The sequence below is a fragment of the Oncorhynchus masou genome, chromosome 14 (assembly GCF_036934945.1).
Source record: "Oncorhynchus masou masou isolate Uvic2021 chromosome 14, UVic_Omas_1.1, whole genome shotgun sequence".
In the NCBI taxonomy this organism is placed as follows: domain Eukaryota; kingdom Metazoa; phylum Chordata; class Actinopteri; order Salmoniformes; family Salmonidae; genus Oncorhynchus; species Oncorhynchus masou.
In genome coordinates, this window is record NC_088225.1 from 11,589,863 (window position 1) to 11,707,853 (window position 117,991).

The window sequence follows — 117,991 nt, forward strand, 5'->3', positions numbered from 1 at the left end:
ATTACTGAACTTGAATGGAAAAAAGCTTGGTTGCCCTTTGATTTGTATATGGGGAAACTATCCAAATGGGGAAACTATCCAAATGTTTTGTGACAAGTTATTTTGGAGCGAGCTAAGTAATTGCGTTTATTTCATTAAGACGTATGTATTTACAATAAAATATGTAATATTATTCGAATGAAAACAAAGCTACGGAATGAATAAACTTCACACTATCTGGTAAATTCTTCATACACAAATATAAAAAATTTGGGTTTGGACAACAATGCAAGACCGACCAGCTGGCATATACGAGTTCCATCATGGGAAAGTGGCTCAAGGAGAAGAAGCTACTGCGCCTGCGTGAAAGCAGGATCAGTGGAGGAGTTTCGCTGTTTTGCTACTGTAAGAATCTTAGGGTAGTGAATCGCTAGGAGAGATACAGGGGAAGAACGGAGCCGAATTTACGAGCGTTCCCCGATAATGCTATTTTGATATGATAGTGACTGAATAAAGTTTTTCTACACGAGATGAACAATTAGTACAGACAAAAGTTTATTTGCCTAGGCTTTGAAGAGTTTGCGAGCAGCTACCGAACTAGCTATGCTAACGTTAGCTAGCGAGCAAGATACAACTGTAAACATGGTTTAAATTGGTTGCTCACTTGACGTTATATTGCAGTAATTTTAATTGAGTATGAATGTGTGTCTGTCGTAGCTAATAACGTATTTAGGATACATTTATGCTTGGATTGAAACAGCCGCAGTGTGTACACAAATCAAACTACTGCAGCAGAGGCAGGTAAGCCACCGCTCGCGCTGTGTTTTTGTGTTCAGAATGGATGGAAAGAAACGGTTTCCAAACGAACGACGAATGTAGCTTTCGCTTTGATGACACAGCTGTAATTTCAGCTCCTGTTTTCACTTTGTTGTACAATTACAATTTTCATAATGAAACCATCCATAAAGAGGTTGTTGCCTTTTTACCCTCATGAAAATGGGCAGCTGCTATTGTTTTAATGCTTTTATTGAAGTATTTCCATGGAAATGATGTTGTTATTCATTTATTCTCAGTACAACGCCATATATTCTCCTTAGTATGTTATGCCTTTAGTATATCTGGAGAGGAAAACTGCAGAAATGTATCTCGTTTTATTTTGGCATCTATGTCAAAAAGCCTATGTTGCATGACTGATAGGATTTAGGTCAAAGTATAATGGATGGTATGAAATACACCCTCCGGCTCAGTCAGCAGGGATTGATGGAGTCTCCCCTGTCGTGTCTTTATGAATTATGTGGTCTTTGAACCAAACGAAATGCACCAGACATGGCTCTCAATTACAACTGAACATCAGTATACCTTATCAATATAGCATGTTTTCTGTTTTTAGAAGCCATCAATATTGACCAATACTTTCATTCTTTACTACTGTCTCAACCCTTTCCCTTTTTCTTGAATAATTAAGCATTTGTGTCATGGGAAAATCGCATTATAAACCTAATAGGCATTCATTGTCATATTCTTCATATTGCTGATATTCAACCTCAATAGTCATCAGTCAATAGTCTATGCTTATCACGAACCAATAGTTACTTGAGAAACCCAACTTGAGGGAATCGAGTGTGACATTCAAATGTAACTGTCCCCTCAAAATTGAAGCATAAAGCAGGCTTCGTCCAGCAGCGTGAGTCACCCATGGCCACAGCCTGCCTATATTTAGCCATGCATATTAATTGAATCCCCATTTTTAAATTAGTAGTTTTATTCTGAATGATTAGGTTATTGCCATCATTGGACTCCAGACTGATGCGTCGAGCAATCACATTACCTAGTGAGCATCACTAATGCCAGGATTGAGTACAAGGATGTGGAGTATCTACTGTCCATCTTTCTAATGGTCACTTAGCCTACAGTTTCCCATTAGAAAACTGATATCTGGCTATTCTGCAATACAGACCTAATGAGCAATAGGGGTCTGTTACCTTGCTGACTTTGAGAATTGATCATGTGCTGCTGACGGCGAAAAGACTCAAACCAACATCATATAAATGTTCACAATTTTTCTGTCATTCAATAAATTCCTCTCATTAGCTATATGTCCCACTGGCACTGATATACCCAGTCTGTCCTTCAGTGTGCCCCAAAGAGATTTATTTGGTGTATTTTTGGCTCTCCTACGCTTGCCCCTGCTCTCAAACCAGGAGGAGAAGGAGAATTTGGGTCAGTGGGCCCTCAGCCCATGTCACACCAATTCGCTCTGTCTGACTGATTCACTCTGTCCCTGTGTTCTCTCTCAACTTCCAACTCCCTCTCCCTCACTCAGCATCCTTCTGGTTCCCCTCGCTCAGCTCCTTCTGGTTCCCCCCTCTCTCCCTCGCTCAGCTCCTTCTGGTTCCCCCCTCTCTCCCTCGCTCAGCTCCTTCTGGTTCCCCCCTCTCTCCCTCACTCAGCTCCTTCTGGTTCCCCTCTCTCTCCCTCACTCAGCTCCTTCTGGTTCCCCTCTCTCCCTCACTCAGCTCCTTCTGGTTCCCCCCTCTCTCCCTCACTCAGCTCCTTCTGGTTCCCCTCACTCAGCTCCTTCTGGTTCCCCTCTCTCCCTCACTCAGCTCCTTCTGGTTCCCCCCTCTCTCCCTCACTCAGCTCCTTCTGGTTCCCCTCGCTCAGCTGTTTCTGGTTCCCCTTTCTCTCCCTCACCCAGCTCCTTCTGGTTCCCCTCTCTCTCTCCCTCACTCAGCTCCTTCTGGTTCCCACCTCTCTCCCTCACTCAGCTTCTTCTGGTTCCCCCTCTCTCTCTCTCTCACTCAGCTCCTTCTGGTTCCCCTCTCTCTCCCTCACTCAGCTCCTTCTGTTTCCCCTCTCTCTCCCTCACCCAGCTCCTTCTGTTCCCCTCTCTCTCCCTCACTCAGCTCCTTCTGGTTCCCCTCTCTCCCTCACTCAGCTCCTTCTGGTTCCCCTCGCTCAGCTGCTTCTGGTTCCCCTCTCTCCCTCACTCAGCTCCTTCTGGTTCCCCTCTCTCTCCCTCACTCAGCTCCTTCTGGTTCCCCTCTCTCCCTCACTCAGCTCCTTCTGGTTCCCCCCTCTCTCCCTCACTCAGCTCCTTCTGGTTCCCCTCGCTCAGCTGCTTCTGGTTCCCCTTTCTCTCCCTCACCCAGCTCCTTCTGGTTCCCCTCTCTCTCTCCCTCACTCAGCTCCTTCTGGTTCCCACCTCTCTCTCTCCCTCACTCAGCTTCTTCTGGTTCCCCCTCTCTCTCTCTCTCACTCAGCTCCTTCTGGTTCCCCTTTCTCTCCCTCACCCAGCTCCTTCTGGTTCCCCTCTCTCTCTCCCTCACTCAGCTCCTTCTGGTTCCCACCTCTCTCTCTCCCTCACTCAGCTTCTTCTGGTTCCCCCTCTCTCTCTCTCTCACTCAGCTCCTTCTGGTTCCCCTCTCTCTCCCTCACTCAGCTCCTTCTGGTTCCCCTCTCTCTCCCTCACCCAGCTCCTTCTGTTTCCCCTCTCTCCCTCACCCAGCTCCTTCTGTTCCCCTCTCTCTCTCTCCCTCACCCAGCTCCTTCTGGTTCCCCCCTCTCTCTCTCCCTCACCCAGCTCCTTCTGGTTCCCCCTCTCTCTCTCTCCCACACTCAGCTCCTTCTGGTTCCCCCCTCTCTCTCCCTCACTCAGCTTCTTCTGGTTCCCCCTCTCTCTCTCCCTCACTCAGCTTCTTCTGGTTCCCCCTCTCTCTCTCCCTCACTCAGCTTCTTCTGGTTCCCCCCTCTCTCTCACCCTCACTCAGCTTCTTCTGGTTCCCCCCCTCTCTCTCCCTCACTCAGCTCCTTCTGGTTTCCCCCCCTCTCTCTCTCCCTCACTCAGCTCCTTCTGGTTTCCCCCCCCCCTCTCTCTCCCTCACTCAGCTCCTTCTTGTTTCCCCCCCTCTCTCTCCCTCACTCAGCTCCTTCTGGTTTCCCCCCTCTCTCTCCCCTCACTCAGCTCCTTCTGGTTTCCCCCCCTCTCTCTCCTCACTCAGCTCCTTCTGGTTTCCCCCCCTCTCTCTCTCCCTCACTCAGCTCCTTCTGGTTTCCCCCCCTCTCTCTCTCCCTCACTCAGCTCCTTCTGGTTCCGCCCTCTCTCTCTCCCTCACTCAGCTCCTTCTGGTTCCCCTCTTTCTCTCTCCTCTCCATATCTTATTTAGATTTTCTCTCTCCACTAGGATGTTAGTTTCAGCTTCAATTGTTCAATTGAATAAAGTAGTAGGTTTTAATTGGTATGCCCGAAACAACCATCCATGTGTTATGTGTTCGATAACCTTGAAAGAAACTAGGGTATTGGTCCCTTGGGAGGCACACGGTTCCTTAATGGAGCTCTACCTTTTCTACATATTTAGCTATTTCTGTTAATGTGTGACTGTGAATATCCGGAAGAGCCAAAAACCCACCATTTCCCCCTGTTGTCTCCCTCCAGATGATGGAGGAGCTGTGGAGACGTGGCATGCCCTTGTCAGATCGAATGGAAAATGACCCCCCAGCCGATATGGCCCCAGGGTCCACGACCACAGCGGCCCCGTCGGGCTCCAATGCCTCCTGGGTGCCAGACACCCCCCTGGTGACCCCTGAGGAACCATACTTCCTCATGACCTCCACTGCCCAGACCGTGTCAGGGTTCTTTGTCTGGACAGCCCTGCTAATAACCTGCCACCAGGTAAAATCTAGTGAACTCTTTCTCACACATACATACTAGAGGTCGACCGATTAATCAGAATGGCCGATTAATTAGGGCCGATTTCAAGTTTTCATAACAATCGGAAATCGGTATTTTTGGGCGGCAATTTTTTTTACGCCTTTTATTTAATCTTTATTTAACTTGGCAAGTCAGTTAAGAACACATTCTTATTTTCAATGACGGCCTAGGGACGGTGGGTTAACTGCCTCGTTCAGGGGCAGAACGACATATTTTCACCTTGTCAGCTCGGGGGATCCAATCTTGCAACCTTACAGTTAACTAGTCCAACGCAATAACGACCTGCCTCTCTCTCATTGCACTCCACAAGGAGATTGCCTGTTACCCAAATGCAGTAAGCCAAGGTAAGTTGCTAGGTAGCATTAAACTTATCTTATAAAAAACCATCAATCATAATCACTAGTTAACTACACATGGTTGATGATATTACTAGATATTATCTAGCGTGTCCTGTGTTGCATATAATCTGACTGAGCATACAGTATCTAAGTATTTGACTGAGCGGTGGTAGGCAGAAGCAGGTGCGTAAACATTCATTCAAACAGCACTTTTGTGCGTTTTACCAGCAGCTCTTCGTTGTGTGTCAAGCATTGCGCTGTTTATGACTTCAAACCTATCGGTCCCACCAGCCTCATCTCGGGAGTTGAAGTGAAATGGCTGGCTAGTTAGCGCGCGCTAATAGCGTTTCAAACTTCACTCGCTCTGAGCCTTGGGGTGGTTGTTTCCCTTGCTCTGCATGGGTAACTCTGCTTTGATGTGGTGGCTGTTGTCGTTGTGTTGCTGGTTCGAGCCCAGGGAGGAGCGAGGAGAGGGACGGAAGCTATACTGTTACACTGGCAATACTAAAGTGCCTATAAGAACATACAATAGCCAAAGGTTAATGAAATACAAATGGTATAGAGGGAAATAGTCCTATAATAACTACAACCTAAAACATCTTACCTGGGAATATTGAAGACTCATGTTAAAAGGAACCACCAGCTTTCATATGTTCATGTTCTGAGCAAGGAACTGAAACGTTAGCTTTCTTACATAGCGCATATTGCACTTTTACGTTCTTCTCCAACACTTTGTTTTTGCATGATTTAAACCAAATTGAACATGTTTCATTATTTCTTTGAGGCTAAATTGATTTTATTGATGTATTATATTAAGTTAAAATAAGTGTTCATTCAGTATTGTTGTAATTGTCATTATTACAAATACATTTATTTTTAAATCGGCCAATTAATCGCTATCCGCTTTTTTGGTCCTCCAATAATCAGTATCGGCATTGAAAAATCATAATCGGTCGACCTCTACATACACAAACACGCTCCTATGTTTTTCTGCATGCTGCATCTAACATGTGCTTCAACTGTGTGTTCTCAAATCATATGTTAGTGTGGTCTCACTGCTGCATAAGATGGATGCCTAGTGCCTACAGTAGTAATCTCAGTATGAACAAATCAAATTGCAGATAGAAACTGCAGAAGCATATCAAGGCATCCCTTCAGATTCCTCACGCCTGCTAAGTCCAGGTTGATTATGCACTCTGGAACACCTCAGGCTGTTCAGCCATGATAAAGTAGCTGTGGCAGGTCTTCAAATATGTAGTCATGTTGCCTGCAGACCACTAACCTCCTGTAGGTTCAGAGCTACTGAAAGGCCCAGGTTAATGATTCCTCTCCATTGTGTGTTGCTGCTCACACAAAGGGTTAAAGATGAGCCGTCGCTCTGACAACAGGTGTACCTGCAGTGACATCAGAGAGCGGGGGCTGTTGCCTAGCAACAAAGCTGGGTACAGTGCTCTCTGTGTGCGAGCGCCCTACTGTTTGTTATTTTACCAAAGGTGTGTGTGCCCAGGCCAGGAAAGGTGATAGGTGTAGCTTTGTGTAAGTGGGAACCTGGGACAGGATGAATTAGACAAAAGGTACTGATGACAGAGCCTGCTCATCCAAATGGAAACACAACGCAGCTCCACTCATCACACGCACGATGTTGACTGCTCTCCCCAGGATGTGGGCAGGACCATAAAGTCACAGTCACTGAGCCCAAGTGAAAACACATTGATTTCATGAGACACTTGTTTCAGCTAGCCTGTTTTAGCTAGCTCACGTTGACATAGCTGTGGTCCCTCTCAGGGAGAAGGAAGCTGTTGAATATTCAAACACAATTACCCTCCTTTCAATCCATTGTCTATTTAACTGTCACATTTATAGTTTTTAAATTGTTCTCCTACAATGAAGTACATTATAATCTAGCCATGTCCTTTAGGAGCTGAGATTAAATGATGCCCTCTTCACTCTCCTTCTCTTTCTTGTCTATATCTTTCCCAATCTTTCTCCCTTTGACAGATCTACATGCACCTGCGCTACTACAGCTCTCCCAATGAGCAGAGGCACATAGTTCGCATCCTCTTCATCGTTCCCATCTACGCCTTTGACTCGTGGCTCAGCCTCCTCTTCTTCACTAACGAAGAGTACTATGTCTACTTTGACACGGTCCGCGACTGCTACGAAGGTGAGAACCTTCCCACCCTGTCAATGGTGTATGACTCTTATCTGAATAGAATGCCTTGAGAAACATAAAATACATACAAGTACATTTGTTTTAGAGAGAAGAGATACTGTGCTTGCAATTGGCATGGTGACTGCAGGAATTTCCACGACAGCCGTTGCCAGAGAGTTGAATGTTCATTTCTCTACCATAAGCCGTCTCCTATGTTGTTTTAGGGAATTTAGCAGTACGTCCAACCGGCCTCACAACCGCAGACCACGTGTGTGGGCGAGCGGTTTGCTGATGTAAACAGAGTGCTCCATGGCAGAGGGGGTGTTATGGTATGGGCAGGCATAAGCTGTGGACAACGAACCCAATTGCATTTTATCGATGGCAATTTGAATGTACAGAGACACCGTGACGAGATCCTGAGGCCCATTGTTTTAAAGGTATCTGTAACCAACAGTCATAGATTAGGGTCTAATTTATTTCAGTTGACTGATTTCCTTAAATTAACTGTAACTCAGTAAAATCTTTGAAATTGTTGCATGTTGTGTTTATATTTTTGTTCTTTATACATTCAAATAGAGCTGTGATCGACATGGTTTGTTGCTCATCTTGCTGGTCTATGGTTTGATGTTGCAATGGAAGAATGAATTTGCGCTAATCACAGGTGCATTCCATTGTTTGCAGTACACTGTTAAGGCCGAAACCTTTCTGCTGTGCTACTACATGTTCTGTGTTTTTTAAAGCAATATCACACACGTACGTCAAATCAAATCAAATTTTATGTCACATACACATGGTTAGCAGATGTTAATGCGAGTGTAGCGAAATACTTGTGCTTCTAGTTCCGACAATGCAGTAATAACCAATGAGTAATCTAGCTAACAATTCCAAAACTACTACCTTATACACATAAGTGTAAAGGGATAAAGAATATGTACATAAAGATATATGAATGAGTGATGGTACAGAGCGGCATAGGCAAGATGCAGTTGATGGTATCGAGTACAGTATATACATATGAGATGAGTATGTAAACAAAGTGGCATAGTTAAAGTGGCTAGTGATACATGTATTACATAAAGATGCGGTAGATGATATAGAGTACAGTATATACGTATACATATGAGATGAATAATGTAGGGTATGTAAACATTATATTATATTAAGTAGCATTGTTTAAAGTGGCTAGTGATATATTTTACATCAATTCCCATTATTAAAGTGGCTGGAGTTGAGTCAGTGTGTTGGCATTAGCCACTCAACGTTAGTGGTGGCTGTTTAACAGTTCTACTCCATCGGAGATGCACAGGTACTCAACATATTTTTTTCAATGATTGTGTTTTTGCATGTGCACTTGTTTGTGTCCCGTAGCAGGAGTTGGAAACAAAATAATTTCACAATCCTTTTGTTCTGAATAGAACCATTGTTTTTTTCCCGTTCCATTCCACTTTTTTGACCTGCAAAATAAAGTTCTTAACCGGTTTGACCCTAAAAGATGACAGGTTTATATCGTTCCTTTCTGTTCATTTTTAAACCTCTGAAATAATATATATATATATATATTTTTACATCTAACTTTTTACATCTAACTTTTTAGAAATTATTTTTTTACATTAAATTACTTCACCAAGTATGCAGTATGGATAGAGCAGCTTTCTATGGAACTGGCAAGCTATAGCTCAGTGAGTTGTTTACATGCGTGATGGAAAAGACAAGTGTAGGACACGAGGTGCAACTGTGGGTGGGTAGAGACTTGGCTCGAAGCGCTGAGCATCTTGTGATGACATGCATTATCTGAATTAGACCCACAGAATTATAATAACGGAGGAGCGGCTGAAGGAACTTTTTTTTCTTTGAACTTCAGAGTTGGCTTAGAGCTAGCTAACAAGCTTGTGTCTACTGAGCGGCACCAGAATTAAAAACACGTCTTACCTTTTTGTAGTTAATAAATCCAATGTGAAATTTTATAACTATAGTATCCCTAACTAACATTGAAAAAGTTGATCCATTCTTCTCTAATTAAAAAATCTTTCTCACAAAATTCTGAATCACACTTGTAACGTCAGTAGACTACAGCGATGCTTCGAAGGGGAGGGGCAAGTTGTCTACATGCACACTGGCAAACATCTTCAGCTGGCAGGCAGTATGTGTGTGCCGACATGGCCATACTCATATTTGTATCCATAAATTGACAGTTGATAGTCGGATCGGATGATACTAGTGATCGTAAAAAACATAGAGGTTTTAATATGCTTAGGTATTTTGCCAACATCTACTTACAGTGCCTTGCGAAAGTATTCGGCCCCCTTGAACTTTGCGACCTTTTGCCACATTTCAGGCTTCAAACATAAAGATATAAAACTGTATTTTTTTTGTGAAGAATCAACAAGTGGGACACACTCATGAAGTGGAACGACATTTATTGGATATTTCAAACTTTTTTAATTAACAAATCAAAAACTGAAAAATTGGGCGTGCAAAATTATTCAGCCCGCTTAAGTTAATACTTTGTAGCGCCACCTTTTGCTGCGATTACAGCTGCAAGTCGCTTGGGGTATGTCTCTATCAGTTTTGCACATCGAGAGACTGAAATTCTTTCCCATTCCTCCTTGCAAAACAGCTCAAGCTCCAAACACTCTATCCAATCATAGTAGCAGGATTAATGTACAGCCCATCCTTTTCTTTACACACAGGCAGACTGACCTACACTTCCGTCGCCGACAGAGATGGCCGCCTCGCTTCGCGTTCCTAGGAAACTATGCAGTTTTTTGTTTTTTTACGTGTTATTTCTTACATTAGTACCCCAGGTCATCTTAGGTTTCATTACATACAGTCGAGAAGAACTACTGTATATAAGATCAGCGTCAACTCACCATCAGTACGACCAAGAAAATGTTTTTTGCGACGCGGATCCTGTGTTCTGCCTTACTAACAGGACAACGGAATGGATCGCATGCAGCGACCCAAACAAACGACTCCAAAAAAGAGGGAAACGAGGTGGTCTTCTGGTCAGACTACGGAGACGGCACATTGTGCCCCACTTCCTAGCATTCTTCTTGCCAATGTCCAGTCTCTTGACAACAAGGTTGATGAAATCCGAGCAAGGGTAGCATTCCAGAGGGACATCAGAGACTGTAACGTTCTGTGCTTCACGGAAACATGGCTCACAGGAGAGACACTATCCGAAGCGGTGCAGCCAACGGGTTTCTCCACGCATCGCGCCGACAGAAACAAACACCTTTCTGGTAAGAAGAGGGGTGGGGGCGTATGCCTTATGGCTAACGAGGCATGGTGCGATGAAAGAAACATACAGGAACTCAAATCCTTCTGTTCACCTGATTTAGAATTCCTCACAATCAAATGTAGACCGCATTATCTACCAAGAGAATTCTCTTCGATTATAATCACAGCCGTATATATCCCCCCCCCAAGCAGACACATCGATGGCTCTGAACGAACTTTATTTAGCTCTTTGCAAACTGGAAACCATTTATCCGGAGGCTGCATTCATTGTTGCTGGGGATTTTAACAAGGCTAATCTGAAAACAAGACTCCCTAAATTTTATCAGCATATCGATTGCGCAACCAGGGGTGGAAAAACCTTGGATCACTGTTACTCTAACTTCCGCGACGCATATAAGGCCCTGCCCCGCCCCCCTTTCGGAAAAGCTGGCCACGACTCCATTTTGCTGATACCTGCCTACAGACAAAAACTAAAACAAGAAGCTCCCACGCTGAGGTCTGTCCAACGCTGGTCCGACCAAGCTGACTCCACACTCCAAGACTGCTTCCATCACGTGGACTGGGACATGTTTCGTATTGCGTCAGATAACAACATTGACGAATACGCTGATTCAGTGTGCGAGTTCATTAGAACGTGCATTGAAGATGTCGTTCCCATAGCAACGATTAAAACATTCCCTAACCAGAAACCGTGGATTGATGGCAGCATTCGCGTGAAACTGAAAGCACGAACCACTGCTTTTAATCAGGGCAAGGTGTCTGGTAACATGACTGAATACAAACAGTGCAGCTATTCCCTCCGTAAGGCTATCAAACAAGCTAAGCGTCAGTACAGAGACAAAGTAGAATCTCAATTCAACGGCTCAGACACAAGAGGCATGTGGCAGGGTCTACAGTCAATCACGGACTACAGGAAGAAATCCAGCCCAGTCACGGACCAGGATGTCTTGCTCCCAGGCAGACTGAATAACTTTTTTGCCCGCTTTGAGGACAATACAGTGCCACTGACACGGCCTGCAACGGAAACATGCGGTCTCTCCTTCACTGCAGCCGAGGTGAGTAAAACATTTAAACGTGTTAACCCTCACAAGGTTGCAGGCCCAGACGGCATCCCCAGCCGCGCCCTCAGAGCATGCGCAGACCAGCTGGCTGGTGTGTTTACGGACATATTCAATCAATCCCTATACCAGTCTGCTGTTCCCACATGCTTCAAGAGGGCCACCATTGTTCCTGTTCCCAAGAAAGCTAAGGTAACTGAGCTAAACGACTACCGCCCCGTAGCACTCAATTCCGTCATCATGAAGTGCTTTGAGAGACTAGTCAAGGACCATATCACCTCCACCCTACCTGACACCCTAGACCCACTACAATTTGCTTACCGCCCAAATAGGTCCACAGACGATGCAATCTCAACCACACTGCACACTGCCCTAACCCATCTGGACAAGAGGAATACCTATGTGAGAATGCTGTTCATCGACTACAGCTCGGCATTCAACACCATAGTACCCTCCAAGCTCGTCATCAAGCTCGAGACCCTGGGTCTCGACCCCGCCCTGTGCAACTGGGTACTGGACTTCCTGACGGGCCGCCTCCAGGTGGAGAGGGTAGGTAACAACATCTCCTCCCTGCTGATCCTCAACACTGGGGCCCCACAAGGGTGCGTTCTGAGCCCTCTCCTGTACTCCCTGTCCACCCACGACTGCGTGGCCACGCACGCCCAACTCAATCATCAAGTTTGCGGACGACACAACAGTGGTAGGCTTGATGATTACCAACAACGACGAGACGGCCTACAGGGAGGAGGTGAGGGCCCTCGGAGTGTGGTGTCAGGAAAATAACCTCACACTCAACGTCAACAAAACTAAGGAGATGATTGTGGACTTCAGGAAACAGCAGAGGGAACACCCCCCTATCCACATCGATGGAACAGTAGTGGAGAGAGTAGCAAGTTTTAAGTTCCTCGGCATACACATCACAGACAAACTGAATTGGTCCACTCACACAGACAGCATCGTGAAGAAGGCGCAGCATCGTGAAGAAGGCGCAGCAGCGCCTCTTCAACCTCAGGAGGCTGAAGAAATTTGGCTTGTCACCAAAAGCACTCACAAACTTCTACAGATGCACAATCGAGAGCATCCTGGCGGGCTGTATCACCGCCTGGTACGGCAACTGCTCCGCCCTCAACCGTAAGGCTCTCCAGAGGGTAGTGAGGTCTGCACAACGCATCACCGGGGGCAAACTACCTGCCCTCCAGGACACCTACACCACCCGATGTTACAGGAAGGCCATAAAGATCATCAAGGACATCAACCACCCGAGCCACTGCCTGTTCACCCCGCTATCATCCAGAAGGCGAGGTCAGTACAGGTGCATCAAACCTGGGACCGAGAGACTGAAAAACAGCTTCTATCTCAAGGCCATCAGACTGTTAAACAGCCACCACTAACATTGAGTGGCTGCTGCCAACACACTGACACTGACTCAACTCCAGCCACTTTAATAATGGGAATTGATGGGAAATGATGTAAATATACTAGCCACTTTAAACAATGCTACCTTATATAATGTTACTTACGCTACATTATTCATCTCATATGCATACGTATATACTGTACTCTATATCATCGACTGCATCCTTATGTAATACATGTATCACTAGCCACTTTAACTATGCCACTTTGTTTACATACTCATCTCATATGTATATACTGTACTCGATACCATCTACTGTATCTTGCCTATGCTGCTCTGTACCATCACTCATTCATATATCCTTATGTACATATTCTTTATCCCCTTACACTGTGTATAAGACAGTAGTTTAGGAATTGTTAGTTAGATTACTTGTTGGTTATTACTGCATTGTCGGAACTAGAAGCACAAGCATTTCGCTACACTTGCATTAACATCTGCTAACCATGTGTATGTGACAAATAAAATTTGATTTGATTTGGTTAAGTTATTTAGACCATGTAACATCTGACTTGACTGACATGAGAAAGATAATTACAAAAAATACTCTGGTTAAGTCGTTTCCAAAAAATTGCCCATATCTGTTACTATACTCATTCTGTCCAACTACTCGGCACACCTCTAGCAGGACAACACTGGAAGAAGTTTCTGATTGACAGAGCTTTGCATAGGCGCTTTGTTTATTTTGTGGGACTTTAAAAAAAAACATGTAAATGCCCCGAACGTTATTAACCGGTCCCCATGCTTTTAAAGTAATGGTTCTGTTCGGGAGAAGAATAGATCACTTTCGTTCCTGGTTCTGATTTTGTTCCTTTTATGGTTTTTCGTTCTGTTCTCTGAACCGGTTCCAGCCACTGGTCCGTAGTATCGAGTGTGGGGGAATCTGTTCTGTCCCGAGTGACAGATGGCCTTTGCGATCTCTCTGCCTTTACGAGAGTGGCCATCTTTGTTTCCAAGGCCTGCTGGGATTGCTGGGGAGGGGAAGCCTGTTCCCTAGCAACAGTATGCAAACGACTGAAGCCTTGAGTTTTAGAAACCACTCACTTATGAACAGATAAATTGTCTGGCTGTTCTGTATCAGCCGGCTGTATCTCAACAGAAGTAACATCAACAGAAATTGGCATTAGTATTTTGTTACAGTGGTTACATAATACAGACAGGTGTGCCACTTGCTTACCGGACTCTGCCATCAAATTATTCCTGACAAACTCTATTGTATGTACAACCCTATGTCTGTGGGGAAAAGGGGACCTCAGTGCGAAGGTGTGCTCAATGCATGAACGAGTGCTTTGCGCTGCACATTTAGTCTACCTTGTGTCAAAGAGAGTTCTGAGTCTACGATGTGTGAGAGAATGCTATATGTGTGTGTGTGTGTGTGTGTGTGTGTGTGTACTGTACGATGTGTGTGAGTGCTTGGAGCGCATGGATTGACGGCAGGGGAGTGGACAGCTCAGCCAGGCTGCACACAGTGGACTCTCCCTGCCAGCACACCGCACAGGCAGCAGCTGTGGCCCCAGGGCTCCACACTGCTAAATATAGAGGGCCCCAGTGCTGTCAAAGTTACACTCTCACTCACACACACAGATGTTGTGTATTTATACATGCATGCAAACATTTACATTTACATTTAAGTCATTTGGCAGACGCTCTTATCCAGAGCGACTTACAAATTGGTGAATTCACCTTATGACATCCAGTGGAACAGCCACTTTACAATAGTGCATCTAAATCATTTAAGGGGGGGGGTGAGAAGGATTACTTTATCCTATCCTAGGTATTCCTTAAAGAGGTGGGGTTTCAGGTGTCTCCGGAAGGTGGTGATTGACTCCGCTGTCCTGGCGTCGTGAGGGAGTTTGTTCCACCATTGGAGGGCCAGAGCAGCGAACAGTTTTGACTGGGCTGAGCGGGAACTGTACTTCCTCAGTGGTAGGGAGGCGAGCAGGCCAGAGGTGGATGAACGCAGTGCCATTGTTTGGGTGTAGGGCCTGATCAGAGCCTGGAGGTACTGCGGTGCCGTTCCCCTCACAGCTCCGTAGGCAAGCACCATGGTCTTGTAGCGGATGCGAGCTTCAACTGGAAGCCAGTGGAGAGAGCGGAGGAGCGGGGTGACGTGAGAGAACTTGGGAAGGTTGGACACCAGACGGGCTGCGGCGTTCTGGATGAGTTGTAGGGGTTTAATGGCACAGGCAGGGAGCCCAGCCAACAGCGAGTTGCAGTAATCCAGACGGGAGATGACAAGTGCCTGGATTAGGACCTGCGCCGCTTCCTGTGTGAGGCAGGGTCGTACTCTGCGGATGTTGTAGAGCATGAACCTACAGGAACGGGCCACCGCCTTGATGTTAGTTGAGAACGACAGGGTGTTGTCCAGGATCACGCCAAGGTTCTTAGCGCTCTGGGAGGAGGACACAATGGAGTTGTCAACCGTGATGGCGAGATCATGGAACGGGCAGTCCTTCCCCGGGAGGAAGAGCAGCTCCGTCTTGCCGAGGTTCAGCTTGAAGTGGTGATCCGTCATCCACACTGATATGTCTGCCAGACATGCAGAGATGCGATTCGCCACCTGGTCATCAGAAGGGGGAAAGGAGAAGATTAATTGTGTGTCGTCTGCATAGCAATGATAGGAGAGACCATGTGAGGTTATGACAGAGCCAAGTGACTTGGTGTATAGCGAGAATAGGAGAGGGCCTAGAACAGAGCCCTGGGGGACACCAGTGGTGAGAGCGTGTGGTGAGGAGACAGATTCTCGCCACGCCACCTGGTAGGAGCGACCTGTCAGGTAGGACGCAATCCAAGCGTGGGCCGCGCCGGAGATGCCCAACTCGGAGAGGGTGGAGAGGAGGATCTGATGGTTCACAGTATCGAAGGCAGCCGATAGGTCTAGAAGGATGAGAGCAGAGGAGAGAGAGTTAGCTTTAGCAGTGCGGAGCGCCTCCGTGATACAGAGAAGAGCAGTCTCAGTTGAATGACTAGTCTTGAAACCTGACTGATTTGGATCAAGAAGGTCATTCTGAGAGAGATAGCGGGAGAGCTGGCCAAGGACGGCACGTTCAAGAGTTTTGGAGAGAAAAGAAAGAAGGGATACTGGTCTGTAGTTGTTGACATCGGAGGGATCGAGTGTAGGTTTTTTCAGAAGGGGTGCAACTCTCGCTGTCTTGAAGACGGAAGGGACGTAGCCAGCGGTCAGGGATGAGTTGATGAGCGAGGTGAGGTAAGGGAGAAGGTCTCCGGAAATGGTCTGGAGAGGAGGGGATAGGGTCAAGCGGGCAGGTTGTTGGGCGGCCGGCCGTCACAAGAAGCGAGATTTCATCTGGAGAGAGAGGGGAGAAAGCGGTCAGAGCACAGGGTAGGGCAGTGTGAGCAGAACCAGCGGTGTCGTTTGACTTAGCAAACGAGGATCGGATGTCGTCAACCTTCTTTTCAAAATGGTTGACGAAGTCATCTGCAGAGAGGGAGGAGGGGGGGGGAGGAGGATTCAGGAGGGAGGAGAAGGTGGCAAAGAGCTTCCTAGGGTTAGAGGCAGATGCTTGGAATTTAGAGTGGAAGAAAGTGGCTTTAGCAGCAGAGACAGAGGAGGAAAATGTAGAGAGGAGGGAGTGAAAGGATGCCAGGTCTGCAGGGAGGCGAGTTTTCCTCCATTTCCGCTCGGCTGCCCGGAGCCCTGTTCCAAACATTCGAATAGCAGGAGTCAATACTGTAAGGATGCCACTGGGATTCCCATTATTGTCTGCTCAGACCTCTATGCAGCTATTTGTGAAAATACAATATACAAGGAAAGCAAATGGAATAGGCAGGGGTCCTTTATGGCTGGAGTTTCCCATGCCAGAAAAGAAACAGAACAGGAGAAAGAGCAGCAAAGCTTCAGGATTGATTTGTCCTGTAGTTGCTTCACCACCCTCAAATTAGCATGGCCTGAACACCTGGGACAGCAGCTGAAACCACATTCCTCCCAGTCAATGACACCAATAACAGTGTTCATAGTCAAAGGAGAGACAGAAGTCCTAGTGCATCTTCTGCCCCGATGAACTGGAAGTGATTCAGTCTGACGAGAGGATTTTCTCTCAACTCTCCCGTCTGTCCCAAGGAGTCGGGACCCACAACTGTGCTCTGTTAACTTGAAACAATTTATTTAATTTCCAAATCAATTGAAATCTCTATGAACCATTCAAATCTCTTAGCTAAATAATTTATGCTAATGAATGGATTCAAATAAACAGGCGCATATTAGATTATACCAGTACTGTACATGTGTTGTTAAATAGGATGGTAACTGAATAGTTTTGGACTAAACATTCAGCTGGATGGATATCAATATTTGGGAATCTCTGGAAAACCCGTTGTCTCACATGCACACAGTGGGGGAGTGTAGCTTTGTGTGCACACAGGGGGACAGAGCGATGTTGATCCAAGCTAGAATGGAGGGCGGTTTAGCCAGAGGCCATTGGGGACAAAGACTCTCATCTTGTTTTGCTTTCTGCAGTGGCCCATGCACTGACACAGCACATCAGCATTCTGCTCGTGGGAAATAGGGACCAAGGCCTTAATACTGTAGAGAGGAACATGGCCAATGCCTCTAGATAGAACATGTTTACTTCGGTGTGAGTTAGTGTTCTTTCTCGTAAATGTTTCTGGGTTCTCAAGGGAAGGCCCAGAATCCAAACAGACCAAATACACACAGACAGACAGATTGATTTTTGGATATGAAAGCTTAACCGAAAGACTGCTGTAGTTACATAGAGGCAACTACCCCCATATTCTCTCAACTCTCTGACACTGCTTACATGTGTTTTTGTGTGTTTCCTCTGTAGCGTTTGTGATCTACAACTTCCTCAGCCTGTGTTATGAGTACCTTGGAGGGGAGAGCGCCATCATGGCTGAGATCAGAGGAAAGCCCATTGAGTAAGTCTCTCTCTATTATCACTCTTTGTCCTCTCTTATAAAAAATAAAAAAAGACAATTCATGTACAATCCAATAATGTCATTCAAACATCCCACAACTGCAGAATAGTAATGTGTATCAATACTTTATTGTATGGTTTGAACCTCTTCATGCCATTTGGATCTTGAGATCACAGACTACCAAATGCTTGTGTCTTGGCTGTCTACAGGTCCAGCTGTGTGTACGGCACCTGCTGTCTCTGGGGAAGGACTTACTCCATTGGATTCCTCCGATTCTGCAAACAGGTATAGTGAAAGCCTTCTTCTCACACATTATTTGTGAGAAACCCTTACATATGAACACAGAGTTGTTCCAGCATTACACATTCTCTCTCTCTCAGGCCACTCTACAGTTCTGTGTGGTGAAGCCTCTGATGGCCATGATCACAGTCATCCTGCAGGCCTTTGGGAAGTACAGAGATGGAGACTTCAAGTATGTTGGGCTATGGGACACTCACTCATTCTACTCTATACTATATCAGAGTATTTGCTTAACCTGTGTTGACCTCAAAGTTAATTGTTTCAAAAGCCACAGAGGATTCATGTTTGTCTATAATATCTTTACTTGTCTGTACTTTTCTGCATGAACAGTTTAAATGTTAATTTGTTTGTTCTCACAGATGTTTTTTACATTTGCACTATTCTGGCTGTAAATCTGTTTTCATCGAAATGTCAGGGTTGTAGTTGTCAAGCATCTCAGAGTAGGAATTATATTACTTAATCTCTAAGACAAGACTGTGCTAAGACATTCCTATGTGTTGACACTGTTCTGATAGCTGGCTGTGCCTCTCTCTCTCTCTCCAGTGTGGCCAGTGGGTACCTGTATGTGACCATCATCTATAACTTCTCTGTCAGCCTGTCTCTCTACGCCCTCTTCCTCTTCTACTTCGCCACCCGCAACCTGCTGGTCCCCTACAGCCCCATGCTCAAGTTCCTCATGGTCAAGTCTGTCATCTTCCTCTCTTTCTGGCAGGGTAAGGAAACGTCTCGATCGACACACACACACGCAATGTATCATAGATAATGCTGCATCCGAGTGTGCTGACCCTCTCTTCCAGATAATACACACAATGTGATTTGACAGTACTCTGATCCTCCTTCCTCGATTTCTCCCTCTCTCTCTGGGGGATAAGGTATGCTGCTGGCCATCCTGGAGAAGTGTGGAGCCATCCCTAAAATCAACTCTCCCGAAGTGTCAGTTGGGGAGGGCACGGTCGCCGCCGGCTACCAGAACTTTATCATCTGCATTGAGATGTTCTTTGCCGCTGTGGCCCTGCGCCACGCCTTCACCTACAAGGTCTACATGGACAAGAGGCTGGACTCCTACGGTAAGGATACAGAGGGAGGGACTATCCATGCAGTTTAGAGAGAGAACTGTTTAAGTAAAAAGAAATCAAGTCATCACTAGCATATTAGTGTGTCCCTGACTAAATGACACAAGCAGTTGCTTATGTTTCTGGAACTGTGTTCAGTGAGGATTCAGAACACTGGTTCTCCATGGTTGCTCTTCATGTCTATTTCAGTGATTTTGTTCCACTGACTTGCTCTGTCTGCCTCTAAATGTTTCATCTTCTCTTTTATTCTCCCTCTCTCTCCTCTCCCTCGGTTTTTTACTCAATTTTTATTTTGTTGAATCCCTTTTTCTCCTCACATTTATCTTCCCTCTCTTCCTTATTCTCCTGTTCTGTTATCTCACCCTTCTCTTTTTTTATTGTTCAATATTCATCCTTTTATATTTTCTTATGTCCCTCTCTCTCTTTATCTGTCTCTCTGTGCTGCACTATAAGGGTCCTTTCCTATTTATGGACAGTACGGTAGGTCTACCACTAGCTCAGCTGTGTTTGGCTTCTCACTGCCACAGTACTTTATGGTTGACTCCATTTCTGTGATGTGCTCATATTTTGTTATTCTATTATTTTTAACTGTTTCTGAGATATAGAGCTTAATTTTGTACAAACAATTTATTTTGAGCCTCCTCAGTGCTGTCATACATTTGTATTGCCATTATTGTACAGTATGTACTGCTTTTATCAATGTATTATTTTGTGGTGTGTATGAGTTCTCCCCTTGCAATGCAGTAGGAGCTCCACTGGCTGTTTCTGTCTGTTTGGTTCAGTAGTATTATGTGATCCTCCACTTTGTTTACTCATGGCATTCAGGTTTGTTCACTGTAGGGTTCCATTCTTCCTTGCATTATCCCTCATCCTCCCTTTATTTCCATCTTCTTTCGGCAGGTCGCTGCGCCCCAATGAAGAGCATCTCCAGCAGTCTGAAGGAGACCATGAACCCCGGAGACATGGTGCAGGACGCCATCCACAACTTCTCCCCGGCCTACCAGCAGTACACACAGCAGTCCACCCTTGAGCAGCGCGGAGGGGCGCCAGTGTCCCGCAGCCACAGCAACCTCAGCACCCGCGACAACGAGAAGACCCTGCTGCTCAGCTCTGACGATGAGTTCTGAGCCCCCCTACACACCGACCGGTGGTACTACTGGGAGGTGGAGACGGGAGGGGCTTTATTGACTCTACTATAGTGCCGTATGAAATCGACAGGCTTGAGTCCTTTGGCTGATCCACTTCATTGCGTACATGAACATTGTACTCATATTCCTCAGTCTATATTGACAATACAAGCAACCTACTACATAGGGGTCCATTGCCACATACCCCTGCCAATATGAATCAATACAGATACACACACTCGTGCATAGACCATTCCCAGGTGTCTTCAGGCTGTGTGTTAACACTACAAAAGGCCTACCACACAGAAAAACACTCACCAACCTGCATGCCATTGACATGAGTACCATTGAAATATTGTCAATTATACAGCATCCCCCTCACCCTCCTGCCAGCTCTGCCTCTTGCTGAAATGTTGCCAAATAGAGGGAGATCCCGCTTGGTCAGCAGGACCCTCTCTAACTTAAGATTTCAGAGTGACTTGGATAAGACACTAAGGGATCCCGAAATCACTGTATATTTTGATGTTTATTGACCTTGATGGTATTCTTTTTTTTTTTAATTTTACCTTTATTTTACTAGGCAAGTCAGTTAAGAACAAATTCTTATTTTCAATGACGGCCTAGGAACAGTGGGTTAACTGCCTGTTCAGGGGCAGAACGACAGATTTGTACCTTGTCAGCTCGGGGGTTTGAACTTGCAACCTTTCGGTTACTAGTCCAACTCTCTAACCACTAGGCTACGCCCCTCCTGACGCCCCTCATTTAAACAAATCTATTATGAAGGGAGGTTATTATTATATGATGTGTGTTAGTGTGTGTTGGCATGAACAGGAAGGTACAGTGAGGATAATATAATTGGGGGGTTTTGGGGTCATTTGGGGTGTCTCCCGGAATGTTATGGTTGTTGTTGACGACGTATTGAGGGAACAGCTGTTGACAGAGGTTTGGTGCGGATTTCAGATTAAAGAGGAACGGGCTTCTTAGCAGAGCTGGACCCGGGCCGCAGCAGACAGGATTAGAATCCTGTAACTGCGGGCATTATGTGCGGCACAGATCAGGCATGTTTTACCATTACGTTGGTCTAATGGTCATATCGCGCCAAACTGCGCATGTGCAGAACGTCTAATTAAAGGATGTCTTTTGATAGTTTTTTGGACAAAAATGAAAACTTGTCAGTTTGTCACTTTCACGAGGTTGGAGTAATAACATGTTCAACTACTTAAGACATTGGCTCAAATCTAGGGTTGTGTCTTTAGATTGAGAAAATAAACAACTAATTTCACTGTTCTCATCTCAAACCTCAGCCTGGTCTGTTTCGCAGGTGTTCCTGGAAGACTTCAATGTTGCACCTCTGGATTTAGAAACTGTGAAGTTGTCAAGGATATGGGGACCATGCAATTCTTCCTCCTGGTGGCAAGAGACAGAGAGATTTCCAGCCCAGCCTCTGGGAGGAGCCTGTTGAGCAGAAATAGTTTCTTTGAATACATAGGCAAGGCTTGGCTATCTTCAGCATTAATATACAGTGGGGCAAAAAAGTATTTAGTCAGAAACCAATTGTGCAAGTTCTCCCACTTAAAAAGATAAGAGAGGCCTGTAATTTTCATCATAGGTACACTTCAACTATGACAGACAAAATGAGGGGAAAAAATCCAGAAAATCACATTGTAGGATTTTTATTGAATTTATTTGCAAATTATGGTGGAAAATAAGTATTTGGTCACCTACAAACAAGCAAGATTTCTGGCTCTTACAGACCTGTAACTTCTTCTTTAATATTTGCAAATTATGGTGGAAAATAAGTATTTGGTCACCTACAAACAAGCAAGATTTCTGGCTCTTACAGACCTGTAACTTCTTCTTTAAGAGGCTCCTCTGTCCTCCACTCGTTACCTGTATTAATGACACCTGTTTGAACTTGTTATCAGTATAAAATACACCTGTCCATGACCTCAAACAGTCACACTCCAAACTCCACTGTGGCCAAGACCAAAGAGCTGTCAAAGGACACCAGAAACAAAATTGTAGACCTGCACCAGGCTGGGAAGACTGAATCTGCAATAGGTAAGCAGCTTGGTTTGAAGAAATCAACTGTGGGAGCAATTATTAGGAAATGGAAGACATACAAGACCAATGATAATCTCCCTCGATCTGGGGCTCCACGCAAGATCTCACCCCGTGGGGTCAAAAAGATCACAAGAACGGTGAGCAAAAATCCCAGAACCACACGGGGGGACCTAGTGAATGACCTGCAGAGAGCTGGGACCAAAGTAACAAAGCCTACCATCAGTAACACACTACGCCGCCAGGGACTCAAATCCTGCAGTGCCAGACGTGTCCCCCTAATAAAGCCAGTACATGTCCAGGCCCGTCTGAAGTTTGCTAGAGAGCATTTGGATGATCCAGAAGAAGATTGGGAGAATGTCATATGGTCAGATGAAATCAAAATATAACTTTTTGGTAAAAACTCAACTCGTCGTGTTTGGAGGACAAAGAATGCTGAGTTGCATCCAAAGAACACCATACCTACTGTGAAGCATGGGGGTGGAAACATCATGCTTAGGGGCTGTTTTTCTGCAAAGGGACCTGGACGACTGATCCGTGTAAAGGAAAGAATGAATGGGGCCATGTATCGTGAGATTTTGAGTGAAAACCTCCTTCCATCAGCAAGGGCATTGAAGATAAAACGTGGCTGGGTCTTTCAGCATGACAATGATCCCAAACACACCGCCCGGGCAACGAAGGAGTGGCTTCGTAAGAAGCATTTCAAGGTCCTGGAGTGGCCTAGCCAGTCTCCAGATCTGAACCCCATAGAAAATCTTTGGAGGGAGATGAAAGTCTGTGTTGCCCAGCAACAGCACCAAAACATCACTGCTCTAGAGGAGATCTGCATGGAGGAATGGGCCAAAATACCAGCAACAGTGTGTGAAAACCTTGTGAAGACTTACAGAAAACGTTTGACCTCTGCCAACAAAGGGTATATAACAAAGTATTGAGATAAACTTTTGTTATTGACCAAATACTTATTTTCCACCATAATTTGCAAATTAATTAATTAAAAATCCTACAATGTGATTTTCTGGAGAGAAAAAAAATCTAATTTTGTCTGTCATAGTTGAAGTGTACCTAAGATGAAAATTACAGGCCTCATCTTTAAGTGGGAGAACTTGTGCAATTGGTGGCTGACTAAATACTTTTTTGCCCCACTGTACATCAGTTATGCCTGAATATACCTGCTTTCTTCATCATGGCTGTTCTTGTCTTGTTAGGGTTGCTATGTTGCTGCTCAGTGTCACTAGCCTCCTCATTGATTTTCTTCCTTTGAGTTTTTTTTGCTGAAGACAACACACAAACAGATAATTTTGAAACGTTTTACTCATAAACCCCCCCCCCCCCCCCAAAAAAAAAATTTCTTCTTTTTTTTTTCTCCAAAACTGCAGTTTTACAAAAAAATGTAAATAGGAACACTACCCATATTTGAATACCTGAGTGAAGTGTTTTTCTACAGCGGGGGTTCTTCAATGTTTATCTTGAAACCCAAATTAGAAATTTTACCATCCTCCTGTGACTCAAATCTTCCTCTAATGACCCAAATTAAGAAGAAATAGTGTGTTATTGTAGATGTATTCTCATAACTCGCGCCCCACCTCTCACATGCCCAGGGTCCACTTCGGGATAAAAACCCTACAGGGTCCAATAAATACAGTACCAGTCAAAAGTTTGGACACACCTACTCATTCCAGGGTTTGTCTTTATTTTTTACTATTTTCTACATTGTAGAATAATAGTGAAGACATCAAAACTATGAAATAACACATATGGAATCATATAGTTACCAAAAAAAGTTAAATAAATCAAAATATAGCCACCCTTTGCCATGACAGCTTTGCACACTTGGCATTCTCTCAACCAGCTTCATGAGGTAGTCACCTGGAATGCAGTCTCACAAATCAAAATCAAATTTATTTATATAGCCCTTCGTACATCAGCTGATATCTCAAAGTGCTGTACAGAAACCCAGCCTAAAACCCCAAACAGCAAGCAATGCAGGTGTAGAAGCACGGTGGCTAGGAAAAACTCCCTAGAAAGGCCAAAACCTAGGAAGAAACCTAGAGAGGAACCAGGCTGTGTGGGGTGGCCAGTCCTCTTCTGGCTGTGCCGGGTGGAGATTATAACAGAACATGGCCAAGATGTTCAAATGTTCATAAATGACCAGCATGGTCCAATAATAAGGCAGAACAGTTGAAACTGGAGCAGCAGCACGGCCAGGTGGACTGGGGACAGCAAGGAGTCATCATGTCAGGTAGTCCTGAGGCATGGTCCTAGGGCTCAGGTCCTCCGAGAGAGAGAAAGAAAAAGAGAATTAGAGAGAGCACACTTAAATTCACACAGGACACCGAATAGGACAGGAGAAGTACTCCAGATATAACAAACTGACCCTAGCCACCCCGACACAAACTACTGCAACATAAATACTGGAGGCTGAGACAGGAGGGGTCAGGAGACACTGTGGTCCCATCCGAGGACACGTCGGTTGGAACCAAAAAATCTCCAATTTGGAGTCAGAGCCAAAGTACAGATTTCCACCAATCTAATGTCGTGTTTCTTGGCCCAAGCAAGTCTTATTATTTGTGTCCTTTAGTAGTGGTTTCTTTGCAGCAAATCGACCATGAAGGCCTAATTCACACAGTCTCCTCTGAACAGTTGATTTTGATGTGTCTGTTACATTTATTTGGGCTGCAATTTCTGAGGCTGGTAACTCCAATGAACTTATCTTCTGCAGCAGAGTTAACTCTTGGTTTTCCTTTCCTGTGGCGGTTCTCATGAGAGGTTTTTGCAACTGCACTTGAAGAAACTTTCAAAGTTCTTGAAATTTTCCGGATTGACTGACCTTCATGTCTTAAAGTAATGATGGACTGTCGTTTCTCTTTGCTTATTCAAGCTGTTCTTGCCATAATATGGACTTGGTCTTTTACTAAATATCTTCTGTATACCACCCATACCTTGTCACAACACAACTGATTGGCTCAAATGCATTAAAGAAGGAAATAAAATTACACAAATTAACAAGGCACACCTGTTAATTGAAATGCATTCCAGGTGACTACCTCATGAAGCTGGTTGAGAGAATGCCAAGAGTGTGCAAAGCTGTCAAGGCAAAGGGTAGCTATATTTTGATTTGTTTAGCAGTTTTTTGGTTACTACATGATTCCGTATGTGTTATTTCATTAGTTTTGATGTCTTCGCTATTATTACACTAAAAAATAATAAAAGTAATGATAAACCCTGGAATGAGTAGGTGTGTTCAAACTTGTCTGGTACTGTATATTTCATAGGTTTGAATTTTAAGTATAGGCTACATACACTTAAGTGATTGTTTTAATGATGTGCCCTATGCTGTGTCTTTTGATTAAAATGAATGTATTATTCCTGAACAGGATATTGTATATAAAGTTGAACTAGATAATGGAATATGTTTATTGGTGGGTATAATAATGATAACGCACAGAATGCTTACTTCTGTATTGTCTTTGCTCCATATTCCTTATATTATTTTGTTTCATACGTTTGTGTTAATTTGTATATTGGTATTATTCTGCTTTAAAGATTCTGATGCAATGTTTTGTACTTGTGGTGTTTAAACAACTGCAGAATAAAAAGACAGATCAAATTGAATATTTTAATTTGGTAATTTAGTGTGTGTTGAGTGAGAGGAGAGTCAGTGGGATTGATTGATATTGCATTTGTTCATTTTTAGGTTGGCTGCATAAAAAGCTTAAAGTACCACTTTTTGGAGGTGGTCACTTCCCTATACAGAGAAGCTACAGTCTCCTGGTTCAGAGATGTATGATGCTACCAGGCAATATAGTTGTTCTGTTTAGACACCAAGTTGTCACGTGCACAAGTACAGTGAAATGCCTTTCCTGCCAGCTCTAAACCCAACAATGCAGTAATCAGTATCAATGTAGTACTAAAGATAACAGGGTAGAACAAAAACATGAGAAATAGAAATAAGAACACGAGAAAGTAAGAAACTATATACAGGGTCAGTGCCAATACCATATTTCCAATATACAGGGATACTGTAGTGATAGAGGTAGATATTGTATGCACAGGGATACCGTAACTAGGAATCCGTATGTATGATAAACAGAGTAGCAGCAGTGTAAATTAAGATTGTATGTAAGTGTGTGTAGAGTCGGTATAAAAGTGTGTGCATGTCAAATCAAATTGTAATAGTCACATACACATGGTTAGCAGATGTTAATGCGAGTGTAGCGAAATGCTTGTGCTTCTAGTTCCAACAATGCAGTAATAACCAACAAGTAATCTAACTAACAATTCCAAAACTACTGTCTTATACACAGTGTAAGGGGATAAAGAATATGTACATAAAGATATATGAATGAGTGATGGTACAGAGCAGCATAGGCAAGATACAGTAGATGGTATCGAGTACAGTATATACATATGAGATGAGTATGTAAACAAAGTGGCATAGTTAAAGTGGCTAGTGATACATGTATTACATAAGGATGCAGTCGATGATATAGAGTACAGTATATACGTATACATATGAGATGAATAATGTAGGGTATGTAAACATTATATTAGGTAGCGTTGTTTAAAGTGGCTAGTGATATATTTTACATCATTTCCCATCAATTCCCATTATTAAAGTGGCTGGAGTTGAGTCAGTGTGTTGGCAGCAGCCACTCAATGTTAGTGGTTGCTGTTTAACAGTCTGATGGCCTTGAGATAGAAGCTGTTTTTCAGTCTCTCGGTCCCAGGTTTGATGCACCTGTACTGACCTCGCCTTCTGGATGATAGCGGGGTGAACAGGCAGTGGCTCGGGTGGTTGTTGTCCTTGATGATCTTTATGGCCTTCCTGTAACATCGGGTGGTGTAGGTGTCCTGGAGGGCAGGTAGTTTGCCCCCGGTGATGCGTTGTGCAGACCTCACGACCCTCTGGAGAGCCTTACGGTTGTGGGCGGAGCAGTTGCCGTACCAGGCGGTGATACAGTCCGCCAGGATGCTCTCGATTGTGCATCTCTTACAGTTTGTGAGTGCTTTTGGTGACAAGTCGAATTTCTTCAGCCTCCTGTTCTGTGTGTTGGCGCGTGAGTGTGCATAGAGACAGTGCAAAATGTTTAATAAATACAATGGTCAATTCAGATATGTGTTTGACCAGCCATTTTGTTTGTTATTTAGCAGTCTTATGGCTTGGGGGATAGAAGCTGTTCACTGCTTGCCATACCAAGCAGTGATGCAGCCAGTCAAGATGCTCTCAATGGAGCAGCTGTAGAACGTTTTGAGGATTTGAGGGCTCATGCTAAACTTGTTTAACCTCCTAAGGGGGAAGAGGTGCTGTCGATCCTTCTTCACGACTGTGCGTGTGTGTGGACCTGCGTGTGCTCTCCCCCACCCCCCACCCCCACCCCCACCCCGGTCTTACTGATGTAGAGGTTGTTGTCCTGGCACCACACTGCCAGGTCACTGACCTCGTCTCTGTAGGCTGTCTCATCATCGCCAGTGATCAGGCCTAACACCGTTGTCGTCAGCTAACTTGGTGTTGGAGTCGTGCGTGGCCCACAGTTTTGGGTGAACAGCGAGTACAGAAGGGGACTAAGCACACACGCGTGGGTCCCCCGTGTTGAGGTTCAGCGTGGCGTAGGTTGTGTTGCCTACCCTCACTATCTTCGTTCGGCCCTTCAAGAAGTCCAGGATCAAGTTGCAGAGGGAGGTGTTCAGTCCCAGGGGTCCTAAGCTTGGAGGGGACAATGATGTTGAACACTGAGCTGTATGAACAGCATTCTCACATAGGTATTCCTCTTATCTAGGTGGGTGAGGGCAGTGTGGAATGCAATTCAGATTGCGTTGTCTATGGATCTGTTGGGGCAGTATGTAAATTTGAGTGTGTCTATGGTTTCTGAAATGATGGAGTTGATGTTTGCCATAACCAGCGTCTCAAAGCACCTTATATGCAAGTGCTACAGGGCGGTAGTCATTGCGGTAGCCTCAGAGAAAATACTGTAAATTAACACCTGAGGGAAGTCTCATCTCCTATGGTATTTTATGTAAAAAAGTAACAGTAGTAGTAACAGTGGTTTGAATTATGAATATCTTCCTTTTTCAGAAAAAAAGGCTGTAGGAAGCTAGAAATAAATATTCTCCCTATGGTCCTGGTAACTTTGATTTGAAAAGAAACTTGTCTGTGTAACGGTTAGCATTTATAGCTGGCTATCATGAAATTAAGGATTGATGTACCAAAAAAAAACTGAGAACGAGGGAATAAGAACTGAAGTTCAAGTTCAGTTTTAGCAAAGAAGTTGAATAGCAGTTTGGGGACATTAAGATATGGCCTCCCGAAGCCCTTTACATGGTGAGTGTATTTCATACAGGACTTATTCACTCAACCATGCCAATGCTTCAATGTGTCGTTAAGATATTGTACTTCAGTTCTATTTTCGACGCTGAAGAAATCTATTGAGTAGACTAGATCAGGGATTCACAAACCTTTTGGAGCTGGGGACCCCCTTTGCGAAAGCAAATTCATCAGGGACCCCCTCAAAATCAGAACATTTTGCAGGTTTAAAACTAATTTCCTGCAACTCTACACATTTTCCCATGGGGCAGAGAAACATTTGAACATTTAAAGCTTAAATTACAATGAAAAACCACATTTTTAAGGAATACAAGAAGTATTGAGTTGAACACTATCATTGATGGAGTACTGTGGATCCTGGTGAGTCTCACAGGTCACGTTGTGCATCTCAGGGTAGCCTATATTGTAGATGAATATTATTGTATTGTATCCTCTGAACTTGTTCCACAGAACCTTGGCCAAATTTGTTTAATCTGTTTTTGCTAGTAATATTTATTTAAATTGTAATTTTTAAAAATCTTTTTGATCTGGCTTGCAGTACCTGGTCCACATACCCCCTGGACTAGAGTAGGGCTGCTATGAAACTGTTCTTCATAGCTATGAGTTTGTGTAGACTATTATATACTTGTTGGAAAAACACTAACCAAACCTTTTAAATGTGTCATATACACCCCACAAGAGGGGACATCGTCAGTAAGTCTCCAAAAAGCAGCAAGTGACATTTTAGAAAACATACCAATAGAGACATAAAAGGATACTATGGCCCCACCTACTTTGTGAAGCACTATCTCACCAAAGAGTGTAGATCTTAGCAAAGATGGTGACTGACAACAAATGAGGATATCTTACCTACAACAAAAACATAAGATACTGTACCATGACACCAGGCAGAGAAGATGATACTAAGAAAGTTGTTACGAATGTAATGACAGGAAAGAATGCCACTGATATAAGATAAGCATGTCCGCTGTGTTGATTCAAATCTTGGAAAAATACTTAGTGGAATATTTACTGACTTTTGAGCCAAAGGACTGAGCAGTGCTATTTATAGATAAAGTTGTACATTATGCATTCATATGCAGTGGACATCAGGCAAGAGTCAGCCATAGCAATCCCAGGAGGTTGGTGGCACCTTAATTGGGGAGGACAGGCTCGTGGTAACGGCTGGAGCGGAATAGTATCAAATACGTGGTTTCCATGTGTTTGATGACATTCCATTCGTTCCATTCTAGCCATTATTATGAGCTGTCCTCCACAGATACCAGTGGTGTCTTGATTGTTCATATTGTCTTTTTTTTTAACACAATGATTTATTTAACTGATGCCTTTTGTTAACAGAGGGAACTTTGAAAAGACGCAAGCAATCCAAAAGCACGGAATTGGATCCTCCAAGCAGTAAGTAGGCTATACAGATGCATTTTAAAGTATTTATACAGTACATTCAGAAGCCTTTAACACAATGTAGAAGACCTAATTTACTGCAGCACATGTCTTTGGTATTATCATAACCAGATCTGCATTCTAGAGAGCAACTAACTGAAGAAGTTTACCATTCAAACCCAGCAGATTCGCTCACTGGAAATTTACTTCAATAGTGGTTACCAACAATTTATTAAAAAGGGCCTACAATCTCTAAGACTGTCTGAGCAATATTTATTCGGGACCCTTAGTTATGTTTCAGTAGCATGTAAAGTAATCCAAATGAAGCGTGTAAATTAGAAATATGATCTGATTATCTTCTCTTCCCAATGTCTCCAATAGTGAACTTGGTGCTGTTTGGGAAAAGAGGAGCTTGGAAGACTTCTACACAGCCAACTGGGTCAGACAAAGTCCAGCCCAGAGTGAACCTCCTGCTCAGTGTGTATGAAGAGACAGGGCAAGGTAGATAGTCACTCTGGTGGAGCTGCCTGCTCTGTATGGAGCGGCTCAACTCACTGATGAAGATGAAAGAAAGAAAGAGACTATCCAGAATATACTGAGTTCAAAGGTCAATGGCTTTATGGTTGTGTTGAAGCACAAAACCAAACAGAGAATCAAGAGAAAATATGTTGAAGAGAGCAGTCAGGTGACAATCCAAAAATCCCAAAACATCTATCACTTCACTGTAACACAGAGATGGAGAACATGAGGATGACCATCAGATCTCTGGAGGAGACGCTCAAAACAACAGGTAAATAGATGTCAAGAAATACGTTAATTTTAATCTATTATATATTTTCGTAAGTATTTTAAATGTCTATATGGAATGGCAAGCACAAAGTACGGGGCTTCAAGCACTGATACATTTTGATCACACAAACAATAGACCCCTTTGTGTGTTTGCAAACATTGCCGCACGAGGGCGATACGTGCAAGTTGGTGTCAAAAGAAGGGGGAGTTCTTATAGAACGCCAGAAAAAAAAAACGACTTTTGGACTTTTGGATTATAATTGGATTTTAAGGCTCGTATGAATTTCCTGCTTAATATATTGGGTGCGTCCTCATCGCAAATCAACTGCATTATACTTGAAAAACACGTCAACTTCAAACAGTAAAATGTATTTTTGGCTAGCTTTTGCTACAGCCTATTATGTACCCCCCCCCACCCCAAAAGGTATTTTATTCAGGAGCAATACAATTTTTTAATGTTGAATGGGCACAGATAGCGATGGATTTCTTACTGCAGTCAAAAGTCGCGCGCATCTGGGGTCTATGAAGGAAGGCTATCAATAGATGGCAATACATTGGTTGATAATATTGATCAGCATCATTATCAACTTAGTTTGTCAAAAAGTACATTGCTGTGTATATACACTGTATAAGAGGCAAACGTTTCATTAACCATATTGTATCATTATGATGTGGTTAAAATAGACTGTAAGACTTGTCATAAGCTTGCATGGCTCATCTTATTATAATTCAGTTGACAATTTGCTCCATAAAGAGACATAACATTGCCAATACCAAATGCGTTCTCTGGAGTGATGAATCACGCTTCACCATCTGGCAGTCCGACAGACAAATCTGGGTTTGGCGGATGCCAGAAGAACGCTACCTGCGCGAATGCATAGTGCCAACTGTATAATTTGGTGGAGGAGAAATAATGGTCTGGGGATGTTTTGAATATTCGGGCTAGGCCCCTTAGTTCCAGTGAAGGGAAATCTTAACGCTACAGCCTACAATGGCATTCTAGACGATTCTGTGCTTCCAACTTTGTGGCAACAGTTTGGGGAAGGCCCTTTCCTGTTTCAGCATGACAATGCCCCCATGCACAAAGCAATATCCATACAAAAATGCTTTGTCAAGTTCGGTGTGGAAGAACTTGACTGGCCTGCTCAGAGCCCTCACCTCAACTCCATCAAACACTTTTGGGATGAATTAGAATGCCGACTGCTAGCCATGCCTAATCGCCCAACATCAGTGCCCGACCTCACTAATGCTCTTGTGGCTGAATGGAAGCCCAGCAATGTTCCAACATCTCCTGGAAAGCCTTCCCAGAAGAGTGGAGGATGTTATAGCAGCAAAGGGGGGGGACCAACTCCATATTAATGCTCATGATTTTGGAATGAGATTTTCAACAAGCAGGTGTCTACATACTTTTGGTCATGTAGTGTACCATTTACTTAACAACAATGATAGACACCACGCCCAGGTCACAGAGCTTCTGGGTAAGATAAACATCATGGTGAAAGTGAATGGAGGGACTTACTATACCATTAAGATGTTCCATAAAGTACAGGCAGCCCTAAGGGAGCAAGCGAGAATACTGAAGGAGAGGAAGGAAAATATAAAAAGAGAGAAGGAGCTGAGACAAAAACAAGGAGGCAGAAATTGCTAAGTTGAAAGAAACCATTCAGAAGCAGGTAAAATGAGAGAAATCAAAGAGAGAGAGAGAGAGGGAGAGAGAGAGAAAAAAAATGGGGCGGAATTCAAAAAAAGAGGGAACAGGAGATACTGAAGCTAAGAGACGCTGAGAAAATAAAGTTCGAAGAGGAGCTCAAAGAACAGATGTTTGATGAGGAAAACAAAGAGAGGAGAAATAGCAACGTTTTGCCTGTAAAATAAATGCATGAAAAATTAGATAAAAAGACCTGAATATGGAGAGAGAGAGCAGCAAGAAAGAAAGCAACAAAAATAATTGTGCTCCACTGGAGAAAGAGATTGCAAAAGCTAGAGAAGAGATGGGGAAGGTGTATAAGAATGGAGGAAAGGATGGAACGAGGCAGGGCAGGGAATTAAGATGGGGGAGAAGGAAGAGTTTATGAAGGGAGAGGAGGGTAAAATGGAGGGATATAAGAAGAGTATCAGAAAGGAGAGGAGGAAGGGAAACTAGATTTATTAAGAGGGATGATCAGGTAGGCTATGGGAAGGGGAACAGGAGGGATATGATGAAGGAAAAAAAATGCAATATCCAAACTAATGGGAAAGACAGCAGTTGAGTTGGGTAGAGATGCAAAAGAGCGTACATATTTTGCAAAATCTGCTGTGATTGGAGTCATGAGGGTTAAAGGGAAAATTATGAAGAGGGGAATAAGGCAGGGCATGAGGAATGGCAGAGATAGCAGAGGGCTATTGCATTTTGTACAGTCCAATGCCCTTGTGGTTGAGAATAGACCATCTTGTAATACTGTATTTGACTATCTGTACAAGCAAACAAGAACATGCAAGCCAACATTTTAAAATAAGTAAATTAACTTTACAGTTGATTTCAACCTCGACAAAACTGAGCTTCTCTTTCTCCCAGGGAAGGCCTGCCCACTCCAAGACCTCTCCATCACGTTGACAACTCCCCGATGTCCCTCTCCCAGAGTGCAAAGAACATTGGCGTGACCCTGGACAACACCCTGTCATTCTCTGCAAACATTGACTCGCTCCTGCAGGTTCATGCTCTACAGTCTACAACATCCGTAGACTACGACCTATCCTCAGACAGGAAGCGGCGCAGGTCCTAATCCAGGAATCATGTAATCTCCCATCTAGACTACTGCAATTCTTTGTTGGCTGGGCTCCCCGCTTTGCATTCAGACCAAGAAGTAAATGTTTTGTCTCATCAGACCACAGAATCTTTTTCCTTATGCTGTCAGTCTTTCACGTACCTTTTTGCAAACTCCAGGTATGATGTCATTTCTTAGGAGTGGCTTCCATCTGGCCACTCTCCCATAAAGTCCAGATTGGTGAAGTGCTGGAGAGACAGTTGTCCTTCTGACAGGTTCTCCTATCTTAGCGAAGGAACTAGTTATGTCAGAATGGTCATTGGGTTCTTGGTCACCTCCCTGGCCAAGGAGGTGCCCAGCAGATCAAGCAGAGATGGAGCTGGTCTAGTATGATCACCAGCAAGGAAGGTTGTTGAAAACCCCCCAGTATGAAACCCCAAAATGCTGTAGTCTATAGTCCTCTTCAGAAAAACCCCAGGATGGAGTGTAAGATACAAGAATAATTTGAACAGTTTGCTATTACAGCAGATGAAGGAGAGGAAAGAGTGTGGAGATGTGGAAGTGGACAGCGAGGAAGACGAAAAAGAGCTGAGTGAAGAGGGAAGCGGTGTGGTGAGGAAGGTTGGCGTCAAGTATAAAAACTAAAAACACTCCGGTAGCTAAGACATTGAACCTGACTAGAATGAGGATGAATTACCTGCGGTGGCAGGTGCAGTGGAGACCGGCAAGTTCTAGCCCTGTCCGATGATGGTAAAGGGTATTCTGGCCTGGTGGAAGTGAGATCTTGAGAGAATGTATCCTTGCCTTCCGGCTGATCCATGTCTAGTTGGGTGGAGAAGAGGTTGGGGACTTGAAATCGGTGAAAGTAACTCGAAGTGGACTCGTGATGATTGTGTGTCTTCCGCCCAGAGGGATGGGGCGTTCCGCACCACGCCCCTCGGGATAAGAACGCCGTCTTGCTTTGCTCTCCGGAGCAGGGCACTGTTGAAAAGAGTGATAACGAGGGTGGCGTTAAGTGTTGAGGAGGATCAACTGAAATGGAACATTCCTGGTGTCCTGCGATGGCCACCGTTTTGTGCAACGCAGCCCCAGTGGAGAGCATGGTGAAACAGAGAAGACATTGTCTGTCTTGCTGAGTTTTAAAGCAGTGTCTTTACCTGACAAAGTCAAGTTAGGATGTGTCAGTTATCCCGTGAGAGCTTTTCTCCAAAACCCATTATGGTGTTTTAGGTGCAAAACTCATGGTCATATTGCAGCAGTGTGTAGGATGGAGATTCCTAGATGTGAAAAGTGTGCAGGAGGGTATGAAACAAAGGAATGTGTAGTATTGGTGGAAAAAGCTGTGTGTTACCTGTAAGGGTACACATGGTGCTGGAGATCAGAAGTGTCCGGGGAGAGAAAGGGATCGGGGCGAGTGATCCTAAGAGAGTCCCTGCGAGTAGGCCGAGGCCAATACAAAGTGTTAGGAATACCGTGCTTCAGTACGGTTGGTTTCTTAGCGTTCATCACAGAAAATAGATGTTGTGGTGGCAGCTGCAGAGAAGTACTTCAGTGTACGAGATTTTACTGCAGAAGTGTCCCGTCCACACAGGCTGCCGGCTTAGTGTAGGATCAGATAGGGCCAAGTAGTGGAGAAGTTTTAAATGGGAGTATGGTTAGTTAATAGGGCAATTTCTCTTCCCTTTTCGTGTCACAAAGTGTAATGAACTCACATTCCAGAACAGTAGGCGGAAACACAGGACTAGATAAGAGAAATGGATGAATAGGGAGACCGTGACCAGCCTCACAATTCAGTACTGTAGATGGCGGTGCATTTACCTTTCAGTTGGTTGCGATCTGCCAATACAATACAAATTTAAAGAAGAACTTTAGCTAGCACAGGGGAAGCAGAGTCAATGAGGGGTAATTTGTTTCCAATGGATCTGGATGGCGAGCTGGAAGAACAAGGACAAGGGTTTGAGGGAATGGCGATGTTAGCTACCTATAATGAGAGGACGAGAAGGACAAAGGCTCCCGGAGTGGAGGAATACCGAAGGTGGATGAATTACAATCTATCCTAGTCGTGGCAGGCCGTGTAATGCCAGAAGCGGATGCAATGTTTGATTTTGTTGGCGCGAGTGGAGTTGGTGAGAATGATAGGTGGACAACGGTGAGAAAGAAAAATTGAGCTAAAAGGGCTAGTTGGAAATGAAGATACATTTATTGTCGGAGTGTGTTTCACCAGCAAGGATGTTTTTTGGGTAACCCGTTTGTGGTCTCAAAGATGGTAAAGGACGTATTGGAAAAAGTGTAGTCGGTCAGCGTGACCAGAAGTGGTATGTTGTTGATTTTGTGTGTGTCACAAGAACAAAGGGAGGAAGCGATGTCGCTCTACAAACTGACAACGTATGATGTGGAAAGCTATGATTTTCCGAGTAGAACATCTGAAGTGGTAGATGCACATTGTCTGACCCAAATGATAGATGGAAAGAAAGGAAAGCCTATTGTTATTGTCTTTTGATCAAGCGTTTCTCCCGACTCATATAAAACTTGGGTATGTGAAACATGTGGTGAGACTGTATCTACAGAAGCTGCTACAGTGTTACAATTGTTTAAAAAAATGGACACATGACAAGTGTTTGTTGAAGGAATAAATATGTTGTAGTTGAAGAGTCAGATGAAGCACATTGCTGTAATTGTGATGGGAATCACATTCCCAAGTTCCTGGAGTGCCCCGTAAGGATGAAGGAGGTCGCAGTAGCTTGGATCGGGGCTATCCAGGAGGTCTCCTATGTGGAGGCAGTGAAAATAGCTGAAAGAGAGAGGGGAAATAAGATGGCAGTGGATGCCCCACAGCCTGCAGTGAATGTAGTTTAGGAGAAGGATCCCGAAACACTAACAGTGAAGAAGGTGGACTTTGTTGCGTTTATTGCGCAAGTGAAAAATTGCACTGGATAAACTAATACATTTTTTTAAACAATTTGAAGAAACTAGACCTCATTGTAATGACGGCAAACATATTTCTTGATCTCCAGGACTTTACAGCCTAAATGCTACAGGGAATACTGAATGAATATACTGAACTTTTGTAGGGATCTGAATATACATTCGAATCAGACTGAAGGAGAACAGTTTGTTTTATTTACATTTGAATATTATAAGTATATTTTTTCACCCTTCCCTTCTCCATATTATTTTTGCGTTAAAGCTTATCAGTTTTCACCCCATCCAGTAGGTGCAGGCATGCACCTCCAACGTTGTTTGTGGACCGCCGTAATACCATAGAAGAAGAACTCTAGCTAGCTCAAGCTAATAACAACAACACTCGCTGCAGCGTATATAAATATTTGGTTGCAGTTTCCGAGACGTTTAGCTATCACCTGTTTGCATTGGTTTGTAGTAAAAACAAAAACTAGATACTTGTTCATTTGTCAAAAAAACTTTATACACGTTCGTTCAATAATATTTAAACAAATGTCTCAGTTTCACATTTTTGTATAGCTAGCCAGCTAATGTTAACACAATAAGGGCCTTAACTAGCTAGAGTTACTGTAACGTTGATCGCTTGACATTTTGAACGCGAATTTAAGGCTTGCCTGCAAAAACTTGCCCCTGTTCCAGCGGAGAAATATATTATATATATTTAGCCAACTAACTAGCTAGGTAGAAGTTAAGTGGTTTCTAAAATGAGGGGCGGTTCATCGTATGGAGATCGCGACAGGGACCGTGGTCGCGACAGGGGGTAAGTCAGGCAGTTCGCTATTTACCTGGAAACCCGAATATTAATTGCATTGATTTCTACGTCGGCATAAATTAGCGTTTGAATCAGGAAAGTTTCCTCATACGACCTCTGCAAGCCAGAATGTTGACTGAAATTATATTTTAGCTTACTTTACCGGTTGGTTATTTGCAGCAAAGAATGAGAGAGTCGACAATATATCCACAGGAAAGCATACGCTAACTTTTCAAAGCGTTTGTAGTGCGTTCAGATTTCTATCACCTGAGCAGGTTTAAATCAAGGATCTCTGTGTACTTTGCTCCGTTCATCTTTCTCTTGAACCTGACTAGTGTCCCAGTCCCTGCCACTAAAAAAACATTCCTGCAGCAGGATGCTGCCACCACTATGCTTCACCGAAGGGATGGTGCGGGGGGTTTCATCCAGACCCGGCGCTTGACTTCAGGCCAAAGAGTTCAATGTTGGATTCAGCAGACCAGATAATCCTGTTTCTCATGGTCTGCATCCTTTAGGTGCCTTTTGGCAAACTAAGCGGGCTGTCATGTGCCTTTTACTGAGGAGTGGCTTCTGTCCAGCCACTCTACCATAAAGGCCTGATTGGTGGAGTGCTGCAGAGAAGGTTGTCATTCTGGAAGGTTCTCCCATCTCCACAGAGGAACTCTGGAGCTCTGTCAGTGACCATTGGGTTCTTGGTCACCTCCTGACCAAGGCCCTTCTCCCCCGATTGCTCAGTCTGGCCTGGGCACCCAGCTTTGGAAACAGTCTTGGTGGTTCCAAACTTATTCCATTTAAGAATGATGGAGGCCACTGTGTTCTTGGGGACTTTCAATGCTGCAGGAATGTTTTGGTACCCTTCCCCAGATCTGTGCCCCAACACAATCCTGTCTCAGAGCTCTACGGACATTTCCTTCAACCTCATGGATTGTTTAGTTTTTTACTCTGACATGCACTGTCAACTGTGGGACCTTATATAGACAGGTGTGTGCCTTTACAGATCATGTCCAATCAATTGAATTTACCACAGGTGGACTCCAATCAAGTTGTAGAAACATCTCAAGGATGATCAATGGAAACAGGATGCAAATGGCTACCCAGTCTATTTGCATTGCCCCCCCCCCTTCTACGCTGCTGCAACTCTGTTATTATCTATGCATTGTCACCTTAATAACTCTACCTACATGTACATATTACCTCAATTACCTCGACACCGGTGCCCCCGCGCTTTGACTCTGTACCAGTACCCCGTATATATCTCCTCTATTGTTATTTACTGCTGCTCTTTAATTATTAGTTATTCCTATCTCTTAATTTGTTTAGGTGTATTCTTAACTGCATTGTTGGTTAAGGGCTTGTAAGTAAGAATTTCACTGTAAGGTCTATAATAATAACTGTAAGGTCTGTAATACCTGTTGTATTCGGTGCATGTTGCAAATAACATTTGATTTGATTTGACCTGAGCTCAGTTTCGAGTCTCATCGCAAAGGGTCTAAATACTTATATCAATAAGGTATTTCTGTTTTTTATGTTGTCTAAATTAGCAAACGTTTCTCAAAAACAGTCATTCTCTTTGTCATTATGGGGTATTGTGTGGAGAATGATTTTAGAATAAGGCTGTAACATAACAAAATCAAGGGGTCTGAATACTTTCCATTGTCTTGCATTCCCACTGTAAAATGGACCAACAGTGGTAACCGGTAGATTATGTTTCAATGTCATTCTATTCAACATGCTGGTTTGTAGAGGTTGTGAGTGGAAACGTTCCTGATCCAAACACACATTTTTGGCCGATGTAGAATTCAATACAATTCAACATCGTGTTTCCAGTCAAGATAGCTATATCTCTATTCACTTTAGCTAACAAGAATATCTAACCAAAGATGGATAGCTACAAAGAATCTATAAAGACCAGCGACTTAGCTAGCTTGCTATGTAATCCTCTTCATACCCTTTGGGACCAATGGACAAAATGTGATCCCTCCAATTATTTCTGTCCTTGGCAAATGTTGTGTACAATGAGTCTAGCTTGAGGTATTCAAATACTAATCTATGTGCTTGTCATCTTGTTAGGAGTCCTCGTTTTGGGTCTAGCAGAGGTCCCCCTCCCAACAAGAAGTTTGGGAACCCAGGGGAGCGTTTGCGCAAGAAGAAATGGGACCTAAACGAGCTTCCAAAGTTTGAGAAGAACTTTTACAATGAACATCCAGATGTTCAGCGCATGAGCCAGGTATTTCCCCACACCAGTGTGCTTCAGTCATGGAGAACCACAAGTGTGTGTGTGCATTTCTTACAGCACATTCCAGTAGGCCAACTATGACATCTGATTCAACTAATCAAGGGTTCGATGTTTTGTGAATCTGTTTTATTTGTGCTGGGCAGTCTGCACACTCTTGGTCTCCACTAAGATTCAACAGCAATGCCCTACACTCTTATTGACTTATTCTGCAGTTGTTGCCAGGTGTGCCACCCTTGACACTATTGGTGGACAGATATTGTTTTCTGTCTTTCAGTATGACTTGGAGGAGTTTCGCAGGAAGAAGGAGATCACTATCAGGGGGTCAGGCTGCCCGAAGCCTGTCAGTAGCTTCTCCCAGGCCCATTTTCCCCGTAAGTACAAAATCTTTTCAGTACAACTGAATTGCCCTGGCGTCATTGTGAGTATGCATATCGTTTTCACCTCTGGGGAAAAATCTATTCTGGCTGGTGATGTGGACAACTGAACCTTAGTTTTGTTAACCAATGTAATTTATAGTTATTTAGTTATGCTTATAAGATGTTCTTATCCACTTCACCCAGAGTATGTGATGGATGTACTGATGCAGCAGAACTTTAAGGAGCCCACAGCTATCCAGGCACAAGGCTTCCCTCTGGCCCTGAGTGGCAGGGACATGGTGGGCATCGCACAGACAGGTTCTGGGAAAACCTTATCGGTGAGCTGCAGCTGTAGCTCCGTCATCATACATTCACATTAACACAACAGGATGAACAAAAAGTTACAGCAACACTTAGGAACAATGGCAGCATGCAAACTGTTCATATCTGTAGACATTTTTATTCATTTCTTTCTGCCCGTTTTTACACATACCCCTGTGTTGACTGCCATACAATATCTTCAGTTATCTTGTCTGCATTCTAGAGCCTGACAGATATGTGTTTTTGGGGGTCCGATACAGATTAAGATTTTTTGAGGGGGCAAAACGTACCAATATGATATACCTGCAGATATACTGTTTTACAGTGGACAAATTACTGTGAACATTTTCCATACTGACTTTTTAGAAATGGCCATCCAAAAGAGTAATTGTCTAAGAAATATGCTGCAAATGTTGATTTCTTACATTGTGACAGTAATGGCACATCATGAGAATGTCCACAAGTATCCCTTTTTTCATCCTATTCATTGAATATTGGTTACGGTGGAATTGATCGGGCTCTACTTCCTTCTATTATTAATCTCTCCTGCTTGATGTGGGGCGTTTATCCCCTTGTTGTTGTATCTCCTCAGTATCTCCTGCCTGCCATTGTGCACATTAACCACCAGCCCTACCTAGAAAGAGGAGACGGACCAATTGTAAGTAATCCATTTTGGATGAATCTTACAGCATGTTTCCTATAATTGTTCAGATGTATGGATATCAGCCACTTCCAAAATGTATTATATTCAGGGAGTGTTTTTTTCTATCCCTGTCCTGTCTCTGTGCAGTGTTTGGTTCTGGCACCAACTCGAGAGCTGGCCCAGCAGGTTCAGCAAGTGGCGCATGAATACGGCAAGTCATCACGCATCAAGAGCACCTGTGTATACGGGGGAGCTCCCAAGGGACCCCAGATCCGTGACCTGGAGAGAGGTAACGAGGCTCCTCTGGAAAAAGGCCTACACAATAGTCACTATAACCTATAGGCTGAAGAAAATCCATACTCTTTTCCATTGCGCATGTCTGTCTAAACCAGAGAAATCTACCCTGCTCTCTTTCTCCCTCTCAGGTGTTGAGATCTGCATCGCCACCCCGGGTCGTCTCATTGACTTCCTGGAGGCAGGGAAGACCAACCTACGGCGCTGCACCTACTTGGTGCTGGACGAGGCTGACAGGATGCTGGACATGGGCTTTGAGCCTCAGATCCGCAAGATTGTTGACCAGATTAGGGTGAGCAGGGTTCTCTAGTCACTCAAGCAAAGTGACCCTCATTTTACAGCTGTTATTACCTCACCTCTTTCCAATGCATTAGCTACACATTGACGCATTTCAGGCCTATATACACCGAGTAGGGCTGTCCCTCACTACAAAAAAAATATTGATTGACCGAGAGCCGTCATGTTCCTTCGACCAATCGATTGGTCGAAATGTTTTAACTTAATTTTCCATATATACACTGCTCAAAAAAAATAAAGGGAACACTAAAATAACACATCCTAGATCTGAATGAATGAAATATTCTTAATAAATACTTTTTTCTTTACATAGTTGAATGTTCTGACAACAAAATCACACATTATCAATGGAAATCAAATTTATCAACCCATGGAGGTCTGGATTTGGAGTCACACTCAATTTAAAGTGGAAAACCACACTACAGGCTGATCCAACTTTGATGTAATGTCCTTAAAATAAGTCAAAATGAGGCTCAGTAGTGTGTGTGGCCTCCACGTGCCTGTATGACGTCCCTACAACCCCTGGGCATGCTCCTGATGAGGTGGCGGATGGTCTCCTGAGGGATCTCCTCCCAGACCTGGACTAAAGCATCCGCCAACTCCTAGACAGTCTGTGGTGCAACGTGGCGTTGGTGGATGGAGCGAGACATGATGTCCCAGATGTGCTCAATTGGATTCAGGTCTAGGGAACAGGCGGGCCAGTCCATAAGCATCAATGCCTTCCTCTTGCAGGAACTGCTGACACATGAGGTCAATTTTATTTATTTTTATTTTACCTTTTTAACCAGGCAAGTCAGTTAAGAACAAATTCTTATTTTCAATGACGGCCTGGGAACAGTGGGTTAACAGAACGACAGATTTGTACCTTGTCAGCTCGGGGGTTTGAACTCGCAACCTTCCGGTTACCAGTCCAACGCTCTAACCACTAGGCTACACTGCATTGCTCTCACAAGAGGTCTGAGGATCTCATCTCGGTACATAATGGCAGTCGGGCTGCCTCTGTCGAGCACATGGAGCGCTGTGCGGTCCCCCAAAGAAATGCCACCCCACACCATGACTGACCCACCGCCAAACCGGTCATGCTGGAGGATGTTGCAGGCAGCAGAACGTTCTTCACGGCGTCTCCAGACTGTCACGTCTGTCACATGTGCTCAGTGTGAACCTGCTTTCATCTGTGAAGAGCACAGGGCGCCAGTGGCGAATTTGCCAATCTTGGTGTTCTCTGGCAAATGAAAAACGTCCTGCACGGTGTTGGGCTGTAAGCACAACCCCCACCTGTAGACATCGGGCCCTCATACCACCCTCATGGAGTCTGTTTCTGACCGTTTGAGCAGACACATGCACATTTGTGGCCTGCTGGAGGTCATTTTGCAGGGCTCTAGCAGTGCTCCTCCTTGCACAAAGGCGGAGGTAGCGGTCCTGCTGCTGGGTTGTTGCCTTCCTACGGCCTCCTCCACGTCTCCTGATGTACTGGCCTGTCTCCTGGTAGCACCTCCATGCTCTGGACACCACGCTGACAGACACAGCAAACCTTCTTGCCACAGCTCGCATTGATGTGTCATCCTGGATGAGCTGCACTACCTGAGCCACTTGTGTGGGTTGTAGACTCCGTCTCATGCTACTACTAGAGTGAAAGCACCGCCAGCATTCAAAAGTGACCAAAACATCAGCCAGGAAGCATAGGAACTGAGAAGTGGTCTGTGGTCCCCACCTGCAGAACCACTCCTTTATTGGGGGTGTCTTGCTAATTGCCTATAATTTCCACCTGTTGTCTATTCCATTTGCACAACAGCATGTGAAATTTATTGTCAATCAGTGTTGCTTCCTAAGTGGACAGTTTGATTTCATCAAAGTGTGATTGACTTGGAGTTACATTGGGTTGTTTGTGTTCCCTTTATTTTTTTCAGCAGTGTAGATACACACCCTGAATAAACTCAACTACATACAGTGGCTTGCGACGGTATTCACCCCCCTTGGCATTTTTTCTATTTTGTTGCCTTACAACCTGGAATTAAAATTGATTTTTGGGGGGTTTGTATAATTTGATTTACACAACATGCCTACCACTTTGGAGATGCAAAATATGTTTTATTGTTAAACAAACAAGAAATAAGACCCCAAAAAACAGAACTTGAGCGTGCATAACTATTCACAGAGTCAATTTGTGTAGAACCACCTTTTGCAGAAATTACAACTGCAAGGCTCTTATGTCTCTATAAGCTTGGCCACTGGGATTTGGCCATCTAGCCACTGGGATTTTTGCCCATTCAAGGCTAAACTGCTCTAGCTCCTTCAAGTTGGATGGGTTCCACTGGTGTATAGCTATCTTTAAGTCATACCACAGATTCTCAATTGGATTGAGGTCTGGCATTTGACTAGGCCATTCTAAGACATTTAAATGTTTCCCCTTAAACCACTTGAGTGTTGCTTTAGCAGTATGCTTAGGGTCATTGTCCTGCTGGAAGGCAAACCTCCGTCCCAGACTCAAAGCTCTGGAAGACAAACAGGTTTCCCTCAAGAATTTCCCTAAATTTAGTGCCATCCGTCATTCCTTCAATTCTGACCAGTTTCCCAGTCCCTGCAGATGAAAAACTTCCCCACAGCATGATGCTGCCACTACCATGCTTCACTGTGTGGATGGTGTTCTCGTGGTGATGAGATTTGCGCCAGACATAGCATTTTCCTTGATGGCCAAAAAGCTACATTTTAGTCTCATCTGACCAGAGTACCTTCTTCCGTATGTTTGGGGAGTCTCCCACATGCCTTTTGGCAAACACCAAACGTGTTTGCTTATTTTTTTCTTTAAGATTTTTTTCTGGACACTCTTCTGTAAAGCCCAGCTCTGTGGAGTGTACTGCTTAAACTTGTCCTATGGACAGATACTCCAATCTCAGCTGTGGAGCTTTGCAGCTCCTTCAAGGTTATCTTTGGTCTCTTTGTTGTCTCTGATTAATGCCCTCCTTGCCTGGTCTGTGAGTTTTGGTGGGCGGCCCTCTTGTGGTGCCATATTCTTTCAATTTTTTAAGTAACGGATTTAATGGTGCTCCGTGGGATGATCAAAGTTTCTGATATTTTTTTATAACCCAACCCTGATCTGTACTTCTCCACAACTTTGTCCCTGACCTGTTTAGAGAGCTCCTTTGTCTTCATGGTGCAGCTTGCTTAGTGGTGTTGTAGGCACTGGAGACTTTCAGAACAGGTGTGTATATATACTGAGATCATGTGACACTTAGATTGCCCACAGGTGGACTTTATTTAAGTAATTATGTGACTTCTGAAGGTAATTGGTTGCACCAGATCTTATTTAGGGGCTTCATAGCAAAGGGGGTGAATGCATATGCACGAACCACTTCTTCTTTTGAATTTTTTGAAATAAGTAATTTTTTTAAATTCACTTCACCAATTTGGACTATTTTGTGTATGTCCATTACATGAAATCCAAATAAAAATCCATTTAAATTACAGGTTGTAATGCAACGAAATAGGAAAAACGCCAAGGGGGATGAATACTTTTGCAAGGCACTGTATGCACTGAGCTTGTCTGATGCTTTAAGTAAACTGTTTGATTAAATAATTAAGACACATGACTGGCACACATCGCACATCGCTCTGCCTAAATGACATACCCAAATCTAACTGTCTGTAGCTCAGGCCCTGAAGCAAGGATATGCATTTTTTTGGTACCATTTGAAAGGAAACACCTTGAAGTTTGTAGAAATGTGAATTGAATGTAAGAGAATATAGCACAATAGATCTGGTAAAAGAAAATACAAAGAAAAAATCGACCACCATTTTGAAATGCAACAGAAAGGTTGCACTTCCAGCCATCACTCTGGTTGTAATTCCGATGGTGTCCACAAGATGACAGCAGTGTATGTGCAAAGTTTCAGACGGATAACTTGAAGTATGAGCAAACTACATGACATTTAGTGTGAAGTCACCCAGGTACATTTGGGCCAATCGTGAAGGAGACATTTGCTTTCATATGACATTTTTCTGCAAGAATATCATAAAATCTGTATACTTGGACTTTGATATAGCTTTTCCAGTATTAGTAGCCATATTATAAGTTCAACATTTGCAAAACAACCAGTTTTCATAACTTCATAACTCTGAATATTCTTATCATTTTTGTCCAAAATGAGAAGGCATGCTGTCGTACAAGGTTTGTAGCTACATTTTACGACAGATACACGGTACTCCCATAAAGCCCAGCTCATTGGCTATCTAGCTAGCTTTGTTTGACTCCGATTGGTGCTTATTTGACAAAGTTAGAGTCGTTCAAGTGAAGATCACCCGTGTCATCGGCGTGCCATGAAGGTGTCGCTCTCTGACCAAATATGGTGTCCTATAGGATATACTACACCCCTAATAATATAGTAAAGTCTTGTTACGTTGTAGGATCTCTGAGGAATACATATTAACGTGATTTGACTGGTTGAAACAACGTTTAGGATGAGATTTTCACAGATCCCTTTCTTTGCAAATTAAACAAGTGGAAATACAAAATCAATCATACATGCTATATGGACCTTTTTAGGATATGAAAAATGATTTTATCTAACAAAATTACACTTCATGTTATCTCTGAGACCCTTTGGATGATAAACCAGATTAAGATTTCAGAATGGAAGTACACATTTCACCTTCAGAGGTGAATTTATCAAACCTATTGCGGTGAAAAAAAGTGTTTTGCTGTTAGGAGCTCTCCTCAAACAATAGCATGGCATTTTTTTTCCCGCAGTAATAGCTACTGTACTATATTAACAAGAATTTAAGCTTTCAGCCGATATAAGACACTTATATGTACTGACATTTGTTGTTTTTCTCTAAAATCTGCAATGGCGACACAAGGCTACACAAGCTATGATTTACAACTGTCCTGTTGACGGGGCGCCGATCCCTAAGAAGTTTAAGTGAAACATGTAAGCATTACATGCATGTGACCAATAGGGCCTGACCTATAGCCTATCATAATCACATCAATAAATTGGTTATAACAGTTGCTGTTAGATTACAATATTATTACCTTTTCTGACCATTTGAAACTGTGTAAACAGCAACTGATCTAACGGGGGATAAATATATAAAGCCTTTATTACAGCAGACTAAAACCAGTTTCATGCATTCGTAAATTGCGTTTTATTTATTGCTTTGACTAATCATTGAAAGCTCCCTTTGTTATTTAATTTGAAAGCTAAAATGCTTGATTGCATTTCAAAACATGAATGTATTGTATGCTGTGTGATGACATGAATGAATGATTGATTGATTGACTGATATATTGAAATACATACCTAAGTAAGTTACGGTGTTAAGACTAAACAGTTTGCGCACTTAGGCCTACAGCTCGATAGTGGTTATACAAAGCCTACTAATGATAACGACATTACGAATAATTGTAATATCAATAAGAAGGAGATCAATAAAAAGGAGGGTATAGGAGCGAGAGCTGTGTGCATATTATGTGTGACAAACAGGTGCTGTGAGATTACAATCACATTTTTCTGCCTGTTGGAACAGTGTAAACCACACTAAATAAGTAATACCAGTCTGTTCTAACAGGAAAACAATTGTAACGCCTTTATTGTAGCATAGCAAAGAATAAAAACAGCTGAATCTGTGAAATTGCTTTACTGACATGTTGCCATTGCATGAGGCTTGGTGCTCATGGAATCATTAGGCTATGAAACAAACACTCCAACAGGCAACAGAAGCAAGATCGGTCTTATTTCTGTAGTTATGTACGGATGATTTATAAAGCCAGGCACATTTAACAGTTAGGATATTGATTATAGAACTAATTAAGTTCCTCCATTTTCTTAGACAATCAGGTTAAGGCTGCTTCCTCGTTGCTGCTGCTGCCTCTGCCGCATTGTTCTCCATCCCAATATGCTGGTTAACTTGCTATTATGCACATAGCAGCATAAGGAAAGGTGCCAATTCTACAGCACACTGAAGATTCTTTCAGAACCGCGGACAGCGACTGTATCCAATGCGGGAGAAAGCGCATTTGTTATAAAATAATATTAGATTTATTAGTGTTGCACCATTATCTTTTACATAGTATAACCATGTACAATTTGAGTATCACATCTTACAGTGATGGACTGTGCTCTTTCCATTACATAGTTTTCACCTGGTCGGTCTATGACCCCTTATTGATGTCATTCGCTATAATCAGTGTAGATGAAGGGGAGGCGACAGGTTTAAGAAGGACTTTTAAGCCTTGTGACAATTGTGACATGGATTGTGTATGTGTACCATTCAGAGGTTCAAGGGGCAAGACAAAATATTTAAGTGCCTTTGAATGGGGTATGGTAGTAGGTGCCAGGCGCACCGGTTTGAGTGTGTCAAGAACTGTAACGCTACGTTTTTCACGCTCAACTGTGTCCCGTGTCTATCAAGAATGATCCACCACCCAAAGGACATCCAACCAACTGAACACAGTAGAGTCCCTGTGGAGCGGTCTCGACACCTTGTAGTCCAGGCCCTGATGAATTATGGCTGTTCTGCGGGCAAAAGGGGTTGCCACTCAATATTAGGATGGTGTTCCTAATGTTTTGCACACTGAGTGTATATGTCTGTAGATGGACTACTACAAATTCTTTATTCCAAATGGCTAGTGGTTCCTAGTCTATATCCCCAAACTGCTGCTATATTGTAATAAAACATCTGATACTGCTGCTAGCTACTGCAAAATATGCTTATGTTTTTTATCAAGAGTTTCTTATGCTGCTCTCATCCCAGCCTGACAGACAGACCCTGATGTGGAGTGCCACCTGGCCCAAGGACGTGCGGCAGCTAGCAGAGGACTTCCTGAAGGACTATGTCCAGATCAACGTGGGAGCCCTGGAGCTGAGCGCCAACCACAACATCCTGCAGATTGTGGATGTGTGCACGGAGAGTGAGAAGGACAACAAGTGAGGCTAATACATCACTCTACTCCACTGAAACATTAGCGTTCGTGAATGGGACTGTGTTGATGTAGATGAGGCTTGGTCGTAGACCGATGTAACTAACTCTCCATTGGCTAACATGTTCGCGCTCCTTCTCCCCAGGCTGCTCCAGCTGATGGAGGAGATCATGGCTGAGAAGGAGAACAAGACCATCATCTTTGTGGAGACCAAGAAACGCTGCGATGATCTGACCCGCAGAATGAGACGTGATGGGTGAGCGAGGGAAAGGAACACACACACTCGGGGAGTAATTAATTGATTCCATTGAATATAAAATACTTCTGGTCATGGGGTTGTACTACTTCATAACAATTCCCAGTTCTCTGATCATCAAGCTGACAGGTTGGTTTACTCCTCAGATGGCCAGCGATGTGTATCCATGGTGACAAGACTCAGCCAGAGAGAGACTGGGTGCTGACAGGTAAGACGTGGTTTATTAGGTGTATTATATATATTTTTATTTATTTTACCTTTATTTAACTAGGCAAGTCAGTTAAGAACAAATTCTTATTTTCAATGACGGCCTAGGAACAGTGGGTTAACTGCCTGTTCAGGGGCAGAACGACAGATTTGTACCTTGTCAGCTTAGGGGTTTGAACTTGCAACCTTCCGGTTACTAGTCCAACGCTCTATATGGGCTAGTATAGGGCTAATTGGTATTGGTTGTTGTCGTGACGCCTTCCTTTGTGTCCCTCAGCTGATCTCTTGGCATTTCCTCTCTCCTTCTATAGAGTTCCGTAGTGGCAAGGCTCCTATTCTTATTGCTACTGATGTGGCCTCACGTGGTTTGGGTATGTACTGTGTGCTCAGAATAAAAGCACAGTCCCTCGGCATGAATACAAACACAGACATATTCCCTCAATGGGCTATGAGTAGGACACCTAATTGTGCTTAGATGTACAGTATACTAGCCTCATTGCATGTAGAAACCCAAGAAATGTATAGATTTATTGAATTCATGAAATGGCCTCCACAAAACACATTGAAGCAGATTTCTGTGAGTACTGTTGCCACTTTGTTTAATATGAAGTGTGACTTTCTTGTCAGTAGTACTTCTTAGATACAGAGTATGTATTTAAGAAGTATGCCTTATTTCTGGAACTAATTTTTCTTTGTGGAATGCCAGGCCCCTTGAATAACAGGGCTAGAAAAATCCAACCATTCAGTAGATCTAAAAACATAGTAATTTGAGATACCTTTTGTCAGTGTGTGAAGTATGAACTTAAAATAACGGGTATGGAGAGTGATGCACCCCCTTATGGCAATCAATTTTTATAACCAAATTTTGTTTTGTTTCTGTGTTCATTTATTTTCTTTCATTTTGTTTTTGTTTTGTTTCCAAGTCTCTCTTCCGGCACTAGAAGCGCACAGGCCCACTGGAGCCTGCAGCCGGACCTAGGCATGACTAATCGAGCCTGGGTTGCGGAGAGAAACACAGGGGAGAGGAGGCCTGATTTATCAATCACAGACACAGACATCTCTCCGAAAACCCAGAACAGAGCCCTCAAAAAAACTCTCCCCCTTCCAGCAAACTGACTGCCTGGACGACAGAGGGGGGGGAGGAAGGGTTCTGCTGGGATTCCAAATTTTAAACTGGGGCGGGGCGGTCAGCTCAGAGGGCCAAGAGGGGGGCGGCCTCCCACAAGCTATGCCACCAGCCTGCAACAGTAACGCGCCATATGTAGTTCCTTTCATAAATGACACTAATATAGATACACAATGCTAAGCAGGTTTGTTTCACTAAACAGCTTTAATGTTTTCAGAGGATTTCTCCATTTCCTTTGCTAATATGGAGCGTTTTCAAAAAGCCCTAGTTAGACATCTTTGAAGATACTAAATGAGGCTTGGCATCATTGGTTTTCAATTGATTGACAAGTAGTTTGCCAGAAACATTCTTTGAGTAATTCTAGCATACAGTATAGCTAGTCTTAAATGTAGACAAATCCTTTCCCCAGAGGTTAATAGATACAGTGGTGCGTTACAAGAAGACAGTAAAAGGCGGCAGGCCGAGCATTTGTCGCTTTGCTGGAGGCTCCCCTCTAAACTGCCCCTGCAGCCCCCTATGCAGCCTGACACCCCCACCACTGGCTGTGCCGGCCTCTCCCTCTGCGGGCGTCATGTCTGGTCCTGGCTGGCAGGAGTCCTGGCCTGAAGGAGCCTCTCTATACCCCCCCCCCCCTCGCTGTCTCTCTCTATTCCGCCTTCTCTCTGCCCACCCCTTAATCTATCTCACTTTACACTGTCCATTTACCTGTTCATAGTCCAATGTTTAGAGATGCATTCTCTTTCTACCTATGCTTATTCTGACCTTGGTCATGTGATCCCTTGGCCTTCTTCCCAAATCTTTCATGCTTTCATCTCTTTACTTCAAATATCAAATGACTCTTTGTGTGCATCATGCAAAGACAACCCAGACCTGTAGAAATGATTCAGAAAAATGGAAACGTTCTACCTGCACTCAGCAAACCCCAGTCAGAATCATGTCCTGACAACATCTCTATATTCGCCCCTCTACAAATGCTCATTTTCCCTGGCAAAGCCCCTTAATGTTGAGTATTTTAGCTCCCCAAAACCTCCACATCGCCACCCCAGTGTCTGTTTCTTGTTACTGCACTTGAACCCCTGGGCTCCTGGACACGCTGTCAGTCTGGGAAGGACTCGGGGGGACTTCCCTGGGTCTCTTCCATTTGTCTCCTCTGAACAGATTTCTACCAAAGACCTTGGATAATCTCAACAACAACCCCAGAAAATATCCCCCAAACTAGAATTAAACATCAGGTATTCGCTAGAAACAGGAGAGGATGCTTACCATACAGGTAGTTACAGGAAGTCCATATTTAGACCCCTGAAGTCACATTGAAGTACCCAACAGTACAGAAACAGTAGCCCAATTTCCCCTATTCATGCCCCTGATGACATGAAGAGGCAGAGCAAGGGGGTGGTGTCAGACCCAGTCCAGCCTGGGTTCTGGCTCTGCCACTCCAGTTAGGAGGGATGTGTGGAGGAGTGATGGGAGGGGGGAGGACCCATGTTGTCCTCCTCACTCTCCTACCCCTACAGACCTCCCAGGACTGGTCGGGGGGGACAGAGGGCACTAACCTTGTAAGTCATCTCTAATACAGGGTAAGTACCTCACCCCACCTTCCCTGTTCCCATCCACCTCATCGGTCCGTAAGAAAGAGACATTTTTAACCCACAGCAGTGTTTTCAGAGCCCTATGTCAACTGTAATGAGAAACAGACTTAAAAAAAAAAAAAGTTAAATTCCACCCTTTAAAGAAATCTTACCCTTTGCCAGTTTTGTCAATGGATACAGATGTACCCCATTTATTTATTTGGAGTTTCAGCCCCACTCAAAATGGGGATGTTCAAACCCTATGTAATTATTTAGTCTATCTGGTATTGGTTGGCTGTTATTGTAACGTTTTGGTCACGAAGAAGCGGTATATTCAGTGCTTGACCAAAAGCATTTGAAATATATAGTGACTGGAATACTGAGGAGCCCATTGTATTTTTCAAGGAATATAGTGTATTGGTTAACAAATAATATTGACAGTATTGTAGTTATGTTGGGGTAAGTAGGATTTAAGTGTTTCTGTATTATGTACCGATTACATTGTTCACTAGACAGGTAAGCGAGGTTTCAGAGTTAGATCTGTGTCTATGGGTATTGTCTGTGCCAAGTACATGTATAGTTTTGCTTGGTGCACAAAGCAAACATCTTAAAATAGGAATAAATGACCTCTCCATTCCTCTCCCTGACCTTTCCACAGGTGGCATATTGTTGTGAAATGTTTCTATCAATCAATGCTGCTTTTCCTAACTTGTCCTTGTCTCTTCTCCCTCCCCATTGATTAACCCTCCCAACCCAACTCCTAACCCAAGATGTGGAGGATGTCAAATTTGTCATCAATTATGACTACCCAAACTCCTCTGAGGACTACATCCACCGTATCGGCCGTACGGCCCGTAGCACCAACAAGGGTACAGCCTACACATTCTTCACTCCGGGCAACCTTCGTCAGGCCCGTGAGCTCATCCGTGTTCTAGAGGAGGCCCGGCAGGCCATAAACCCCAAGCTGCTGCAACTGGTCAACACTGGCCGTGGAGGAGGTGAGGAAATGAGGGAGAGCCTTCGGGGGAAAGAGTTGCCCCTCTAGATTTTTGTTGAAGTGATTGACAGTGGGCTGTTGACTTGAGGTTTCTTCATTGTATGTTGAACAAGCTAGTTTTTTACAGTACGTGTCAGTGTGTCCAGGTATTTGCAGCATTTTATAACTGACTTCATCTTCTCTCTTTGGAATGCAGGAGGCAGGTCACGGTTCCGTGGCAACGGCTCCAACGCCAGCAACCCCAACCTGATGTATCAGGATGAGTGCAACCGGCGCATGCGCACCACCGTAGGCAGCAAGGACAGCCGGGGGAGCAGCAGCGGCACGGGGAGCAGCAGCAGCTTCAGCCGCGACAGCCGAGATGGAGGGAGCAGCCGCGCCGGGGACAGGTCGTCCTCTTCCTACAGGGACAGGAGGGACAGCCGCAGCTATGGCTCCAGCTCCTCCTACAGCCAGTACAAGTCCGGGAGCAGCAATGGGGGGCAAGATCAGTCAGCGGGGCAGTTTGGTTCAGTCAGCAGGTCCAGTAAGCCCCCTCCGCCCCCCTCAGGGCCACAGCCCCTCATGGCCCAGAAGTTTACCCCAGCCAAGCCCATGATGGGATTAATGGGGCACTCACCCTTCCAGTTTGCTTCCCCACCCCCTCCAACCTCACAGAGGAAGTAAAGCTGGGGCTAGCCTTCACCACACATGCATACAATCCCCAACATCAACCAGAAAAGTCAGTTGTGTTAGGATTTAGCTTGTCAGGTTTTGAGATTCTGGAGTACTGTGCTTGAAATCTTGGCCTTAGCCGACATAAATCCAGAAGTGTTTTGTTAGATTGGTGAGCGTTAAAAATAGTCAGACGATTTGTTGTGGACATTCAACATTCCAATAATGAACTTGCCTGACTAACGAGCAGTTTGACATCAGTGCTTTGAAAGGATTTGTTTAAGCATTAAAATAGCTGTACAAATGCAGATTGTCATTTGAGTAGTTAGACCACAATTGAAGTGAAATACGCTGAAATGTAATAGTTATACATTTGTAGGTGATGAAAGCATTTTCAATGAAGTGCCGTCTAATTTGTTTCATGTTGCTTTTCCCACAAAATACATATCCAGGGCTGTCAACAGTTAACCTTTTCAGCATATTGTCCTCCAACGTAAAGGTTATTTCATTATTGTACAAACCGGCTTTCTTAGTATAGTGAGCTTCGAATGAGTCGTTTCAGTGTATGAATGTGTTATTTTGCCTTTCGGTGTACGAGGCAGGTGCTACCGTTTCTCAACAACTTTTTTTCTCAGCTCATTCAGATCTGCTTTTTGTTCTTCAGCTTTAGCCAGTTTGTACATAAGTGATTATTTTCCCATTTAGAATTTTCTGAAAAAGGTGATTAGTAAATCAGTTCCAGGACAGTATTTTGAAATATGGATAGACATTTCCTGTCATGAGGTCGTTATTCGACTTTAGTTTGTTCATTCAAACCTTTATATACACTTATGTAGGTTCCGTAATTTTAATTGTTTTTGTGGGATCGTTCAACCCCTCGGTAGCTGGAGCATATAAAATAAAATAGTTTCTTGGGATATTGTTTCTCTATTGAACTCTAAACCTGTCACACATGCTTGTTTCTTCCTAGTGTAGAGATGTATAGGTTAGTGCTTATCTGTCCTTTCCACCTGTAATTGAATCATTCTAGTATGTAGACAAGACCAACCTGTAAAATCACATTACTGTCTGGTTTTGTTTCAGGTTTCAATAAAGCTTTTGAATGTTTAAAGTGTGTCTTAACATTTTGTTTCTGTACTCCACTAGGTGAGGCATTGATGGTGCTCCTAAAGCTACCATTGTGTGAATGAGCTTGGTTAAGATTGTCAGACTCCTACATCTTAATGACAACAGTTTAAACCAAGAAAAATAACTTACTACATTTTCAATAATGTTCTCTTTGCAAATGTACATAAGACGTTCCAATATTTCCAGAGTTGTATTGGAGATGCCTGGTGGAACGTGCTTGGGAGACTCAAGCCTTTGAGGAAAGAGTGATTCAGCAAGACAACTTGACAGACATTCATCTTTCTTTAAAACAGATTTCTTCCCGGAATAGGTCATCTATGAAGCAGCAAGGAGTAGACATATGCAATGGATCAAATGAGTAACAGGTAAAACCGACAAACTATCCAAATGGACATGATAGTGAAAACAAACCTTAAATAGGCACAAATGGCAGATTAAATAGGATTTAGAATGTCTAATTCTACATGACAATGATATCAGGCAAACCATTCTCCATGCATTATCATTATCACAGTAAGAAACCCTGGGAGCATGGTGGGGTAAACACAAACTCAACAGTAATCCAGCAGGATAGTCTACAGCTGTATAAAAAGAATGAGACAAGGATTTAAAAAATGAGCCTTCCCCAAAGGGTCCATTGCATGTCTCCCGGAGCATGAAAGTAAACAAATAGGTTGTCCTTCATTCATAGAATTTATACTATTTGTTAAAAACAAGACATGGCTGTGACACACGGTCTGCTGTGCAATAGTTCGAGGTACGTTTGAAAGCAGACAAATAAAGTTCTGTAAAGCTGCACAGAGGACAATACTCTAAATCATAAAGCGAACACCCAGTTGAGATTACCTTGCTTAGCCAATCAATAGAAGCATTTTTAAAAAGCAAGGTTTCTGCAGTGTCTGAGTGAGATGCCACATCTTGTCAATCTGTTGAATGTTACAGATTGCCCCATGTGTCTGAAGGTGGAAACTGGGCTACAACTCCTCTTTCATCATGGTCTTCCTCTCCTAGCATGAAGGTTAGCTTGTATTGCAACCGCACCTTCTCCTGGAAAAGAAGAGAATTGAGGGTTGCAGAAATCTATTTGGCTTCATAGTTTATAATTACAAGAAAATGTTCATGTAGGGGATGCCACAGAGGTATATAACAGGCCTTCAATGAGTGCCTACACAGTCTAGTACCTTGTGAGGGTTGGCCAGCAGCAGGACCTGTGTGATGGCAGCAGGTGGGAGGATTGGGTTGAAGGCTGGAAGCTCTGTTCCTGATGGGGGCTGTAGCTTCACTCTCATTGTCTACAACAGAGGTCATGATGTCAACCCTATACTGACAATGGAACTGAAGGTGAAAAAGGCAGATTAAGAGACGAGGTCTTACGTCAGGGACAGAGGGCTGAAAGAGGATGTTGCTGACTGGAACCGGGGCGGAGGAGAGCATGGAGATGATCACCACCAGCACATCAGTAAGAGAGGGCGGAGTGTTACGTGCAAAGTGGAAGAGCACCCGCAAACTGTGGCTATCAAACACTGTCACAGGCAACAGGCTGCCTGGTTACAACAAAGAGTTTAAAACACTGTTCAAATGTGATGCACTATTAGCATAGCAAGTAGATACTAAAAATATTATAGATACTTACTGGTCTTAATGGACTCAAGTGGCACAAAAACATCTGTCAGTGTCATTTCTATAGGGGGAATGACTGTGTGAACCGGAGAGGTGTCCAACAACCTATCACCTTGGAGAGCCACCAGGTGCTCAGGGGAGAAGGCCGGGATAGGACTTGGATTAGTTCCAGATTTGTTTTGGAGATCTCGTAGAGTAGGTTTGAACGGAGGCTTGTCCCTGAAAATAGATAAAGGTACTACATAAAAGGTTGAACACGGTTGCTGAGTGTCTGTCATGTTGTTTTAACAAGTTGGCATGGTCAGCACCTCATGATCCTTCATATATGGTTTCGCTTCTTCATATATTGTTTTGCTTCTACAGCACTTGAAGTGACTTCAAATCGTAATGAATACAGTGGTCCATCAATACTGTACTAAGCAACATAACTGGCAGACTAACTAACACGGATACTTGACACAAACATCTCCTGCGGTGTAACACCATCCCATAGTGAAGGGTTAGTTACCATTTGACCTGCAGGCCCTCTGGAGGTAGGGACTGCTGTAGCAGCTTCTTCCCCAGCAGATCCAACTCATCTAAGGCTGAGCTTCCAGACGTGGCTCCAGTAGAAAGAGGCTGGGTGAAGGGGAACCGATCTGGACTCAGTAGTACACTAGGCGCTGCTGGGATATCAGTAATATCCACACTGTCGGAAGACTGTTGCAAAGAAAGCGACACCACGTGTAAGACACAGACAGTACACTTGTTGAGGTATAATCATGAACCTGCCTAAGTAATGGTGATCTATCAAGCTAAAAGGGACTCAATGAATTTGGTGTTAACGGAATATTATGCATTATGTCTCACTGTTTGAAGTCCTCAGTTCTCACCTGGAAAGAGTCCCAGGCGGTAGAGTCCTCAGGCTGGGAGGCCAGGTTGGAGGTGTGGGTCCCCTCACTCAAACCTGGGAAAATTAGGCAGTCAACCACAATTAACACACACAACATGGAAGTAGCAGAGGTCCTGGAAGACTTGATGTAATATGCTGTCTGCCCTTACCCAGTGACATTAGCTCATCGTCAAGAAGACTGATGCCCATCTCCTGAGAGGGAGCATTTAGGCTGTCTGTTGGAGTGGGGAATTCTGGGTAGGAAGGAGGTGACGTGTCCAATCCCGATAGATCAAGTAGCGCCACACTACTTCCTGGAAGAGATAAGTGTACAGAGGAAATCTTTAACCCATGCATGTAATCATATACTCTAGTCCCATCCTACCAAGGTTGTGTCAAGTGACGCGATCGTCCCTATGGATGCATGTGTCATTGACCCATTGTTGCTCACCTGTGAGCCTTCGCGTATTAGCTGAGTTGTTCCCGTTCACCACCTCTCCCTTCACCTGCTGCCTGTACAGGTTGATGACCTGAGTCAGGCTGTCGTTGGCCTGGAGGATCTCCGCTGCCAAACACACACACACACTTGTAATATACTGTATATCGTCACCCACATATTCTTCTCTCTCTGTGCACCATACACTTAAACACATTGAGGAGAGTCTGAAACCTCACCCAGAGCCTCATCATTGTCCTCTGTATCACTGGCCAGTCTGAACAATGTGGGTCTCATCTTCTCACAGCGCTGGTACAAGTCCTAAACACACAAATACACACTATCAAATGTCTGTATCTGCATGTAGTGCTTTGTATACATCATATATAGGTGATGCTGTTATGGCACTGTGGGAGGGGTCTCTGGCTTGTGTAAAGGTGCCACAGACCTGGATGAGCTCTGCATTGCTCTGTGGGTTGGTGGTCCGGTCATAGTCCTCCAGCAGCTGAGTCAGTAGGCTGACACTCTCATTCACATCCTGGATGGCGTTCACACGCTTGGACAACTTCTCCGCCCGCTTCTGGTCCTGAGACACACACACAGGTCAGGAAGATGAAACCAGGGAGGGAGGAGGGGGAAGAAAAGTATCCTTTGTCCCTAAATTAAAGGAGTCGCGAAAGCACTGAATGATTCTGACAAGGAGACCACCCCTCAGGGCAGAGCGCACACTTTCTCACTCAGTCCCCTTACATGACTAGAAAAGTACTAAAGCACTTGAGCATTCACTTTCTCTCCCATACTAACACACACACACACACACACACACACACCAGATAATACAGTTCACACTGTGCGATATGATGTACATCTCCGTATTACTGTAATGAAACAGCCTATATATCTACTTTATTCATACATTTAGGTGAGCTTGAGAAAAGAGACTGTACCTCCTGCACCATTTCCTGGATCAGTTTGTTGGCTGCTTTCAGGTCCTCAGGGTGAGTGCTGTTCAACAGGCGAGTCAGTGTCTACCAAGACACCAGGGAGGAGGAAGACTTTAAAGTTAGGGGGAGGGGTAGTAAATGGAGTGGAGAATGCATGGTGAATCACATTTGTAATGCAAAATTTGGAGAAACAAACAAGTTATATATGTCTTTTGTTTAACAATACCTTACCTTTGACTTCTCCTCATCCTCAAATATGGCATTTTTTGGTCTGGGAGGTGGAAGCAGGAGGAGTTTGTCAGCTGGAAGAACTGGGTCCTGTTTGACAATGCCTGGTTAAAAAAACACAAACCAAGGTAAACATAACAATAACAACAGCTGTTCGTCCATCACCATCATAGCTACACTGCAGTCACTAAATATAGAGCAGCTCACCCTGTTTTTTAAGCATCTGGTAGGCATCAGCGATCTTTGCCTCGTCAGGCAGCCCAAGTGTCCAACTATAGATGAGCTCCAACACCTTCTTCTTCACTGGCTCTGGAGCCCGGGTGCCGAGGTACTGAGGGAGAGAGCAGGAGCATGCTGAGTGAGAGCTTATCCAATTTTAACATACTTGCTCAGTGAAAGGCACAGAGAGACAATCATTACCTTTGGAGAGACCACTTTGATGAGCTCATTGAGGAAGCGAAACTTGCCCACCTCACTGTGGAACCTTTCCCCACAGCTCTTCATGCAAGTCTCCAGCACCTGGTTGTACACACATCACAAGTGAGTCACACAATTAGTTTCTTCAATATGAATGTAGACACACACACACACACACACACACACACACACTACACAGAAGGCTGTCAATTGGATTGGCTCGGATTCCTGTTACAACACACTGCCATCACTCAACTCACCATGAGTGTCTGCATGGCCTCCCACTCCTGAGGTGATTGGATCTTGTGAGCCAGTAGCCTAGTGGCCAGCTGGGGTCTGAAATGGAAAATAAAGAGTTTGATGTGGCTGAAGTTGGCAGCAGATCTATCTACCATTGACTATTGTATGACATGCAATTTTACCTCTCCCTCTACTCTAGACAACACATCATTTTTGGGGGATTGACACAAATGTCAGCACAGGGTCAGTGTCAGAAATCTTAAATGTGGAATATGATGAAATCGCTCTGCCATTTCCTGGTTGCAAAAATTCAAAGTTTACCTAACTTCAGTTTAAGTGGCAAAACAATCAATGTATAGTATAGAGAATCATTATACCATCTAAGAAATATATTTCCAAGAACTACAAATATTGTATATTATATGAAGCTGGTGTACAAAACCAAAAGTACGAAATGTAGGAATGGGACGCATGTAAATAGCACACACAGAACAAATCTACCACTTCTTAGACTTGCTTTCCATGAGAATGACAGATCTATAACTCGCATTCCTATGTGCATTTGGAGATATCCCAAAAAGTTCCATATTGCAGCTTTAAGTAACAAACATGTACTCAGTACAGCTACTCCCGAGAGGTGAAAACATAGTGCTAAGACATGTACATGTTATGAGACACTGACATACCCCTCCAAATCATTGTTGAGCTGGTCACAGAAGGCCTGGATGCTGTCCCAATCTGTGTCTCTGTTCAGTGGGTTTGTGGCCTTGTCTAATGGGAGAATTAAGGAAATTGGGGGAAAGGGAAATTAAGGTTAATCTGAATATTTTTCGATAGTGACACATATCCATGTTTATTTCAGGGAACTGTCAAACATGGCGATGAACATCAATCAACTGTTGCAGAACTGTTTTAAAAACAGATAATAGCAAGTACTTTTGCTTTCCAGCAGTACTTTGGACACGATTTTGCAAAAGACTCCAACTCCAGTTCTCCCACTGACCGAGTGAGCTAGGCTTCCTGCATTTGACAGCAGACTGTCACATAGCTAAGCGTATAGTCACTGGCAGGATATGAATTCACGATAGTTGGCTTGCTGGTTCCCGTATCTAGCAAGAATTAGATGCATTATCTCTAGTCTAGATGGTTCTGGGAATCTATCTGGCTAGCTAGTTAGCTTTACAGCTGGCTAGCTTGCTGTTTATGAGAGGTCTAACGTCACAGTCCCTCTCAGTTTGCACCTTGATTTTGCTTAAACTGTCATCTCGGTCAATTGCAACACGGTCATTTTTCCAAGGATGCATGCTCCAATAGCTCTCTATACAACCTAAATAACTTTTTAAAAGACTTACTGATACGTGCCTCCAAACTGTCCGTGTCAGGCGACGCCGCCATCACTACCGGAATTCTCTTTACCATGAACGTGTCTCGCGAGGGACAACTTTGAGAGCTCCCCTTCTCTCCTCCCCAACAGTGATGGGTGGATGATGGACACGATGGCAGCTGGCACTGGCGCATAGAATATAAAACACAGAAAAAAAGTTATCATACTTTCTAATGAACCTTCTCGATCATACTATAGTTGTTTATTGCAAACCTGTGCAGACAGTGCAAGCAGTTTCAGATTTCTACCGGTTTTCTCTACCATCTAGCGGCACAAAGGTGTACTGCTGTACATGTGTGTAGTCAGTGCAGTTACCGTGTGGTACAGTAACGGGTTTGTTTTGGTGTTTATTCTGTGTGATCAACTCTTCGGGGTAGTACATTATCTCGGAAAGCCAAGATCGCTAAACAACGTAACGCATTTATGAAAATGTAACCCAAAAGTGATTCGAACGAAAAAAATACCTGAGTGAAGAGATTTATTGTTGTGTCAACATTTTACAGAAAATCAACCCGCGAAAGTGGACGTTGCTCGCTATTTTCTACTTCATGGATCTACTTCGCTGAGATTAGAGACTTTTGGGGAACAACACATTGGAAGCAAGTTACAGTGAAGTCTCATAGGGTTTCTCAGTAAAAACAATGTTGGACTTGGTCGACAAAATATAGCCAACAAGCTAACGTAGCTAGTGAGTGTGCTAAACAGGGTTGAATATCCAGGATCTGACAGGTTGAGGTTGAAGTGGTTGTTGACTTTCTCAATTTAACATGGGAGAATGAAATTCTATCATGGGGTCATTGAAAGCTTTACAAGAATGGTGTCGCATAAAATGCGAAAATTACCCCAATGTGGAGATAAGGAACATGTCTTCTTCATTCAGAGATGGATTGGCGTTTTGTGCCATTATCCACAAACACCGACCTGATTTGATGTAAGTATATAAAATAAATTAGAATAAGAATGTGAACTCCCCTGTGAGCGTCCCCATCCTCTTTACTACTGTGGGCCAACACTGGCACCCAGTCTCCCACAGCCCCAGTCAGTGTGTTGTATGCGAGTACATTGTTGACAGTAGGCCTATAGGACTCAGTTCCTGCCTGTCCTTAGGCTGATCCAGAGCGGCTGGCAAACTAATCTGTGGCTGTAGCAGGGACCTGAATCCTGTCACAGTGGATTTGTCTGCCCTGATACACGGAACCACAGCATGGCCTAAGCTCCAAGTTAACTCTCCTTAATCTTCCTCTATCCTTTCCTCTCCCCCCTCCATTCTTTAATGGAAACGTCTATAATGTTAAACATGTAAAGTGTGGTGTGCCACAGGGCAGCTCTCTTGGCCCTCTACTTTTTTCTATTTTTACTAATGACCTGTCACTGGCATTAAACAAAGTCTGTGTGTCTATGTATGGGGATGATTGAACCCTTCATGCGTCAGCAACCGCAGATAGTGAAATCGCTGGAACGCTGAACAGAGATTTGCAGTCAGTTTTAGAATGGTTGACCAGTAATAAACTAGTCCTGAACATCTCTAAAACTAAGAGCATTGTATCTGGTACCAATCACTCCATAAATTCTAGACCTCACCTGAATCTGATAATGAATAATGTGGTTGTTGAGCAAGTTGAGGGGACTCAATTACTTGGTGTTACCTTGGATTGTAAACGGTCATGGTCAAAACATATTGATTCCCATCATTTGTATCACATAGTACTATTCTGCTTTTGCTCCAGAGACTTCAACTCCCTCTCCAAAGATAACGTTTATGAAAACAACCATCTGGTGAGTTTTACATAATTATGTTTTACCTGCAAGCATGCCTAACTGTCTCAATGCATGTTTATGTTCATACATTGCACTACATCTGTTTATATTGGCCTATCTGTCTGGCATTTCATTATTGATCCCCTCTCCTACCAGGCATTTGAGGTTGCACAGTCAAAGCTGGGAATCCCTGCATTGCTGGATGCTAAGGACATGGTGTCCACAGAGGTGCCAGACCGGCTAAGTGTCATCACTTACCTCTCCCATTACCACCACTGCTTCAACAAGAAGTCTCATGGTGTGTGGCTAAATTGTGTCATAGTCAAATTGGGAAAACAGCACATGGTTGCTTCCACCTGTGTTTGTCAAATGTGTGTGTATTCAAAGTGTTCATTTTTACTAAGCAGCCGGTCCAGCCAGTTTGAAGACGCCATATGTCGCAGAGTGCTCCAGTCACTCCCAGACACAACCTGACTCTCTTGGAGGTTTGCAGCCTGCCAAGGTAATGTAATAAAGTTGTTATGAAGCCATTTTTATTTGAAATTTTTATTACCTAATCTCAACTCTGTCCACAAAGTTATTTATCTCAATCTCCTCTTTCTTCCCAAATTCTCACATTTCTTCTTCTTTACTGTTGCCATTGGCTGACCTCCCCTGCTCAACAGTCAAGGACAGAGGAGCGATCCAACAGTGGCAGGCTATGCAGCGTTTGTGCCTCCTGCATGAAGCACGTCCACCTGGTGCAGAGACATCTCACTGAGGGGAAACTCTACCACCGCAGCTGCTTCAGGTAACACTACTGCTCAGAAGGCAATGCTATCCTTATCTGCAGACAGTGAAATATAATCTGTGATTTGTGTCCCTCTCATGTCATCCTGTGTTTCTCTTTCAGATGCAGTGTGTGCAGCAGCACTCTCTTACCAGGGTCTTACAAAGAGGGGAGTGCAGTTGGCTCCTTGGTCTGCACCCACCACTTGACAGCCAGTCAAAATGCCCACCCCGACGACAGTAAACAAACTGGATCAATAGAGAATCTAGAGAATCTGCCCAAATTTAATGAGCAGGAGGTGACACTATCTCAGGGTGGATTAACAGACCACCCCGATCTCTCTCATTTAATTGGAAAAACAGACTCAGATGAGACAGTTCTTTTTGGAAGAGGAGGGACAGAGACGGAGGGAGGTGAGAGAAAGACAAGGCACGACACACTCAAGAAGCCAATGCCACCCCGTCCTCCAAAGCCTACTGTAGAAGAGGGAAAGCTTGAAGAAGCAGGGACACGGCCCATTCAAACAACCAAAACACTCATTGTAACACCAGACAGCGATTCGGCTTCTGCAAGCCCTGGACGGCCAGTTCCTGCACCCAGGCGGGTGTTAGACTCCACCCCTCCTCGTCCTGCACCTAGAACCCGTCCACCTAAAACCATGGACAGCCCCCTTGTTTCTAGTGAGTAAGACTAACTACCGACTCCAGCTTCTCAATTCTGACCTCACTTTACGACTGTATGAAGAGTATGTCCTTGTTATCAGAATATTTCAGTACACTCAATTCTGTGTAGACATCCCATCTTCTCCTCATTTCAAACATATCCACTAAATGTTTCACTACCCATCTCCCTCTCTCTGCAGGTTACCCAGTTGATAATAAAACCTTACCCAATCCTTCTCGCAGGTAAGTTTGTTCATCAGACATAACACATGATGTAACTTTGAGTAGAATTGTCCAATTAATGCCTATTTATTTCTTTCACTTTTGACATCAGGTTTGGCCAACCCAGTGGGCCCCGTAAACCCAAAGACCCACCGTGGCTGGAGCTTGTCCAGCCAGGGCCCTGGCCAAAGCTTCCCCCTGCCCCGCCCCCTAGTATGCCCAAGCCCCCACGCTCAGGCTCTATACCCTCCCTCAGAGGCAGTTGGTACAGAGCGAGAGAACCCCCTCCCAACCCCTTTGGGGAGTTTGAGGATGAGGAGGCTGATGATGATTACACCGGGGAAGAGAACACAATGAGTGGTGCTGAAGGCCAAGCACAGCCCTCAATGGTAACCAGCCAGACATGGTGTGGTACCAGTCAGTTAGCTGAAGCAGCCAGCTCATATTGCCAAGCTGATTTAGAGGACACATCCAGAGAAGTTGACAAGTCTAGTATTGCTGGAGCGGATGACGCAGTAAATTTACATGAAATTGCTAATGCACCAGAGAAAGAAAGTTTAGCTGAAGCAGGATGCTCACTTCCTGTATCTAATTTAGCTGAAGAACCTTGTTCAATTGGTATATCTGAGTCAGCTGATGTTGGTGGGATAGCTAACATGGCTGAAACAGCTGGCGCACTTGATGTATGTAATTTAGCAGATGTTGGAGAATCAACCAACTTGTCCAAAGCAGCTAGTTCACTTGGTTTGTCTAATTTGACTGAAGCTAAAACCACAAGTTCATCTTACTTGGCTGAGGCTGCTAGTTCCCTTGATGAATCTAATCTAGCTGAAGTAGCCAGATCACACAGTGTATCTGGTCTAGCTGGAGCTAGTGGGTTCGGAGGTTTAGTTGGAGCAGTTAGTGCACCTAACATATCTAATTTAACTGAAGAAGCTAGTTCATATGGTGTTTCTGAAGCTTCTGCCGGTTCACTTAGTGTGTCTAATTTAGCTGGAGCTGATAGCATATGCAGTGTAACTGGAGCACCAAAGGCTCTTGGCAAATCAGATATAGCCCAGAGCCTCTCTTTGCCCAAAAGTGTGTCTGTGCCCGCAATCTTCACTAGTTTAACCTGTACTCAAAGTCACACCCCACCAACCTTGTCAACCAATGGAGCAGCAGCCAGTCCCTCCCTGCTCAGACCCCCATCGCTCCCTAGTGTGTCTGAAGTGAGGGACTCTAGCCAGGTGCCCACCCCCTCTCACAGTAAGGTACGGTATAATGCTGCTCTTTAGTCTCCACTCATATCTATGTCACAGCTCAACCTGCCCAAAATACAGAACATATGGGCTTGTATTACACAACACATAAGTATTATGCAAAGATATCAGGTTAAGTGAGTTTCAGACTGAAACTATTTTCCAATATGTTTAACATAAAAGACAACATGTTTTTCTAAGATTCCTGCATAACAACATCGTCCCTATACTGTAGGTTATAGCCTACTCGAGATAGCTGCTTGGACTGTGTGTGCTTGAATATTACAATTATGGATTTCACAGAAATGTCTTCAATCTCCAATTTAGCAGGTGTGCAAGGAGAACCCTTTCAATCGTAAAGTCTCCCCCTCTGAGTTCCCCAAATCCAAGCCTGCCCCTGGACATGGCTTCCCCCTCATCAAGAGGAAGGTGAGAGGATATCTCAGTGTAATGGAATTAACCCATTATCCAGTGTTTTCTCCAAATCAGAACAGTCCCCTAGTACACATGCATGTCTCCTCAGGTGCAGACAGACAACTATGCCCCAGTGGAGGAGCTGCAGGGGGAGCTGGGGGAGCTGGAGAAACGAATGGACAGGCTGGAGCTGAGAGGGGTGGAGATGGAGAGAAGCTTGAGAGACTGCCAGAATGGTGAGTGTCTGTAGTTGTACGTGTCTGTGGTGTGCTTATTATTAACATCCAAATAATTCTTCCGGTTATCATATAAATTGTTGTTGTGAGAGATGAATTGTTATTGATCAGACTAGTGTCATCCACCTGTTTGTTTCAGACCAGGAAGAGGAGGACATGTTGGTGGACTGGTTCACTCTAATACATGAGAAACACATGCTTGTGCGCAGAGACGCAGAGCTGGTATACATGTAAGTGCACTGACCTGAAATGATATCAAAGCAAGACAGCGCCTCCATAACACCTTTATTATCTCTGCTTATTTTATTATTCCCAACATATGGACCTGATGTATTTGTATGTGCACTCCAAGGGCCAAGCAACAGAATTTAGAGGAGAGACAGGCAGACGTGGAATATGAACTGAGATGTCTTCTCAACAAACCAGGTGAGTGGCCAGTCTTCACACGACCCTCCCTCCAGTATCTACTACTCCTCAGCAATTATCAGTCTGCTATTACGTGTTGTTATTTGACTAATCTAATTGTTTGTCTCTCATCTCCTCCTCAATCATCATCCACCCAGAGTGTAAGTGGAGTAAGGATGACCGTTATAGGGACCAGCAGTTGATGGAGGAGCTTGTCACCATCATTGAACAGAGGAACCATATCATCAACAGCTTGGATCAGGACAGGCAAAGGTGCATGACAAACTCATAGATGAATACCAAGGGCCATTGATTCAGACAAATTTCATAAAGCAGATATGATGCTCTTGCTCATACCTACCAATGGTTTGTCTTTTTCAGGGAAGAAGAAGAAGATGCTCTGTTTTCCATGATCAAGAAGAAAGGTGAGGGGAAAGTATTTTCCTAGAGTGTTTATTTTGTTGTTTTTCCTGTTTTCTCGTGTCTGTTCACACTCTCTTTCATTCCTATTCCCTCAATACTACACCTCAGACTCCTTCATTTCTCAGAATTTGATCATGGTATCACTATTTCTCCCTCCTCAGATTTAAGAAAAGAGTCTGGGAAAGACCTGAAAACGTTAAGAGCAAAGTTCAAGCCCATGAAGATGCTGAAGATGCTGAGTCATAAAGATTCTAAGAGCAAAGGCTCTCTGAAGAAGAACTAAGTTGGACTCGGGCTCACCCTGTAAGGAAGGAACAAATAGGTCTATATTTGTTAACAAATACACATTGAGCCACAATGGAATGTCTCATAATTGTACAAAGAAATTAATGAAGATAACGGGTAAGAGATGGAGACTCTTGGACTGTGGATGAGAGTGGATAAGAATTAAGAGAAGCCTCTGATGCAGAGTACATGAATTTTCTTCCCAAGTGAAAAAAACTATCCCCATTACACCTCCCCATTACACTGCACTTTTTGTACAAGATGTGAATGCTCCTGTATTCCGTAAAGACTTCTTCAGCCTAAAATGAATTGCTGAAAATAATCATTCACTAATTAATGGGATGAAAAATACCTCCTTTAAACATTTATTTTTGCAGTTCAACTTTGTTAAATTATATTTAATAAAACATTGTACTTTGTATGAACAGAATGCATTTGTATGATCATAATCATTTGATAATGTTTCGATTTTAAATGTCTTTTTTTTATGTACCTCATACACATGCCTAATGTATATATATTTTTTAATTGTACAGGCTAATCAGGGTATTTACTACTCCAGATTGTGGTGATGCTTTCCATTGCCTGTACATTCTGATTGATTGGTCAAGTTCTTTGTGAGATTGAGATTCACACTGTATTCAGATTTTTGTTATTTATGTCTCACCAATGTGGGAATTAACCACTTCTTGATGATAGGTATTTTATCATGCTCAAAACTACATTATACGATCTAAAAATACATGTTTAGTTAGTATAATACATTTGGAAAAATAAACCTAAATATATTTTTTAATCTATATATATATATTTTTTAAATATCTCGTTCATGTGTTGAGTCGCTTTGCGGAACCATATATTATGGTGCAGTTGTTAGTCTATCAATCAAATTGACGCACCACGCAACCGGAAGTCGGTTAAACGGATTATATCTAGCTGTTAACAACAGCGTTTTGAAGTTCGCTATCTTTGTTTTTGAAAACACTTGTTTTTTTACCAAACTAAAGTAAGGGAACATGTCCGACAACGAAGGAGAGTAAGTATATAAGATATTGTTACCTAAAAAAAAAATGAAGTACAACAATGTGTGTCGCATGTCTTTTTAGTCTCGAGGTGGGGACCTTCCATGTTCCCCCAGTGATTTTTAGCTCAACGTTGTGACCTTTCATGTTCTCACTGCGAGAAAATGAAATTCCTGTGTGAACATGAAATCACTGGGAGAACATGAAAGGTTCCCACTTGAGACTATAAAGACATACGACACACAGATTGGTTAAGAACAACAAAACTGTCTTAAGTTAGCTCACGTTGCCTCCACACTCCACTGTTCACCTTTTAGTGTATTATTCTTTACACTTTACTCCTCTTGTTACCTCTGCAGTTTTGATGATGGAGACTTTGATGACGCTGAAGAGGATGAGGGATTGGATGACCTGGAAAACGTTGAAGATGTGAGTTTTCCACCTATTTGTTCTTACTTGTTAGCAAGGTATTAACTCTTAACGTTATCTGTAGTAAGCCTCATTGTATCTGGACAGATTTATAGTGTTTTAGTAATCTCTTGTGATCTGTCATATTTGTCTGATACTTTTTATTTCACGACAATCAATCCATTACTGTCTATCACCTAATCAATGTTCAACAATTTCATCACCAATTCAAACTCCATTTATAGAAATTCTCCCACCTGCTTCCTCTTTGCTCTCTCTGTCTGTTTATTGTTGTCCTGACCTGTTACTAGGAGGACCAAGAGAATGTGAAGATCCTGCCTGCAGGGGAGGGGTCACAGGCCAACCAGAAGAGGATCACAACCCAATACATGACCAAATATGAAAGGGCCAGGGTACTGGGGACACGCGCCCTCCAGATAGCGTGAGTACACCTCAGCAGTGTTGCAATACGCTAGGGAAGTGATACTCCTGCATCTTTTCAGAAATGTCTTTCTGCCCTTGAGTCCCTGTGAATATGGTCTATTAAAAAGAGCCCATGTCAAGCCTCTTAGCTGAGAGCTAGTAACCATCTATGGGTTTCTCAAATGAGCTTTTCGGAAGTTAATTATAATACGATAAAGAGATGCGCTTTATCGCCTACATGGCTGTAATGCATATGTATGAGTCCACCCATGTCTTGCCTTTACTCAAGACAATAATTTGTCTAAAGGTGTCTATCAACATAGAAAAAGAGAAACTAGGACTCAACTAGCTAAAAAGACAACCATAATACACATGACGACTGACTGCGTTCTAAACGATCAAATATGAAGATAAAGCTAGCTGTTTTGGTAAAGAATAATAACAAAACATTCCAAAGCCAACGTGAATCACATTACACCGTAATGTTTGAAGGAGCTTGGTGCCTACAGTATGTCTGACAAGATGTACAACAAAGGGAAGAAATGACAGCAGTGGACACGGAACATAAATTTCCTCCCGGGGGAATGCCGCGTTCCCAGCATATTACAACAGATGTTTATTTTTGCCACTACTACAGGTACCACTCACCTTGTGCTCTTGCCAAATTCTCTACCTCAGGTGTCAACTGTTAGTTTAGTTGGTGACAGGTAATCTGCTGAGTATGTGGAGGAATGTATAGTCTGATATCTCTGTCATGTTGTCTCTGTCACTATTCATAACTTTCTCTGTGATATAGCATGTGTGCCCCAGTCATGGTGGAGCTGGAGGGAGAAACAGACCCTCTGCAAATTGCCATGAAAGAGCTAAAGTAAGCTATGCTTAATCTCAGTTTTTTTCTAGTTTATGGTGGAAGTGTGATACTTGGAGAGTGCATGTTACTCTTCAGTATATGATTGAGTGTGTGACCGCTACAGGTGCAGGAAGATCCCCATCATCATCCGGCGGTACCTTCCTGATGGCAGTTATGAGGATTGGGGCTGTGACGAGCTCATCATCACAGACTGAGCCAGACCAAACCGGACTGGCAGGGCCAGACCGCCTCGCAACCCACTAGGCTGGTGTGAGTGCAAGCTTTTGTTCCAGCAAAGCATTAACACACCTTATTCAACTAGTCAGGGTCTATTTAAGACAAATATTGTGTGGTACTGCGTGGCTGGAACTAAAGCCTGCATACATACTGGTCCTTTGCTATAAAATCACCTACCCCTGCACTGGGCCAACCAGCTCTACGGGCAACCTGCAGAGAAGTCCTCAATTAATAAGACTTTTTACATTTTAGGCCTGTGACCTCTCCCACTGTATCGCCATTTATTTTGAAAGCATTGAAGCATATACAATATATGAAGTGAAAGTAGGGCTTCTAAGAGCTATGTACTTTTATTACAGCTGTCATTCACAAGGGAGAACTGTAACTCATGTCTACATTTACATTGTGTTAGGTAAAAGTTTAATTGTGTTTATGAATAGTTTTATGACGGGGAAGAGCAGTTGCTGTGGAAGAGCTCTTTGTTTTATTGTTGTGATTAAATTGTTTTGTAAGAAAGTACTTTTGTATAATTTCTTACCAACACAATTGGCTTTTTGCATGCATGTGACTTTTTTATAAGGTTTAGAGCCAAAAAATATTAGCTTTTTTTTCATGCAGAGTTAATTGCAAAACATCTGTAATTAAATATCTGTTACAAATGGTACAACTCACAAATGAATTTGAGTGAATAACTTGCTGAAACAGTTTCACCTATGCTCTGAGCAAAACGTCTTTAAATAATCCTCCCAAGAACTAAGATTTCTAAGAGCTCTGTGTCATATTTCTTAGATTTCAACATTTGTTTTTCTTGGAGGCTGGCTGAAGTACTGAGTCACACTGACATGACCCAAGCATAATTATAGACTGTGTTGTGCTGGATTTTACTGTATCAGTTGTGTGTCCTTTACTCTACCGTACAAAGCTTGTGCACCTAGTTCCTCTGAATTGTACACTTAGTACAGATAAAACACCTATCCAAATCACATGGATATGTTTTCACAACAGAGTCTGTGTTTTGTTTTCTCCAGTTTGAGTTCCACAGTTAAACAGCTCTTTTTTTTATATTATTGTGAAAGTTGTACCCATACCTCCCAATGATGGACAAATCCTGAAACTGACAGAACAAGTGAGAGGGTGAGAGCTATCTACATACACTCAAACAGACAAGCACAGTCAGTTCATTGTTTTAGTGGAACTGGGTTGTTACTGAGGCAACGAGCACTAGCCAAGGTTGGGAGAGGGTGCAGAAGAGGGACCCTTGCCCAATTAGCAGATTTGGTGTAAGGGGCCATTACACCCCAGTCTAGTTTTACTCTAGTCCTTAGTGGGCTGACATTCTCCTACAGGCTGAAGGAGTAGAAAGAAAGAAAGCTGTTGGAAAGAGAATGAGGGATATGCCCAGGTCAAGCAGGAAGAAAATAGATCTTCTCTGCCTTAGTCAACCAGTGCTGTGCAGTTTCTGGCCTGTCACGCTTTTTATAGGAAATCATCCACATTTATTTCTTAGCTATATTTTGTGTGATTTAACAGGTCCACGATGGGGAATGGCATTTGCGATAACTCTATGCTTGTTTTTTGGATCGCAACGAATTTGGAAGACTCCCTGCCTGAGGATGGCATGACATTCCTTTCATATGGAACCCAAGATCTTCACATGACCATTTCCTCAACCACAGAAAAGGGGGCATCGCTAGGGTAGATCCACTCTGATGGCGTACGTGCATAATGTCTGTCCTCTGCCCTGGGCCTACACTTACCTAACACCCTCCTTCTGTGTTCTCTTGTCCCCCCATTCACCTCTGCTTGGAAACTTCTGCCCATTTTTATACCCATTGCATGCAATGACACCATTTGAATCTCCTGCAGCATCCCTCTTTACCTCCATCATACAAGCATTTTGTCCACATCTCTATCTCTCTCGCTCCAGTTTTGGAATGTTTTAATCCCATTACAGTCCCAACCTGAGCAGGGAGGGGAGTTTGGGGATGGGTGGGGGTGCAGAGACTGTGCAGCCAGTATGAGAGTCCCTTTGTATCCCAGCAAAGCTACAGGCCAGGCAGTTATGGGTATGGCTCCCTCATTGCCCCGTTTCCCTCCACCCCCTGCTCCCTCTCAATGGCTCTCTTTGTCTTACCAAAGTATCACACAGCCGATTAAATAGAGGGAATTAGAGTCAGGCTTAACCCGCAACACACAATCACGGACATAGGCATATACATACATGATTTAAACTGCTGAGGTGCATGTAGTGGGACCAGTCAGAGCAGTGGACCATAGTGGGGTTCAGTGTTGTCTGTATGGTGCTGTGTAGCCTGTGAAAAGAACAGCAATATCCAGCAAAAGTGTTCTGTGCCTGGAGCTCATGGATGAGGGCTGCCATAGTTTTCAATATTCTGTAATCATACTCAGCCTAACTGAATTAGCCATGATCCTTTCCCTGAAATTACTTTTGTTAAGTCTACGACACAATGAATGAGTCACTGCAAGCTGTGATTACTGCTGTTGTTGCATCGCCTAGCTCAAGCCCTAACCCTAGCCTAATTATGTAATGTCAGGAAAATAAGAATATAATTCACATTGGCAAGTAGCATTTATGGTATATTGGAATTCAATGTTTGTTGTCCAATGTCATCTTACCTTTCTCAGGGTAGCCGGTATAAAAACATTAGTGGAGACAGACTTTTACAAAAGCAGAAAGAATACAGTTTTATTTAGTGTGAGAGAAATTCATTAGTCATCACGTCGCTAAGGTCTTGTTTCCGCTAGTATTTACAGGTTGTTTTGTTCTGCTGGCAACACTTACTGAGAAACACTTACTGAGAAAACACCAAAACAACAATAACAGATTGTTCAACACGGTGAAGAGAACCTGTTAACAGCTCATAAAAACATAATACCAGCAAATATAAATAATAATTGTAATAATTCATAAGAACAAGCAATTCCTAAAGCAAGACATAGGATCTAAAATGAAATGTCATGTGCTTCTTTCGCTCAAGGCATAATGTACAAAAATGGCCCAAAAGTAGTTCTGGGCCAAAAGGAAGCACTACCATTATTTGAAATAATAATATTGAAATCACATATATTAGAATAAAGTAAACATACAAGGTATTATTTCACATTACAAGATGAAGGGGCATCCAACGTTAACTACAGGTACTGTTATTTTGGAGTTGTCTCTTGGTACCTCTCTTTAGAAAATAACCCCTTGGATTGTTGCTACTCTGTTGCAAACAAGGGGTTGGTATTTCATGACATAAAGGCCAGTTTGCGATCTTACCCTCTGTAGACTCGAGAACTCATTCATGCATGCTGTTAATCACTCAATCTCAGGCAACTGTGTTTCTATGATGGCATTTCAGAAAAGCCATAAACAGGTAGCAAAAATGTTACAACAACTATCTACAAATCTAACATTTTACACTGAATACTGTACACTGAGTGCACAAAACAATAGGAACACCTTCCTAATATTAAGTTGCAGACCCTTTTTCTCTCAGAACAGCCTCAATTCTTCGGGGCATGGACTATAAGGTGTTGAAAGCTTTCTACATGGATGCTGTCCAATGTTGACTCCAATGCTTCCCACAGTTGTGTCAAGTTGGCTGAATGTCCTTTGGATGGTGGACCATTCATGATACACACGGGAAACTGAAACTGTTGAGCATGAAAAACCCAGCAACGTTGCAGTTCTTGACACATTCAAACCAGGGCGCCTGGCACCTACTACCATACCCCATTCAAAGGCACTTAAATATTTTGTCTTGCCCATTCACCCTCTCTGAATGGTACACATACACAATCCATGTCTCAATTGTCTCAAGGCTTAAAAATCCTTCTTAAACCTGTCTCCTTACCTTCATCTACACTGATTGAAGTGGATTTAACAGGTGACATCAATAAGGGATCGTAGCTTTCACCTGGATTCACCTGGTCAGGCTATGTCATGGAACGAGCAGGTGTTCCTAATGTTTTGTACACTCAGTGTATAGACACATTTTTAATGTCAAACGATTAAGAAAAATGTGAGGGAAGTGGTGCAGACTTTTCAGTGTAGTAAAACATTGGCAATATAATGACATTAATAGTAAAGATTCAAACAATGAAAATAATGTATTAGGTCTACTGAAGATACATACTTAATTACCTCAATTTTGGTTCATAAAAGATGATTATATAAAGTAATTATGTAGTATTGTCTTCTTATTCGCTATACCGTTTTGAAATGTTCTGTGTTAAAGAGACAATGCTGAATCAACATAATAGTCAGTGCCATGGAAAAAAAATATTGAGGTTGATAAATCAATATAGTGTTGAGGGTATGTCACCAAAGAGCTGTAATCAGGTCAGAAAAAAACATGTTGTACTTAATTCAACATCAATGTAGTACTGTAATACAGTGTCATACAGAGAGAAACAACTTAAATAATATTTTTCTCTTTCTTTAAAGTTTTGGTTTCAAAACTTTGGTCATTTTAATTTATAAAACAGATTTTCTGGACTGTATGCCCTTTGTTATAGATATACAGTATATTCCAATTACAACATAGGCAACTTATAGGCGCATTCTGTATGTCATTTAGCAGACAAATGTATCCAAAGTGACTTACTGTCATGTCAGCATACATTTTACGTATGCACGTGGAAATCGTAAGAAATGTGCCTCTGGGCCAATCACAGAATATGTCATTGATTATATATTGGATATTATGTTACATCATGTAATTAATCTGTTTTCAACATGCCTGAGATGTGGATGGATGGGCTTGCCAAACAGTTTGTCACTCTGTACTGTTGACATCTTTACATCATAAAACCATTTCAAAGATAAGCCTCTAGATTTAAATACGGATTTGATTTATTCTCTCTTTCTGACCCTAAAAAATAGGATCCAACCCTCTGAGTACTCAACAATTAAGTTATACACCACAAGTTACCCCATAAAATCATCTGATCTCCATTCCTCCTTGGACCCTACAGGCCTTTCTGCATCTGGGCCAGACCAGAAGGGGATTCCATCTCCCCACTGCCTCCAACCCAGGTCTCCTCCGCTCTGTGGGTCTGCCGTTGGGGCCAAATCTACACCAGAGCCATCTGCTCCTGGTCTTTGTCAGGGCCGCGACAGGGTGGTGTAGACCGGCTGCTCCCAGTGCGTGGGGCTGTGTGACTGTGGCACACTGGACGGGTCAGTGATGGCTGTGTACAGGGGCCTCTGGGAGGGCCCCATGTAGGAGAAGGCAGAGTACAGCCCTGAGGCCTGGCTGGAGTGGGCGTAGTAGGATCCCGAGGCCTGGTGGTCAGCATACTCTGCAAACTGGGCCCTGGAGGCCAATGAGGGGAAAGCAGAGCTGTAGTGGGGCAGGCTGAGGGGAGTGTAGGTGACATGGGAACCCCCTGAGGATGCTTCGGCAAAGTGTCCCCCCGAGCTGGCCTCACTCTTAATCTGAGCCTTGGAGGGGTCGGAGCCCAGAGGTGAGGCATGATGCTGCTGGTGCTGCTTGGATAGCCACGCCGCAGAGTGTCCACTGGCCGCAGCCAGGGCAGAGGAGATACCGTAGGCATAGGGAGAGGCAGAGGACCCTGCTGCTGCCGCAGACCCAGCACTCTGTCCAATCCCCGGGTGCCCATTGGGGGGCAGGTACTGGTCAAACTCGTTAACATCAAAGGGCTCCATGTTGGCCATCACCTCGTGGCTGATCTCACCGATGTCCACGTTGCCGAAATCAATGTGTGGTTTGCCTGACCCTGATCCAGAGCCACCCTCTGTTCCTACCCCCATTCCCCCACGGGAGCCCCCTGCTCCACCGCCCTCCCGCTTCCCATCGCTTGACTTCCCAGACTGGAGCTCCGTCTTGGGGGTGGTGGGTGGTGTAGGAGGGCTGTGGCTCTGGCCTGTGGGGAGACACAAAGCAGAGATGTCAGAGTTATTGTCAGCCTGGCTTGTGGTATATTATTTAGAATGGGGATGTGTGACAAACTGCATCGATAGGGCAGGTCAGACCCTGTGGCATACCTGCAGTATGTGGGTGGTGTCCATCAGCCAGAGGAGACCCCGCCCCCCTGACGTGGGCCGCCACGTCCAGGTGGAGGCTCTTGTAGTGCGATTGGCTGTGGCTGACCTCACCCTCAGAGTGGCCGTCAGCTTCAGAGCCAGAGCCGGGTTTGCCATTCTTGCGGCGGCGTGGCTGGTACTTGTACTCCGGGTAGTCCTTCTTGTGCTGCTTCCTCAGCCTCTCCGCCTCCTCGATGAAAGGCTTCTTATCACTCTCATTCAAGAGCCTATGAGGGAGAAAATAATTTTTGAAATAACAATGATAAAACATTCTGCCAGGAGGAACTTAAAGTAGAGATGTTTTGTGCTGCTGATTTGATGCATGTGTCAAACTCTAATGCAGTCAGCCATTCGGTTTGAATGAGGAAATTACAGTAGTCTGAGAACATTTAACAGCATGTATTTTGATAACATGATGACCATAATATGTGTGTTAAGATAACAGTGACACAGTGCTGGTTCCTTTGACACCTCCACATCCCAGAGGTCAATAACCTTGTCCAACTCCAATACAAGAATAATTACATTTTATTTACCAGGTAATCTGTGTCAACTGGGACATATCACCTTTTATATTCAATCTACTAAGTATTCTAGTATTTTACTTTTTTTTAAACGTCTAACTGGTGTAATGGCAACACACTCATAGGAAATGCTGCTATTCCCCTTGTTGAGGATTAAAGCATTTTTAGAAAATAACAATTGACAATATTTCTACTGTGGAGATTATTTCTACCATCAGTTTTGCCTCTGAAACATTCACTTGATTTTCATCTCGTTCTAAATCGGATCCACCATCTGCAGAGCTGCATCAGAAACCGGGCGGCAGGGTAGCCTAGTGGTTAGAGCGTTGGACTAGTAACCGGAAGGTTGCGAGTTCAAACCCCCGAGCTGACAAGGTACAAATCTGTCGTTCTGCCCCTGAACAGGCCGTCATTGAAAATAAGAATTTGTTCTTAACTGACTTGCCTGGTTAAAATAAAGGTAAAATAAACAATAAAATAAAAACCCTGCCCACACCAGGGGATTTTCGGCTGGACTGTAATGAAATTAAGACACAGGCTAAAGATGCATGAGAAAACACTGACCTTTGAGACTCCCAGTTCAGCATGTTTCTTGGCCAATTATACAATCAAGCGCAGGCTCAAGGTCAAGTCTTTATCTAATTAATGTTGCCTCCTTATAAGGTTAATGAATTAGCCTCTCTGGGCCTTCCAATCAGCACGTACTCGTCTGACCTAGCAACAGTCCTCCATATCCGTGTTTTAAAGGCTGAGCGAACTTGCCATTCAACCCGTTGACCAGTAAAATCTTGGATATGTTTTTACATAGTAGGTTCTTTAATATGGCTCTCTCAATTACAAATGAGAGGTCTGTAAAAGTGTATATCTGCCATAATGGTCTGTGCTTTAAAACATATCGATGAGGGGATTACAAAAACCTCAGTGATTCCCACTGCAGCCATCTCCTTCCTAAACCACCATGAATTAAGTGGGTTATGAAATTGGGCAAATCCAGTCACTATAATGTGATTACAAAAAAAGCATAACTATATGTTCTTGGTTTTCTGTAGGCTACATAATCAACATAATTATTATAATATTTGTTTTAGATTGTAGGACTTTAATCAACATTTATTGGTGGGGCAACTCTCTGACAAGCTTTATTCTGAGCTGGTAGAATATTATTTTAACATACCTCAGCTAATTTGATTGAGAAACTCATTGCTGTAAAGAAGGGAACCTGCCTTGAAAAATCTAAGATCTATGACTTTTTAAGTTGTTTTTATGTTTTATGGGTCTATAATTCAAGGCTACTGTAGCATGAAGTGTGCTTTGAACTTTTGACCCAGAATGTTCTGACTAAGAACGCATTTGAACTTGTGTAACCCTGGATGTTTATTGTTGTTAATCAAAGCGGACCGACGCTTTCCCTTACCTCCATAGTTTCCCGAGGGTTTTGCTGAGCTCCGCGTTGTGTAGGTGGGGATACTGGTCTGCCAGTTTTCTCCGTGCGGCCTGTGCCCACACCATGAAGGCGTTCATAGGCCTTTTCACGTGCGGCTTGCTTTTGCTGCCGGAGTTTACACGCACAGGCATAGGCACGAGTGTCCAGTCGTAGCCGTTCAGCACCTGGCTCACTGCCTCGCGGATACCAATGGGAAAGCGATCGTCGTCTTCATCGGACTTGATGGAAATCCCGCCAGCTACATCGGATAGGGCGTCGTCGCCGATCCCTGTCAGCTGGGGCTGCGGACCGGACAGGGGTGAGTCTCCTCCGCCTGCGGCACTGGAGGAGTGACCCGGTGACAAGGAGTGACCGTCGTCCGAGACCCCCGGACTCATTTCTAACTCAGATAAACTCTGCTCCTCTCCCGACATCTTTCCCCTCTTCCCTCAGATGAGTAACAGAACGTGTACAGGGTATAGTTTCTTGGCCTATGGGTGTTCAACTACTAATCATAGGCCTATGTCTGAACTAATGAAGAAGTTCACCCTTTTTCAGGAATATAAACTATGCCTGTTTAAAACGAAAGGATTGCTTCTGTCACTCGAGGTCTCCTTTATATAAACTCCCAGTCAGTCTCAACTCTCAGTCTACGTTCTAAAATTCTGTTTGGATTCCTCATCAAAGTTCTTTCCATCCGTGTTGCTGGTATCTTACGCTGAGCGCGTATTGTGGATCCCAGTTTACCTGTTGATTCCCAACTCTTGCTCCAGTAGAACAGTGTCCTCTCCCTTGCAGTCTTTGAAATTGTAGTCCTTTAGCTGAATACTGTAAAGGACATAAAGTAGAGTATGTATTAGAAAACAATACCCTAGTGAGTGAAATATTGAACATATTATTAAACTGGGTGGTTCGAGCCCTGAATGCTGATTGGCTGACAGCCTTGGTATATCAGACTATATTCCACCACAGGTATGACAAATCATGTATTTGTACTGCTCTAATTACATTGGTAACCAGTTTATAATAGCAATAAGGCACCTCGGGGTTTGTGGTACATGGCCAATACACCACGTTAAGGGGTGTATCCAGGCACTCCTCGTTGCGTTATGCCAAGAACAGCCCTTAGCTGTGGTATATTCACCATATACCACAGCCCCTCATAAGATATTGCTTAATTATAGCATGTAGGCTGGGCTATGGACATGCAGGTTGCTAATAGGGCTAGGCTGCAGCTTGTTTGCTCGGAATACTTTCATTGAATTAGCATATAAATGATGTAATAAAAATTATTAGGAAAAGTGCAAAATTGCAATCATATAGAAGCGAATCTGAAGCCCATACAATTAGTGCAGACGGTCTGTTATTCGAGCCCAGGCCTCGACTCCTGCTAACAAGCTACTGTTTAAGGGTTGGCACTTACTGCAAGCTCCCCAGAGAGAAAGTGTTGGAATAATACGAGCCCGCACCAGCACAGGGCTTCGATTTATACCTCGGAGCTCTTAGATAAACATGGGCTGGCGCTGGAAATATAAATCGCGTGGGTACGTGTGTATGCGCGTGTGTGAATTGGACACTGTCTGTTTGAAAAAGTATAGGCTATGTGTCTGTATGCGACCTATTGAGTTCAAATGTGTATTTTTGTCGATATAATCAACGCCTGCCTGTGTAGGCCAACACGACCTTAACGTTTTTGATTAAGCGAACTTGTGAACTGTAATAACAAACTATAGGCTGTTTGTTTTGGAATTGATTTACTCGTTGAATCAGTCATATTGTAGAAGTTAACTTCATAATGGTTGTCTCTCTAGTGCCCAATTGATCCTTTGTAACATGTCATGCCGCTGGCATGCACACTGCAATGGTGGTGAATTATCAGAGCATTGGCGGGACTGTGCCATCTCATCTGGTACCTCAATCACGTCCAGTTGTGCACCTGGTGGTCACAATTAATCCCCCTCCCCTCTCCTTTCTGTACGCCGATTTGTTATCCTGTCCACGCACATAGCTGTTGCCCCCATGATAGTGTTAAATTGGTCAGTAGGGAGGAGAGCATGGGGTGGGGTGATAATGCTTCCTTTGCCACGGCCCAACAGTGTTTAATTACAGCCGTATTGGGCCTAATGTATCGCATTGCAACGCCGTGATCTTGCAAAGAGATTTGACTGGTGTGTTTTAGTCAATAAGGTTTTGATTAATATCAAAATGCAGGTTAGACGTTGTCTTTCGTGGCTCTCATCCAGCAATAGAGCGCCTACTGGTATTTTCTCGAATAGCTGGACCATATGTCTGTAACGTTGAAGCTTATTAATAAATCTCTGGCACGTATGTTCATCTGAATAGGCCTATGTCCTTATGGGTAACTGCGCTCGCAACAAACGATCTCCAATTGCGCGTCCGCATATGAGGCTATGGGCCTACTTTTCATATGACAGGAGGACACTCATAACGGGCTACTTAGAATAAAATATTGAGGCTTTATACACTATATATACAAAAGTATGAGGAAACCCCATCAATTTAGTGGATTCGCTATTTTAGCCACATCTGTTGCTGACAGGTTTATACAATCGAGCACAAAGCCATGCCTTCTCCATAGACAAACATTGGAAGTAGAATGGTCTTACTGAAGAGCTCAGTGACTTTCAATGTGGCACTGTCGTTGGATGCCACCTTTCCAACAAGTCAGTTCCTCAAACGTCCTGCGCTGCCAGCTGGATCAACTGTAAGTGCTGTGAAATTGAAACATATAGGAGCAACAAGTTGTAGGCCACACAAGCTCACAGAACAGGACCGCAGAAGTACTGAAGCACATAGCACGTAAAAATAGTTTGTCCTCAGTTGCAACACTCACTACGGAGTTCGAAACTGCCTCATGAAGCAATGTCAGCACAAGGACTGCTTGTTGGGAGCTTCATGAAATGGGTTTCCATGTCCGAGCAGCCACACACAAGCCTAAGATCACCATGCACAATGCCAAGCATAGGCTTGAGTGGTGTAAAGATCTCCGCCATTTGACTCTGGAGCAATGGAAACGTGTTCTCTGGAGTGATGAATCACGCTTCAACATCTGGCAGTTTGATGGACTGGGTTTGGAAGATGCCCGAATGCATAGTGACAACTGTAAAGTTTGGCGGAGGAGAAATAATGGTCTGGGGCTGCTTTTCATAGTTTGGGCAAGGCCCCTTAATTGTAGTGAGGGAAATCTTAATGCTACAGAATATAATTACATTCTTCCAACTTTGTGGCAACAGTTTGGGGAAGGCCCTTTCCTGTTTCAGCATGAAAATACCCCCGTGCACAAAGCAGGTCCATACAGAAATGGTTTGTCGAGATCAGTGTGGAAGAATTTGACCGGCCTGCACAGAGCCCTGACCTCAACCCCATCGAACACCTTTGGGATGAATTGGAACTATGACTGCGAGCCAGGCTGAATGGAAGCAAGTCCCTGCAGCAATGTTCTAACATCTTGTGAAAAGCCTTCCCAGAAGAGTGGAGGCTGTTATAGCAGCAAAGGAGGGCGTACTCCATATTAATGCCCATGATTTTGAAATTAGATGTTCGAACGAGCAGGTGTCCACATACTTTTGGTCATGCCGTGTATGTGTAGGCTAATAACGGGTTTGTAATGGACATATAAGGTGACAATAATTGATGACAACTCCGGTCATTCGAGTTGGTTGCAGCCAGAACAGAGTTCCTATGTGATTCAATCGCAACAGGATTTTTTCAATGAGCAAATTTCTTTACAAAGAAAGTATTTTCACCAGGTTGTCCTTCAGATTAGTTCAGAACTATGAAGGACACACGGTTTGTCTGTCCTGTGATAATTAAAGCAGGAGTTAAATGCCAATTTATTCTCGTCCACATTGAAAACTCGCATCTAATCTATTGTCAGTATAGGCTCTACTGTATTGTGTAGCAAACGGTATATTGATTATTCTCTACATTCCTCTTAAATTGTGTTTATGATGTCTAACTTTCTATCAATTAGGCTTTTTCTATAGCAACCGTCATGAATTTACATGAAAGAATTGGACTCCAAAGCCCCTCTTATCGCTTGACCTAACAATAAATTGCCCTTGATTTACGATATTTTCCCATGCTTGATGCTGTAGTCTCTTTCCCTTAGTTAGTTGTAACATGTTCATGTATTATAATAAAATAAAAAACATTTAACATATCCAGAAAGGTGGCATAGCCTATCTGAATCTGTTTTTCTTATTCCAAAACAATTGTCTCTAAACAATTGAATAAAACGTAACAATTCTATGACCTATTTGTGAATTTGACCTTTGAGTTTAAATTCTGATGCAGGTCTAGAATAGTGTACGCATTGAACAGGTTGTTGGCACTAACCACTGATCAGAGATGACGAGAACACGTCCAGCTTTTAACGCATTACGAAATGGATGATCCTGTTGACTAACTTTCTCTCAATGAATTAGTATATTAGTCAACCTGTAAATACTCAGGAATAAATAAGCGTAATACTGTCAAATGCCTCATCTCGTTGAAAATAGTTCCATGCGTCATGAATGTTGGGATAGTCAGTAAATGTAATTAAGGAGTCAAAGTTTGATGTTAATAGGACAAGTTTCGTTGAGTTCAACTTGAACTCGATCAATCGTTCAACCTTATATCTAAAACTATATTTTTCACTGGTCTAGAAATAATTGTATAACTTCGAAAGGACCGTTAACGACAAGGCAAACCTAAATAAAATACATAACTTTGAAGCTGGTTCATAATTGAATTTGTACGTCAGTAGGCCTATTTGTATTAACCTATATAGTCCGTAGCATACACTTGCAAAAAATATATATAATCTTGCTGGGATGCGTATTAAACATGTATTTCTCCTGCCTGTCACGATAATCATCTCCTGCTTTAACAGAGCAGGCGATGCCCCCTTTAGCAGGTTTATCCTAAGAGACCGTTTAAATGTAACAATAGTAATATGATAATAGCCTAATAATAATAGTCTAATAATTTAAATAAAACAATAATTTAGAAAAGATGCAGGTGTAATACATAATTTCTAACTGCACAATTTAGATGAACTTTATGGCTTGATTATTTGACAAATGAAAGAAAGAGAGAGAGAACAGCAGAGACAGGAAAGTATTTCAAAAGCTAAGCGCCTTACTTCAGTAATGAAAAATGAGGTCGCCCGCTTAGCACGAGAGTCCGTGTGTTCCCAAGTTTCCAAAGTGACGCTCGCGCTCACTCCCTAGCCCCCTCGCTCGCGCTGTCCTTCTATGAATGCCTGCTCTGTGTCGCACCGGGGCTTAAAGAGCTCCGTTGTGTGAGGAAAGAGAAAAAAAGTGGAGAAAAAGTCTTAAAGGAGCAGCAAACTTTCACGCATGCAACACCGGCAATCAATGTGATTGGTCGATGATTATTTTTCTCAGTTTCCTGCAGGGCAAGATCTCGCTGACAAAATTAGCATCAATATTATGCCAATATTTTGCCTACCTGAATAATGTGGAGACGCCTCGATTGTTTTGGTTAGGTAGGCTACTGATCTATTTCTAGGCTGCAGTGCCATCAGATTCTGTGGAATGAGATGCTGCATTTGAGTTTGGGTATTTCAGACTTCTCAAAAGCAATATCTAGCCTATGGAAAATCCCTTCTGTTGGGAAAATGTGTATGTGTATGTGATATTGTCCATATTTGAGGTGTGCTACTTTTTGACCATCTTGTAGTGTTCAGAGTAGGGCAATTCCAATGTGGAACACAAAAATATCAGTTTTCTATTAACATGTATTAATTCAGTAAGAAATATAATTTTGTCAACGTGATTTTTCAGATCCATATTATTCTCATACGTCATTATTGCTATTACAGATTGGGTAGCAGATTTTGATTTAATGATTTCATGTGCTTGATGTTTTATATTATTGATTTAGAATTAGGGATTCCATCTCTAAATGTAGGCATAGACTAAATATAAGGCTCAAATCATAAAAGAGCAATGTTGACTATGATATTTGTCATGTTAAATGTATTAGAGAGGGATATTAGCGGCATGCGCAATCCTTTACTGAGAGATTTTCATTTGCAAAAGCTTATAGGGCCACCCCAAAAAGAGACCTTAAAAACATAAGCCATCCCTCAATTTCAAATGAAAAAAAAAAATGATTTATGTTTCTGAATAATTCATAAGGCCTGTATCATAAATAAGTCTACCGGCTGGCCTTATGTGCTTTTACGCCTGAGGTAAACATTGGGTAATGTGAACGCAATCACAACATTGATATTTACATATACTCCACAATATCCTTGAACGCGTTCCTCTGGAGATTTTTTTTCGTCTTATTGTTATTATTATTATTATTATAAGCCATATATTTGTATAAAATTAAATAGAATAAGCGTAGGCCTATTCTCTGATGTTATCAAATTGAATTTATTTGCCTGTTTCTGCATTTCTTGTTGGTGGTGTGAATTTGTATTTGCACCCTGTCACTCACATCACTGGATACACGCGTCAACAACTGACTTTGATGTGTCTCTTTTTATCCTGTTTGAAGTGACGGGGACGGGGGGGCACTCCACATTCTTAAATATCCCCTATATTCTTGGGTATATTGCTGCACCTGCTATGAGCAACTACCAGACGTCGTTCTTGTCTATTTCAATTACAGCCAAAGTTTATTACATTTGTTCTATATATATATATATATTTTTTTTTTTTTAATATATATTAATCTAATTTTAGATAAACATTTTACGCACGTTTTACACACACAAACTAGGCTTAGTGAACAGTTGGCCTATAGGCATTTATCTCTCGATATTTTGTAGTAGATTAATTTAAATTATACTGACACTGGTTTGTTGGATAGAGCATCAACGTAGGCCGACAGTAGACTATCCAGTGCAGGCCACTGACTGTCGGAATTAAATATAATTCCAAGGCAAACACTGCGCTACTTCATCCTATGTGTGAGTTTTATAATTGCATCAGTACGCAGTCACTTAGATACACAGAGCACACATTTAAAACCAAACAGCATTTGGAGAAAATATAGAAAGTAGAGATGGGGGGAACATCATAGGTTGAACGCACACAAATACATGCGCTGTTCTTTTCAACAATGACCCCTTGTATTTCCTTCTCCCGACACTACCCCCTCATCCCAAAAAAATCACGTATTTGTTCATTATCCATGAATGTTGACTGTGATAAGGGAATCCTAACCATGAGTGAATCTCTCTGTCTGGTTCTCTCTCCCTCTCTCGCCTTTCATTCCCTCTCTCCTCTTCTCTTTGCGCCCTTTGTTTTATCTCAGGTGAATTGTAATCATGTGATCAAACGAACACCCCCCTTCCATTATCCCCTTAAATGAAAAAATGAGGAACAAAAAACAGTTCCTTGTATATAAAAAAGAAAAAGAGAAAAAGTCATGTCTCCGTTTAGTGCGTCTCTTTGTCTGGGTCTCAGCAAACGCTCACATATAGGGGAAAATGCTCCAAGACCTCTACTTTGCTTATGGATCTCTGTCGCACTGTCCGGCTCTTGAGAGGGGGAAACTTAAAATGCAACTCCGGTGTACTGGCTGGTCCTTCAGGATTTGTGGCCTGGCCACAACATTGAAGTGAGTTTTTGTGAGTGTGCAGTAAAAAAGGTTGGGAGAACGTCAAGAATGAATGGTGTTTCGGGGGGAAAGACAGTCCTATTACTGCTCTTTTCATGTCAATATTTAGCCTACATTTTGTAAGGTGCGAATATTTGAGAAATAAGTATGATTCGTATAATTTCTGAGCCTCAGTGTTGTCTATTATGTATTATACGTTTTTTGTTATAAGCTAAGGATATTGTAATGAAAAAAGTTCAGAAATATGTACGTGGTTAGTGTTTCTTTATCGAAATCAATATCCCGTAAGGACCCAGCATTTGTGTGTGATTGTGTTGTGATTTATTGAAGTGAATTAAGAGGGAGCGAAAAGCCAGATGAACATATCTGTGGTAGCATGTGTCGAATCGCTGTTGTTAAAATATTTATTTTTAACTGCACCGTCATGACATTACATTTTATGTTCTTCTCTAGGCAAATTCTAATATTTTATCTAAAGGAAAAATGTATTCTATTAGATATTTAATAAAGAATATGCTTCCATGCAATTTGGTTGATTAGCCTGATGTTAAAGTTTAATTTAGCTGGTTTCTCAATTGTGTAAACATGTAGTAGCCTAGGCGATTGGTGTAGTTCAGAATAACTCAACAGTTATATCGTTATAATCGATTCACTTATAACATCAGGTTAACTATTATCAATTTCGATTTATTTTTTAATTTTTTAGGTGGTTTGCTTTTAGGCCTAACAATAAGTAATTTCACCATTAGAGAAACTCTTATGAAAACTCCGCGTCTAATCCATCTACCAACCTGGCCCCATTCCATCATGGCCACCTCATCATCAACCTCCTAATTGTCATTTCATCACTCCTAACCTCTCCACCTGAACGCTGATGTGTGGTGAGCGTTTTGGAACAAAAATGGTCGCCGTGCATCACCCAGGTTGGTGCCGCACATTGGTGGTGGATGAGGTGAGTTTCCCCTTTACTACGTAAATCACGTTGAGTACTTCAGTTGGTAGAAAAGCAATATACGAATCCAATCAATTATTATTACAAACATTGGAGTAAAACAAGCTTATATATTATAAGTTATATGTTTCAAGAATCAATGGGTATATATAATGCATTTACATCCACAAATGGATGTATCAACTAAGGATTCTAGCTTTAAATTTGTTCAGCGATATGGTATTTTATACATTCTAATTGTTGCCTACAGTTAACTGCAGCAAACGTGACAGAATAAGACGAGAAATACATTTTCCTCAATTTTACATTAGGTCTAATTTATAAGAATATTAGAGGAAGCATTGATGTAACGAAAATATATATAAAGTCGTGCACATTTGTCTTTTCAATTTTGGTTGCATACAACGACTAACATGTAATTTATGTTAAAAGCCCAAATTGGTATCAGATCATTATTAAACAAAATATTCTGGATATTGTTTTGTCAGAATAACAAAACTTAATGTCAGACACATTTTTTAAATATATATTTTATAACAGAAGCCTAACTCCTTCCCCCTCTGACTTCGCTTGTTAATTAATAAATATGATTTTTCTATATGATAAAACAGCGTCCAACTTTGTGGTAAACATTTTAAAAATGTAAAATGCTGAATATATTTGCTCTGTTTTGTTTTAGTGTCTTTAGAACCAATATTTGAATATTGTGCTAAACTGTATGTAATATCTTGATGTTTACAGATGTAGAGAAGTAAAAATAGGGTAAAATGATATAATGATCAATAGAACAAATCATTAACATGATGGTATTGATTGAAATAAGTATTAAGAGACAAAGGAATAAGAACACTTGTCAGAATGAGACTTCTCTTACTTACTGAATATTCATTTATTATATGTTGATACATAATGAGGATTTATTTTCTATTTGTTTAGCTTTGTTAATTTAGAATGGAATATGTCACAGTATTGGGACATTTTCTACTCACAAACCTTCATCATATCATTTTAAATCACTATCTGAAAGTAGAAAAAAATGGACACTACAAACGTTGAATTTAGTGCTTTTTACTGTGACTTATGTTGCTAAATGTTTCCTACAACATAGAAATGTGGTTCATGTTGAAACCGTCTCTTTAGTTTCTGAGTTTCCCATAAATCCGCTGTGGTGCCAGGGACCTGACATGTGACACTGATGATGCCGTTTGTTGTGCAGCCATAGACAGTTGTGACGGTAAACAGTTGGAACTCAGGTCTGTGACCAGGGGGGTAAGGGAGTCACCCTCAAAGCAGACTGCTAATGTGGACCTCATGGTTCTGTGACTGTGACACTACCTGAGGGGGCTCTTCCATTAACCTGGTCACAACAGGGACAGATATCAACAACATCCTGTGGCACACTAGGCTGGATCACATTTATTTCAAGAACACTTAAAGGATAGAACAAGAAGAACAAGAAGAAGAGAGAAAGACCAGAACTTTCTAGAGCAAATGTATTTATACTTTTGTGTCTGTGATGGAAGGGTTGACCTTTTGTCTGTATGCTGGCAGAGAAGATTCCTGGGGGAATTCCTGCATTCTCACAAAAGGAGAGAATCTGATAGGGGGAGAGAAAGAGCTGGAGAGGGAGAGAGAGGTCAGTGGAAAAAAACTAATGACTGGACTTAGTGTAATGATCTCATATTTTCTGGTGGGACATGGATAATTCTGCTGCCATCCATCACTTGAATTAGGTGCCAAGTAAACACCCAAACCCTTCCTCCTCATAATCCTAATTTTGGCACTGACCAATGGCAGCTGAGATGGATTGCAGTGGACAAGATGGACTAGGCAAAACAACGCAGAGTTCCATTACAGGACATTAAGCAATTTACTTTAATTTAAATGTAGCTCTCACTTTTAGCTACGTTGTTTGGTGTCTGGCTTTGTTATGGATATTTTGGAATCCACTAGAAAAGTTACAGACTGCAAACTTTACCATACTCTTCTTGGGGTTTGCTTTTCATTTCTGATACAGCCCACAGACCAGACATTCAGATTACCTACTTTCAAATATGGGATCTGCTCTAAGCTGTTAGGCGGTAACAGATTTTGCACCTGTACAATATCAAACAGGTGCACAAATATTTCCCATTGCAGCAGGTCAGTCAACCTGCTGCAATCATCCTGTAGGCTGTGATCATTTGAAGAGCTGGAGATGCTCCCCAAGTCCATTTTGATTACAAATGGAGCCGCCATTCTTGTATGTAGTCATTGACAGGTGAGCACAAGGATATCGCACAGTCCGTCTTCACTTCGAACGTAGACTCCCAGTGTATCTGTTGTCCACTTCTTCTCACATTAACACTTACGCGTCATAGAACCAAAGTTCACAGACACTCAGCACTCCTAGAGTTGAACTCTTTAAGATTCCTTACATTTACCCTATCACAATGACTGAATGGAATCCTTCACATAAATGCCTCACTGATTGTGATAAATAATGATTAAAGCCCATTAAAATGTCAGGCAATCTTCAAAGGTTAATAAAAAATAATTCTGCATTCCATGAGACCTTCTAACCTTTCTTTTCAACCATCTTTTTAATAAATCGATGCAGCTGCGCAGCGCTTAAATAGGTCCCCCTCTTGAGTGTCTGTGGCTTGCCATGAATCCTGTCTTTGTGTTCCTACCACTGAATTTCCTATTCTTTTGTGTTCTTTTTTTCCAATGTTGCTGGTGGTGATGGGGGGAGGAGTAGATTGGTTGGGTGGTAATAGTGGAGGGGGGATAGAATTTGGACTGGCTTTCAATGCAGCTGGGGAGAGGGGTGGGGTGGGGTGGGGCGGGGCGGGGCAGGGGGTTAGCAGGAGAAAATGCTAGAGAGAGATGGGGCGAGGAGGCAAGAGGGGATGGGGTGTGGTGGTGCTGGGAAGGGATGTGGGTCAATGTATTGCAAGCACCATGAATGGCCCTTTGTATTTCCTGGTTCATATCTACACTAGCTAGCCAAAGGGAAGAATCTAGTTACTTCAATTGTGTGAGGGGACATCTAGAGGAAATTGATAAGGGATTGTGGAGTTAGAGTCTGAGGTAAAAATAGCGAGAGTTTAGTTACCTGCCTGATCTTCGGTGGCATTTTATAACCTTTCATTTGCCATTGCATGCCATTTTGAGAATCCTGCCGTTATCAATAGCATTTCAACCATAAACAAATACATTATTATAATATTTTGAAGATTGCTTGTAAAGTTTTGATGATAATGTGCATGCATCTATATTTTGCTATCATTGTTTTTCCTGTGGCTAAGATTTCCAGGCATCTAACTAAACAGTAACGCACAGGTGTGCTTTTATTATCAATATTCGGATGTAAAGTCAGTCTTTTATTATCTATATACGGATGTAAAGTCAGTCTTTTATTATCTATATATGGATGTAAAGTCAGTCTTTTATTATCTATATATTGATGTAAAGTCAGTCTTTTATTATCTATATATGGATGTAAAGTCAGTCTTTTATTATCAATATTCGGATGTAAAGTCAGTCTTTTATTATCTATATACGGATGTAAAGTCAGTCTTTTATTATCTATATATGGATGTAAAGTCAGTCTTTTATTATCAATATTCGGATGTAAAGTCAGTCTTTTATTATCTATATACGGATGTAAAGTCAGTCTTTTATTATCTATATATGGATGTAAAGTCAGTCTTTTATTATCTATATATTGATGTAAAGTCAGTCTTCTATTATCTATATATTGATGTAAAGTCGGTCTTGCCAGACCAAGGGTCAATTGTAGGCAATAATGACCATGAAGTGACAATGGATTCAGAATGAGCTAAGTACAATCATGCTGAGATGATTTGTTATCAATAAAGACTTTGCATATATCAGTATGAATGGAGCCATTTTTTCCCACCACACTGACCTCCTCCAAAAACCAGGCACCCTTTGAAAGTCCCAGTATTTACCATGAAACAGGTGTAATTGGGCAAAGATTGAACAAGAGCAGAGGTGCATAAAGATGGTGGCCCCCATGCACTCACCACAAATTCTTTGTTTTGCTAAGTCCGCCGTACAGTACAACGTATTGTTCATTGCTCTCCACGACAATTTTTGGTAATTACCACCGTGTACATAATCCCAATTTTAGCTTCAAGACGCCGGCAATTTGAAAATCCGAAAAGGTTGATTGTGCTGATTTATTGGCACATTAAACCATGTCACGCGCCATAGTTTCCAAACTCAGTGGGTAGTGCTAAAACATGACATCGTATCTAAATTCTGTCATCTTTATACACATCTTTACAAACAACAGACTTGAGGTTAACTGTTACTTTCTTTATTTCCTTGAATTTCAGTTCACTCCACGCCTGCTGTCCCGTTCCACATCTCTCCCTCGCTCTTTCTTTTCAGCCTCACTCCGCCTCTCTGTCAGTATGCTCCCCCTCCCCTCCTCTAATGCAAAAGCATGAGCACTGCTGCAGCTGTGGGAGAAAGGAGGAGATGGAAGAGAACTGGGGGAGTCGCATGAGGAGTAAGTGAGAAAACATTCAATGGAGCCTTGTGTCCCTCCCAACCATTCCCCCTGTGGTTCTGGAGCAAAACCAATCGCCTACTCTTTACCTCCTGTCACCACTATCTCCATCTCTCTGCGTCACCTTCTCAGTGCCACATAACATAGTGTGTGTGTATTATGTGATAACATTCGGACATTTTTATCCATCCCTGAGTGAGGGGCGTAAGACGCAAACATGCTAATTGAGTGGAATGAGAGGCGAGGGACGAGGAGATTCAGGCATTTGCAGAAAATGATGCACAAGAATTTGGAAGAGAACAGAAGTGTCCTTTGTCGCCATGTTGCTGTCTGGGTGCTGGCTGGAACGTGGTCAGAGTCATTTGCATCACTGAAAATATTCAGTTGTGTATGGTCTTGGCTTCCCTCTCAGGCGTGGCCATTTGGTCCCTATACAAGATCAATATTCCTACCACATGTCTTCCAGCCAACTAGGAGAGCTATCAGGGGAAATGTTTGTAGTTTTGCTGAATTGTTGCGTGTGCCTGCAAATCACAAACCATACACAACATATTTACTTACATGTGTAAAAGCCTGCTATGTGTTTCACAAGCTGGTGTACGGACAAGTGATTATCAATCTGCAATTGCTCATCTATGAGCTGTCATATTGTTACAGAAGTTATTGCTGTTAATGAGCAATTACCTTTGGAGGTATTGAGGCCTGCATTTAATCAATAGCAGATGGTGGATTTGTGGATTGTGCTTTTAAAGGTGTGTTTGATTTGCTGTATGTCCTGGATTGTGCTTTTAAAGGTGTGTTTGATTTGCTGTATGTCCTGGTTTGTGCTTTTAAAGGTGTGTTTGATTTGCTGTATGTTCTGGATGGAGGGAGTTGACACTTGATTTTAAGGCTAATGTTAAACTAATGACAAAACAACTCTGATCATTTTGTCATGCTGTGAGGCAGCGGTTAGTAAGGCTGCTCAGCTCCATGATTCCCCCATTCTCAAAAGTCAAAGTCAAAAGTCAATCAAAAGTCATCAAGCACGACGACAGCTTTGAAGTGACTGTGACTCCAGGGAGACGAAGAGGGGCGAGAGACAGAGGTGAACAGATAGGGTCTGGAGGGGACGCTTAATAACAGTGTAAACTGTGTGAGAAGGAGTCTGTGTTTGACTCATCCTCTGCCTAGACTACAAGCTTCACATTCATTTGGGTAATTACCCGCCCGCTGTGATCCTCGCGACCTCGTGTAATTAACACGCCTCGAGCAGGGAATGAAACGTTGATTGCCGTGGCCCATGCCCAAGTAGCAGGGGTTGCATCTGTCTCTGCCCTGAACGACTACTGTTCTGACATTGTGGGGATGAAACCACCTCTTTCAAGGAAGCCTCTAACACGATAACTAAGAGGAAGGCTCTGGCAATAGGACATTCAAGCAGTCGTTTATTCCCAATTCGTTGAAGTTCGTGTAGTTAATCGTCGATCAATCATGGCAGTAGAAAAGCAACATCTTTTATGGCCTACGATGTGCTCATGTTCATATTGGTGTGTATTCATGGCTGCCAAGGGAAGCCAGGCTTCCCCAAAAAATGTACTGAAAAAAAGAAAATGATTTATCTTTCATCTCTCTGTGTTTCATAATTTTCCTTTAATTCGCAAGAGGCTGAATGTATCTCAACGGAGAGAAGGCATCCGAGAGAGCAAAACAGCACCCCTCTGTCTCTGTATGTGTAGCCAATCTATCTGATGCTATCTGGTCAAAAAGGGTATGACATTGTTGCAACCCCGCTGCATTGTATGCAAGAGAAGCCAGCGAGCATTTGATCTCCAATGAATTAAAAAATATACAATAATAGCCAATCAGCATTGAGTTAAACTGAGTGAGCTCAAATGTGAATGGTCCTGACGCACCAAAACAAAGTGTCAAGGGAAGCCAGTTTGGATTTGGCTTCACAACAATCACATCACATCAAGTCAAATGTCATTGACAGAAAACATTTTTTATTGTTGCATCTCCTTGTGTTGTTGTCCAGCGGTGGCAAGCTCGCTAACTAAAATTGGCCCTTTCCTAAATTAGCCTTTGACAACGATAGTGATTTAGACTTGTGGTTTTACTTCATTCCCCTTATTGGCTAAGGATTATAATGGAGATTCTGATCCAACCATAGATTTATACATTGTGCCTGAAAGTTCAATATGTAGCTAAATGTAGTAGGCTAATGTTAACTAGCTAATGAAAAGAGTTGGGGCTAGAGAGTAAGCATTTTTGCCAGGTAGTCTAGGACAACAAAAAATTAAAGCGTGTACTGTATGACAGAGTCATGGATTGTTTCGGCAACACGAAAGAGAGGAGGATGGCATTGGCGTTTCTCAACAAGTAGGGTGAGTCAACATGTCTTTTTTGTCCTTACGCGCACACACAGAAATCAGTACCATGGACAGCCACATGATATTTAGCTTAGTCCTTCCCCAGTGTTTTCACCCAGGCACCGTGACTGCAGGTTCATCTTGTCAGCCGGAGCGATTGGCTTGGTCAGTTTTCTCTTGAAGTTCTTGTTCTGCTCTTATTTGGTCGTACTACATGTGGAGTTAGAAATCTACTTGGGCTTCGTCGCTGAAAGAAACCCAGAGCATAGTGCATGAGGTGGACGAGGCAAACCCCCTCCCCCCCACTTAATCATCGGTTCTTCAGTCTTAAGTTAGGTGTTATTATACCATAAAAAGAATTGCAAAGAGTGTTGATGTGTATCCCGTGTAGAACCCACAGACAGAAGCCAGGATGTTTGCTCATGTGGTCATGCATCGCCTGTGGTGCCAGCAGCAGTGGTCTTGGGTCTACTGCGTGATTTGTTGGAAGACTCTCAGGTAGTGAAGATGCCAATCTCAGATGCCATTCTCTCCCTCACCCTCCCCTTCCTCCCTCGGGTCTTCCCTTCTCATCTTTTGTTTTGAGTCATCTTTATCCATCCCTTTAATCAATCACCCGGCATGTCACTCTACCTACCCCCTCACCCTCTCCTTTTGCCCTCTCTCCCTCACCCTCCTCTTCTACCCTCTCTCCCTCACCCTCCTCTTCTACCCTCTCTCCCTCTCCCTCACTTTCCCCTTCTGCCCTCTCCCCCTCCCATTCTGCCCTCTCTCCCTCCCTTTCTGCCCTCTCCCCCTCCCATTCTGCCCTCTCTCCCTCCCTTTCTGCCCTCTCCCCCTCCCATTCTGCCCTCTCTCCCTCCCTTTCTGCCCTCTCCCCCTCCCATTCTGCCCTCTCTCCCTCCCTTTCTGCCCTCTCCCCCCTCCCATTCTGCCCTCTCTCCCTCCCTTTCTGCCCTCTCCCCCTCCCATTCTGCCCTCTCTCCCTCCCTTTCTGCCCTCTCTCCCTCCCATTCTGCCCTCTCCCCTCCCATTCTGCCCTCTCTCCCTCCCTTTCTGCCCTCTCTCCCTCCCATTCTGCCCTCTCCCCCTCCCATTCTGCCCTCTCTCCCTCCCTTTCTGCCCTCTCTCCCTCCCATTCTGCCCTCTCCCCCCCCATTCTGCCCTCTCTCCCTCCCCCTTTCTGCCCTCTCTCCCTCCCATTCTGCCCTCTCCCCCTCCCATTCTGCCCTCTCCCCCTCCCATTCTGCCCTCTCTCCCTCCCTTTCTGCCCTCTCTCCCTCCCATTCTGCCCTCTCTCCCTCCCATTCTGCCCTCTCTCCCTCCCTTTCTGCCCTCTCTCCCTCCCATTCTGCCCTCTCCCCCTCCCATTCTGCCCTCTCTCCCTCCCATTCTGCCCTCTCTCCCTCCCTTTCTGCCCTCTCTCCCTCCCATTCTGCCCTCTCCCCCTCCCATTCTGCCCTCTCCCCCTCCCATTCTGCCCTCTCTCCCTCCCTTTCTGCCCTCTCTCCCTCCCATTCTGCCCTCTCTCCCTCCCATTCTGCCCTCTCTCCCTCCCTTTCTGCCCTCTCTCCCTCCCATTCTGCCCTCTCCCCCTCCCATTCTGCCCTCTCCCCTCCCATTCTGCCCTCTCCCCCTCCCATTCTGCCCTCTCTCCCTCCCTTTCTGCCCTCTCTCCCTCCCATTCTGCCCTCTCTCCCTCCCATTCTGCCCTCTCTCCCTCCCTTTCTGCCCTCTCTCCCTCCCATTCTGCCCTCTCCCCCTCCCATTCTGCCCTCTCCCCCTCCCATTCTGCCCTCTCTCCCTCCCATTCTGCCCTCTCTCCCTCCCATTCTGCCCTCTCTCCCTCCCATTCTGCCCTCTCTCCCTCCCTTTCTGCCCTCTCTCCCTCCCTTTCTGCCCTCTCTCCCTCCCATTCTGCCCTCTCTCCCTCCCATTCTGCCCTCTCTCCCTCCCATTCTACCCTCTCTCCCTCTCCCTCACTTTCCCCTTCTGCCCTCTCTCCCTCCCATTCTGCCCTCTCCCCCTCCCATTCTGCCCTCTCCCCCTCCCATTCTGCCCTCTCCCCCTCCCTTTCTGCCCTCTCCCCCTCCCCAGACACATATCTGACCTGTGTTTTGGCTGCCTATTCTTAACCCTTGTGTCATTGACTCCATGCTCTCACACACTCTGACCATATCACAATACTGTTGCCACCGGTGATGATGTGTCCCATTCCTTCCTGTGCATCAGGGCAGATGTTGTTTTGATGGGGAAAACACAGAAAGTAGAAGAGCAGGGAGATGAGGGTGGTAGGGTGGATACAGAAAAAAGAGAGTCACTTTCCAATCATGTGTTTTTCTCGGAACATTGAATTAAGCAGCGTGAAAGGGTGGGGGCCTCGGGGGGGTCTGAGGGCGGCTATAGAGATGCCCGAATGAAAGACTTCGTTGTTGGAGGCCGGGAGAAAGAGATGAAAGAGGAGAGGGAGATGGGGAGCAGCCTCCTCTCCCATCGCCTCCTCACCCTGCGGCCCTCCCTCACTCTGCCCATGTGAGCTAGGGTTCAAACACGAAACCCCCACACACACACACACTCACACACATACACACACACACACTCACAAACACACACACACAGCAGAGCTACATACTCACTGACACAGACAGACGTAGTCTTAGACTCCCTCCAAACCGTGTGTCCATAAGATGTAACCTAGATTCAGACGATCTACTGCAACAGCAGCTGACAGACAGCAGCACTCAGTTTCCCAGGTGATTAGTTGTGTTAATTGATGAAGTCCTGTGTGATTGAGGTCTCGTCAGTTTAATTTCCGTTAGCGACACGCTGGATGTAATCCCATTACATATAAAACAGACAGGAGCCGGAGTCAAATTAACATCAGTGTGAATCCACTTTGATGAACACATGCTGGACACCAGAATGAACTCCTTGTACAAGGGAAAGGGAGAAATGGCCTCAGCAGGTTGTATGTGTTCATCATTAATCAGTATTAGATGGATTCCGTTGGGGAAGTAACGTCTACACCTCAGACTGTCTTCACATGTGACGTCGTTCTGTATGCAGACTGGGGACAGAAACATGTAACGCCTCTATGTAACACCAACAAATGTGTTATGACATTGCAATCCCATTGTAATGAAAACCCAGTTTGTACGAAGCCCATTTAATTGCAGTGCATCCTGGTCATTATGTACCAGAGAGGGGTTGTTATTCTGCTCCATCTCTTGGATCATCTGGACGTGCTGGTTGAGTCATGGAGAAAACAGATGAGGGATGTATTGGTTGCCAGCTGGCTGTGACATTGTGTTAGAGTAGGTGGAAATATCTTATGTACCTCCCAGTAATTTGTTGGGTAAGAAACTGCCAACGTTTCGCTTTCAGCGATTTTTTTTTTTGACCTAATAAATGAATGGGAGGTTATATATATGGAATGTGCGACTCTCTCTGTTTTTGTAGCTTCCAGTTTATTCTCCGTTAGTCAGCACCTCTACACTAAATCATTTTCTCTGGGTGCGCACCATTGCTTTTTATTTGAAATATGTTTTGTAACAGCAGCTTCAGTAGTAGTGTATTAGTGACTAAGTAATAAGAAAAAGAGAAGCTTTAGAGTTGTCGTTTTTCATCGGGGAAGAAGCTAGTTCCCGCTGTGAGGAATTCTTTGAGGAATCTGTAATCTTACACCTCTAACCGAGCACCTCAGCTGAAAGGACGAGGCAAGTGAAAGAAGATAGCAAGATTGAGACAGATGGGAAATTTCCTGAAATAGTTGTTAGTGAAAGGCCTGGACATACATTTTTATTAAGTTTAACATTTTAAGACAACATATGGGAGAGGGGAGGAGGGAGAATGAAAAGTGAATGATGCAAGAGTGAGATAAACGGACGGATTAAAAGTCTAATGTGTTTGAAAATACAATGTAAATACTGACTGAAGAGAGGCAAAAATACCCTTACAGAGACAGGAGAGAAGACAGAATGACCGGAACGAAGTGCAGACAGAGAGGAACAACAGGAAGCGCTTGAATAGGGTCATGAAAATACAGCACATGGTGATGGGTGACGGATGATGGAGGTTAGAGGAAGAAGAGGTCAGGAAGGAGAGATGAAGACGGTCAGGAAGGAGAGATGAGGACGGTCAGGAAGGAGAGATGAGGACGGTCAGGAAGGAGAGATGAGGACGGTCAGGAAGGAGAGCTGGAGAATGAGAAAGGAGGGTAAGGGGATGATGAAGGCAGACACATCCCATAATTAGCATAGTAATGGAGAGTTAAGGCCACACAATGGGTCACTGTTGAGTCCAAGTTTTTCCATTTGGAGACAATGCACAATAGAGTTGGTATGAGCCCCAAACCTCTCTAATAGCCAGCATGTAGCCCACCCTCTCTCTTTTACCACCCCAGAGAACACACTCTCTAACTAATAAAGTGGTATTGCCTCAGGGCTTGAAGCTACAAACCAGTCCTCCCCACTCTGAACCTTTTCATCTGCAGAGCAAAATGCCTGGCCACTTCTCTAACGGTTAAGAGGTCCAAATTGTGCATATTTGTATAGATACTGTAAATAGACTGTGTATTCTGAGAAGAGCAGAGGATAGAGAAGATGATAGAGAAGATAGAGAAGAGGATAGAGCAGGGGATAGAGAAGAGGATAGAGCAGGGGGATAGAGAAGAGGATAGAGCAGGGGATAGAGCAGGGGATAGAGAAGAGGATAGAGCAGGGGATAGAGAAGAGGATAGAGCAGGGGATAGAGAAGAGGATAGAGCAGGGGATAGAGAAGAGGATAGAGCAGGGGATAGAGCAGGGGATAGAGAAGAGGATAGAGCAGGGGATAGAGAAGAGGATAGAGCAGGGGATAGAGAAGAGGATAGAGCAGGGGATAGAGAAGAGGATAGAGCAGGGGATAGAGCAGGGGATAGAGAAGAGGATAGAGCAGGGGATAGAGCAGGGGATAGAGAAGAGGATAGAGCAGGGGATAGAGAAGAGGATAGAGCAGGGGATAGAGAAGAGGAAAGAGCAGGGGATAGAGAAGAGGATAGAGCAGGGGATAGAGCAGGGGATAGAGAAGAGGATAGAGCAGGGGATAGAGCAGGGGATAGAGAAGAGGATAGAGCAGGGGATAGAGAAGAGGATAGAGCAGGGGATAGAGAAGAGGATAGAGCAGGGGATAGAGAAGAGGATAGAGCAGGGGATAGAGCAGGGGATAGAGAAGAGGATAGAGCAGGGGATAGAGCAGGGGATAGAGAAGAGGATAGAGCAGGGGATAGAGCAGGGGATAGAGAAGAGGATAGAGCAGGGGATAGAGCAGGGGATAGAGAAGAGGATAGAGCAGGGGATAGAGCAGGGGATAGAGAAGAGGATAGAGCAGGGGATAGAGCAGGGGATAGAGAAGTGGATAGAGCAGGGGATAGAGAAGAGGATAGAGCAGGGGATAGAGCAGGGGATAGAGAAGAGGATAGAGCAGGGGATAGAGCAGGGGATAGAGAAGAGGATAGAGAAGAGAATATAAAAGATTGAGAAGGGGATAGAGAAGAGGATAGAGAAGAGAAGAGAAAAAAGATAGAGAAGAGGATAGAGAAGAGGATAGAGAAGAGAATGGAGCATGGGATAGAGAAGAGGATAGAGAATAGAATAGAGAAGGTGATAGAGTAGGGGATAGAGAAGGGTATAGAGCAGGGGATAGAGAAGAGGATAGAGAAGATGATAGAGTAGGGGATAGAGAAGAGGATGTAGAAGAAAATAGAGAAGAGGATAGAGCAGGGGATAGAGAAGAGGATAGAGAAGATGATAGAGTAGGGGATAGAGAAGGGTATAGAGCAGGGGATAGAGAATAGAATAGAGAAGGTGATAGAGAAGAGGATAGAGAAGGGTATAGAGCAGGGGATAGAGCAGGGGATAGAGAAGAGGATAGAGCAGGGGATAGAGAAGAGGATAGAGCAGGGGGATAGAGAAGAGGATAGAGCAGGGGATAGAGCAGGGGATAGAGAAGAGGATAGAGCAGGGGATAGAGAAGAGGATAGAGCAGGGGATAGAGAAGACGATAGAGCAGGGGATAGAGAAGAGGAAAGAGCAGGGGATAGAGCAGGGGATAGAGAAGAGGATAGAGCAGGGGATAGAGAAGAGGATAGAGCAGGGGATAGAGAAGAGGATAGAGCAGGGGATAGAGCAGGGGATAGAGAAGAGGATAGAGCAGGGGATAGAGAAGAGGATAGAGCAGGGGATAGAGAAGAGGATAGAGCAGGGGATAGAGCAGGGGATAGAGAAGAGGATAGAGCAGGGGATAGAGAAGAGGATAGAGCAGGGGATAGAGAAGAGGATAGAGCAGGGGATAGAGAAGAGGATAGAGCAGGGGATAGAGCAGGGGATAGAGAAGAGGATAGAGCAGGGGATAGAGCAGGGGATAGAGAAGAGGATAGAGCAGGGGATAGAGAAGAGGATAGAGCAGGGGATAGAGAAGAGGATAGAGCAGGGGATAGAGAAGAGGATAGAGCAGGGGATAGAGCAGGGGATAGAGAAGAGGATAGAGCAGGGGATAGAGCAGGGGATAGAGAAGAGGATAGAGCAGGGGATAGAGAAGAGGATAGAGCAGGGGATAGAGAAGAGGATAGAGCAGGGGATAGAGCAGGGGATAGAGAAGAGGATAGAGCAGGGGATAGAGAAGAGGATAGAGCAGGGGATAGAGAAGAGGATAGAGCAGGGGATAGAGAAGAGGATAGAGCAGGGGATAGAGAAGAGGATAGAGCAGGGGATAGAGCAGGGGATAGAGAAGAGGATAGAGCAGGGGATAGAGCAGGGGATAGAGAAGAGGATAGAGCAGGGGATAGAGAAGAGGATAGAGAAGAGGATAGAGCAGGGGATAGAGCAGGGGATAGAGAAGAGGATAGAGCAGGGGATAGAGCAGGGGATAGAGAAGAGGATAGAGCAGGGGATAGAGCAGGGGATAGAGAAGAGGATAGAGCAGGGGATAGAGCAGGGGATAGAGAAGAGGATAGAGCAGGGGATAGAGCAGGGGATAGAGAAGAGGATAGAGCAGGGGATAGAGCAGGGGATAGAGAAGAGGATAGAGCAGGGGATAGAGAAGAGGATAGAGAAGAGGATAGAGCAGGGGATAGAGCAGGGGATAGAGAAGAGGATAGAGCAGGGGATAGAGCAGGGGATAGAGAAGAGGATAGAGAAGAGAATATAAAAGATTGAGAAGGGGATAGAGAAGAGGATAGAGAAGAGAAGAGAAAAAAAGATAGAGAAGAGGATAGAGAAGAGGATAGAGAAGAGAATGGAGCATGGGATAGAGAAGAGGATAGAGAATAGAATAGAGAAGGTGATAGAGTAGGGGATAGAGAAGGGTATAGAGCAGGGGATAGAGAAGAGGATAGAGAAGATGATAGAGTAGGGGATAGAGAAGAGGATGTAGAAGAAAATAGAGAAGAGGATAGAGCAGGGGATAGAGAAGAGGATAGAGAAGATGATAGAGTAGGGGATAGAGAAGGGTATAGAGCAGGGGATAGAGAATAGAATAGAGAAGGTGATAGAGAAGAGGATAGAGAAGGGTATAGAGCAGGGGATAGAGCAGGGGATAGAGAAGAGGATAGAGCAGGGGATAGAGAAGAGGATAGAGCAGGGGGATAGAGAAGAGGATAGAGCAGGGGATAGAGCAGGGGATAGAGAAGAGGATAGAGCAGGGGATAGAGAAGAGGATAGAGCAGGGGATAGAGAAGAGGATAGAGCAGGGGATAGAGAAGAGGATAGAGCAGGGGATAGAGCAGGGGATAGAGAAGAGGATAGAGCAGGGGATAGAGAAGAGGATAGAGCAGGGGATAGAGAAGAGGATAGAGCAGGGGATAGAGAAGAGGATAGAGCAGGGGATAGAGAAGAGGATAGAGCAGGGGATAGAGCAGGGGATAGAGAAGAGGATAGAGCAGGGGATAGAGCAGGGGATAGAGCAGGGGATAGAGAAGAGGATAGAGCAGGGGATAGAGAAGAGGATAGAGCAGGGGATAGAGAAGAGGATAGAGCAGGGGATAGAGAAGAGGATAGAGCAGGGGATAGAGAAGAGGATAGAGCAGGGGATAGAGAAGAGGATAGAGAAGAGGATAGAGAAGAGAATATAAAAGATTGAGAAGGGGATAGAGAAGAGGATAGAGAAGAGAAGAGAAAAAAAGATAGAGAAGAGGATAGAGAAGAGGATAGAGAAGAGAATGGAGCATGGGATAGAGAAGAGGATAGAGAATAGAATAGAGAAGGTGATAGAGTAGGGGATAGAGAAGGGTATAGAGCAGGGGATAGAGAAGAGGATAGAGAAGATGATAGAGTAGGGGATAGAGAAGAGGATGTAGAAGAAAATAGAGAAGAGGATAGAGCAGGGGATAGAGAAGAGGATAGAGAAGATGATAGAGTAGGGGATAGAGAAGGGTATAGAGCAGGGGATAGAGAATAGAATAGAGAAGGTGATAGAGAAGAGGATAGAGAAGGGTATAGAGCAGGGGATAGAGCAGGGAATAGAGAAGAGGATAGAGAAGAGGATAGAGAAGAGGATAGAGAAGAGTATAGAAAAGATTGAGAAGGGGATAGAGAAGAGGATAGAGAAGAGAAGAGAAAAAAAGATAGAGAAGAGGATAGAGAAGAGAATAGAGCAGGGGATAGAGAAGAGGACAGAGAAGAGGATAGAGAAGATGATAGAGTAGGGGATAGAGAAGAGGATGTAGAAGAAAATAGAGAAGAGGATAGAGCAGGGGATAGAGAAGAGGATAGAGAAGATGATAGAGTAGGGGATAGAGAAGGGTATAGAGCAGGGGATAGAGAATAGAATAGAGAAGGTGATAGAGAAGAGGATAGAGAAGGGTATAGAGCAGGGGATAGAGAATAGAATAGAGAAGGTGATAGAGAAGAGGATAGAGAAGGGTATAGAGCAGGGGATAGAGAATAGAATAGAGAAGGTGATAGAGTAGGGGATAGAGAAGGGTATAGAGCAGGGGATAGAGAAGAGGATAGAGAAGATGATAGAGTAGGGGATAGAGAAGAGGATGTAGAAGAAAATAGAGAAGAGGATAGAGCAGGGGATAGAGAATAGAATAGAGAAGGTGATAGAGAAGAGGATAGAGAAGAGGATAGAGAAGAGGATAGAGAGAAGAGTATAGAGAAGAGGATAGAGCAGGGGATAGAGAACAGGATAGAGCAGGGGGATAGAGAGAAGAGGGTAGAGAAGAGGATAGAGCAGGGGTAGAGAAGAGGATAGAGAAGAGGATAGAGCAGGGGATAGAGAGAAGAGGGTAGAGAAGAGGATAGAGAAGAGGATAGAGAAGAGGATAGAGCAGGGGATAGAGAATAGAATAGAGAAGGTGATAGAGAAGAGGATAGAGAAGGGTATAGAGCAGGGGATAGAGCAGGGGATAGAGAAGAGGATAGAGCAGGGGATAGAGAAGAGGATAGAGCAGGGGGATAGAGAAGAGGATAGAGCAGGGGATAGAGCAGGGGATAGAGAAGAGGATAGAGCAGGGGATAGAGAAGAGGATAGAGCAGGGGATAGAGAAGAGGATAGAGCAGGGGATAGAGAAGAGGATAGAGCAGGGGATAGAGCAGGGGATAGAGAAGAGGATAGAGCAGGGGATAGAGAAGAGGATAGAGCAGGGGATAGAGAAGAGGATAGAGCAGGGGATAGAGAAGAGGATAGAGCAGGGGATAGAGCAGGGGATAGAGAAGAGGATAGAGCAGGGGATAGAGCAGGGGATAGAGAAGAGGATAGAGCAGGGGATAGAGAAGAGGATAGAGCAGGGGATAGAGAAGAGGATAGAGCAGGGGATAGAGCAGGGGATAGAGAAGAGGATAGAGCAGGGGATAGAGCAGGGGATAGAGAAGAGGATAGAGCAGGGGATAGAGAAGAGGATAGAGCAGGGGATAGAGAAGAGGATAGAGCAGGGGATAGAGAAGAGGATAGAGCAGGGGATAGAGCAGGGGATAGAGAAGAGGATAGAGAAGAGAATATAAAAGATTGAGAAGGGGATAGAGAAGAGGATAGAGAAGAGAAGAGAAAAAAAGATAGAGAAGAGGATAGAGAAGAGGATAGAGAAGAGAATGGAGCATGGGATAGAGAAGAGGATAGAGAATAGAATAGAGAAGGTGATAGAGTAGGGGATAGAGAAGGGTATAGAGCAGGGGATAGAGAAGAGGATAGAGAAGATGATAGAGTAGGGGATAGAGAAGAGGATGTAGAAGAAAATAGAGAAGAGGATAGAGCAGGGGATAGAGAAGAGGATAGAGAAGATGATAGAGTAGGGGATAGAGAAGGGTATAGAGCAGGGGATAGAGAATAGAATAGAGAAGGTGATAGAGAAGAGGATAGAGAAGGGTATAGAGCAGGGGATAGAGCAGGGGATAGAGAAGAGGATAGAGAAGAGGATAGAGAAGAGGATAGAGAAGAGGATAGAGAAGAGTATAGAAAAGATTGAGAAGGGTATAGAGAAGAGGATAGAGAAGAGAAGAGAAAAAAAGATAGAGAAGAGGATAGAGAAGAGAATAGAGCAGGGGATAGAGAAGAGGACAGAGAAGAGGATAGAGAAGATGATAGAGTAGGGGATAGAGAAGAGGATGTAGAAGAAAATAGAGAAGAGGATAGAGCAGGGGATAGAGAAGAGGATAGAGAAGATGATAGAGTAGGGGATAGAGAAGGGTATAGAGCAGGGGATAGAGAATAGAATAGAGAAGGTGATAGAGAAGAGGATAGAGAAGGGTATAGAGCAGGGGATAGAGAATAGAATAGAGAAGGTGATAGAGAAGAGGATAGAGAAGGGTATAGAGCAGGGGATAGAGAATAGAATAGAGAAGGTGATAGAGTAGGGGATAGAGAAGGGTATAGAGCAGGGGATAGAGAAGAGGATAGAGAAGATGATAGAGTAGGGGATAGAGAAGAGGATGTAGAAGAAAATAGAGAAGAGGATAGAGCAGGGGATAGAGAATAGAATAGAGAAGGTGATAGAGAAGAGGATAGAGAAGAGGATAGAGAGAAGAGTATAGAGAAGAGGATAGAGCAGGGGATAGAGAACAGGATAGAGCAGGGGGATAGAGAGAAGAGGGTAGAGAAGAGGATAGAGCAGGGGTAGAGAAGAGGATAGAGAAGAGGATAGAGCAGGGGATAGAGAGAAGAGGGTAGAGAAGAGGATAGAGAAGAGGATAGAGAAGAGGATAGAGCAGGGGATAGAGAGAAGAGGATAGAGAAGAGGATAGAGCAGGGGACAAAGAGGATAGAAAAGAGGATAGAGCAGGCGATATAGAAGAGAATAGAGCAGGGGATAGAGAAGATGATAGAGCAGGGGATAGAGAAGAGGATAGAGCAGGGGATAGAGCAGGGGATAGAGAAGAGGATAGAGCAGGGGATAGATAAGAGGATAGAGCAGGGGATAGAGCAGGGGATAGAGCAGGGGATAGAGCAGGGGATAGAGAATATGATAGAGCAGGGGATAGAGAAGAGGATAGAGCAGGGGATAGAGCAGGGGATAGAGAAGAGGATAGAGCAGGGGATAGAGCAGGGGATAGAGAATATGATAGAGCAGGGGATAGAGAAGAGGATAGAGCAGGGGATAGAGCAGGGGATAGAGAAGAGGATAGAGCAGGGGATAGAGCAGGGGATAGAGCAGGGGATAGAGAAGAGGATAGAGCAGGGGATAGAGCAGGGGATAGAGAATATGATAGAGCAGGGGATAGATAAGAGGATAGAGCAGGGGAAATAGAAGAGGATAGAGAAGAGAATATAAAAGAAAATAGAGAAGAGGATAGAGCAGGGGACAAATGTATGCAGAAAATGTATGCACACATGATTTTAAGTCGTTTAGGATAAAAGTGTCGAAATAAGTGTCGAAATAAAAGTGTCTAAAAGTGTTTAAATGCTAAATGTCATGTATTATTATAATTATATTAAGTACCTCTGCACACCTGCTCTGGCTAAGACACGTCTAACTTGGAGGTCATAACAGATATGCTGTGTGTTCAGTGACTCAGGGTTCAAAGAACCTGGCAATGTGCCTGGGTTTGTCTGCACCACTCTTTGGCCTCTGTGACCCCTATTCAGATTCCCTCTCTGTTCTCCCAAGACCAGGTGGGTCCTACCTGAGCGTATCTCTGAAGGTTCCGTAGCAGCTCTCTGTGACCCCTATTCAGATTCCCTCTCTGTTCTCCCAAGACCAGGTGGGTCCTACCTGAGCGTATCTCTGAAGGCTCCGTAACAGCTCTCTGTGACCCCTATTCAGATTCCCTCTCTGTTCTCCCAAGACCAGGTGGGTCCTAACTGAGCGTATCTCTGAAGGTTCCGTAGCAGCTCTCTGTGACCCCTATTCAGATTCCCTCTCTGTTCTCCCAAGACCAGGTGGGTCCTACCTGAGCGTATCTCTGAAGGTTCCGTAACAGCTCTCTGTGACCCCTATTCAGATTCCCTCTCTGTTCTCCCAAGACCAGGTGGGTCCTACCTGAGCGTATCTCTGAAGGTTCTGTAACAGCTCTCTGTGACCCCTATTCAGATTCCCTCTCTGTTCTCCCAAGACCAGGTGGGTCCTACCTGAGCGTATCTCTGAAGGTTCCATAACAGCTCTCTGTGACCCCTATTCAGATTCCCCCTCTGTTCTCCCAAGACCAGGTGGGTCCTACCTGAGCGTATCTCTGAAGGTTCCGTAACAGCTCTCTGTGACCTTATGGCCAGACTCTGGTGCAGAAACCACATTTTTCTTTTGGACGATTGAGTCAGTTTTTCTTCTGTCTTGTGTTGAGGCTGCAACTGTTTCTGGACTTCATTTCCCACCGCACCATCAGACCATGACTACCAGAGACGACTCTGTCCTGTCCTTGATTTCCTGCTCCAGAGAATCCCTGTAATCAGTAATGGCCTCAGATCCCCTTGATACACTCTGTATTTTACCATTTGATGTTTTTCCATTTTCGTTTGGAGGTTCTTGTTTTGAAGAGTCCCGTTAGTCGCTTGAGTGATCAGACATAACTGCCTCAGTCTGATAGTTGACCCCGGGAGCTGGGGGAGGGGGGGGGGGGTTAAACACACTGGAACAAATCCACCACTAGAGGGAACGCTTGCCTCAGTATTCCCTGCTGGAGACCTCGCTGATGGAATGGAGTTCAGAGTCACCTAGTGGCGCAGCACGGAAACAACAACTCCATCCTTCCATCCCTTTATTCTCTCCTCACTACCTGGATTTCCTCCTCTGCATTCAACTGTTTGTTAGTCAGTGCACATATATTGTTCATATTCCACATGTACAGAGACAAATAACATACATTATACATATTTATTTTCAACATCAGAAGGTACACACAAGGAGTAAAGTGCATTCTATGATTTACTCGCTGTTCAAGCTTGTGTTGGTCAGGGAATTTGTCTGTTCTGTTTCGCCACGCACGGCATGTTAATGGAGACGTGCGAGCCGGGAGACTGAGCGGCAGAGATAAATCAAGACAATTATTTCAGGAAATAATATGACACAGTTGTTTTACAAACACACGTTGTAAACCAGATATAGTAGCATAATAAAGATTGCTCACCGTCATCGCTCAGCATTTACTCCATGCTGCTGCTAGCATGTCGACATGTGCACACAACCCCTCAAACACAGTACGTTCATTGTAAAAAATATAAAGTAGCAGTTGCATTGTGGTGACAATGTTTCCCGTGTGCCTCAACTGTCACAAAGGTCTGGTTATTTGAAAAAGTGCAAGTTTTGACTTGAAAAGCCTACTGTCATACTGAATGCCCAGTGCTCTCTCTCTCTCTCTCTCTCTCTCTCTCTCTCTCTCTCTCTCTCTCTCTCTGTCTCTCTCTCTCATTCTCTCTCTCTCTCTCTCTCTCTCTCTCTCTCACACGCGCACAGGCACACACACACGCACAGGCACACACACACACATACACATTCAAGTTTATATAATCTTCAGAAACAATTTTGCAGATGTAAAAATGACAAATGTTATTCAAGAAGCAGATGTTGTTGGAAAAAGATAAGAGACAAACAGGTGCAGTGTAGTGCAGGAGACAGACAAGGGACATGTGCATCATTCAGTCAACTACACACAATAGGAGCTACGGTGCATCAGAAGGGCCAGAAAAAGTATTTGAGTCATCTCATACACAAACCATATACCAACAAACAAGACAGCGTTGTTTATATTTGACTTAGTGGGAAAGAGATGAAATATAGACGCTTTGGAATACACAAAGATGTCTCTCTTAGTGGGAAAGAACAGTGCTCCGGGCAGCCGAGCGGAAATGGAGGAAAACTCAACTCCCTGCGGACCTGGCATCCTTTCACTCCCTCCTCTCTACATTTTCCTCCTCTGTCTCTGCTGCTAAAGCCACTTTCTACCACTCTAAATTCCAAGCATCTGCCTCTAACCCTAGGAAGCTCTTTGCCACCTTCTCCTCCCTCCTGAATCCTCCTCCCCCTTCCCCCCCTCCTCCCTCTCTGCAGATGACTTCGTCAACCATTTTGAAAAGAAGGTCGACGACATCCGATCCTCGTTTGCTAAGTCAAACGACACCGCTGGTTCTGCTCACACTGCCCTACCCTGTGCTCTGACCTCTTTCTCCCCTCTCTCTCCAGATGAAATCTCGCTTCTTGTGACGGCCGGCCGCCCAACAACCTGCCCGCTTGACCCTATCCCCTCCTCTCTTCTCCAGACCATTTCCGGAGACCTTCTCCCTTACCTCACCTCGCTCATCAACTCATCCCTGACCGCTGGCTACGTCCCTTCCGTCTTCAAGAGAGCGAGAGTTGCACCCCTTCTGAAAAAACCTACACTCGACCCCTCCGATGTCAACAACTATAGACCAGTATCCCTTCTTTCTTTTCTCTCCAAAACTCTTGAACGTGCCGTCCTTGGCCAGCTCTCCCACTATCTCTCTCAGAATGACCTTCTTGATCCAAATCAGTCAGGTTTCAAGACTAGTCATTCAACTGAGACTGCTCTTCTCTGTATCACGGAGGCGCTCCACACTGCTAAAGCTAACTCTCTCTCCTCTGCTCTCATCCTTCTAGACCTATCGGCTGCCTTCGATACTGTGAACCATCAGATCCTCCTCTCCACCCTCTCCGAGTTGGGCATCTCCGGCGCGGCCCACGCTTGATTGCGTCCTACCTGACAGGTCGCTCCTACCAGGTGGCGTGGCGAGAATCTGTCTCCTCGCCACGCGCTCTCACCACTGGTGTCCCCCAGGGCTCTGTTCTAGGCCCTCTCCTATTCTCGCTATACACCAAGTCACTTGGCTCTGTCATAACCTCACATGGTCTCTCCTATCATTGCTATGCAGACGACACACAATTAATCTTCTCCTTTCCCCCTTCTGATGACCAGGTGGCGAATCGCATCTCTGCATGTCTGGCAGACATATCAGTGTGGATGACGAATCACCACCTCAAGCTGAACCTCGGCAAGACGGAGCTGCTCTTCCTCCCGGGGAAGGACTGCCCGTTCCATGATCTCGCCATCACGGTTGACAACTCCATTGTGTCCTCCTCCCAGAGCGCTAAGAACCTTGCCGTGATCTTGGACAACATCCTGTCGTTCTCAACTAACATCAAGGCGGTGGCCCGTTCCTGTAGGTTCATGCTCTACAACATCCGCAGAGTACGACCCTGCCTCACACAGGAAGCGGCGCAGGTCCTAATCCAGGCACTTGTCATCTCCCGTCTGGATTACTGCAACTCGCTGTTGGCTGGGCTCCCTGCCTGTGCCATTAAACCCCTACAACTCATCCAGAACGCCGCAGCCCATCTGGTGTTCAACCTTCCCAAGTTCTCTCACGTCACCCCGCTCCTCCGCTCTCTCCACTGGCTTCCAGTTGAAGCTCGCATCCGCTACAAGACCATGGTGCTTGCCTACGGAGCTGTGAGGGGAACGGCACCGCAGTACCTCCAGGCTCTGATCAGGCCCTACACCCAAACAAGGGCACTGCGTTCATCCACCTCTGGCCTGCTCGCCTCCCTACCACTGAGGAAGTACAGTTCCCGCTCAGCCCAGTCAAAACTGTTCGCTGCTCTGGCCCCCCAATGGTGGAACAAACTCCCTCACGACGCCAGGACAGCAGAGTCAATCACCACCTTCCGGAGACACCTGGAACCCCACCTCTTCAAGGAATACCTAGGATAGGATAAAGTAATCCTTCTCACCCCCCCTTAAATGATTTAGATGCACTATTGTAAAGTGGCTGTTCCACTGATGTCAGAAGGTGAATTCACCAATTTGTAAGTCGCTCTGGATAAGAGCGTCTGCTAAATGACTTAAATGTAAATGTTAAATGTCTCTATTCAGTCTCTCTAGAATCAACCTTTATGAGATCTCACGTTCTAAAGACGACAGCTTTCAGATGATTCCCCTAAAGGTGTCTATCGGGAAACGCCTTTAAGGTGACAGGAGAGACCAGATAAGTAACTCATGATGATAAGTTCTCTACTGATATACACTGAAGAGAGGGACTTTCCATTATGTCACATTCCTGCTCCTTTTGCAACACGAAAACAGGCCTTTAATAAAAAATGTGAGAAAAAACTACCTGATTCTGGAGAACGAAGACACCTAGTTCTTTTCTCCAGCAAATGAAGAACTGGATTTTAGACAATAAGTCCCTTCCCTATGATTATTCAATGATTGCGTTGGTCAGTGTATTGTTGTTACTACGCACAGTAACAACCGATACACGAGTCATTGATCTATGCTAAAGACACTATGAAAACAATGTGTGTAAATGAGTAAATTAGGGAGAAAAGAGGCTCAGAGGAAAACTTGTCTGGAGAACAATAGTGCAAATAGTAGAAAGCAGCAAACTATCCTGTTGATATAGTATTTGAACCCAAGTATGATTCATATCACATGTCATATCACCAGTCATTTTATCTTACAGAACACTGGAGGTTGATTACGCATCAAAATAGCATGTATCATGTCCAAATGAAACAAACTACACAATAAGACTGGGTAGATAAACATCATACCTACTTGAATGTTACTCAAATATTCTGGGTATCTTCCCTGCACATTTCCTCCTGAGAGCAGAAGTGCTCCTTTGGTCAAATGTCTGTTTATCCTTCATTGCACACGTCTCAAACAAGTCATTATTTGTCTCATCCTCAGCTCTCTGCTGGAACTGTCCATCTCTTGGTGTTCCTTTCCTGTTACCTCGTTAAAAGAGTCGCCTGTTCATACAATCTCATGTGTAATTATCTCTCTAGGTGACTGTCCCACAGCCCAACTGAGGTGCATGTATGGGTGAGGTGTGCAGAGTAGAACCACTACCTCAGCCTCCCATGTGGTTCTCTCCACAAACAAAAACATGGGCTCAGGTTAAAGTACAAAATAATGCTGGCAAGGCGAAAGGGGTGTAGATCTAGTACTAAATCCAGCGCAAAACGTGCAAAATACAAAAAGGAAGACCTCTCTTCAAGACCTACAGATCGGTATATATGAATGGAGGGTTTGGGAAGGGTCTGAGGATGCCATCCCTTTGCCTCAGATTCCTGACTCACTTTTATATGTCAGTGGATCACGAGTAATGGTCGTCTGTAGAATGTCAAAATCCATCTGATTGTCCAAAACACACAGCATGCTGCTGCCGGATGTCATTGTGGCTGTGTCCTGAAACAAATTATGGAAGTCAACAGAAACTGAATTCCTCCTTTCCTCCTCCCTGTCTTTTCCCTTTTGCCTATCCAGTTCATCCTCGTCCTCTCCACAGCTCAGTGCTACCTCATTCTCATAGCAGAAGGCGCTGGGGGAGTGGGGGGTTACGAGGTGCTGGGTGATTCTGGGGCTGGTTGGGAATAGTGAGTGGGAGGAGGCGGATGAGGCAGGCCGGCTGGCCATCTCACTGAGCTCCTTGGCGCTGCAGTGGGGTGTGGAGGGCACCTCGTAGGTCTTGTGGAAGCGAGAATAGTCCACCTGATACTTGGTTCGGTCCTCAAAGATCACAGGCTCAAATCTATGCCCCCATAGGATCTCCTTGGCCAGATAGGAGCTGCGGGCCTGGGTGGTCATGGCGGTGGCCTCCACCATGCCCTCCAAGATCACTACGATCTCAAAGTCATCAGACTCCAGATCAGCCCGGCTCACAGTGTACAGGGGGCTGTCCTCGTCGATCTCATGGACGATAACCAGAGGAGAAACCAGGAAGAGACGGTCAATGCCTTCGTCGTAGCCTACGTTGAGATCCCTCTGCTCTAGAGGGATAAACTCTCCCTCTGCCGTGACGTAGGGTCGAATGAGCTGTGCCCGCACATGGGCCTCCACGATGTGGCTCCTGCGCAGGTTACCCACCCGCCACATGAGGCACAGCTTGCCATCGCGGAGGGAAATCACAGCAGTTTTCGAGAACAGCAGGGTCTGGTTCCTCTTCTTAGGGCGTGCCATTTTGACCATGATTGTGCCAAGCATGAAGGAGTCAATGATGCAGCCCACTATGGACTGGACCACCACTGTGATCACTGCCACAGGGCACTCCTCAGTGACACAGCGCCACCCATAACCAATGGTGGTCTGGGTCTCGACGGAGAATAGGAAGGCTCCGACGAAGCCCTCTACATGAAGGAGGCATGGCTGCCACTTTTTCTGCACCCCTTCAACTTCACCAACCCCAAGCCCATTCCCTTCCAACCCTGAAGAGGAACTCATTCCAGGGTGCTCATCAAAATCCCCATGGGCTCTGGAAACTGAATAGAAGATTATTCCAAAAAACATCCAGGAGGACATGAAGGTTGAGCAGAAGAGGAGTAGTAAGTATCTCCAGCGGATGTCCACGCAGGTGGTAAAGATGTCGGCCAGGTAACGTTGTGATTTCTCCTCCATGTTAGAGAACACCACGTTGCAATGCCCATTTTTCTTGACGAAGCGACTTCTTAGTTGGCTCGATCCTGTAGTAGAGATCTTTCCGTTGTAATTGTTCATCCTACGACCTGTGGCTCCTGATATCCTATCTCCTCCGGATGTGCCACTAGGGGAGTGGAACCGGCTATTTGGCGAGCTGTGGCCGTTGTGGAGCCCAAGTGTGGAGATTTTCAGGCCCTCCTCATCTGTTGCTGCGAAGCTGTACCTGTAGGGTTAACAAAAGGGGAAAGTATGGATAAATAAGGAAATTGACCAGAGTGATGCAAGAGATGTGAGAGGGGGTTGATAAGGGTGTAGAACAGGAAGAGTTGAGGTTATAAAACATGTCCGTAATCTCATTGGGCTATCTATTCTTACCAGTGTGCCCTACAGGACACAGTGACTATGCATAGCTTGCCAACTCTGCACAGAGACATAATGTATGACTCACATTCTCTCTTGCATTAAAGGCCGCGCTTAGGAAGGATATGCTGTGAATGAGAAATGTATATATAAGGGTATCCTTCTTGAATGCAAAGGTAGCATGAAATGATGCTTTCTCACTTTCCTCAAGACCATTTGACCTACCTCCGGTAACCTCCTAATATTGATCATACCAATCTGTCTCTCTCCTTCGGAGAGGATAACCTGGGAAGGTGAGTTGTGTTTAGCTATGTGAGAGGGATTGCGGTCATAGCGGGTTTAGGGATTATACACGAGCCAAGTCTCTTGTCAGCCTATGTTGACTGGGACATACAGACATTATATTGACCAATGTATAGTGCTCTATTGATCAGGAAACTATATTCAACCATATACTTATTGACTTTTTAATGGCTCCACTATTTTGGTTCCATTCATTTGAATGTACATTGGCGAACTAAGGTTGTCCATTTCCCTGTAATAACACAAATAAGGAGAAGCGTTGTTGGCTTTGGAGACATAAGGTGTGACCAGTGATGGAAAAAGTACTCAATTGTCATACTTGAGTAAAAGTCAAAATACCTTAATAGAAAATGACTCAAGTAAAAGTGAAAGTCCCCTAGAAATATACTTAGGTATCAAAAGTAAATGTAGTTGCTAAAATATACTTAAGTATCAAAATTAAAAGTAGAAATAATTTCAAATTCCTTATATTAAGCAAACCAGACGGCACCATTTTCTTGTTTTTATTTATTTACGGATAGCCAGGGGCACACTCCAACACTCATACATCATTTACAAACAAAGCATGTGTGTTTAGTGAGTCCGCCAGATCAGAGGCAGTAGGATGTCCTCTTGAAAAGTGTCTGAATTCCTGTCCTGCTAAGTATTCAAAATGTTAAAAGTACTTTTGCGTGTCATCGAAAATGTACATTATTTACATTAAGTAAAAGTAAAAATATAAGTAAAAATATAAATAGTAATATCCCCAAAATTACTTCAGTAGTACTTTAATTTTTACTTAAGTACTTTACACCGCTGGGTATGACAGCTTCCATTCATGGTGTCCTCACCTGTTGGCCAGTGCTGTTCCCATTGGCACCAGTGATCATCAGGTGGTCAGTAGGTCTATAAGTGAGGTGGGAGGCTGGACTCCGCCCTGGCAAGTAGTCTACTGTGAAAGATTTGGTATCGGCATGGCAACTGTCAATGTGTGCATGGACGGCATCCACCGGTGAAGACCACTACAGGGAGAAAGATTTTACATTTTGCCAAGATTCCGACACAGTACAGGTGTAGGATCTTAATTTGACCTATATAGTCGCAGCAAAATGATTCAAACATTTAGTCCATAATGTTACTTGATTGGTGGTTAGGCTATTAAAATGAGACGACATGAAAAGTGTAGTACTGTTAATATAACTGCAGGTTTTCAGTGAATGTATGAAATCACAAAGCTCATCTACATTTCCTGCTTCACAGGAAAATTCTCAGCCAAAACATTAATGATCAAATTATGATCCTACATCTGTACCTGTGCATCACCATATCATTTTGCACAGATTTGGATAACTATCTCTCAACATTCATAACTGATTTAGTGTGAGCATATTTTATTGAGAGAACAATGATTTGATGTGACCTGGTTTTTGGGTTACAAACATACAGTACCAGTCAAAAGTTTGGACACACCTACTCATTCAAGGGGTTTTCTTTATTTTTACTATTTTCTACATTGTAGAATAACAGAGAAGACATCAAAACTATGAAATAACACATATGGAATCATGTAGGAACCAAAAAAGTGTTGACCCAAAATATATTTTAGATTTTAGATTCTTCAAAGTAGCCACCATTTGCCTCGCTGACAGCTTTGCACACTCTTGGCATTCTCTCAACCAGCTTCACCTGGAATGCTTTTCCAACAGTCTTGAATGTGTTCCCACATATGCTGAGCACTTGTTGACTGCTTTTCCTTCAGTCTGCGTTCCAACTCATCCCAAACCATCTCAATTGGGTTGAGGTCGAGTGATTATGGAGGCCAGGTCTGATGCAGCACTCCATCACTCTCCTTCTTGGTCAAATAGCCCTTACACAGCCTGGAGGTGTTTTGGGTCAATGTCCTGTTGAAAAACAAATGATAGTCCCACTAAGCGCAAACCAGATGGGATGGCATATTGCTGCAGAATGCTGTGGTAGCCATGCTGGTTAAGTGTGCCTTGAATTCTAAATAAATCACTGACAGTGTCACCAGCAAAGCACCACCACACCTCCTCCTCCATGCTTCACGGTGGGAACCATACATGCAGAGATAATCCGTTCACCTACTCTGCATCTCACAAAGACACAGCGGTTAGAACCAATAATCTCAAATTTGGACAAATCAGACCAAAGAACAGATTTTCACCTGTCTAATGTCCATTACTTGTGTTTCTTGGCCCAATCAAGTCTTTTATTATTATTGGTGTCCTTTAGTAGTGGTTTCTTTGCAGCAATTCAACCATGAAGGCCTGATTCACACAGTCTCCTCTGAACAGTTGATGTTGAGATGTGTCTGTTTGTCACGATCGCTGTCTTCGTGGAAATGACCGGACCAAGGTGCAACATGGTGAGCGTACGTTTCTTTTATTGATAAATGTCACGTAATATTAGAAAACCACTCAGGGTTGTTTCTGTCATTACATATCTATGTAAAAGAAATCCCTCTCATAATCCTTGCATGATTTTACCGACGATACAAAACACTTAGAAATCCAAGATCGAGGTAGTAGTTGTAGCTTTATTTTGTGAAAACATACAAAGGTTGTGTGTCATTGTGAAGCTTCATCATTTGGGACCTTTACACGACAGGGCCAGTTTTCCTGACAGATCAACCGCCAGACGTGAGGATGTCTGTGACAGTCCACAAAGCCAAACATGGTTGCCAATGGAATTAATTGTCTGCAAGAACATTGACATACATATACAGTGGGGCAAAAAAGTGTTTAGTCAGCCACCAATTGTGCAAGTTCTCCCACTTAAGATGAGAGAGGCCTGTAATTTTCATCATAGGTACACTTCAACTATGACAGACAAAATGAGAAAAAAAATCCAGAAAATCACTTTGTAGGATTTTTAATGAATTTATTTGCAAATTATGGTGGAAAATAAGTATTTGGTCACCTACAAAACAAGCCAGATTTCTGGCTCTCAGACCTGTAACTTATTCTTTAAGAGGCTCCTCTGTCCTCCACTCGTTACCTGTATTAATGGCACCTGTTTGAACTTGTTATCAGTATAAAAGACACCTGTCCACAACCTCAAACAGTCACACTCCAAACTCCACTATGGCCAAGACCAAAGAGCTGTCAAAGGACACCAGAAACAAAATTGTAGACCTGCACCAGGCTCGGAAGACTGAACCTGCAATAGGTAAGCAGCTTGGTTTGAAGAAATCAACTGTGGGAGCAATTATTAGGAAATGGAAGACATACAAGACCAATGATAATCTCCCTCGATCTGGGGCTCCACGCAAGATCTCACCCCGTGGAGTCAAAATGATCACAAGAACGGTGAGCAAAAATCCCAGAACCACACGGGGGGACCTAGTGAATGACCTGCAGAGAGCTGGGACCAAAGTAACAAAGCCTACCATCAGTAACACACTACGGCGCCAGGGACTCAAATCCTGCAGTGCCAGACGTGTCCCCCTGCTTAAGCCAGTACATGTCCAGGCCCGTCTGAAGTTTGCTAGAGAGCATTTGGATGATCCAGAAGAAGATTGGGAGACTGTCATATTGTCACGATTGTCGTAAGGAGCGGACCAAAATGCAGCGTGGTATGTGTTCATGATGATTTTTTAATTAAAGAAAGCACTGAACACTGAATACAAACTACACAAAACAATAAACGAATAACGACCGTGAAGCTATAATGAGAACTGTGCTGACACAAGCAACTAACATAGACACCCAACCACAAACAAACAGTGAAACCCAGGCTACCTAAGTAGCCTCTGATTGAGAACCATAGAAATCCCAAAATCATAGAAAAACAAACATAGACTGCCCACCCCAACGCACGCCCTGACCATACTAAATAACGACAAAACAAAGGAAATAAAGGTCAGAACGTGACACATATGATCAGATGAAACCAAAATATAACTTTTTGGTAAAAACTAAACTCATTGTGTTTGGAGGACAAAGAATGCTGAGTTGCATCCAAAGAACACCATACCTACTGTGAAGCATAGGGGTGGAAACATCATGCTTTGGGGCTGTTTTTCTGCAAAGGGACCAGGACGAATGAATGGGGCCATGTATCGTGAGATTTTGAGTGAAAACCTCCTTCCATCAGCAAGGGCATTGAAGATGAAACGTGGCTGGGTCTTTCAGCATGACAATGATCCCAAACACACTGCCCGGGCAATGAAGAAGTGGCTTCGTAAGAAGCATTTCAAGGTCCTGGAGTGGCCTAGACAGTCTCCAGATCTCAACCCCATAGAAAATCTTGAAAGTCTGTGTTGCCCAGCAACAGCCCCAAACATCACTGCTCTAGAGATGATCTGCATGGAGGAATGGGCCAAAATACCAGCAACAGTGTGTGAAAACCTTGTGAAGACTTACAGAAAACGCTTGACCTCTGTCATTGCCAATAAAGGGTATATAACAAAGTATTGAGATAAACTTTTGTTATTGGGCGGCAGGGTAGCCTAGTGGTTAGAGCATTGGACTGGTAACTGGAAGGTTGTGAGTTCAAACCCCTGAGCTGACAAGGTACAAATCTGTCGTTCTGCCCCTGAACAGGCACTTAACCCACTGTTCCCAGGCCGTCATTGAAAATAAGAATTTGTTCTTAACTGACTTGCCTGGTTAAATAAAGGTAAAATAAATAAATTGACCGAATACTTATTTTCCACCATTATTTGCAAATAAATTCATTAAAAATCCTACAATGTGATTTTCTGGTGGGAGAACATGCACAATTGGTGGCTGACTAAATACTTTTTTGCCCCACTGTATATCTTTTTCTCTCTCTTTGACGGAATTTACAATACGGTGACATCGTTAGGATCGTTATCAATGTTTTTCACACTTCTCCCACAGGTACTTCTGGTTCAGGAGGACAACATCAACTGAGGACATGATTACACTGAAGATTAAATATGTCAATGCCGGAGTAATCATGATGCTGATCACTTTTTGGTTGGAGGGTGACTGTGTGGTGAAGCGAGGGGGATGGAGCGTATCGGTAAAACCACTAGAGACATGGTGGAGGGGGCTAGTAAGAGCTCTTCAGGATGAGTCACGGAGAGGGGAAGATTCAAGAGTAAACAGAACACATCTTAAACTGATTCACAGAGGTTTAACAGAATTACATCTAACAGTCACTCATCATCACAGTGTAGGGAGATGATGAGTGCATAGAAAGACTGAACTGTGGGAAGAGAAGGCCTGAATAAGAATCTTTGCTACACATCACTGACAGATACTTAATCCCACTTGAGCAGGAGGTGTGTGTGTGTG

General features: G+C 43.8%; 7 protein-coding genes across 10 annotated transcripts; 4 read left to right on the plus strand and 3 right to left on the minus strand.

The window, feature by feature from the left end:
• The first annotated feature begins 352 nt into the window (after positions 1 to 352).
• On the plus strand, positions 353 to 25,964 carry LOC135554222 (transmembrane protein 184B-like). Of its 2 annotated transcripts, XM_064986376.1 has the most exons (10): positions 353 to 780; positions 4,415 to 4,651; positions 7,027 to 7,192; positions 17,701 to 17,791; positions 18,001 to 18,076; positions 18,172 to 18,263; positions 18,635 to 18,804; positions 18,964 to 19,158; positions 19,618 to 19,644; positions 20,065 to 25,964. In XM_064986376.1, exons 2-10 carry the CDS (start codon positions 4,415 to 4,417, stop codon positions 20,289 to 20,291), a joined length of 1,281 nt encoding a protein of 426 aa, XP_064842448.1. In that variant the 5' UTR covers positions 353 to 780; the 3' UTR covers positions 20,292 to 25,964. The 2 variants fall into 2 exon arrangements, with proteins under 2 accessions (XP_064842448.1, XP_064842449.1); XM_064986377.1 differs by lacking the exon at positions 19,618 to 19,644.
• Positions 25,965 to 36,843: 10,879 nt separating this feature from the next.
• LOC135554219 (probable ATP-dependent RNA helicase DDX17) lies at positions 36,844 to 54,281 on the plus strand. The gene is made up of 13 exons (XM_064986372.1): positions 36,844 to 37,308; positions 39,370 to 39,526; positions 39,810 to 39,906; positions 40,096 to 40,229; positions 40,805 to 40,870; positions 41,003 to 41,144; positions 41,281 to 41,441; positions 48,197 to 48,369; positions 48,508 to 48,618; positions 48,765 to 48,826; positions 49,137 to 49,196; positions 52,290 to 52,517; positions 52,713 to 54,281. Exons 1-13 carry the CDS (start codon positions 37,253 to 37,255, stop codon positions 53,180 to 53,182), a joined length of 1,917 nt encoding a protein of 638 aa, XP_064842444.1. The 5' UTR covers positions 36,844 to 37,252; the 3' UTR covers positions 53,183 to 54,281.
• A 286-nt stretch (positions 54,282 to 54,567) lies between these two features.
• On the minus strand, positions 54,568 to 60,694 carry LOC135554218 (ADP-ribosylation factor-binding protein GGA1-like). 2 transcript variants are annotated; one of them, XM_064986371.1, is made up of 17 exons: positions 60,407 to 60,694; positions 59,741 to 59,825; positions 59,075 to 59,150; positions 58,818 to 58,916; positions 58,605 to 58,728; positions 58,401 to 58,501; positions 58,173 to 58,253; positions 57,674 to 57,811; positions 57,465 to 57,546; positions 57,241 to 57,354; positions 56,960 to 57,103; positions 56,791 to 56,864; positions 56,427 to 56,617; positions 55,932 to 56,137; positions 55,673 to 55,707; positions 55,480 to 55,590; positions 54,568 to 55,345 (listed from the first exon to the last, which is right to left on the minus strand). In XM_064986371.1, exons 1-17 carry the CDS (start codon positions 60,570 to 60,572, stop codon positions 55,235 to 55,237), a joined length of 1,938 nt encoding a protein of 645 aa, XP_064842443.1. In that variant the 5' UTR covers positions 60,573 to 60,694; the 3' UTR covers positions 54,568 to 55,234. The 2 variants fall into 2 exon arrangements, with proteins under 2 accessions (XP_064842443.1, XP_064842442.1); XM_064986370.1 differs by having other exon boundaries at positions 55,673 to 55,842.
• Positions 60,695 to 60,701: 7 nt separating this feature from the next.
• Positions 60,702 to 67,283, plus strand: LOC135554216 (MICAL-like protein 1). 2 transcript variants are annotated; one of them, XM_064986368.1, is made up of 15 exons: positions 60,702 to 61,369; positions 62,166 to 62,214; positions 62,353 to 62,494; positions 62,604 to 62,698; positions 62,862 to 62,986; positions 63,089 to 63,645; positions 63,828 to 63,870; positions 63,962 to 65,102; positions 65,418 to 65,519; positions 65,614 to 65,740; positions 65,880 to 65,970; positions 66,093 to 66,166; positions 66,304 to 66,418; positions 66,527 to 66,570; positions 66,730 to 67,283. In XM_064986368.1, exons 1-15 carry the CDS (start codon positions 61,227 to 61,229, stop codon positions 66,849 to 66,851), a joined length of 2,970 nt encoding a protein of 989 aa, XP_064842440.1. In that variant the 5' UTR covers positions 60,702 to 61,226; the 3' UTR covers positions 66,852 to 67,283. The 2 variants fall into 2 exon arrangements, with proteins under 2 accessions (XP_064842440.1, XP_064842441.1); XM_064986369.1 differs by having other exon boundaries at positions 65,421 to 65,519.
• Positions 67,284 to 67,731: 448 nt separating this feature from the next.
• On the plus strand, positions 67,732 to 70,795 carry LOC135554228 (DNA-directed RNA polymerases I, II, and III subunit RPABC2). Its single transcript, XM_064986390.1, has 5 exons — positions 67,732 to 67,889; positions 68,235 to 68,304; positions 68,595 to 68,725; positions 69,503 to 69,574; positions 69,681 to 70,795. Exons 1-5 carry the CDS (start codon positions 67,870 to 67,872, stop codon positions 69,769 to 69,771), a joined length of 384 nt encoding a protein of 127 aa, XP_064842462.1. The 5' UTR covers positions 67,732 to 67,869; the 3' UTR covers positions 69,772 to 70,795.
• A 4,030-nt stretch (positions 70,796 to 74,825) lies between these two features.
• On the minus strand, positions 74,826 to 83,247 carry LOC135554221 (transcription factor Sox-10-like). The gene is made up of 4 exons (XM_064986375.1): positions 82,945 to 83,247; positions 77,787 to 78,623; positions 75,810 to 76,075; positions 74,826 to 75,688 (listed from the first exon to the last, which is right to left on the minus strand). Exons 2-4 carry the CDS (start codon positions 78,227 to 78,229, stop codon positions 74,907 to 74,909), a joined length of 1,491 nt encoding a protein of 496 aa, XP_064842447.1. The 5' UTR covers positions 78,230 to 78,623; positions 82,945 to 83,247; the 3' UTR covers positions 74,826 to 74,906.
• Positions 83,248 to 110,633: 27,386 nt separating this feature from the next.
• LOC135554220 (inward rectifier potassium channel 4-like) lies at positions 110,634 to 113,580 on the minus strand. Its single transcript, XM_064986373.1, has 2 exons — positions 113,558 to 113,580; positions 110,634 to 112,287 (listed from the first exon to the last, which is right to left on the minus strand). Exons 1-2 carry the CDS (start codon positions 113,578 to 113,580, stop codon positions 110,712 to 110,714), a joined length of 1,599 nt encoding a protein of 532 aa, XP_064842445.1. The 3' UTR covers positions 110,634 to 110,711.
• Positions 113,581 to 117,991: the final 4,411 nt, after the last annotated feature.

Coding starts and splice junctions, on each gene's coding strand:
- LOC135554219 (XM_064986372.1), top strand. CDS start 37,253: ATGAGGGGCGGTTCATCGTATGGAGATCGCGACAGGGACCGTGGTCGC. Junction 37,309..39,369: donor GACCGTGGTCGCGACAGGGG/GTAAGTCAGGCA, acceptor TCATCTTGTTAG/GAGTCCTCGTTTTGGGTCTA. Junction 52,518..52,712: donor CAACACTGGCCGTGGAGGAG/GTGAGGAAATGA, acceptor TTTGGAATGCAG/GAGGCAGGTCACGGTTCCGT.
- LOC135554218 (XM_064986370.1), bottom strand. CDS start 60,572: ATGCGCCAGTGCCAGCTGCCATCGTGTCCATCATCCACCCATCACTGT. Junction 58,254..58,400: donor AGGATGAGGAGAAGTCAAAG/GTAAGGTATTGT, acceptor GTGTCTTGGTAG/ACACTGACTCGCCTGTTGAA. Junction 56,618..56,790: donor CCGCCTGGGACTCTTTCCAG/GTGAGAACTGAG, acceptor TCTTTGCAACAG/TCTTCCGACAGTGTGGATAT.
- LOC135554216 (XM_064986368.1), top strand. CDS start 61,227: ATGGGGTCATTGAAAGCTTTACAAGAATGGTGTCGCATAAAATGCGAA. Junction 61,370..62,165: donor AAACACCGACCTGATTTGAT/GTAAGTATATAA, acceptor CTTTTGCTCCAG/AGACTTCAACTCCCTCTCCA. Junction 63,871..63,961: donor TTACCCAATCCTTCTCGCAG/GTAAGTTTGTTC, acceptor TTTTGACATCAG/GTTTGGCCAACCCAGTGGGC.
- LOC135554220 (XM_064986373.1), bottom strand. CDS start 113,580: ATGGGAACAGCACTGGCCAACAG. Junction 112,288..113,557: donor GGAACAGCACTGGCCAACAG/GTGAGGACACCA, acceptor TTAACCCTACAG/GTACAGCTTCGCAGCAACAG.
- LOC135554221 (XM_064986375.1), bottom strand. CDS start 78,229: ATGTCGGGAGAGGAGCAGAGTTTATCTGAGTTAGAAATGAGTCCGGGG. Junction 76,076..77,786: donor ACCCTCGGGAAACTATGGAG/GTAAGGGAAAGC, acceptor TCTCCCTCATAG/GCTCTTGAATGAGAGTGATA. Junction 75,689..75,809: donor ACACCACCCACATACTGCAG/GTATGCCACAGG, acceptor GTCTCCCCACAG/GCCAGAGCCACAGCCCTCCT.
- LOC135554228 (XM_064986390.1), top strand. CDS start 67,870: ATGTCCGACAACGAAGGAGA. Junction 67,890..68,234: donor ATGTCCGACAACGAAGGAGA/GTAAGTATATAA, acceptor TTACCTCTGCAG/TTTTGATGATGGAGACTTTG. Junction 68,726..69,502: donor ACACGCGCCCTCCAGATAGC/GTGAGTACACCT, acceptor TCTGTGATATAG/CATGTGTGCCCCAGTCATGG.
- LOC135554222 (XM_064986376.1), top strand. CDS start 4,415: ATGATGGAGGAGCTGTGGAGACGTGGCATGCCCTTGTCAGATCGAATG. Junction 18,077..18,171: donor TCCTCCGATTCTGCAAACAG/GTATAGTGAAAG, acceptor TCTCTCTCTCAG/GCCACTCTACAGTTCTGTGT. Junction 19,159..19,617: donor CAAGAGGCTGGACTCCTACG/GTAAGGATACAG, acceptor CTGCACTATAAG/GGTCCTTTCCTATTTATGGA.